The sequence below is a fragment of the Silurus aristotelis genome (genome assembly GCF_946808225.1).
Source record: "Silurus aristotelis genome assembly, chromosome: 12".
In the NCBI taxonomy this organism is placed as follows: Eukaryota; Metazoa; Chordata; class Actinopteri; order Siluriformes; family Siluridae; genus Silurus; species Silurus aristotelis.
In genome coordinates, this window is record NC_139585.1 from 21,131,409 (window position 1) to 21,250,709 (window position 119,301).

At 37.8% G+C, this 119,301-nt stretch overlaps 3 protein-coding genes across 4 annotated transcripts; 1 reads left to right on the forward strand and 2 right to left on the reverse strand.

Annotated features, from left to right (window-relative positions):
* Window positions 1–1,585: 1,585 nt before the first annotated feature.
* Window positions 1,586–10,434, reverse strand: abi3b (ABI family, member 3b). The gene is made up of 5 exons (XM_083557692.1): window positions 10,191–10,434; window positions 8,306–8,473; window positions 4,053–4,247; window positions 3,816–3,889; window positions 1,586–3,661 (listed from the first exon to the last, which is right to left on the reverse strand). Exons 1-5 carry the CDS (start codon window positions 10,317–10,319, stop codon window positions 2,713–2,715), a joined length of 1,515 nt encoding a protein of 504 aa, XP_083413818.1. The 5' UTR covers window positions 10,320–10,434; the 3' UTR covers window positions 1,586–2,712.
* Window positions 10,435–27,862: 17,428 nt separating this feature from the next.
* Window positions 27,863–48,252, forward strand: ace (angiotensin I converting enzyme (peptidyl-dipeptidase A) 1). Its single transcript, XM_083556765.1, has 25 exons — window positions 27,863–28,679; window positions 32,271–32,441; window positions 32,653–32,740; window positions 33,236–33,379; window positions 33,477–33,668; window positions 33,912–34,009; window positions 34,177–34,349; window positions 34,432–34,655; window positions 34,742–34,886; window positions 35,050–35,148; window positions 35,874–35,996; window positions 36,182–36,393; window positions 38,824–38,963; window positions 39,062–39,220; window positions 40,561–40,648; window positions 41,220–41,363; window positions 41,506–41,697; window positions 42,298–42,395; window positions 42,666–42,835; window positions 42,936–43,159; window positions 43,915–44,059; window positions 44,200–44,298; window positions 45,304–45,426; window positions 46,749–46,936; window positions 47,801–48,252. The coding sequence occupies exons 1-25, from the start codon at window positions 28,470–28,472 to the stop codon at window positions 47,989–47,991; spliced, it is 3,840 nt and encodes a 1,279-aa protein (XP_083412891.1). The 5' UTR covers window positions 27,863–28,469; the 3' UTR covers window positions 47,992–48,252.
* Window positions 48,253–49,449: 1,197 nt separating this feature from the next.
* On the reverse strand, window positions 49,450–92,956 carry itga3b (integrin, alpha 3b). 2 transcript variants are annotated; one of them, XM_083556769.1, is made up of 26 exons: window positions 92,563–92,956; window positions 71,231–71,358; window positions 69,373–69,455; window positions 67,940–68,189; window positions 67,754–67,852; window positions 67,442–67,646; window positions 66,229–66,422; window positions 65,536–65,624; window positions 65,009–65,145; window positions 64,841–64,921; window positions 64,646–64,713; window positions 64,429–64,562; window positions 63,056–63,202; window positions 61,956–62,053; window positions 61,221–61,389; window positions 60,809–60,877; window positions 60,493–60,569; window positions 60,260–60,337; window positions 59,081–59,183; window positions 57,006–57,182; window positions 56,796–56,903; window positions 53,600–53,713; window positions 53,388–53,486; window positions 52,947–53,072; window positions 50,912–51,058; window positions 49,450–50,364 (listed from the first exon to the last, which is right to left on the reverse strand). In XM_083556769.1, exons 1-25 carry the CDS (start codon window positions 92,736–92,738, stop codon window positions 50,948–50,950), a joined length of 3,120 nt encoding a protein of 1,039 aa, XP_083412895.1. In that variant the 5' UTR covers window positions 92,739–92,956; the 3' UTR covers window positions 49,450–50,364; window positions 50,912–50,947. The 2 variants fall into 2 exon arrangements, with proteins under 2 accessions (XP_083412895.1, XP_083412894.1); XM_083556768.1 differs by lacking the exon at window positions 50,912–51,058 and having other exon boundaries at window positions 92,563–92,901.
* Between the last annotated feature and the right edge of the window lie 26,345 nt (window positions 92,957–119,301).

Genomic DNA, 119,301 nt, shown 5'->3' on the forward strand with positions numbered 1-119,301 from the left:
GACCTAGACTTGAACAGGGAAACTGTACCTGAGTCCAGAAAACTAATTATGTGGCTGTTCATTAACTGTGGGCTTTGTAAGAGAGGTTCTACCCTCTGCTGTAGTGTTAATTATTTTAGGTACCAACAAATAGCCTGCACCTTTTAATCGGAGTAGGCGTGGTGTATTATAATGTAACAAGAGTTCGCTCAGATACTGTGGCGAGAGACCATTTAGTGATTTACACGTCAGTAACAAGTATTCCTTGCAATTCTTCTCCAGACTAGTTTTGTGTTGAGTTGTTATAGGAAAATAATCCACATTAGTGTGCTGTGGTACTGACCAATGTACCACACCACACCAATATCATTATAATCTGTATAATGTAATAGTTTACAAAAGTTTATATGGGCCAAGGGGGTGGTTGGTGGGTTTACTTTTTGTTATGACTTAATTTGTATAAAAAATCTAACAAAAGCTTTTTATGTGAGAATGGATGGGTTTAACAGGTTCCCATAGATCTCCATAGATTTTAACATATCTTAGATTTAGTTAATTTTCAACCACTGAGCTATGAGGCAGTACAAATTGCAGGTTTGAGGCAGCAAGTTTGTACTTAAAATGGTTTATAAACTTTTTATTCTGTAAATCCTATCTATCTATCTATCTATCTATCTATCTATCTATCTATCTATCTATCTATCTATCTATCTATCTATCTATCTATCTATCTATCTATCTATCTATCTATCTATCTATCTATCTATCCATCCATCCATCCATCCATCCATCCATCCATCCATCCATCCATCCATCCACCCACCCACCCACCCACCCAACCCACCCATCCATCCATCCATCCATCCATCCATCCATCCATCTATCTATCTATCTATCTATCTATCTATCTATCTATCTATCTATCTATCTATCTATCTATCTATCTATCTATTACATCTATCTATCTATACATCCCAGTGTGTGTGTGTGTGTGTGTGTGTGTGTGTGTGTGTGTGTGTGTGTGTGTGTGTGTGTGTGTGTGTGATGATTGTAGCGACATTTGGGAAGAGCAGTGTTGTAGTTGTGGTTTACTGGCTACTTAATCACATACTTGTTACCTCATCCTGTAGCTGTATAGTTACAGACTACAGGTCACCTTTTGTGGTGGCCATCATGTCATCAGTGGTCAGGTTCTGACCACAGGAATGCTGGGGGCTGAATGTTTTTAGTTGGTGGTCTATTTTTGGTGGAAGACACGCCTCTACATCAGCCTGACTGCTATGTTGAGAATGGTCCAACACCCAAATAATACACAGTTAAAAGTAAGGAACACTATTCCAATACTCACATATTAAATTATTTCATAAATATATAATAATTTTAGTCTCATATGTATGATATAAAAAGTGCATATCATGTCCTTAGACATTAAATATCTCTCATCATTCAACATCTTTACCTCGGATGATGACATTTTTATTAATAACATGCACATATTTAAAACATTTTATTCAGCTGATTAATAGTATAATTTTAAACATCTTTCTCTGTAAAAGATATGCCAATGACTATTTGCTATGACTAGTAAAAATAAATAATATGAGACTTGTTATTTGCACACTTCTTTAATACATCAAAGTCATGTCATGGTATAATTTCTCCCATAATGCTTCTTAGTGTAACATACTGGTTGATTAGTTAACCAGGTCATATATAAATCTGTTATACCTTTATTATAATATACAACTTATGTTAAAATGTTAACATTGTCAAGCTAAACAAAGTCACAGATATTTTTTATCTTTAGGAATAAAATACATATCAGTCATTATAACATTATAATGTAAGAATTTGCTGCTGACTGCTGATTTACTTTTTGTTATGACTTAATTTGTGTTAAAATATAACAAAATTAGTGTTAGAGCTGATGGGTTTAATGGATTCAGTATTCTAGTTTGAATCAATCCTCATAGCTTTTTTGAATAGTTTCATCACATTCATATGTTGCTTCAAAGTGTTGCAACAAAACAGGAAGCATAATATATGCTGTGCTGTTAGGATTTAGTTAGTGGGGGCTCAAAACCTGTTCCAACATGGTGATCAATACCTTAGAACAAAGTGTCTTCCATTAAGACGTAGCTATACCAAGGCTGGATTGGAAAACTCATTTGCACAGTGCCCTGGCCTCAAAAATCTGGATACCTTTGACAAGGACTGAAATGCCAATGACACAATAGGCATTCTTGCTCAACACCAGTGTCCAACATTGCTAATAATCTTGTGAATGAATGGTCATAAAATCCCTATATTAATGCTCCTAAAACCTTCTCAAAATAATATAAACTGTTAGATCACTTAAGGGAGACTAGAATTACTAGAATGGCCGGTTCAACAAGCACATATGTGTGACATGATAAGGGTCCTCATAATATTGGCTATATAGTGTACACACCATTTTTTTTTTCTATTAATATTGTATGAAATCTAGGGGTATATTTAAAGTTGAGGTGGTCCAAGGCAGATGTACTAGTTTTTTAATACTATTATTATAATAATAATAATTTTTTTTAGAATTTTTTAGAATTGTTTAGAATTTTACCTCAATCCTGTGGCAGTTATGGCAAAATACACTTGGGTTTGACAGTTTATACAGCTATTGACTGGAGAATATGGTAGTGGTTTTGATATTCAGCAGGTTCCTATTATTATATTAAACAAGGTACATTTCATGGTTCAAAATGGAGGTGGAGGAGGGGGAGGAGGAATGAAATATTTTCCAAGAGGTGGTAGAGGTGGTGGCGGAGGAGGTGGAACATTACTCTGTCCAGGAAGTGGAGGAGCATTGCTATATTCAGGAGGAGAAGGTGGAGCATTACTATATGCAGGAGGAGGAGGTGGAGGAGGTGGAGCATTACCATGTCCAGGAGGAGGAGGAGCATTGCTATATCCAGGAGGAGGAGGTGGAGGAGGTGGAATATTACTATATGCAGGAGGAGGAGGTGGAGGAGGTGGAGCATTACCATGTCCAGGAGGAGGAGGAGAATTGCTATATCCAGGAGGAGGAGGTGGAGGAGGTGGAACATTACTATATGCAGGAGGAGAAGGAGGAGGAAGTTGAGCATGACTATATCCAAGAGGAAGATGTAAAGCATTACTATGTCCAGGAGTAGAAGGAGGAGGTGGTGGAGGTAAAGAGGGTGAAGGAGAACTTCCCGCAAAAGGAGTAGAGCGAAGTGGAGGAGGTGGTGCAACATGACACTTTCCGATACTAGGAGAAGGAAATGGAGAGGGTGGTGGAGTCATGGAGCTATACTCTGGAGGAGGAGGTGGTGGAGGTGGCACAGAATTGGTAGAAGGAGGAGATGGAGGTGGAGGTGGAGGAGCCATAAACTCAGTATCAAGAGTTGGGGGTGGTGGTAAAAATGATTCTGTAAAAGCAGAGCTAAATGGAGAAAGAGATGGTGTCATTACAGCTATTGGACTACTTTGTGGAAAAAGTGGTGGTGGAGGAGGATGGCCATCAGTATCACTAGAGGGTGGAAGAGGAGGTGGTTGTGGCTTATCATAATCAAAACTCTGTAGCTGTGGCATGAGGGAGACTGGTGTGGCTAAAGAAGCTGTGGTTTTCAAACTAACCCAGTTGGGAACTGATGGTGGAGGAACAGCGATACCAATGCTAGAGCTACAAAAACAAAAGAATGAGAGAAGAGAGACTTGTAGAAATTTATATAAACAGAATGTCTAATGTCTTGTTCTTGGTAAAACACTAAACTTTTTAAATGACATACTCAAAGATTTGTACAATTAATAAAAAACTTAAATCTTCCTAAACTTACCCAAAATGTGGCCCTCCTTCATTTGAGTTTGGCAGTTGATTAGTTGTTTGTTTTTCACTCTGTTTATTTGTGGCCTAGAGATATAATTCACATAGAACTTAATGTTTAATATTTGTTTTTCAAGAAGCACTTACAGTATGTAAAACCTGCTTTCCAGCATGCACACAATTTAAAGGAGTACATTTTAAACATATGTCCTATGTACATTAATGCAATTATTTATTAAACTACACATACGGTTTTGGAACTTTCCCAGACTCCATGTCCGACTGAATCTAGACTCGTGTAGGATATTTGGACACGCTCATATCCAAGGTTGGGTTCCTCAGGTTTTGCTGGAGAAGCCATTTTCTGAACAAATGGGATTTTGCATGGAGCAGTGAAGACACCAATCTCCTGTCGTGCTACTTTCTCCTTGTACATGTCCACTGTCTGAAGCAGAATAATGACATTGTTTTGCATTTAGAAAATAGATACGTTAGCTAACAGATACAGTGTATGGCACTTTACACAAGATTTTGCAGTGTAGCTGTGGTGATTTGTAATTATTCAGCTACAAGTGTATTCGTCAGTGGTGGGTGGTCAAAGACAGCAAAACCTTCAGAGCAGAAGCACTGACCTACATTTACAACATACATTCTATTATTTGTTCTCTTTAAGCATAAAGGAGATGTGCAGTCTTGCAGTAACTACAGGGGAATTAAGTTGATCAGTCACACCATGAAGTTATGGGAAAGAGTAGTGGAAGCCAGGCTGAGAGAAGAGGTGACCATCTGTGAGCAACAGTATGGCTTCATGCCAAAGAAGAGCACCACAGATGCCATATTTGCTTTAAGAATGTTGATGGAGAAGTATAGAGAAGGACAGAAGGAATTGCATTGTGTATTTGTGGATTTAGAGAAGGCGTACGACAGGGTGCCAAGAGAGGAGTTGTGGTATTGTATGAGGAAGTCAGGTGTGTCAGAGAAGTATGTGAGGGTGGTGCAGGACATGTATGAGGACAGTGTGACGGCAGTGAGGTGTGCAGTAGGAACGACAGACTGGTTCAGGGTGAAGGTTGGACTGCATCAAGGATCGGCCCTGAGCCCCTTCCTGTTTGCAGTGGTGACGGACGAGGTCAGACTGGAGTCTCCCTGGACTATGATGTTTGCGGATGATATTGTGATTTGTTGTGAGAGTAGGGAGCAGGTTGAGAAGAGCCTGGAGAGGTGGAGATATGCGCTGGAGAGAAGGGGACTGAAACTCAGTAGGAGTAAGACAAAATACATGTGTGTGAATGAGAGGGAGGGCAGTGGAGTTGTGCGGTTGCAGGGAGAAGAGCTGGAGAAGGTGGAGGAATTCAGGTACCTGGGGTCAACAGTGCAAAGTAATGGAGAGTGTGTTAGAGAAGTGAAGAAAAGAGTGCAGGCAGGGTGGAGTGGGTGGAGAAGAGTGACAGGAGTGATTTGTGATAGTAGGGTATCTGCAAAAATGAAAGGAAAAGTTTATAGGTCTGTGGTGAGACCTGCGATGTTGTATGGATTAGAGACAGTGGCATTGAGTAAAAGACAGGAGGTGGAGCTGGAGGTAGCAGAGCTGAAGATGTGGAGGTTTTTGTTGGGAGTGACGAGTATGGATAAGATCAGAAATGAGTTTATTAGAGGGACAGCGCATGTAGGATGTTTTGGTGACAAGGTGAGGGAGGCGAGATTGAGATGGTTTGGACATGTGCAGAGGAGGGACATGAATTATATTGGTAGAAGAATGCTGAGGATGGAGCCACCAGGTAGGAGGAAAAGAGGAAGGCCAAGGAGGAGGTTCATGGATGTGGTGATGGAAGACATGCAGGTAGTTGGTGTAAAAGATGCAGATGTAGAGGACAGGGTGGTATGGAGACAGATGATCCGCTGTGTGATGGAAGCAGCCGAAAGAAGAAGAAGAAAAAGATTCTATTATTTATTCCATGAAATTGTATTAATTTATTCCCAACAGTTTATTCTCTTCATTTCGTAGCATTTCTCTTGGCTGCACTGCTTCCAGTACGTGCATGTGGATGTAAGATTTTTTTGTCCAATCAGCCTCTATGTGCTGCCATGTCAATCTAATCTGCAAAGGACCTTCAATGTCAGTACTGCTGGCCTTTTTAACCTTAGTCTCTATTAGCAATGGGTCTGTTTCTTTAACCAATCAGATTGCATATTTGCCCTACAGGGCCAGGTAGCTGGCCCAGAATATCATCAGCATTTTTCCATCCTCTGATTGGTTGGTCAGAGGGAAACTGTTACAGCCAAGCTCGACTGGCAAATCACATCTGTAGTGTGCTGCACACATTAATACATCAAAGTTATACTTTTTATGCATACAGAGGAAGAGAAATTGATTTGGTCTCGGACATATTTAAAAATCCATTTACAAGAAAAGCGAGACATCATGAGGAGGTCAGCCAACCCCGGAGCTAGCTAGCTTGTCTCAGCCTGGTATGGGCCAACCCGAAGCTAGCTAGCTTGTCTAAGCCTGGTATGGGCCAACCCCGAAGCTACCTAGCTTGTCTCACCCTGGGAAAGAGTTTGTTCGCCGCTTCCAGACCAGTGAATACGAGCGGTACCACTGGATTACAGCCTCTGAGGAGCGGTGCAAATTATGTGTCTGCATCTCTGGTGAGTAGGTTGTATTTTATTTACATTTTTATATTTTCGTCATGTTATTAGACAAATATTGATTCTGAACTGCTCCAGATGATGTAGGTGCACAGTTGCGGTTGTAGTGTAGAGGTTTGGAGCTTGCTTTAGTAAAATGGTATTCACCCTCCATATGTGAAATGACTCTCTCTCTGTAATGCCACGTGTTGTTATATTGTGTTTTTGTATAGTATTGATGGTTTCTATAATTGCGACATGATAGTGGTGGTATTAAGAGGTAGATTAAGTCGGGTAAGTCCACACTGAAAGCCCAGGTACCAAATGCACGGCCCGCCACTGGTATTAGTGAGGTGAGGTAATGATGTCAGGTCTGGGCAGAGGTGGGAAGTAACAAAGTTCAAATTGTTCTGGTATCAGTATTTCACTTTACTATTTATTTTTCAGACAACTTTTTACTTTCACAGAAATATCTGTACTTTCTACTTTTTACATTTTCAAACCAGACTCATTACTTTGGTTTTAATCTATTTGGTAAAATGTTAATATTTTTCTTCTCATTGCGCACCGTTTTCAGCCCATCGGTCTATTTGCTGTCATTGTGCGACTTTTTAACTTACCACTGGTGTATCATTTCCTGGTTATCACACACCACAGACTTAGTCTAGTTTACGAAGCTAACAATGAGCATGGCAGAGAGCAACAATAAGTCTGGGGTTAACGTGGATGAGACAGAGGGAGTCAGGAATGTAAACATGACTAAGAACAGAGACATTCCTGATCATCATCATCATCATCATCATCATCATCATCATCATCATCATCATCATATTTGCTCTGCTTGTGTTTTATATGGTGGTTGTTCAGCCTGGATGCATTCATCAGGTAACAAAATGTGAAATTCTTTTATATTAATAAATTAATATGACATGAGGTCCAGTTACCAGCGTGACACTAAAACAGGTAGAAGTAATGGCTACTTTTTACTTAAGCACATGTCAGAGCCCAAACCTCTTTACTATAACTTAATTGAAAAAGAATAGTTAGTACTTTATCTTTTACCAGAGTATTGTAAAACATGCGTATCTGTTCTTCTATTTAAGTGAAGGATGTGTGTACTTTTGCCATCTTTGGGTCTGGAGTACAGAGTGTTTTCCAAAGTGGGGATTAGATAAAGCTTTTGTGTAGGACACTGTTCTTCCTCTATTCCAACCTCATCAGAATGTCTTTATAGGGCATGTCTTTATGTCTTATGGGTGTGATGGGTCACTTTTGGCCATATAGTGTACTTCCAGCCACTTTGTTCAATTCAATTGCACATCTGACCAGCGTATCAAATAAAGGCTATGATAATTACAATAAATAACTACTCATTACAACCATGATTAGCAAAATAGTATCAAGAAGAGGAATCTTACACTACAATTGACACATTTACAGAATTTGGACAGTTAAAGATTGGAAATTCTGTCATATTACTTTTTTATCAATATAGTGTATGGTACACTGCTACAATCCATCTGTAACTGTGCTGATATACTTCATAGGTCATAGTGAGTAGTGCAAATTCCTTACATTTTCTTTGTATTTTTTATGGTCGGTTTTTCTGAATAATTTGTAATACCTACTAAATAAATGTTTTAACATGAATAACATTAATAGGACATGAGTTTAATAAATTAGGACTGAGGAATTGATCTCCACAAGGGAAAATGACAATGTAGAGGTTGTCATCAAACAAACAAACAAACAAAGAAATAATTGAAACGGAAGACACACTAGTGAGGATAATGTTTCCCTTTCACACCAAGATCAGTTGTCAGATATTTAAAGACAATAGTTTAGTTTCAGAAGATGTTCTGCATTAAAGCCTACCATGCTTAGAATATTGACCGATGATTCCATCTGCTTGAGTTGAACAGTCTGGGCATCTAGTAGTCTTAATACACTTGCTGCTAGTGTGTTGATTTGGTAGGCGACACTGGCCAGGGCTTGATTGGTGAGAGCTTTGGATTCCTCCACTGCCTTTGTTGTGTCCTCGGCCTACATTATAGAAAAAGGACAAACCCAGATTTGAAATACTCTTAGCCTCATATCTAAGTGTATATCTACTTCTTGTTTTGTAGGTGACATCAACAACTTTTAACCTGTGTTTTCTACTGTGCAGATTAAAGCAGCATTTACAGAACTTTTACAGATCTACAGACCTTTGCATCTCACTTATTTAGCAGACAAAAGGCAACAAATTATACAATAAAGACTTGCTAACGATAAAAAATTCCCTTTATTTATACATATATCAATATCAGAACAGAAATTACAGACATTTTTGATGTGTTATGCACAGATTATAAGGATGCTTTTTCGTGTTCTTGTTACTGTTTTCACTACTGTATTTGGTGCTGTCTGGAGAGTTTGGTGTAATTCTATGCCGTGTTTTTAAACAGATTTGAGCAGTAATTTGCTCTTAGATACCTGCTGATATTTGCAGGATTGCAAGTGTGATATTGCTTTTACACAGTACACATAACTGTTTTATAAGTCAGAATTTTAAATTGATAGTTGGTACGCAATATAGTAAAATTATTTTTTGAGAGATCCTGAATTAGCTACCCTCATTAATGGCTAGCTAGCTCACAACGATTGGTACATTTCTTCTGGCTTTCCTTTTCATCCACATTTGACAAACTGTCATATTTTTAAGTCAGAAGTTATATTTTATGATATCACTCGCCACCATGTCAGCTAATGTTGTTGCTAACTTTACCATTGTAACAGATTGTTTCTAGAACTCATCCGATCAAACAAGTAAGTTCCAACTTACAGAAAGTCTTACAGAAATGCAAGGTTGTTTTAGGTAAAAGTAAACAATAGAGTATTAGGATTTAACATAAATTAATATCCTGATTTCTGTCACTCTTTGCTGTATTTGTCATTCTCATCGCAGTGTGAATCTGCTATATCTTTCTGAACAAATTCCTATTAAAATAATATTTTTGTGCCAAAATTCAATAAAGGCATTTGAAAACTAACTAGTAACTAGTATTGATTGGAAATACTTGGTTTAGGGTTAGGGTTAGGGTTCCATACTTGGACATAATGGAAATGGAAATAATAGTTGATATAGTTCAATAACAGCAAAAGTGGTGCTGAAAAAAAATGTGTGCTAGCGATCTCTGACTTATTTGCCTTGATTTTACATTAAGTAGCGAAATGGACAGCAGGCAAGCATGGACCTAAATGGCTAGGAGATGTATCATAAGCTTGTCAATCAACTAGGAACGATCCCATCTTGACTACTATGTTCATTTGAATCATAAACCTAAAGAGATAGAAATTGCACGACTAAAGAATGTAAAGCTTTAAGAGATTACAGATATGAAGGTGAGACAACGAGGCTTGTGCAAACATGCAACGCAGAGCACAATGTGCATGGAAGATCAGCATGTTGAGCAGAAACAGCTCTGAGCTGCAGTGTTTGGTGCAGGCCTCCTACACCTCTTAGCTCTGTTTGGGCTTGTACACAAGACCAGAAAACATGTCTGCGGGCAAAACTCTTAAAGAACCCAGCTCGTCTATCTTCCGGGTCCTGAGACATTTAAAAAAAACAGATGTGTCTGGTATCACGTTCTTATTGAGCAAAATGTGAAATTCTTGCAAAATGACTTTGGATTTTTCCTGATATCCCTCTTTTCTCCAGATGCTTATAAGTTCAGGGTTCTAACAGAAACAGACAGACACAGTAATAAAAAAGTCTTACTTTTGAGTATTTGTCCTCACAATAGTCGGCCACTTTGTTGAGATTGCTGTGGTTGTCCAGCAGAGCTTTCCTGGCTGCAGGGGCCTCATCCAAAATGTTTATAATGTCCTCGGTGTTTGTGTACTTCATTGCCGATTCTGGGATTTTTACGTGTTAAAATAAATGATGAGGTAGTGCTTGTTTTCCAGAGATACAGGTAGGTTCGAAGAGACGCAGGTAAGTGGGAGTAGGCTTATATTCAGGGCTGGAAAAAGGATGACATGTGTGGACATGCTGACAAGGAATTGCATCCTCACACATGGAAGAATGCTGGCTGTAGGATGACGAAGAAAAGAATCACACACACACACACACACACACACACACACACACACACACACACACACACACACACACACACACACACACACACACACATAACTGTGATCTTAGATGATATGTAGTTGAATGAGAAAACGACTAAAGGTTTTGTTTTTAATAAAATCTTATATTAAAAGTCAGTTTTCTCACTTTAAATACGGCAGCGTTCGGTACAAGACGGTGGTGTACTTCTGGCATGTGGCCACAAGAGGGCACGGTGGTGTCACATTGTACAACAAATGCGCATGTTTCTGTGTGTAGATGAAAGGCAATTACATTTATCCATTCATTATTTATTCCTTCATTTATTTATTCATTCATCTTAGAGAGATCCGGATTCCATTTGGCAATACAGCCTGGATTTTGAATGTCTGTCCTTCACAGGGCACTATGCACAAATTCATCCACACTACTCTTGCACACCATATACAACATTAATCCACACTACACACACACACACACACCACACCACTGTCGTCTTTTTAGAAGGCGTAAGGAAACTGGAGAACCTCCAGAAAAACCACATAGACTCTAGGAGAACATGCAAAGACACAGGCAGGACTCAAGACTGAACAGGCAAACCTCAAAGCTTTGAGGGGCGTTTGCCATATGATTGATGTGGTGAATTTGTATGGCCCATGGGCTGGGTGTCACTTCAGGGCCCTCAAATATTCAGAAGCGGCCTAAAAGGCAATAGAACAAGAATACATGATTTTGGCCACCAAGAGAAGTTACATTTACATTTACATTTGCGGCATTTATCAGACTCCCTTATCCAGAGCGACGTACAAAAGTGCTTTAAATCTCTAGTATTGAATTAATCTACACTGGTACGCAAGATTACAAACTTAATATAAATATAACTCGAATTCTACAAACTTGGAAAGTGCTAATATAGGTATTAAGGAAGAGGTAGGTCTTCAGTCGTCGCTTGAAGATAATCAGGGACTCTGCTGTACGGACATCTAGGGGAAGTTCATTCCACCACCTCGTTGCCAGATCAGAGAAGAGCCTTGAAGTGTACTTACCTCTCAATCTGAGAGAAGGTGGTACCAGTCAAGCAGTGCTGGAGGATCTCAGACAGCATTGTGCAGTGTGAGATGTAATGAGGTCACTGGGGTAAGATGGTGCTGGTCCATTTTTGGCCTTGTAGGCAAGCATCAGTGTTTTGAATCTGATACGTGCAGCTACTGGAAGACAGTGAAGGGAGCGCAGCAGTGGGGTGGTGTGGGAAAACCTGGGCTGATTGAACACAAGTCGTGCAGCTGCGTTTTGGATCATTTGCGGTGGACGAATAGCGTTCAGGGAAAGACCTGCCAGCAGAGAGTTGCAGTAGTCAAGTCTTGAAATGACAAGAGAACTGAACAAGCACCTGGGCAGCCTGTGTGGACAGAAATGGTCGAATCCTTCGGATGTTATAGAGAAGAAATCGACAAGAACGAGCAACATTAGCGACATGTGGGAAGAAAGACAGTTCATTGTCCATAGTTACCCCAAGGTTACGAGCAGTGGCTGAAGGGGAGAGCAGAGAGTCATGAAGTGTTATTTGGAGATCTTGACCTGGAGATAAATCGCCTAGAATGACCAGCAGTTCTGTTTTGCTGGGGTTGAGTTTTAATGTTAGTTGCGATGCTGTGGGGAGGTGGTAGCTTAGTGGTTAAGGCATTAGACTTTGGATCTGAAGGTCATGAGTTAACTCCTAGACCCCTGATCAAATGTCTAGATAAGAGCGTTTACCATATATTTAAATGTAAATAAGATGTTTCTGCATTTTGACCTTTGTTAATTAAATGGTATGCTTTTAAAAGGGACACATCTGACTTTTTAATGTCTAACAGCTGTAGATGCATATTAGAGCAAAAACTAAGAAATGAGGCCAGAAGAACAAGACTCTTTCTAGAACGGCTGCTGTACCAAATCAGGAAAGAAGGGCATTGGTAAGAGAAATCACCAAGAACTGGACGATCACTCTGGTTGAGCTGCAGAGATCATTTTGTGGAGACGGGTGAAACTTGCAGATGTTAATCATCACTGTAACACAAAACCCAACTGAACTTTCCTCAGTAAAAATACACAATTTTTTAAAATTAAATTAGAATTTGCGACAGGTGGAGTCCGATCAAAGTGTTGAAGTGTCTCAATGATGAGCCAGAGAAATGGAATGCACCGGAGCTCAATTTCAAGTGTTATAGCAAGCCTATAAATAATGTCAGTGGCTTTTTCCCTATTAGTAAATTATTGTTTAAATGTGTACATGATTTGTTGCTATTTGTCATTATATTCATGGAAAACATTGTAACCTTCTCCTTTTCAAATGATTGATGTTTAATACTTATGAGTTAATGAGTAATCTGGGTTTTTTGGCTCTAAATAAGGCTGTTAATGCTCTATCATTATTAGCTTTATCTCCTGATATTTGATATGATAAATAGTTTGTGTAATTAATGTATAAACTGGGGCACTGCTGCAGAGGGCTGAGGGGGAAAAGCCTTATCATCAAGGATTTGTTATAATTGGATAAGCACAGTTGATTTTTTTTTAAAAGTCTCCATTAATGAAAAGGGACTAGTGGATATGTTTTTGTGAGACACACTTCAGTATAGCATTTAAATGTTTATTAAACTTAGTCATTAAAACTTAAATTATGTTATCCATGTAATGAACATTAATTTTTCCCTTTTTGTGTAGGTTTACATTGTGTTGTGTATGTACTGTATACTATATGATATCTCTATTCTTTTATATATTTGCACATTTCTTTTTCTTTACTGCTGTAACAGAAATTTCCCCACTGTGGGATAAATAAAGGTATATCTTATCTTAGACATACGCTTTCAGAAATGCTGTTTTGCTTGTGTTAGTTAACAGGGTATGAAATGATGTAAAATTGTATGCATCAGTGTCAATGAGTTCTTGTTTCTACAGGAAGACTTAAAGAAGAAAAAGATGTAGGACGTAGGAAGGAGCTGACGGTGCACACCCGCAGATTTTTATTGCCATAAATCTTTATTGCTTTTTTCTTCTCAGATATAATTATATTTAGAGCGGCTGTATTAATTCTCCCACTGTTGGCTGCTGGCAAAGACTGATGTGTCTCATCTTGGACCGGGCAGATGTCTGATGTGCTATTTTGACCCACGGGTGACCCGCGGTCTAGACTCTGTATGATCCGCAGAAATGATTTCAGCTTGAAATAGCAGAAATAAATGAGAAAACAGATAAACCCACCCAGAGCAATAAAATCTTTTTTTATGAACCGACACATCAAACATTTTGATGTAGGAGCATTTAATAGCTGCAGGAGAAAAGCAAACCAAAGAAAATATTGTCATGTACGATGTTCGTGTGCTCACTGCTGCAATCCAATTTTTATTGGCTTTATTATAAGCAAATTACCTGCTAAATTATGATTATGCATTCATTTAGCCTGATTTTGGCTAAGAACCTGGGTTAAGTCTTTCATCACTGATTCAAATGAATTAACCCTTATCTGTCTTTACACAAAACTTTACACGATCATTTACACAATCCTGTGGCATGCTATTATATCTGAAAGGTCACAAGACCCACAGAGCTGCTGAGTCATTCTATCCATGCTAATTAATGTATATTAATGTAATAAATCTTGTTCCAGTGTCCAAAGTGGCTTTGTCGGATAAAGGGAAATAAATCTAAATCTAAGTTACTGGAAAATTATAGCAAAAGAATTAAGCAGTCAATGAAAAATTACCACTTTTAAATAATGTCGAAGATCCTGAGATTGATTTTAGATCTCTTATTTAGTTCTTTAGTCCATTATCCTAACATTAATGTATTTTTTTTTTTAACTATAGTTAAAGTTACAGTAAGTTCTAATTATCAGTAAACGTAAATCATGAGCCGAAATCTCAAGGGTAATCAAGCTAAAATGATCATAATAGCAAAGTGGAAGAAAGTCAAAAAGAGTCACATAAAATCACACACACACACACACACACACACACACACACACACACACACACACACACACACACACACACACACACACACACACACACACACACAGAGAGATAACAAGAACAAGCAAGAACAACAGCTTAGCTTACAGAAACAATGGGTGGGTGTTTATTTTTTTGCACAGGTGGCAGAAATAACACTACTAAATGACAAGAGCAAAACAACATGAGGGAAAATGGTATTCACCCTCCATATGTGAAATGCCGCAAAAAATAATTGCGATGTGATAGTGGTAGTATTAAGAGGTGGATTAAGTCAGGTATGTCCCCCTTGAAGGCCCAGGTACCAAATTCACGGCCTGCCACTGCTAATTTCACACTATGCAATTCCTTTCCTATCTTTCTCAAACTACATACTGACAGTGTATTAAGGTGTTTTCCACCATTATAACGAGAGTTTCTTTTGACCGACTGCCAAGTTAACTAGGCTACACTATGCAAGGTTTTAGCCTAGTGTGTAGTGTCTCAGGACATAACTTCTGCTCCACAGAATCCTCTTATACCCCAGGACTTGATTAATTATGTCTGTGGCTGCATCTGGGAGATATTTGCAGGCTGTGAACCAACAATTAAATCGCAATGTGCTTTAGCTTCAGCACCATCTGGAAACAAATTTGAATTGCAGGCATGCCAAATGGTACCGGAAAGCTTATATAAAGCCCATGGCACTGTACTCTTCTGTTCACTGTGCCAAAGTGTAACAGCAGATGCATAATGCCTGGGCCACATGCCTAGCTTTGACACTTGCATCGCAAAGCACTTTCTCCAGATAAATGTTGATCAGACACACAATATAGACAGATTCTATATGTGGACAAAATCTAACAAGATAGTGGTATGGCATTTACAGGCAATGCCTCATGGGTCAGCATCTCCTGATCCAATCTCACCTAAAACTCCACAACTAGACTGCTTTACACATATAGGACAGTTTCTAGTCAGGTTTTAGGCCCCATCATAGCATAGAAACTTGTCTTTTGAATATCATAATAACATAATACAAAAACAGCCTTCTTCCACCCTAAATATTGCTAAGCTAAGAAACATGTTGTCTATATCTGATGCAGAGAAGCTTGTACATGCATTCATGACCTCCAGACTGGCTATTGTAATGCATTACTAGGTGGATGTCCTGCATCGTTAATAAACAAGCTACAGTTAGTCCAGAATGCAGCAGCCAGAATTCTCACAAGGTTGAGAAAATATGATCATATAACCCCAATCTTATCATCCCTACACTGGCTACCTGTTAAGTTTCGAATCGACTACAAACTACAGCTACTTACTTACAAAGCTCTAAATGGTTTGGCTCCCATGCATCTTTCCAGTCTTCTAACATGCTACAATCCGTCACGCTCCATTAGATCTTAAAACTCTGGAATTCTAGTAGCTCCTAGAATAGCAAAGTATACTAAAGGCAGTAGAGTTTCTTACATTTAGCTCCTAAACTTTGGAATAGTCTTCCTGACAGTGTTGGGGGATATGCTATTTCTCTTCACTGCTTCTCTCTCTTTACCCATCCCGAGGCATCCTGAGGTTGCACCAGCTCCAGTCACTTCCCACCTCATGAAGATTGTGGACTTTGAAAGAAGTAGATGCTGACCCCGCACGGCCGTAGAGGCGCCAATTGGATCCCAGTTCATGTGAAGTTTGGACACTGGACATTAGACCTCTTTAAGTGTTTAAAGGCTCTGGCATGGAGAAGCTGGTGTTGGATCTATGATGATCGCAAATGTTGAGCTATTTTATGAGTTGCTTAGTAGCTCCTAGTTCCACATCATCAAATAAGACTGTAGAAAGGACATTACTCATAATCTTCCATGTCAGTGCTCATGTTAGTTCTCACTCTCCAGAGTTCTGCATTGTTTTAAAGACTATAATCACACTCTTGATATCACCTAAATAAGGATGGGTTCCCCTTTTGAGTCTGGTTCCTCTCAAGGTTTCTTCATAACATCTAAGAGAGTTTTTCCTTGTCACAGTCGTCATGGCTGCTCATCAGGGATAAATACACATCGTTTACCTTAACTGTTAAATTCTGTAAAGCTGCTTTGAGACAATGTCTGTTTCTGAAAAGTGCTATATAATTAAACTTGACTTGACTTAATAGATATCATCACCATGGCCTACAGACAGGGAGGATGCCCAGCCCTTTCCATAACATGCCACTCTGCAAGGAAATGCCGCTCTACACCTAGATTCTTCTCATGAGCCATTGTTGCTGATACCTGGGTATCACTATAGGCCTGCTGAAAGAAGACTGCTTTTCCTGTGACAGTCATCTCAAAATACCTTTCCAGTCAGTTTTGTTGTTGGTATGACTGGTTCTTAATGACATTGTGGAATACGTTATCCAAGTCAACTGCACAACTTGTGTTCAACCTGCCCAAGTTCTCCCACCCCACCCCACTGCTGCACTCCCTCTACTGGCTTCTGGTAGCTACACGCAGCAGATTCAAAACCCTGATTCTTGCCTACAAAGCCAAAAATGGACCAGCACTTTCTTACCTCAAATACCTCAGCACTCCTTGTGCTGCACCATGATGCCTGAGATCTCTCAGGGTAAGAGGTAAGTATACTTCATGGCTCTTTTCTATTCTGGCAAAGAGATGGTGGAATGAACTTTCCCTAGATGTCCAAACAGCTGAGTCACTGGCTATCTTCAAGAGACAGATGAAGGCCTACCTCTTCATGAAACACTCAAACTAGTACTTTTCCCAGATTGTTTTGTCCTTGTTAATATTTATTTAAACAAAAAAATAATCTTAACATAGTTATAGGCTGATGATATGAAGTTTGTAATCTAGTGAACCAATGTTGATTTATTCATTAATAGAGACCTAAAGCACTTTTGTACGTCTCTCTGGATTAGGGAATCTGATAAATGCCATAAATGTAAGTGAAATTATCTTCCAATTTAAATCAAAATTAGCCTTTTCATTATTTTTTAAAAACATAGTTGTTGACAGCAAGTATATTTCTCACTCACTGAAAAAACATGAATCTTTGCAATTAATAAATCCATGTTTAACGATTAGGCCGGAATGCTTGCAAATTGAAAAGCTGAAATATAACAAGAAATGCTGTTTAAGATATCCTAATTATTACATATCTTTTATGTTTGTGTGGAAAAAAAAATAGCAATAACCAAAAACATTTTACTACTTCATGCCAGATCACAAAGGAACCTCCCAGTGATAGGCCATATGTTTTCTCCTTTTCAGATTACTTCATATTTTTGGAAGTTCCCACGTGTATAGAATCGATTTGGGGCTATTCCAATAACTGGTTTGGTGCAACTAAATACTGAATCTGCAATTCATGATGCTGGGAGGCAAGCTGTACTGCAATCCCATGCCTCATTTTACTAAACCTGATGTGTAAAAAAGTTATAATAATAATACATAAATGTGGCCTGTCATGATCTGAAACAGACTGTTTTGCTCTTAATGGGTTCTATCCGCTCACGAAAAAGAAAACACAATTAGTAATTTCCAATACAAAACAGTTTCTCATGCAAAAGGTTGTGACATTTATAGTAAACTTTAAATTTAATGAAATAGCTAACCTCATATTAGTCCATATGCTGACTGACTGATTATACTAGGAGGGAAATGGATAGAAAATTTTTATGTTCCAAAGTGGTTGCAAAATAATATTTTCTCTGTCTTGCTAGCATAATGACTGTTCCACCTCGTCTTGACTGTTCTGTACTGTTCTCAGTGGCCATGCTCAGTTTTCCTGCTGGAAGTATATTTTGCCACCCTTACCTAATGGTGCCTAATAGCCCTGGAAACTTAAGCATATGTGTATACACAACAAAATAAATAAATACACTTGATTTGTGCAGAATACAACTATATGATTTTAAGCCAGTCATTTGTATATGCTTCAGGAATCAGACAGGATGGTTTTTTTATTTAATTTCAATTTTTGCATTTGTCATAGTTAGTATTGCAATGTTTTTTTGTGGGGAAAAATAAAGTCATTGCGGTTTAGAATTCTATACTGCCCAGACATACAATGGTGTTGTTGAACAGGAATGGGTGGAGCACAGTCTTTTTCTGAACTTTGTAGCCTGTTCTATCTGCACTAACATAAATGTGTTTTGAGAGCATCTGTCAAATAGTATTCTGCATGACAAGAATGATGTCAGGGGCAGGAAAATGTAGGAAATTGTATGCATTGCTGCTAAGGGCATCAACCAGGTCAGGGCCATGTTAGTGTTCCTAATGGGTTGCTAACAGCAGGAAATATTTTCTTTATCCAGACAAGAAAACAAAGGAAATATGTTCAGGAAACCTACAGCCTTGCACATGCAAACAAGGTCTATAATTATTTAAACAGACCGATTAAATCAATTAGCCTCTGTCAGAGGTGGGAGGTAACGAAGAACAAATACTTTGTTACTGTAATCAAGTAGATTTTTTCTGCTATCAGTACTTTACTTCACTATTTATTTTTCTGAAAAGTTTTTACTTTTACTCGTTACATTTTTACACAAATATCTGTACTTTCTACTTCTTCAATTTTCAAAACAGACTCGTTACTTTAGTTTTAATCTATTTGGTGAAATGTCAATTTTTTTTCATTCTCATTGAGCACCAAGTCTCAAATCAGCAGCGAAATCCGCAATGATGAACACAATTAACCCTGTGTTAACTGCCACAATTAACCACCGCATTTTGTGGCATTTTTTCCTCACAACGCCAAAACTAACGTAAATTACTGGCTTACAGATAAGAGCAATACATCAGTCGAATCTGTAACGGGCCTACTTTTATTTGTACACACTCATAATATGTTATTATGATAATAACAAAATGTAGTGCTTTTGTAAATTGAAAAACAGACAGGGTGAGATTTCTGCCGTCTCTGTCTTCTCTCTTCACAGACACACAAATAAAACAACCTGAATTTCAGTGAATACTTATATAATATAAATATAATGTATAGAAAGCTCGAAAACTACTTTAAAATAAACAAATTCACATTGAATTCAAATATTCTCTGAATATGTAATCCGTATGAAAGTTATAAGAGGTGCAGTTTCTCCGGTATCACCTCATTAACCGTCCGTGTGGAAACATAACAAAAGTTCCACTTGGTGTCCTGATAATTTACGTAATTTAAAAAACCATAATTACTTTAAAATTTTTACAAGAATATTTTGTCTTCATGCTCTATGTTGAGTTTATTTTCACGAATAATAAACAAGCATTTGCATAAAGCATCAATATATGCCCATGCCCATGTTGATTAAAGTATTAAAAAATTGGAAAGTATTAATTGAAGGTACATTTAGAACAGCGTAATTAAGTATTTTAATCAATTGACAGCCTTAAGATTAATATGTCGTGGCGTCCAATTATCAGCGTGACACAGTATAAACAAGTTTTAGTAATGGCTACTTATTACTTAAGTACATGTCAGAACCCAAACTTCTTCTCTTTAACTTGAGTAAAAAAGTGTAGTCACTGCTTTAACTTTTACCCGAGTATTTAAAACATGAGTATCTGTACCTCTACTTAAGTAAATGATGTGTGTACTTTTGCCACCTCTGGCTGAACTGTGTGTTCAGTCCCTGTATGTTTAGCTCCAGAGTCACATGGCATACAGGTGCTTTGCATGAGGATACAGATCAATAAAACAAATGTTATCTCTGCTTTTGGCAATCGGCTGCTAATGCTTACATTATGAAACAGATAAGAGTGGATCTTTATTGCAATTAAATACCTTACAGGAATGAAACCAGACACTGCTTTTTTCTGTTTGATAATCACTCAGGCTGCAAAACAAAACAACATTTGTCTTTGCTTACTTGCTATGATTCCTAACAACCTCCTCAACTTTTTTTTATACCATCAGTAAATTCCAATATATATATATACACTACTGTATATGGACAAATGATTGTAAAGACCTGAGCACAATATTAGTATGTGCTTGGTGAACATCCATTTCCCATTTAGTCCCCATTTGCTGTTATAATAACCTCCACACTTCTGAGAAGGTGTTCCACTAGATATTGGAGTGTGCTTGTGGAGATTTTTGCTCATTTATTCACAAGGGGCATTAGTAAAATCAGGTACTGATGTAGGGTAAGGAGGCCTGGGGTGCAGTCATTGTTCCAAATAATTCCAAAGGTGCTTAGTAGGGTTGAGGGCAGAGCATTATAGCAGGCCACTGAAGATCTTTTACTCCAACTCATGTAAACCATATTTCCATGGAGCTTGCTTCACGCACAGGGGCATTGCCATGCTAGAACAGAATTGTATACAGATATTGTGGAGGCACAAATTTTGGAGAAGAACCGCAAAATGGCTGGAAAATCAGTTGTCACAAAACATTTTCTCTATATTGTGTACAATAAATAAAATGACTTGGTTATTGTAAGTTCAGGTGTGTTTACTGACTCTAACCAATCAGAACTCCAAAGCCCTTCATTGATGCCACAAAAGATATTTATATATAAAAAAATATCTGTTGTAGGGCGAAAGCATATCACAAATCTGTCACTCTATCAATTAAGAGTGACTGTAGAAAGACTATAAAAGGACCATATCACCTAGAGTGTATCTTTAACTTCTACAAACTTTACTCAGTTTCCACGTTTTTATTTCATAAGAGGTGATAACACTCAGCTTAAAGTACAACCTGTTCATGAAAAAAACGTGAGGTGACTTTTCAATAACCCTTCAGCAATGCTGATGCAGGCATACGTTAATTAATTCATTTACACAAATCACTTAATTAATTAATCATCAACCTTTATTTTGGCATGGCGTATCAGTAAAGTGCAACACAGAGTCCATTAAAAGCAGATGTACAGGGTGATACATGCGACGTTATCAGCATGCTATCAACCACTAATCACAGCAACAGAAAAGGAACAGCCAAAACCGTGATACATGATAACGCACATGCTCAATAACAGACTCATAAAAATGGTCAGCATTATTCTGAGAACTGCAGTGCATCATTTTATGATCTCTTTTTTGTGAAGCAATGTCAGCAGTCCTTGAATTTTTAATGCCCCTGTTCCTCAGCTCTCTTCTTAAACATTTTAGCCAAATGAACAATACACATATTTGCCAAATCAGTGCTTAATTAAGTAAACAATTTTGATTCATATGAGGTTTTTTTTTTTTTAGATCTCTGTTCCATTTGCTTACTGTCCAATCATCTGGTTATTTTGTGAAGCTTCTGTGTTGTCAGTGAACAACTACAAATTGTGTGAAATCTAAACTGCTAAAATGTCCAAGGTCATAGATCTGGCTATGCACATCAGACAATTACATAGTTTAATTTCGCTTTAAAAGAAGGCACTGCTGTTTGTGTGAAGGTCAGGAGCATTGGTGACGAAGCTTGGTAGTCAATTGGAAGCAACCGATAACAGTCCTTGTATATCATGGCCAGACTGGTTTAAGATGAAAGTTCAAGTTTAAGTTCATGTTTGTTTGTTTTTTCAACCATATACAGTTTAGTACACAGTGAAATGAAACAACGTTCCCCTAGGACCGAGGTGCTACAGCAAACAACATAAATTAACAAAAGGATCACAGGGAACACAGAAGTGCACATAACTCTAAACTCACAAAACAAATTGCACATGCGCAATATTTAGTGCAAAAAGGGGAAGGGTGGAAAAAGACAAGAGACAACATGAGACAAGGAAAAACAGTAACACAGTAGCGCCGGCCAGTACAGTAGGTTGTGCAAAATGGATTGTCTGTATACAAAATTCAAAAATAAAAAATAAATAAATAAATAAATACTGTACATGTAAACATTTGGCTGAATGTAAACTTTTGGTTTTAGTTTTTAGTGTGTGTGTATCAGTCTAGTTCCTTCATGTTGAGGAGTCTTATGGCTTGTGGGCAAAAAACTGTTACAGAGTCTAAATGTGATGGCCCGAATGCTTCTGTACCTCTTTCCAGTCAGCATGAGAGTGAAAAGTCTGAAGAGCCAAATGATAAATAAAGACACGAAGGCTATGATAAGTCCAATAATCATTGAATGAACCACAACAACTAAAAAACATACTGAATGGGACTCCTGTCAGCTAAGAACAGGAATCTCATGCCACAGTGGGTATAGGCTCACTAAAACTTGACAGAAGATTGGAAACACTTTAGCCTGTTTCCTGCAACATGTTGATGGTAGGGTCAGAATTTGGCTGATTTCACAGACCCACCCTGCCACATGTCAACAGAGTAGATAAGGCAGTAGGTGGTGGTACAATGGTGTGAAGAATATTTCCATGCTACATGTTTGTTTGCCTCGTAATACAGCAACGCCACACACAATCAAGCGTTGTTTAAATGCCAAATCTCAGCCGACCTGTAGCATTATTCTGTCACAAAATAAATACCATCTTAAACTAATTTTATAAACATAACAGTGACTTTGGTGTTTTTCGATATCCTCCAGTCACCAGCTGGCAAATATGTAGCAATTATTTTCAGGGTTCTTAAACATTGTTGTGAACATGAAGCCATTAAGAAGTTTTGTTGACCCTAAGCCTCGACCACTTTTTTTTTTTATTTCAGATTTACAGTAATGTAATGTTTAAATAATTCATTTATGTGCCTAAAAGCAGTAGAAATTGCACAAAGAAATAGTTATTGCACTGGATATAATCTCAAATTACTGACTCAGACACTTTATGAACTCGATATACAGTAAATACAAAGCCTTGATAAAACATTCAGATGCCTGACCAATTTTTTTTTATTTTATTCTGTTTGATATTTAATAATAAAATACTGAAATTCGAAATGTTACTGCAGTGTGACATTAGATTTATGTTGAAAAATATTTCAGAGAAAAAAAAAACAACAACTTGGGGTTATATAAGTATATGCATAAGTACATATCCTGTATGATATCCAAACATCTGGATAGTAATCTTCCCTCATCCATGCATATGCATTAATTTTATCTCTTAACTTCTATAGTTGTTTTGTGAGCTTCACTTTGCCTTAGACTAACAGCTTGACCAATGATCTGTGACAGAAGATTAACAGGTAAATTCCAAAGCTAAGGTAATTGTAATCCTTGCTACTACAACTTCTTTCATCTGTGTAAAATTGGAGCTTCTTCTTCTTCTTCTTTCGACTTCTTCCATTAGGGGTCGCCAAAGTGGATCATCCGTCTCCATACCCCCCTGTCCTCTACATCTGCCTCTTTCAACTCAACTACCGGCATGTTTTCCCTCACAACATCCATAAATCTCCTCCTTGGTCTTCCTCTTTACCTCCTTCCTGGTGGCTCCATCCTCAGCATTCTCCTACCAATGTCCCTCCTCCGCACATGTCCAAACCATCTCAATCTTGCCTCCCTCACTTTGTCTCCAAAACGTCCTACATGCGCTGTCCCTCTAATAAACTAATTTCTCATCCTTTCCATCCTCATTACTCCCAACAAAAACCTCAACATCTTCAGCTCTGCTACCTCCAGCTCCGCCTCCTGTCTTTTACTCAATTTCATACAACATCGCAGGTCTCACCACAGTCCTATAAACTTTCTCTTTCACTCTTGCAGATACTTTCAATCACAAATCACTCCTGCCACTCTTCTCCACCCACTCCACCCTGCCTTCACTCTTTTTTTCACTTCTCTAACACACTCTTCATTACTTTGCACTGTTGACCCCAGGTACCTGAACTCCTCCACCTTCTCCACCTGTTCTCCCTGCAACCGCATCACTCCACTGCCCTCCCTCTCATTCACACACATGTACTCTGTCTTACTCCTACTGACTTTCATTCCCCTTCTCTCCAGCACATACCTCCAGCTCTCCAGGCTCTTCTCCACCTGCTCTCTACTCTCATCACAAAACACAAAATCGTCCGGAAACATCATAGTCCAGGGAGACTCGTGTCTGACCTTGTCCTTCAACCTGTCCATCACCACTGCAAACAGGAAAGGGTTTAGAGGCGATCCTTCATGCAGTACAACCTACACCTTGAACCAGTCTGTTGTTCCCACTGCACACTTCACTGCTGTCACACTGTCCTCATAAATGTCCTGCACCACCCTCACATACTTCTCTGACACACCTGACTTCCTAATACAATACCACAACTCCAAATAATGTGTCTGTGGTGCTCTTCCTGGGCATGAAGCCATACTGTTGCTCACAAATGGTCACCTTTTCTCTCAGCCTGGCTTCCAATACTCTTTCCCATAACGTCATGGTGTGACTGATCAACTTTATTCCCCTGTAGTTACTGCAGGTCTGCACGATTCCCTTATTGTTAAAGATTGGTTCCAGCAAAACTCCTTCTCCATTCCTAAGGTATCCTCTCACCTTTCAAAAACAACCTGGTTAAAAACTCCACTGCCATCTCCCCTAAATATGTTCACGCTTCTACTGGTATGTCATCTGGTCCAACCGACTTTCCACTCTTCATCCTCTTAATCACTGCTCTCACTTCCTCCATACTAATCCTATCCACTTCCTGCTTCACCATCTCGACACTATCCAACCTTTTCTCTCTCCTATTTTCTTCATTTATCAGCTTCTCAAAATAGTCCCTCCATCTTCTCAACACACTCTCCTCTTTAGTCAACACTAGTAATAGTACCGTAATTTCCGGACTATTAAGCGCACCTAAATATAAGCCGCACCCACTGAATTTGACAAAGATTTTTATTTTGAACATAAATACACAGGCTTTAATAAAAGACAGTGTCTGTTACACGGCTTGTATCTAAACAGTAGCCTACCAAGAAAGTCATTGTTCACTGTCTTCCTCCTTCCTTTCACAACAATTTCTCTCAAGAGTTTATCTTTTGGCATCGTCGTGTGTTAAAAAATCACCATCGGTGAATCTTTTTTCCCAAAGCCGTGCAGCTCAAAACACAGGTGATGTGTGTTTTTTCATGGTTGGGAGCGCATCTGATTTAATATAAAGAGTTTCATTGGTTCACCTGAACCTGTTTGGCAGTTTCATTTGTCTAATGTTATGGAGCTCAGTGTTTTGGCTTGAAACTTGTGAAACCGGAAAAAAACCAAGAAAAATCCATAAATTAACCGCTTCATTCAGAGAAGCTGCGGGGTTCAAAGTAGCCGCTTATAGTCCGGAAAATACGATACTTTGTTCTTCTAGATTTTGAAGTTTGCTTTTGTGGATTTGTGCTCATTTACCACAAGAACTTTAATAAACCCAAATACAATTGTAGGGTGAAGAAGCTTCGGGTGCATTCAACATTCCAATTTATCCCAAACGTGTTTATAAGGGTTGAGGTCAGGGCTCTTTATTGAGCTGTCTTTGTGCACAGGGTCATTTTCATGCTGGCACAGGTTTGGGGTTCTAGTTCCAGAGTAGGTAAATTTTAATGCCATATTATATAATTATAAATATAATTCCATGATAGTTTGTGTATTTAAATTTTTTTTGGGTGATTTATACTGTGTCAGTACTCTTTTGATTTTTCTAAATTAGCAAGTTATTATACAGTATTACAGACACTATACAGTATGCTTAGACAAAACTGTTGCGTATACAATTTCCTTCCTTATAAATTAAAGGTTATTACATGCAAACTTATAAATGTTACAAATACACTATATTGCACAATATTACAAAATACTTTTGCAATATAGTGTATTTCTATAGGCTTCCCTAGAATCCTGACCATTTCTGTGTTGCACTAAATCATGGCTCTTAGCTACAGTATGAAGGGAGCTCTAATACTTCAGTCTGGCAGGCCTTATTATCTTCAAATATGTCGGTTATCTTCAAATATGTAAGTGGCTTTTTCTCTAAACAGGTAAAGATGACCAAAGGGATTTTTGTGATTTTTGTGGGATTTTTGTGATTAGAATCTAAGTTAACTTTGTCTATATTTATTTTCTTTGGCATAGTACAATGTAATGCAACAGGCATTCTCAAAGCCAAAATACTCAGAGGAATCATTACGTTTACATTAATGTCATTTGTCAGACTCCCTTATCCAGAGCGACTTACAACTGAGCAGGGGAGAGTTAAGGGCCTTGCTCAAGGGCCCAGCAGTGGCAGGTTAGTGGTGGTGGGATTTGAACTTCACTTGCAACTTTTCTAGCTCAGTAAATGAACTCGGACTTGGCTTTGACACTGGATAAGCCCCTGGTTTGCCAAAGAAAACCTGCAGTTCTTACATTGTTTTCTTGAGAATCAGAAGGGATTTCTCACGGATACACTCAACTGGCCATGATTATGACAATTCCCTATACACAGCATATGGACAGAGTTCCCAAAACTCTGTCTTTAAGATGGCTCCGGTTGTGAGTCATACACAGGAATCAGGGGTTTGGTTTTGGCACCAAGTGCCATGATTGTGTAACGACCATTTTTCTTTTCCAGTGCTGGGAAAAAATTGCCTTCACTCACTATCACAATCTTCATTGGTGTTGCAGCGATTGAGATTTCGACGCTATAAAAAAAGCTATTAGGATGAAGCTTGTTTCCATTGTCGCCTTTCATTTGGCGATGTAATTTATTTCGGTCTATTGCCCACAAGCTCACACCGTTCTGTTGCTGAGAGACAGACAGTTTCTAAAATTGACAGCCAGATGATTTTATGCTTCCTATGAGTGTGCACATACTGAGGACTCTAAAGATTAAAAGCCTAAATTGGACTATAAACCTTTTACAATTATTGTTTTTGTCTTCAAATAGAAATAATTGTCAAAATAGATTTAATACTTTAGATGAAAGAATAGAGATTTATTCACAATGGCAGCATTTTAAGCAAAACAGAAATAAAAAAAAATCCTATTTTTATACAGGACAGACCAAAGGAACTGAGGAAAGACAATTATGGCTCTTTTTCATCCGACTAGTTTGCAGCACTAAATGGTTATTTTGTGAGGGCAAGGATTAAAAAGTGTTGTCACGAGGAAGACCTTTGGATTGTAACAGCCTGTTTTTGTTCACTGGAACCGTGAACATGCATAATGGTAATGTTGCTCTTTCTGAGATGTTTCTTGCCAACAAATGTGCAATAAAAAATAGATAAAAAAGAAGAGTCTCTGTGTTTGTTAGGGATGTATCACATGGAGTCGTAATGCGTCTAGAAAGCTTATAATGCTGTCTGGCCAAATAGCATTGAGGGAGTAAATTGCCCCAGGAAATCACCTAGCTCTCATCCTTTATATTCTCTATCACGTTATGTTCTGTGTTTTCCGTCAAAAATCTCCCCTCTATCGACTTCTCCCCACTCCTTTTCCCCCTTCCACTTTAAGCTGCAAGAGAATCTTTTGACAGCTCTTGAGTGCTGTTATTGAGGCGCGAGAGCATAGATTGCACAGCTCATCTTCTGCCTGACACCATTATCGTGAACAGCAGCTGCAGTAGTGAGGGCTTTTAGGGCTCAAACGCTTTGCAAGCTCCCATTATGGTTTTTTTAACCAGAACAAACAGAAGAGACAGACAGGTAGGCAGAGACAGAGAGAGAGAAAGAGAGAGAGAGAGAGAGAGAGAGAGAGAGAGAGAGAGAGAGAGAGAGAGAGAGAGAGAGAGAGAGAGAGAAAGAGGGCTTTGATAGTAGGTGGGCAGTTGGGAGAAATGGAGAAAAAGACACAAGGGAGACGAAGGAGGGGGTGTGAAAGGAGGGATTGAACCCTTTTCCTATCAGCTTGTGAGGGGAAGGCTGCTCGAGAGTGTGGGCTGGGTTAAATGGCACTTAAAAGGCGCCGACTGCAAGCGTTCCAAGCCTGAATAAAGGACAGACAGGCGGGGAAAAGGGGAAAGGAAAGAGACAGAGAAAGAAGGGGGGGAGAGAGATAAAAAAGGAGCCCCACAGGAAAGGACCATCCAGAGGTGTGTGCACCTATACACACTTCTGCAGAGGGCTATACACAGCAACCAGGTTTATTTCTAGCTGGCACTTGGAGTTTTCTTGCCACTTTTTTCTCCAGTCCGTGGAACCCACAATGCACCGGGCAGTGTTGCTGCTGTCCCTAGTCGGAGTCGGGGTGGCTCTGAAACCTGAGTGGCAGCCTCAGACATACCAATCCACAGAGGCTGGGGCCATTGACTTTTTGAATGATTACAACTCAACTGCTGAGCAAGTGTTCTCCTATAGCACAGAGGCGAGCTGGGAGTACAGCACCAACCTGACCGATCATAATTCCAAACAACAGGTATGAGTCATAGTGCATGTCAGATGCTCTGTCATTGTGGTTGTTGTTTGAAACTCTAAGTTATATGTCACATGTGTCTGGCTTAAAAGGGATGCAGGAGTCAAATGAGTCGTTATGAGATGCAGACAAGACAGGCTTTATGACAGACCTTTGGATAGTCTGTCTTCTGAAACTGTCCTGATGTAATTGCTGGCTTTAAAATGACACACATTTATGGTTCCATGTGGTATTTTTAATCACATGACACATTCACACTACGAGTAACTTAAACAGAACCTGGAAAATGAGAGCAGGCTAAATGTCATTTATTTTAGAAACCTAAAAATTACGTGGATCAGTGCATGATGAAATGGAAAGTCATGTGTATATGTAGCGAAAGCAAATGCCTGCTGTAATTATTGCCATGTTCTAGAATCACAATGCTGATATTCAGTTCTACACACCAGGGAAAATTAATAGAGATTAGGGATGCTGTAATACTGTATAGAGCAAATATTAGAAATATAGAGAAATATTAATGATGTGCTGGACATCAGGAGATTGATGCTGACATAGAGACAGCATTCCTATTCTCCTAGAGGAGCACATGTGCACACACACACACACACACACACACACACACACACACACACACACACACACACACACACACACACACACACACACAAATTTCCAACCATGAATTTTTTCTCATTTCTACACAGCTGTCCCAACACTGTTTTACACTGTCAGCTGGGCATGCGGGTAGCGGCCCAACCTTGTTACACCCAACAGGTGTGACCTCTGCTCCATCATACTAGCGTTCTTGACCGGACACTCCCTAGAGCTGAAATTTCAAAAACCAGACCGAAGAGAGACATGTGGTGCACTGAGCCTAACCTGAGTCTTGCCTGGTGTGATGTCTATTGTTCTACACAGATCAGATGAGATGATCAAAGCACCTCAGTTTTAAGGTGTAAGACTCAAGAAACACAGCCTTGTAAAAGCAACAAACCCACCCAGCACAATAGCAGTGTCTACATAAAACATTAATGAGCACAAACAGTAATTTCTAACTACCTATATATACTATATATATATAATATAATAAATATTTAAAATAGTGATGTCAAAATTTCATGTTTTAACGGCATACAATTTATAAACCTGCAATTAATGCTGTGTACATTTCTGTTTGACCATTTTTTTTATTAAAGATACAAATAAATAAATATAAAAGAGGCAAAATGTAAACCTTCAACACAACACACATTTATTCACAAAGTCCTTTCTTTACTTGGATGTTAAAAAAAAAAAAAAAGAACCTACATGGAAAAATTATTTTGAATCAATAAACTTGTCTCAGATCAACCAACAAAATCCGCAATGAACTTTACTGTGAACTATAAAGTACTGTCTGGTTATCTAATAATTAATTATAAGAAGATTGCATTTCTACAAGAGTAAAATCACAAATGTACTTCACGAATGCATTTAGGTAATAGTACTGATTTATAAGAAATGTGTGAGAAATTTAGAGAGAGTTATTTATTGTGATAAGGACACAGTGAGAAGTATCTCTTACTCCACACAGTATCTTGTTTTTAACACAGTTTATGTATTCACTTCAAATTAACAAGGAACACCATGTTTCTCTTTTGTACTGGATAAAATATAAGATATTATGTACTAAAATGTAGTGAAGTCAAAGTTTCCTGAACTAAAATGTCTCTGATAAGATCCATACACCTAAAAAAAAAAAAAGTATAATAATGAAGGAAAAATACTGTAACTGTCCACGACTGGCCATATTTGTGGCAATACCTCTATGCATAAAGCAAGCTATATGAACATATAAAGTTATGAAGATATCTGACTTTACTTACACCCTTGTGGGTGAATGAGCATAGATCTCCACAACCTCACTCCAAAATCTAGTGAAACAGCTTTCCAGAATAGTGGAGGTTATTAGAACATTTTTGGAATGGGATGTGCAAAAAGCACATAGTAATCTCAGGTATCCACAAACTTTAATCTATATAATGTAGCTGATAAAAAAAAACAATTTGTGATTTTTTCATATTGTTCAACCTACTTGTGTTTCATATAAAGAATCTGTAGAGACTGAAGAAAAATAATAAGGCATATAAAATAAACCTGCAATTTACACTTCCGACAATATAATCCTGTATGCACAACATGTACACAAACATTGTAAGAAGGATCCTATTATCATTTCATCCGTGTGAGTGGGAAGTGGACTAGATCAAAGAACAGTGCCTCCTGGACTCAGTCAAGTTGATTTTTAATTAGATGCTAAAAAAAAAAAAATCAAGAAAGAGAGAGTCACCACTCTTTGCAGTGCTGATGCAGTAGAACAATAAAATGAAAACAGGCACAAGCTGAAATATCACATCCTGGTATCAGGCAAAGGAAGAACTCTTTGTTATGAACTGAGATCATCTTAGGCAAACATGAACAGAATGAGAGGGGAAAAAAGACATGGGAAGGAAGCATATCTTTTTCCCATAATAACAGATATCAACAAGGCATTTTAGTGTACACTGAACTTTGTTATTATTTCTGAATCTATTTCTCCTCTTCTCATCTATTTCTGTTGTTGTTTTGAGACTCTGGCCAGGGTCATGGATGTTAGGAAAGAAGAAGATGTGCCCAAGCTTATCACTCTCCATAGAGTAGATCACAGGAAATACATAGCGTAAACCTCTGACAGTGATGTTGGGCGTAAGTGTAGAAACATGATCGCCAGAACAGGAGAAAACAAGGTCAAAGTTAATGTTTATGCACTGTCACTTTCTTCCCTCTTGTTAATCAGTGGTGGAGGCACATAACCCAAGCACAGGGTTGAAAGTGTCAACTTCAAAGATCCACAGTCTTGTCTGGTCAAAGATGGCGACACTGACACCTCAGTAGTACAATAAAGCTTCCTCAGTAAGCATAACAGAAGAGGCAGTAATATATAATATAATAAATCTGTGTTTGCGAGCCCACTAATAACTTCCTAAAGGTCTGATTCTACTATATCCTTTCTTTATTTTTGTTCCTGATGATTTGTAAACCCTTTTATGTATTTTGTGGAGGAAAATTATAAGTGATTGACTAGAAATAAGACTATTCCTGACATGGCAGTGCCTCCATTAAAAAACGAAACTTTCATTATCTTGGTTCTCCATCAAGGCACATTCTTTCTCCATGTCATTGAGAAAGGTCAGATCGTTTGTCTGAAAGAATGTAAATATTGTGGGTGCTTAGAAATTTTTAGCTGAATTACACTGAGTCAGTAAATGAATTGTGTAAGTGTAAGTTAATTAGATGCATAGTATCACAAGTACAGGATTAAAATCAGACTCAACACTCAAAACGACGTCTAAAATACCAGCTATTATAGTAGTCATAGTCATTTGAATGTAATTGTAATTTTATAGAGTGCAGAGGAGGATGGGTTCCCAGGAGACTACAACAGGAAGTTATACACATTTAATCTTTTCCTTAGTACTGGATCTTTAACAGCTTAAGCAGGAAATGTGGTAAAGCTCTTTCATTAGACACTCCGATATTAACAAAAACATTTTCTCTAATGTTTTTGTACAGGTGCTGGCAAATCTGGAAAAGCAAAGTTTCATAGAAGCATGGGGACAAGTGGCTAAGCAGACGTTCCCTGATGCACTACTGGACACCTTTACTGATACGAAAATAAAAGCCCTCATGAAAAAGATCAATGTCCTGGGACCTGCCAACCTCCCTGCCACAGAGCGAGAGCTGGTTAGTCTCCATACTGTTCTCTTAAACACTGGGTGGAATACATGCACACAAATATACAAACTGCATTTTGCCTAAACATGATGCTGTATATAACAGTCATTTAATTCAGCACTTACTGGTGTGCTGTTCAGTTCAGAAGAAAGCAACTAAAGTGTTCTTTGTCTGTTTGTTTGTTTGTTTGTTTGTTTGTTTGTTTGTTTATTTCTTTAAGTACAATTCAATTCTGAGTCAGATGGGCAACATCTACTCCACTGCAAAGGTGTGTCCCAACCCAGATGAGTGCTGGGCTTTAGAGCCTGGTAAGTAAATATTTACTGCCTTTTTACCCACCACGTTATATATTCATGTAATGGACACTATCCCATTTTGGGTATTTGCTATTATCTCTATTATCTGCAAATAAGCAGGATGCTTTAATCAATCACATTTAAGAGGAATAGCAGAAGAAACTAGACATTTGCTTGGTACAGTTTTATTTTTACCATAGATCTTTAATTTAAGCATGATTATCGGTATATATTTAGAACAGGCCATCTGTTTCATTTAGGCATCAGAATATGCAGATGGCATCGTTATACTTTTCTGCTATTTTGATTTGCAATTCCCCCTCATTTGCATTTAGTATACAATTAACCAAAGCATTTTTTTTTCTTCTGTGGCAACTTTAATGCTCATGTAACACTATTAGGATTTAAGAGATACAAGCAGAGACAAAAACTTTTCTGAGATCTCTGCTTAAGATTCCTTGGTTTCTTTGACATTTTATTGTGATGCCACTTTATGTGTATTTATAGAGTTGACAAAGATTTTAGCATCTTCCCGGAGCTACAAGCAGCTACTCTATGCCTGGGAAGGCTGGCACAACAAGTCTGGAGAACCACTCAAACCCCTTTATCCTAAATTTGTTGAGCTCAGCAACAAGGCCTCCAGGATGGATGGTAAGCTTGCCATTTTTATATAGAGCAAGCATGCTGGAAATTGTAGGTGGGACAAAAAAAATAAAGAACAATTTCAGAAGAACTGGTCTCTTTACAGGTTTTGCAGACACTGGTGATGAATGGCGCTCCTGGTATGAATCTCCTAGCTTTGAGAAAGACCTGGAAAATCTGTTCAAGCAGCTGCAGCCTCTTTACCTGAACCTGCATGCTTTTGTCCGCCGGAAGCTGTATAACTACTATGGCCCCAAGTATATCAATCTAAAGGGCCCCATCCCTGCCCATCTACTAGGTCAGTTGTGACAATGCACTAGATCAAGTATGTCCAAACCAAACACAAAGGGCCAGTGAAGGTGCAGGCTTTCATTCAATTAAAGCAGGAGCCACACTTTATTTACTCAGTTGTGACTTCTGCTTAATTGAAATAAAGACTTGCACCCATCCTGGTGTTTTCTGGTTAAGACTGGACACCGCTGTACGACAGGTCTTTAAGAAAGAAAAAAAACTGATACAGCTTGCATGTGTTATTTTGTAGGAAACATGTGGGCACAAAGCTGGAACAACATCTATGACATGATGATCCCTTTTCCAGACAAGCCCAATGTAGATGTGACTAAGACCATGGTTGCCCAAGTAAGTCGCCCAATCCCTTATTCAGGACGTCAAATGATAAGCTAGATCAGTAAAGATGCATTAGAATTTAGATTGAGCCTGGTAGGAAAGCTAAAATCTTGTCGAAGTGTAGCTATATACACAGAGAATAAAAACAGGACAATGATGAATAAATTTCCTTTTTACAGGGATACAATGCCACCTATATGTTTGAAGTGGCTCAAGAGTTTTTTACCTCTCTTGGTCTGAAAGAGATGCCTTATAAGTTCTGGGAGATGTCCATGTTGCAAAAGCCTGCTGATGGCCGTGATGTGGTCTGCCACGCTTCTGCATGGGACTTTTATAACAGGGAGGACTTTAGGTAAGCATTCAAAAAAACCAATATATTTGCACAGGAGATAAAAATGTGTTTTAACTCTAGGATAAATCTTAATCCATGACAGGATTAAGCAGTGTACCACAGTGACAATGGAGCAGCTTTTTACTGTGCACCATGAGATGGGTCATGTAGAGTATTACCTACAATACAAAGACCAGCCAGTCAGCTTTAGAAGAGGTGCTAATCCTGGCTTTCACGAGGCAATTGGAGACGTACTTTCTCTTTCTGTATCTACACCCAAACACCTGCACACTATTGGCCTGCTCGACACACTAACTGATGACTATGGTAATTATAAGTTCTTAATAAAATAAACAGCAGAACTCAATAAATAATGCACTGATTTGACCGATGTCTGCTTTGGTCTATTTTAGAAACAGACATTAATTATCTTCTAAAGATGGCATTGGAGAAGATTGCTTTCCTTCCATTTGGATACCTCATTGATCAGTGGCGCTGGAGTGTGTTTGGTGGGCGCACACCGCCTGATCGGTACAACTCAGAGTGGTGGTATCTCAGGTACATTCTGGTGGTCTGGAGATCTTGCATTTATATATAGATTTTATGCTTCTGAAAAGAGCCCATAGACTTTATATATAGTGTATGGTATAGTGTCTGATCTATGAATAGGCATATATATATATATATATATATATATATATATAATTTCTGCACTTTCCAGAACAAAATATCAAGGTATCTGTCCACCAGTAAGACGGAATGAGGAGCAATTTGATGCTGGGGCAAAATACCATATTCCAGGAAATACCCCATACATCAGGTGAGAAAAGGTTTTTAAAACCAGATTTAAGAATTTTGTTTTCCACACTGGTTTCCAGCCAACAAAAATAGCTAAAGTTAGTCTACTATGGCCCTATATAAATGCTAGATTAACAAGATAGAAATCTATTAATCATTTAATCTATTATATAGAATAAAAATTTACATCAAATTCACTAAACATTACAGCTGTTTATTCAGTTGGCTTACTACTAACAACATACCCCTCTAACCACGTTGTCACACATCCAAACGTGCAAAAAACTGTTTACATTGATACAATACACTTCCATTATGAGGGTTTTTGTAGCCTTGGAGCTTTAATTTATTTGATGGCTTCTCTCCTCCCATGCTCATCCATAATGAATATTTTCTTCTTTCTATTTCTTTTCTAAGTTTAAAACCGTGAAATTATTATAAAAAATGAAGGCCAATTTCTACCATGGTTTGACATACAGTACATCTTGAAATATGTAATGATTTACTTTCGAATTAATTTGTGCAGTTTACAAGAGTATCTCTCAAATCCATTTATTTCTGCCAGAGAGGCTTTCCAAATCTGAAATTCATCAAATGTAATATATTAGTGCCCCATGACTCAAAACTGTTAATGATGACTCCCTTTTCTACATGTCTACAATTTTTAATTATCACAAACAAGCTATCTGACCATCACAGGGTACTTAGAAAATCAAATAAAAGGTGTCAATTGCTGTTTTTTTCCAGGTACTTTGTGAGTTTCATTCTGCAGTTTCAATTTCATCAGAAGCTTTGCCAGGAAGCAGGACACACTGGACCTCTGCACAAGTGTGATATCTACAGATCAGCCAAAGCCGGGGCTGTTTTAGAGTACGTATTAACTCAAAATATTGAAAAAGAATAATGACATTTTTTTACCTTGTTATACAAATGTTTTTAAAAACTGAAATTAAAAGCGTTTTTTTTAATTTTACAACAGAAGTCAAGTGTCTTGGCTTGAAACGTACTATAAGAATAGCTTCTTTCTAAGTCTTTTCTTTGATTCTGCTTCTAAGGAAAGTCATGCAATCAGGTTCCTCAAAGATCTGGACTGAGGTGTTGCAAGAGAATTTGGGTACAAACCAAATGAATGCCAGTGCACTAATGGAATACTTTCAGCCTATCATCACCTGGTTAGAAGAACAGAACAGGCAGTCAGGTGAAATGCTCGGCTGGCCCGACTTTGATTGGATGCCTCCTGTTCCACAAGGTTACCCTGAAGACATTGGTAAGATCTAAGTTGAACTATATAAAATGGTGCTGTTTTGCACATTGCACGATTGGTATTTAACACAGCAAAAATAATAATAGCATTAATAAATTTAAACCTACATTAATTACAACATAATAAAAGTGTTATAATTATGTTATAAATAAAACATTTGACGTAACTGTAATGTAACTAAAATGTAACTGACAATTAATAATGAGAAAGTGTTTGTGTGATGCATTCAGACTTATATTATATTATATTATATTATATTATATTATATTATATTATATTATATTATATTATATTATATTATATTATATTAGACGAAAATTAAACATTTGCTTAGGTTTGCAAATGCTCACAAAGCAAAAGAGATATTTTAGCAAGTGAAGATACACTACATGGACAAAAGTATGGGGTCACATGAGTTTTCCAGTCATGTGTGATTTGTATAGTATGTCTTTGGATTCTGTAGCATTCAATTTTACCATCACTTGAACTAGGGGACCCAAACTTGTTCTATCATGACTCTGTGTACAAAGCTATGCAAACATGGGTTAAAATGGGTTGAACTGCCTGCTATAGAGCTCTGACCTCAACCTTATTGAGCATTTGTGGGATGAATTGGAATGCTGACTGCACTCCAGGCCTCCTCACTCAACGTTAGTACCTGATTTTACTAATGCCCTTGTGTCTGAATGAGCACAAATTCACACAAACACACTCCAAAATCTAATGGAACATCTTCCCTAGAACAGGTTATTATTACAGCAAATAGGTAATAAATGTCATAGGGACATCGTTTTTGAACATCCCATTTCACATTTAATGTGAATTAAAAATAGATGATGAAAATAAATGTATATTAAAAATAGTCAGAATTGGGTGGTATTTCTAGTATTGCAAAACAACAATAAACCAAATATTTGACTATTAAAATCTAATTCTAGACTTTTTAAAGCACTTATCATATAACATTTTATTATAGTAAATTATAATAATATTTTTAATATATTTAATATATATAAATAATATATTTATAATAAACTTACAATAAGAAATATTATGTAAACTTGCCCATTGTCAAAAGATTTCCACATGCTATTTTAACTAAATCTCAAATACTAGGCAATATATTAATTGGGTAATATTATAACAACCATCTTGATTCAAATCTCTCCAAATTTGACATAAAAATCATGTACCTGGCAACCCTGTTGTGACACAGAGGTGTGTCTGTAGTCATGCAGGTACACATTGTAGCTCAAATTTGTTTTTGATTCCTGTTTCCGGAGCCAAGTGTCTCCTATCTGTAGCTATGAACTTTCCAGTTGTCGCACTGATCTCTCTAACCTGGATTGAATCAGCCAGGAAAAGCTATCTTGAAGCAGTAGAGTGTGTGTTATTTTTGTTTGTTTTATTTCTGTTTGTGTGTGCGTGTGTGTGTGTGTGTGTGTGTGTGTGTGTGTGTGTGTGTGTGTGTGTGTGTGTGTGTGTGTGTGTGTGTGTGTGTGTTTATGTCATGGTAGCATATGGTAGCAGGTTAGCGTATAATTTCATAAGAACAGTCTGTTTGGGAGAAGCTTGTGTTAACCAAAATGATTGATATGGATGCAGTGTTTATTACACCTCACATAATATAAGAGGTATTTTATGACACAGAGACTACTTTATTATGCAATAGGAATACAGTTATATTGAATGAATTGAGGACCCCATATCAAACAGTAAAATACACCATATGGCTCCAAACTTAGTATGTGTTGTATGTAGATCTTCTGTAAAACACTGTGAAAAGGTTTCTTTCAATTTTCCTGTATTCATTACTGCATTTCAGATGTAGATAAATGGTTTGTAAAATTAAACTAAGCCCTGATCTCTTTTTCTTAAGTCACAAGAGAAGAAAAATAATCCTTGTTGGGTACAGAAAATTATTATTATACTATGATGGAATAGAATAATTTACAGAGGCAAATTACTTTTATAAGGCACAGCAGTAAAATGTTATATAGCTAAGATGACAAGTGTGTGCAGTGCGAACAATCTTAGAATACATGTCAAGCATGATAAATAACAAATTAACCAAAGAACTTAGCAATAGTGTATATAGCCACTGATAAAATTCTGTTTGGAAAAGTGATTTGCTAGTTCATATTTGGATCAATCTCCTGTCAATCATTTTATAGACACCCATGGATAAAGACTTATAGATAACAACATATAGATTTACAGATCTTACACTTTGGAGATTTACCGTTTATTGGCCACAATAGATCAAGGAGGCAGCGGAGCTTCATAAATGTGGGTGTGAATTATTTGAATGTCACACAGAACTGTAGAAAACTTTGCTATTTTATTTAACATCCACCACAAGACCCACCAAAGGTGTAATTAGAATGTATTGTAGAAAGCAAGCTCACGTTATGCCATGTTCATTACTCCTAGCTGAAAAAATAACCGACGAGGCCCAGGCCAAACAGTTCTTGGCTGAATACAACTCCACAGCAGAAAAAGTTTGGAACGCTTACACAGAGGCTTCATGGTCTTACAACACTGACATCAATGAAGAAAACAAGAAGATTATGGTGAGTTGGATTTGGGATTCAGTGCTTTTACCATCTAGTTTATGGCTTTTGAATATGGTTGTGAAGTTCACATTTGCATTCTTTTTGTTACCAACCAGCTCCAGAAAAATTTGGATATGGCTAATCACACAAAGACCTACGGATTGGAGGCCCGCAAGTATGACACTGCTGATTTCCAGGATGCCTCAGTGAAGCGGATACTAAAAAAACTCAGCGATCTGGAGAGGGCCGTGCTCCCTGATGAGCAGCTAAGAGAGGTACAAGCATGGAAGAAAAAATACATGTTTTTTACCAGACAATATACACTATGGGAAGTCATAGCCTAGTGATTAAGGCATTGGACTTTGGCATTGGACATTGGACCTGGGGATTGTGGGCTTAAGTCCCAGCCATGCCAAACTGCCACTCTTTGGCCCATGAGCTCAACATGGTTGCTCAGTTATAAGTAATGAAGTACTTTGCCATGGATAGTCCCAAGCATAATGAAAAAAAATGCTATATTTAAGTATGGACAAATAGTTTTAAATACTTGCCCATTCCAAATTTAGTTTCCATTTCCTTTTATAATAACCTCCATTCTTCTGGTAAGATCTTCCACTAGATTTTGGAGTGTGCTTGTGGATATTTTATGTTCATTCAGCCACAAGGGTTTTAGTCAAGTCAGGTACTGATGTAGGATGAGAAGGACTGGGTGCAGTGGGTTCCAATTCATCCCAAAAGTGTTCAGTAGGGTTGAGGTAAGGTGTTTTATAGCAGGATACTCATGATTTTTTAACTTTAAACCATGTGAACCATATCTTTATGGAACTGACTTTGTGTACAGTGGTATTGTCATGCTGGAACAGGTTTGGGTTTAAATGGGAAAATGTAACGATACCACATCCAAAGACAGTATGTTAGAGTATGTTTATAATGTCATATTTTACAAAGACATTACTTAGGAACAATAATATAATTGTACAAATTTATTTAGTGCGTAATACCGCAAAACAATTATTTGTAAAATATTTTTAATGAAATAAAAAAACTAAAACAAAAAACATTCGGGAGTGTATAATAAATAAATTAAATATTGATAAATAAATATATTTAAAAAATCTATATATTTATATAATCTAAAAAGATCATTATTTAAATAATAAAAAAAATTATTTATATATATATATATATATATATATATATATATATATATATATATATATATATATATATATATATATATATATATATATATATATATATAGGATATCATGTATTTGAAAAAAAATGCAAAAGAGAGATGTTAAAGTTTATTAAAAATAAAATTTTCTGAGCTTCATTAAAGCACCAATTAATATTAAAAAAGCGACAGTGCATGTGTACAGGCCACATACGAGAGAACTGTGAGAGCCGGAGTTCTGGTCAGAGTCTGAGTCATAGTCTGGGGTTGGAGCTGAAGGATAGGAAAAAGAAGGCAGGAAGGTGGTGGGACTAAGAACATCATCATGAAGAGTGAAAGGGGACAGAAGGCCAAAAGATTGACTTCTAGACTTTTTTCTAAACTTTCAATCAATGAGTGAGACCTATGTCAATATTCTACTTTTTCTCTTTTGTATAGTACAATGACTTGTTGGCCTCCATGGAGACCACATACAGTGTAGCTAAAGTCTGTGAAGATCATGGTGCCTGTCTATCTCTTGATCCAGGTGAGAACATATATACATACCTTGCATTTAAGCTTGATGTCCTTTTTAAGAGAAAAATGAAAAAGGCTTTATATATCAAGTTGTATACAAATAGATTATGGTCATCTACAGACCGTACAGTTTGCATGAGTTACATGCTGTTATATGGATGATGCCCTGTGAGCATGCCCTTAAAAGGAGTTCTGTGGGTGCCACTAAATGCAAATGGACTGTCTCAGGAATGCACTTTATGTACTGAGTAAATAAGTGTTTCCGGATCTTGTGTAAACCCTGAGGAAAATGCTTAGTTTACTTTGCCAAACATTTACTAAAAGCCCACTGTAAAAGACTTTTCAGAAAAGTTTCCACACATATCTGAAAGAATGTAAAAGCATAGTATTCCTTGTTTGAAATGCGACAACATTAACATAATCTCTTAATATTTTCTGTCAAACTGGCAGAACATGATACTGTAAAACCTTTAAACTGGTGCAAATCTGCCCAATTCATTTCAATTAAATTCAGTCTTATGGCACTACTCAAACTGGGCTGTAGTATGTCACTCTGACAGGCTGAAGTTTTTTTTCTTCAGATTTAAATAAGATTATGGCTGAGTCCAGGGACTACGACAGGCTGCTGTTTGCCTGGCAGGGCTGGCGAAATGCTTCAGGAAGAGAACTGCGCCAAAGCTACAAGAGATACGTCGAGCTTGCCAACTTAGCTGCCCGGAATAACGGTAAATGCCTCAAAATGAAGGCTGCCTTTGTGAGAATGAGGCCCACAGTAAAGCACACTGCTACAGACAATAAAAAAACAAGGTCCGGTCTCAAAATGAACGGCTCATTAATCACTATTATGAAATTATTTTTATTCAACAGGTCATGCTGACAACGGCGCTTTCTGGCGCTCTTTGTATGAAATGCCCACCTTCGAGCAGGACCTGGAGGCATTATGGAGTGAGTTACAGCCGCTCTATTTAAATCTCCATGCGTATGTACGGAGAGGGCTCTACAAAAAGTACGGGAAGGAGCGCATCAACCTTAAAGGGCCCATCCCTGCTCATTTACTAGGTAAGAGTAAAATAAATGTGTCAGATCTCAGTTAGCAGCATTAGAGATCTGCTGAAAAATCAATGTGATTTCATTTGCAACAATTCTTTGGATTCAAAAATATATTTTTATTAAAATGACTATGGCAATTATTATGTAATTGTCTAAATAAAGCAGAATAAAAGGCCCACCTTTGGCTAAGCTTTGTGCCCTCATGTTGAAGTGGTACACCAGATATAATTTTGAGCCTGAATATGCTTTCGATATTTTCTATGAACACACATTAATATTCAGTTGCTGTTTGCGGCAACTCCAAACGAATCGGCAGGATTTAATACGCTTTCAAAACCGTCAAGCGTGACAGTGTGTGTGTGTGTGTGTGTGTGTGTGTGTGTGTGTGTGTGTGTGTGTGTGTGTGTGCGCAAGTACACAGCTATGTGGATATGTGATGCACACAGCTGCAGCATGCAGTCACACACACTGTGTTTTCACATGGCTGATTGTTGATGAAATTCAAAATCCATCACTGCACCTCGGCACCAGAGCTCCATAGGCAGATGCTGACCAAATATACCTGATCCAGCAACATCTTTTTTTTTTGCTTCGCCTTTTTCTTCTCAGGAAACATGTGGGCACAGACCTGGTCAGGAATCATGGACTTAGTGAACCCATACCCTGATGCCACTCAGGTGGATGTCACGCAATCTATGATAAACCTGGTACTCACACTTTTTTTCATCTTCTATTCGAGCCACATTTAAATTAGACATTTGCTAAGCTTATTGTAATTATGAGAGAAATGTTCCTTTTTAATAGTTACATTTAAACAAATGGCGAGTTAAGCACCCAGGAAAGGCTCTGAAAAAGATAAAGCAGCTACTGGAGATAAATAAATAAATACAGGACCATTATCTGAAAATAAATTGAGGGTCTCTACTTGATCAGCTTCACCTGCACTCATAGGCACTTCTTCTTGGATTTTTTTTCAGGGCTGGAATGCAAAGCGAATGTTTCAGGAGTCTGACAACTTCTTCAAGTCAGTGGGCCTGATGCCTATGCCTGAAGAGTTCTGGAACAAGTCGATGTTGACAAAACCTGCAAACCGTGAAGTGGTGTGTCATGCCTCAGCCTGGGACTTTTACAATCGCAAAGACTTTAGGTATAGAGGAACATTCATGTGGGTTATGTACCCAAATTGCTAGCAAGATTGCTTTATGGAAATGTTTGGAATGCCTTGATTTACTAATCTAATTTCTCAGGATTAAGCAATGCACAGTGGTGAACATGGATGACCTGATTACAGTGCATCATGAAATGGGCCATGTGCAGTATTTTCTCCAGTATAAGGATCAGCCCATCTCGTTCCGTGACGGTGCCAACCCGGGATTCCATGAGGCCATCGGAGATGTGCTGGCACTGTCAGTGTCCACACCCAAACACCTTCAAGCCATTGGCCTGCTTGATAAGGTTGATGACAGCAAAGGTATGCTTCCGAAAGCATTAATTTCTTACATTATATAAAGGGTAGAGTTTGATATGGGTTTTTCTCTGGCTGATGCAGATGGCGATATTTAGAAATCAGGGCAGCAAATAGCCATTATATGATTCCAATTTTTTGGGTGGATTTTCTTTTTCCTCCCCTTCATTGTATCTCACAGTTAAGTAGTAAGAAGTGATAAAAAAAAAAAAAAATTGCTAAAATTCAACATTTATTGAATTCTTCTCCAAACAGTGCACTTGTTATCAGGTCTTTGTACCCATGCCTACCTGTAGCTTAAACTACAGCTGGTTAAAGGCTCACTAACAATACTGTTCCAAAAGGTTACTTGCATTCTCTCTCCACATGTTACTCATTTTCTCATTTCTGTGTCTATTGTGCATTTTGTGCCTTTTTTTTCTGCTCGACAAGGTCTGAATTCTCTCATCAACAAAATGTTCACTTTGTCCTTCATTAAAAGATTTGATGTGAACATTAGGTAAAGCTCTTACCCTGATTTCATTGCTTATATTGCTGTCACAATGATTGGTTGATGATTGCATAGATGAGCAGCTGCACAGATGTTTGTAATCAGTGCAAGTATATACCACTCTGCACAGCAGGGCTTTACACCTAACCCAAGATCCAGCCCTTTGTTCTAACATTATAATATTTCATCACAACAGACTATTTTCACAACTTTGTTTTATCTTAAAATGCAATGACATGAAGAAAAATTTAATCTTTTCATCTGTACACAGAGAGCACCATCAACTTCCTAATGAGCATCGCCCTGGATAAAATCGCCTTCCTGCCATTCGGCTACCTGATGGACCAGTGGAGGTGGAAGGTGTTCGATGGCAGGATTTCGAGTGAGGAGTACAACAAAGAGTGGTGGAATCTCAGGTAAGACTCGCATGTCAGTTCAGTTGCCATTAAACTATTTAGGACATGATGTACTCCATGTAAAAAAATGGAGAATGGAGAAATAAAGATAATAAGTATTTAAATACGTGCTATTATCTTTTTACAATCTGTTGTTTTAGGCTGAAGTACCAGGGCTTGTGTCCACCTGTAACCCGTACAGAGAACGACTTCGACCCAGGCGCCAAGTTCCACATTCCAGCCAACGTGCCCTATGTCAGGTACATACTGATAACTTAATCAAGATTTATCACAATCAGTAGTTTATTACACTGCAGTAATAGTTCCACATGTCCTTTGATTCTACAGTAATCCGACAGGACAATTTATGGCGCGTAATATACCTTATCTTTATTTCTTCAATTTAAAATCCATCCAAGGCAAATACTTTTGCAGTTACATAAATCCTCTTAGTTTTCAGCGCAACGCCTGCGCGACCGAAATTCCAATGTACTCAGGTGTTAATGTTTAGCAATAGATTAAATTAAAAGGGATAAGAGTAACCATGACTAACTATACATCATTCTAAAGCTCTAAGCCTCAAGCAGCGATTTAAAAAAAAAAAAAAAAAAAGAAAACAAAGAAAAAAATAGATAGTCAAAAAATATGTTTAATCGGACATTTGCAGAAGCAGCGATTTGGAAAATCTTTTGGTTCGGAGTAACAACAGATACTTGGAGATCTGCATGGGGCTGGGGATAAATCTTTGTAGGAATCTTATTTGTCATGAAAATCTACATAAAATCTAAAATCTAAACTCATGAAACATGTGGGTTTTAACCCAGTACTTTTCTGGATTGCTCCAGGACAGATTTCATGTATTTTTAAATAAAGAAAAAAAATCAAATCAGGAAATTTATATTCATTGTACCTTATCTTTTTGAGCAATATCAACTTTAAATAATGGACAGTAAAGCTAAAAGTATCTTGTTTAAAAACGATTAAAATTGTGTATGTAGCACATTATTGTCAGGAACTGTTAACATTTAAAGGTAGGTAGGGCATTTTCAGCTGTGAGTCCCAAAATCTGTGCCAAAGGCTAACAGAATAAGCAAGGAATAAAGCACTGGTCATCATAATTATTAGAGACGTTAAACCTTTTAGAATTTTCTAAACTCCATGCTAAAACTTACGAGTTCAATTGTTGTCACAGATACAGTATTCTTTTGTTTGTTTGTGTTCTGTCATTCCTAATAAATTACCTTTTCGTTTTCTTTTTTCGTCAGGTACTTTGTCAGCTTTGTGATCCAGTTCCAGTTCCATAAAGCTTTGTGCAATGCTTCGGGTCACACTGGACCGCTTCACACCTGTGACATCTATAATTCGGAAAAAGCAGGAAAACTCCTCAGGTCAGTTAATCACTAGATATTACTTAGCAATGATGCAAAAGGATCATGTAATCATGTAAAAAAAAAATTAGATGAGATGTAGACAATTTGTTAATTTTGAAATTGTTTCTTTTTTGATCTGGAGGCGAATAAACACCTGACATGAAATGGAGCGCATTAAAATAGTGCAATGCACAACTAGCTGTGGATTATGCCGCACTTTTCGTAGGCATTTCCCAGCATTGACAAATAAAGGCTATAAGGAGATAAAATAGTGTGATTACATTACATCTCTTTAAAGAAATAGTTATTAAAGAAATTGTATGTAAATTTATGTTTCTATTACAATGAAGCTGTTGGTGTTAACTCCTTGTAACATTTTATATATTTCTGTGCATAAGTTACTAAATAACGCACAAAAATAATGCATTCTTCTCAATAAGGTCATTAGGAAATGTTTAAAAGAGCTGTATTACTCTGTATGTAACTGTGACTGCATGTCACTATGATTACAATTGCTTATAATGCCGGGTAGTCGAATGTAGAATGGTAATTAAACTGACTGGAATTATGGCATGCAGGGGAGTTTTTTATCATTTTTGGAAACCCTAGACAAGATTTGAACCCGTTCTCATTCCATTTGTCATATATGGACACGTTCATCAGGATCCCTTGGCATCATTATTTAACCTGCAGGGATTCCCACAGACTTTGACCTCTTTGGTGTCATTTTTTAACGTGCAGGGATTCCCATAGACTTTGATAGGACTCTGAACCGGAGCCTGCAACGTTAAAATTTGATATGTTAGGTAAGCAGACTGCCCTGAGGTCATATTTATGTAGCTGATTTTTAATTTTTTTATTCACTTGCTGTCTGATATGAAAGTGCCATCTGTGAAACAGCATTCAGCAACACATTCTTATTCCTGAATAACCCTAACCCTAACCCAGTCTCACTAACCCGAACCCTAACCCTGCACGTTGACAAATGACGCCAAAGGGGTACCCAGGCTGTCAACAAGTGACGACGAAGTATCCTGACGAACGTGTAGAAAATTCTTATTGTCACCCCCATGGCTCCGCCCTCCCATTACTATGCTCCACCCCCACACCATAAAAAATTATTCACAATAAAAAAGGTTAAAAAACACATTTATTAATCATTGCAAAATTGACTGAAGTCATGTATGTAAACATATACTCTACATTTAACTTCAGCAGAAATCCTAGGCGACCGCTTAGTTACAAGTAACAGTGCTGATGGTATGATAATAATGATAATGCATGTGCACTGAGGAGATTTGTAGATTTATAATCCCTCTCTTTATACTAATTTGTTTTAGTGATATGATGCAGCTGGGCTTCAGTAAGCCATGGCCCGAGGCGATGGCGATGATCACCAATGAGCCTGTAATGTCTGTTAAGCCTCTAATGGAGTACTTCGAGCCTCTCATCAACTGGCTAAAGGAGGAGAACAAGAAGAACGAGGACATCCTTGGCTGGCCCGATTACAGCTGGATGCCAACCACGAGTACGTGTGAAAGCTGAATTTGCTTAATCCTTCTGCATGTCTGGGTCGAAATCAAGCTTTTGGGAGAAAATCAAATTACTAAAAACAGAATGATTCCAAAACTGAAAAAAATAAAAATAAAATGCAAAATGTAATTATGTGATTGCTTCAATGCTTCAATGCTGATTTTTAAATCATTTTACAGAGATTATGTTCACACTGGTGTAAAATAAAGGAGTTTGAAATAAATGTTGTTTGTAAATCCTAATCAAACCTTCACTATTACATACACCGACAATGAGAAAATTCCATAATATTGAAATGTAATTTATATAAGTATATACACTATGTGGACAAAAGTAGTTGGACACCTGACTTTTCCAGCCAAGTGTGGTTCTTCTTCAAACTGTTGCTCCAATGTTGGAGGCATACATTTACATCACTTAAAGTAGAAGAGCCAAACCTGTTCCAGTTTGACAATGCTAATCTATGCAAGCTTTTTAAAGATATGGTGTCTGCATGCTGTCTGCACAAAGGCCTTCTCACCCTACATCAGTGCCTGATTTTACAAAAACACCTGTCGCTGAATAACACAAATCTCCACAAGCACACTTCAAAATCTAGTGGAACAAGATTTTTTTCCAAAAGGATTAAAGATTATTATAAATGCAAACTGTGACTAAATGTAAAATGGTATATGAAAAAAAAAAACACATCGAATGGTCAGGTGTCCACAAACGTTTTTCCATACAGTGTATGTGGCATTTAATTTGAATAAATCTGTGAAATCTTAGAAAATCAGAAGATACCATTTGGATCAGTGGAAGATTCTTGAGCATTTAAACTATTCCACTTCATGCCTTACCTGTGTCCTATGTCCTGCAGTCGTGGAGGAGCATACAACTTCTGTGGATTTCTTAGGCTTGAGTGTGGATGAAGCTGGAGCTGTAGCTGGACAGTGGATTCTCCTTGTGCTGGGAATTGTTCTCCTGGTCTCCACAACCTTCTTGGCCTACAAATACCGGAAATCCAAACGCCTGCACAAGAAGTCCATCTCTCAAATGGAGCTCAAATAGGAAAGTAGGCTTAACATCTCGTTGTGGCTGTATTTTTTATTTCCTGGCAAATGAAACCCAAAAAATTCCTTGTATATTTATTCTTAATTTTTTTGGGGTCAAATTAATTTGACTATGCAAAAAGTATGTGTTGTAATTTATTTGTACAAAAAAGGAATACATGTTGGGTGGGTTTTCAATTCTTTGTAAAAGCCTAAATGTGTCTGCATTTTTAGAATAATTTCACTAGTAAATACATTTATAATAAATATATATATATATATATATATTCAATTTCTTTTGTGTTTTTTGTGGTGAGACGGCTTTCTCAAAAGATATTCAGGCAGTTTAAAATGATGTTCATTCATTCATACATTTATTCCATCATTCATAAAACTGGATTTGAGGATGGAATACATCCTGGATGGATTCACCATGCACACATGCAAACACACCCCCTAGGGGTAATTTAAGATTAGTCAGCATATCTACTCGGATGTTTTTTGGAAGTGGGGGGAAAAGCAGAGACAGAGAGATCATGCACAGGAACAGGACTGAACTTGGAATAGTAAAAGTACCAGCTGCACTATTATGTTACCTTATAATGGTATGAGAAGCTTGTAATTAAAAAAATACAAAAAATAAATAAGGGTTACAACTCATCAGAATTGAATTACATATACATACCACTCATGGACAAAAAAAAAAAAAGGAAACTTTACTGATTTTAACAACAAATCTCCGGGCAGAAAATGAGCATAAATCAAACAAATCTACTCCTGAGACCTCATTGGCCAACATTTACTTGTTTATTTTTGGCACAGTGAACTGTTTGGGGAAAAGCTCACTTCCTGACTAGTGATTTAATCAAATATTAATTTTAAAACATTTACTTTGCCCAGGACTGTACTCTTTCTGTTAGTAATGTTATGGTACTGCAGGGATAATACCATGATCTGGAAGATAGTTTGCCATAAGCAAGGCTTAGCCATTGCACTAGGGCTGTGATGACCTTTGCATAATTTCGCCCATTATAAATTTCCCTCTGGGATAAATAAAGTGATTTATTTAGATACGTTGGGTTACTCATTTTTAAATAATGTCCAATTTGTCAAAAATATTACCTTTTTGCACATTAATTTTGTGCATTTTCCATAAAGTCAAAAATATAGTCCATATCATCATCAGGAAAATTCAGTGAAGCAATTAAAAAAACAATAATAATGACCAATACCTTTACTTACAAAATATTTTAATATCTGGAGCGTACAAAAAAAGAACCGCAAGTACCTTCTGACTCTTATATGAATAAATCATCAGTTATGAATGTAGTAATAAATTTGGTCTTCATTTTCCAACTGAACCTTTTCTAGTGTTACAGCAGGACCTATGTGTCATAAAATCAAATGATACCCATCCTTTCACTGAATGACACAGTTGAAGAAAACTGTGACACGTTATGCCTGGTTATTTCTTTCCTTTTCTTTTTTTGACTACTTTGGAACTGGAATGAGAATCGTACCGTGCATTCCAATCTAGCACATAAAAACACTTCCAAATCATATAACAATATTCTCCAGTGTACTGACTCTTATTAGTCATATAAAATAAATATTAAATCACTAATGTTTGGTGCCCTTCCCTGTGCTATAATCCACCCGGGATCGTCGTTGTTTCCTCTGTATCTGTCAGAAGAAAATATATTTCATAGTGGCTGCAAATCTGGGATGCTTGCAGTCAGTGCAATTCCATCATTCCTTGTTAAAGGTCATAAGAAAATTGCTCACAGTGTAAGTTGGAGTGTGAGCATCGTCCTGTAGCCTTGTGCATTTAAAGACACTTTTTTTTATGAATAAAAAAAGCTCCTAAACTAAATAGCATTCTATAATATCAAACATATAATACAAAAAAAAACCTGTTCTGCAATACTTTCAGATTTGGAAAATCAAGTAATAAAAAAAAGGGTCCCAGATTGTGTCTGAGATAACGCTGAATGGTTTCAGTCATGAAAACTTGTTGGCCTGTAACAGTATTGCACCACACAACAATTCCAACAACAACAACAACAACAAGCAACACACTTTCACCCAGTACTCAATTCTTTATCATGTGTTAATCCTGACCCAAAAAAGTCAAAGCCACAGAAGTCTGTTCCATTTAAAAAAAAAAAAAAACGTCCGTTGCATTCCTCTAAACAAGCAGCTGAGTGGACACTTTCCAAGATCAGTAGTAATATTCTTGCACTTCAGTCCAGTTGGTGACCCAGAGTTTTTTGTTGAGCTCGTGCTCAGGCTGGAAAGTCCTGCTCAACTTGTACCTCTCCTCCTTGCGTATTTTCACTCCGTGGTACTTAGGCATCACCTTGTAGTAGGCAGCTCTTTTAAAGAACCCACACTGTGTAACAGAGTGAGAGAGAGAGAGAGAGAGAGAGAGAGAGAGAGAGAGAGAGAGAGAGAAGATGAGAGAGGAAACACAACATTACTCATGAGAGATTAAATATGCAACTAATTGCCAGGACCTGCAGCGAACAAGAACAGCTTTTAAAAAGAAAAACCGGCAGAAAGGATCATTTGGACAGATACAGTGTGTTATTTCCCATGCTGCAACAGTAATTGGAATGGTTTGTCCAAAAAGTCGAAAATGATTACATTAGCTGAAAAAAGAATCCATTCCAAAGCAGTTCATCATTAAACAATGTAAACAATCCCAGAGAACAAAACCGCTTTAATGAGAATGCAAGGGTGATTTATGATTTTTCTTCAGCAAGCAAACTATTAAAAAAAGAAAGAAAGGGAAGTAAAAATCCTTCGATCCAAGAAAAGCAAGCACCGGTCAGGTTAGAGTGCTGAAAAACAGGCAGTGAGTGAAAATATCAGGAGGAAAAGGGAAAAATAGGAAGAGAAAGAAAATAAACGGGCTGATTCCACAGTGGCTGCATTACCAAGGAGCACCAACAGGGGACACCCGGGGTACGCTCTCAATAGGCCTCGGTCAGTCTCTCTGTCTCAGATGGCTGTATCTTCATCTCTGCTTTTTGGGCCTTGGCTTCGTACATCTCCCTTCGACTGGCACGTTTAAAGAAACCACACTGCAGGAAAGGTGGGATGATGGATCGAAGACTGATTATACTCTGTTCTCTAATAGATCCAGTAATGGTGCGTACATGCTTACGGTTTAAATAGCAGCAATGTTTTACAGTTGCAGGTTAAGGCTAAACCTCTATGCTTTATTACTAAACTAAATAGATTCATCCGTTCATTGATATATAAACACTATATGTATTTCAAATCATGTGAAAGTGCTTGAGTAGACATAGGCTTTATTATCCCTGCTCAAGCCATGATTTTACTCAATCTTAGAACACTTTTTGCAACAATGCAAAAAGTACATTGTATCAAGGCAAAAAAAACAACAATTCGTTACTGTCATGTATGGAATGCATTGATATTTAAGTTCTTTTTCACTTCACTATTCATATTAAGTGCGATGTATAGACATTTGAACTTACACTATATAAACAAAAGCACTGGGACACCATATGCGGTTCTTTCCCAAATTCTTACCACTGAATTAGAGGCTCACAATTGTACAGAATGTGTTTGGATGTGATCCATTCAAAATTTCCCTTCATTCGAACTAGAAGACCCAAACCTGTTCCAACGTAGCAATGCCTCTGTGTACAAAGCTTCATAAAGTTATGGATCATGGGGTGCAGCATGTCAATTCATTCCAAAGGTGTTTAATAGGGTAGAGGTCAGAGCTCTTCAGCAGGACACTCAAGATATTCCACAGCAACCCATAACCATAGACCATAGCTTCATGGAGCTGCCTTTGTGCACAGGGGCATTGTCATGGGTCTCTGATAATTCAAGTACCGTAATTTCCAGACTATAAAGCGCACCATTATATAATTTTACAAATATTTTTATTTTTAACATAAATAAGCCGAACCTTTCTATAAGCCGCAGTGTCTTCACTAACGTACTTTACACAGGCTTTAACGAAAGACACGTTACACACGGTGTAACGGGTGAAATATGTTGCACTTCCTTTAGGAGCATAGCGGTATTTTGGGAATAGCATGCCAGAAGCTCTCCCTTCACCCTGACTTAACGCGTTACAATGGCTTGTATCTAAACAGTAGCCGACCAAGAAAGTCATTGTTCACTGTCTTCCTCCTTCCTTTCACAACTATTTCTCTCGGGAGTTTATCTTTTGGCATCGTCGTGCATTTAAATAATCACCCGATGGAAGTTTTTTCTCCCGAAGCCGTGCAGCTCGGAACACAGGTGAGGTGCGTTTTTTCGTTTCCGTTCGGAAATTAAATTTCATTGGTCTAATGTTATGGGGTTCAGTTTTTTGGCTTGAAGTTTGTAAAACCGGGAAAAACCCATAAAGAAAAAATTCATAAATTAGCCGCTTCGTTGTTTAAGCCGCGGGGTTCAAATTGTGGGAAAAAAGTAGCGGCTCGTAGTCCGAAAAATACGGTAATGCGAATATACATGCACATACATCCTAAACAATTGTGCACCTCCAACTTTTTGATAACCATTTGGAGAAGAATCACACATGGCTGGAAATGTCAGATGTCCGAATACTTTGTCCATATAGTGCATTTTAGCTACGTCATGTTTTTTTTGCTTGTGAATATAATCTTGTCCATATTGTGATTTTCTTTCCCCTTGAGTAAATTGAAGCTTTACCAATGTGAAAAATCTTTTTGTGCTTGCTCTAATCATTGCTGTATCCAAAAACGGGTTACAATGGATCTAAATTTGCAAATTCTTTGATGTCAACGTACTGTAAATGTTGCCACTTCTTTTTTCCTAGACGAATTGCTAGATGCTTGGAAGCATGGTCACACTTCCGTGAGCATGTATGAAGTTATGAAGTAAATTCATTTAAAACAGCCATAGTAGAGAAATCAAATAACTAAAATAGCAATGTGAGGTGTTATTTCTGTGAGGTGTTATTACCTTCCACAGGATGAGGCTAATGATGCCTAATAATAGGATTCCTGCTATTCCTGCAATAATATAAATCCATAATGGAACGTTATACGGGGTTTCTTCTCCTGGAACAGGATCAATGTTCACTGCAAACTGTGTAGAAGAGGAAGAGAACAGAATTCTGATGTCAGAAGATTAAAATTCTCCTGGATAAAAATAACAGTCATAAGTCGCATTCAGTTTTGCCCTTCAAATATTTCTTTCTATATATTTATTATATTTATAAAAAAACAGCACACACATATAAATGCCCAATTGCCATACTTTCATGTCCAACTTCATATTTTATTATTAAATGCATTTTATGTTTGTTAACAATTGTTGCGTATGGTCAGCTAACAACTTATTTCTAAGCTCTCAGGTTGGTAACTGGACCGAATGGAATGATCTAGCGAATCATTTGCTGACCTCTCGATTTTCAGATTTCATCTTGATGGTGGGTTTGTCAGTCTCCAGCCTCAGTGTGGCGCTGCCTTTCACAATCACGCGAAAAGCATTGGCAAAATCCTGAGGAGAAAAGAGCCATTTAGCAGATTACAGCAAGCAACAGTTTCCATGTTAAGTATAGAAGAGAAAAACAGTGTGTTCGGCTAAAAACCTTCCCCACTCTGAACATTCACCTCCAGCATGGTGCTGTTCCACACACGGGCTCTGACGGTTAGTGAGGCTGCAGTGGACATGTTCCTTAGCGGGCACGAGAAAGTCACGCAGCGAGCCGTCTGCAGCTCACAATCCTTTATTTATAATAAATACAGATAGACATGTTAGTGGTCCACAGGTAGTAATCAGTGTAGCTGGGCCAGTGGCGTAATGACCTACAATTTACTGGACAAATTATACGATTATAATAGCCTCTATTTGTCACATATATAAGAAATTCTTATAATTTCCTCTAATAAACTCGTTTCTAATCCTGTCCATCCTCATCACCCCCAACTAAAATCTCAGCATCTTCAGCTCTGCTACCTCCAGCTCCACCTCCTGTCTTTTACTCAATGCCACTGTCTCTAATCCATACAACATCGCAGGTCTCACCACAGTCCTATAAACTTTCCTTTCATTCTTGCAGATACTCTTCTATCACAAATCACTCCTGTCACTCTTCTCCACCCACTCCACCCTGCCTGCACTCTTTTCTTCACTTCTCTAACACACTCTCCATTACTTTGCACTGTTGACACCAGGTACCTGAACTCCTCCACCTTCTCCACCTCCCTGCAACCGCACAACTCCACTGCCCTCCCTCTCATTCACACACATGTACTCTGTCTTATTCCTACTGACTTTCATTCCCCTTCTCTCCAGCGCATACCTCCACCTCTCCAGGCTCTTCTCAACCTGCTCACTACTATCACCACAAAAATAACAATATCATCTGCAAACATCTATGATGTCCATGGAGACATCTATGATGTCCATGGAGACTCCTGTCTGACCTCGTCCTTCAACCTGTCCATCACCAATGCAAAGAGGAAAGGGCTCAGAGCCGATTCTCATACATGTACTGCACACCCCCACATACTTCTTTGCCACACCTGACTTCCTCATATAGTACCACAACTCCTCTCTGGACACCTTGTCTTATGCTTTCTCTAGATCCACAAACACACAATGCAACTCCTTCTGACCTTCTCTATACTTTTCCATCAACATTCTCAAAGCAAATAATGCGTCTGTGGTGCTCTTTCTCGGCATGGCATATTTTAAATTCACTACTCTTTCCCATAACTTCATGGTGTGACTAATCAGCTTAATTCCCCTGTAGTTACTGCAGGTCTGCACATCTCCCTTATTCTTAAGGATCCGTACTAGCACACTCCTTCTCTTCCGAAATCCTGTTAAACAATCTGGTTAAAAACTCTGCCATCTCTCCTAAACATCTCCACGCTTCTACGGGTATGTCATCTGGTCCAACTGACTTTCCACTTTTCATCCTCTTAATCGCTGCTCTCACTTCCTTACTAATCCTATTCACTTCCTGCTTCACCAACTCCACATCATATTCACTAAAATAAAATAATTATAATAAATATATATATAATAACTCCCTAATGGGAGCAGCCGAAAAAAGAAGAAGAAGAATGCATGCATGCAGTAGTTCAATTTAAACTAAAATAACCCTCAATAACCCTCAATTTAATATAAGTATTAAAATGAATGTGTTTTTTATATAAACCATTCATTCACACTTGCCTGCAAGTGATAGACTCCAAACTACCCTTTTTTTTTAATTATATCTAGGGCTGCAACTAACGATTATTTTGATACTCGGATTATATTTTTATTTTTTATTTTTTTTTATTTATTGATAAAAAAAAAAAGATTTATATATATATTTATATATATATGTATTTACAAATTTTTGCTCTTTATAACAATATTATAACAGGGTATTTATGTATAAAAGTGTACATAAAAAATGCAAAAGCCACATATTAAGTTTAACTCTTTAATTTACACATTTGTATTTTAAAGCTTATAGTGGCAGCTTGATCAGCAGTGGATGGGGAATCTCCTTTGAACAAAATCACTCATGCTGGGTTATTTCTATCTGTGAAAAAATAAAAAACAGCATTTGAGTAGGAAATGTGAAGCAATTTCTGTAAATCAACATTTGCATTGTACTTTGCAGATAGCAAGTTGACAACCATGCTTAAAAACATCAATATAAAATATTATACACCATTGTTTTGGCTACTTTTGTTTAAAAAAAATACACATATATTTAGTTAGTTTGTGAACATATAAGCATCTAGAATATATAGTTAATTTAATTTAGTATAATATATACATAGATTAAAAATGCAAACATTAAAAACAAGCATTTGAAGTTGCAGTGAAACATGTTTGAAAACAGAAGTTTCCTGTTGTAGTAGACAAATGCTTTAAAAAGAGAATGGAATGGTGAAATGCAGCAAGCTAACAGGCTTAATATAAAAAAAAAAAAAAAAATATATATATATATATATATATATATATATATATATATATATATATATATATATATATATATACATATATATATATATATATATATATATATGTGTGTGTGTGTTGAAGTTCAAATGCATAAGGATTCGCTGAAAACCACAACAGTGACAAAAAATGTAATCGTTTACTGCTGCTGTTATTTGCTGCTTTTAGATTTTGTGTTTGTTCGCGCTGTTTTAATTGAATCTATCACAATGTCTAGAGCGAGGTGATTGTGCAACCTGATGCTCATGAGTCCTGACAGATCCAGTGTGACTACAGTTTACACAATAGCACTTCATTAAATTATACCATTTTCACATGATGAGTATTATACAGTTTCTGCTTACCGTGCTGATGTTCTGCCTTTATCCGTGACACCAGTGAGTTTTCTTTTAGTGTGCCTGTGCATCACTGTGGCCCTTCCATGCCACACAAGCTCCGCTTTGCATAACGTCCAGGTAGTTTTCTTTGTTGCGTTTAATATAAAATGCTCCCATGCCTTGGGTGACTTGGGACGCATATTTTGTCCTGACGCTGGTTGACCCTGTACTGTCCTCCATTTTCCCAAGCGTCTGTGTTATCTTACCATTATGCTAAACTATAACTTGAGCAGCCCAACTAATCAATAATGGCATTAGTTGACAACAATTTTTTTGTATTATTAAACATTTGATAGATTAGTTGTTGCAGGTCTAATTAAGACTATATTATTACTATACAGCCCCATTTCTGATGTACTTTGATCTTATCCAGACACCCAAAACTCTTTTTTGAGTGATTATCATGATCTAATGCTAAGAATCAAGTGGCTTTTTTAGTAAGTGTGGGTGTTTAAGGTCATACCAGCAGGTAGGTCTCTTTACGTGGAGTGAGGAGTGTTTTAGTAGCTTCAGTGAGTGGCAGGTTGGTGTCCAAGTCTCGCTTATGCCGTTTCATGCTCTTCTTTGACAGCTGATCATGAAAGTAAGAAAGTTGTAGAAATTGTATCTTTTTTAAAAACTTAAAACAACCTGAAAACATTTGATGTTTTCTCAGTCATTTGTGTGTACTTACTGTTAATTTCAGGTGATTAACAATTTGTCCAGGAGGAACGCATTGCGTATCAGAAGCCCCCTTGATTAAAATCTCTGTCAGATATAGCAGCCATTTACCGTTTGGCACGTCGACCGGCCATTTCAAATCCACCACCAGAGTTCCCAACATTCCCAGTGGTTCTCCCACCACGCCCACCTGGAAGTCAATACAAAACTACTTAAAGTTCCTGCTCAGATTATGCTCAGGTTAACTTAAATACGTTAAATACTTTTTCAAATAAATGACAGCAATCCTCTCTACACTCAAAAAAGGAAGGCAAAATTACAAGCTCAATTCCAAAAAAGTTTAGACAGTGTATAAAATGTTGATAAAAACAGTCTGGAGGACATGGTGTCCATTGTTTACAAACAAAATTTAAATTTCGATTTGTCTGACCACAGAACAGACCACTTTGCCTTAATACATTTTAAATGAGCTTTGGCCCACAGAGGATGGTGGCATTTCTGGATCATGTTCAGGCATGCCTTCTTCTTTGCATGATAAAGATTTAACTTGCATTTGTGGATGACATTGCAGACTGTGTTCACAGACAATGATTTCTCTAGGTGTGCCCAATGTGCCCAATGCAATGATTTCCACTGCAGTTTCATAATTGCTTTAAAGGCAGTGCTGCCTGAAGGCCTGAAGAATACAGAAATCTAATACTGATTTTCTTGTTTTTTGAGATTTTTACAGATTCTTTAAAATTTTTTATAATATAATTTACTGTAAATGATTTTGATGCAATTTCACGTTGAGGAACAATATTCTAAAATTGTTCTACAATTTGTAGACACAGATTGGTGAAGCTCAGCCCATCTTTACTCTGTCTCTCTCTACACTATTTATGCACAATAATCTTTCTGACCTGTTGTTAATTAACCTAATTAATTGCAAAATGTTTCTCCAACTGATTAATTTTAATAACATTTACTTTTTGCTTTTTGTTGCTCGTCCCAAGTCTTTATAAATTTGAATTGAATTGCAATGGTAAATTTCTTCAGTTTAAATTTTTGATATGTTTTCTATGTTCTATTGTGAATAAAATATTGGTTTATGAGATTTGCACATCATTGCAATTAATTGTTTTTTAGATATTTCACAGTTTCTCAACTTTGGGTCATTGCGCTGCTTTTTCAATCTACCACTGGTGCATCATTTCCTGGCTATCACACACCACAGACGTATGCTAGCCTACAAAATGTTTAATAATTTTACATTAATATATTAATGTGACATGAGGTCCATTTACCAGCGTGACACTAAAACAGGTAGTAGTATTGACTACTTTTTACTTAAGTACATGTCCAGGGTGGCCATGTTTGCACAAAGTGAAGAGCACCCAAGGTCTCACCCCACATCAGTACCTGACTTCATTAACACCCTTGAGGCTAAATGAGCACAAACTCTTTAAAATCCAGAACATCTTCCCAGAAGTGTGGAGGTCATTGTAACAGCAAATGGGAACAATATGTTCAGGAAGCACATATGAATCTTTGTGGTTAGTTGTCCACAAGTCAAAACATTTTTCTTATAATTTAGCTTTTTTTCTTTTTTTCACAATTTTATTGACCGAAAATAAACTAAATAAAGGAATAAAACACTAATTAATAATAATTAATAAGTGAGTGATGTGATTACCACCCAAAGGTTAATTATTTTTCAATAAAACCTCCTGATGTGTTTATTCCCTTTTATCCCAGCTATTTGCCAACAAGTGCAATTTTGTACTGAATTTATAAACATTTTTGAATTTTTTACTGTTTTAAACTGTAGTACTGTATAAGCATAATTATACAATTCTGTAAAACATGTCCACAAAACTTTTGGATTAAAATTTGGAAATAAAACAGGGTAGTCCTCTGTCCTGAAGACTTTATTGTGGCGGTTATTAAATAACAGCACATTTTCCAAACCATTCGCACATTAGATTATGTGGTGTAGCTTCCAAAACAGGCATCACATTAAATCTGATTTAAATTAAAGCCTACATTATTTTCCAAACTGCTGACCTGTACAATATTATTCCAGAAGAGATTGGAAAAAATACTCACGTTGAAGACATACTCCACTAGACTGCCGATGTCACTCGTGCTGTTCATGGCTGACTCGCCCAACACTTTACCACTGAAGTAAGTGTTCACCACTGAGTTTTCTCTGGAGGAAACAGGACAGCCAATTAATGCCTAAGTACACAATAGTTTTACTAAATTGAAGCCTAATTTAACCGTAAACAGAAATGTAAAACTAAATGTAAGCTATCTAACGTGCTATAAAGTGTGTGTAGTTCTTTAGAATCGATTTTTGCTAGCCAACAGAAAAATACACAGAACATTTGGATACATTGCGTCCGAAATGTTACTCTTTATTCTTTTTTGGTTTTAGAACTGTTGAATGAAACCAATATCAATATTGCAATCGCAAATACAAGGTTATACTCAATACCTAGCGCCAAAGCACAGCTATGCTGAAGTTCAGTTTAACCACACACTTGCTCATCTGATATTGTTCACGCATTCAATATCACTGAATTACACTTGAAATGTTGCAACCTTATGGTCATACTATTTCCTGTTATCGGTCATAAATTGTTTACATATCTTTTCTATATCTATTTAAGGTTCTTGTCTGCTAAAAATCACATTTTTATAAACATTTCTGGTTGGTATTGTTGTAATTTTCTGACAGTAGGTTGTGTTTTATGTCCTCAATAGCCTTCTTTATACGCCAACATAAAGCAGTATGATGTACATAAAAAAAAAGTAATTCATGTTAATAACTGAGCTAATATTTATACTGTGTGCATGTGTATATGTAATCATTAATGCTAGTAATACATATATGAAGGTGCAAATAAAATCTCAGTGCACTTCATTAAAAACATCATTTACGCAATTATCCAATCAGCCAATCGGGTGGCAGCATAACAATATATAAAATGGTAAAATATATTTGTAAATAGTTGTTCCAAGCTTATTTCACCCATCATTCTCTAAGTAATCATTCTCATAATTCCCATCTGTCCCATACATGATGGTTTTAATCTTTCACACCATTCTGTGCGAACAACCCAACTTACATAGAACCAACAACCATCCAACACCTTTGCTTCATTCTGTATCTGCAACATTTTATACATTGTACTGCTACCTGAATGCACAACTGCATTAACAAACATCTCTATAGGTGTGCCTATTTTAGACGAAATCTTGTAGTTGTGTATAAATACTTACATAGAGAAAGAGGTAAGGATAGTGTTCCCCACATTGAGGACAACCTCCACTGGGTACAGATCACTCTGTTCACTCAGACTAGTACAAACACACACAAATACACACACACCCACACACATACAAAGACACACACTTAAAAATGTTTCAGGATTATCGAATGACAACAAAGTACTTAAGCCAATACCTCTAATTTACAGTGTTCACTTAAGAACGAGATCACTCGAGGCACTTACGTAGACAACTGGAGCTGCAGCACGATCTTCTCTGTGTAAAGTGTAATAAAAGTCTCAAAGATGATCTGAAAGGAAATCTGCCAGAAAAACATGAACAAATAGTGGTTTCTTTTTTCCTCTACACTGTCACATATGTGCCACAAAGCAAAGTTGCATGCAGTCATGTCTTTGCAACTATATACAGTATATATATATATATATATATATATATATATATATATATATATATATATATATATATACACACACACACACACACACACACACACACACACACACACACACACACACACACACACACACACACTCTATTTACCTTCCTGTTGCTCTTGAATGGGTTACCAATATCGCACATCACAGTTTTGTTAGCGTTACACTCAATTTCCTGTTTAAAAAAAAAAAAAAAAAGAGTTACATCATTAGATAAAACTTGTAAATGTCATGAAATACTGGAGTCCTAAGAGGCCATGCTTTATAATATTTTTTTTTCTTGTTTTCTTGGGATCATGACAAAATTTTTATCATTATTAAAGTTGTTTTTTCATAGTCTTAAGATAACAAAAGTTATTTTCTCGTGATCTTGACATAACAAACATTGTTTCCTTGTGATCAGTACTTGTGATCACGAAAAAAATATTATAATGCATTGTCTCTTAGGACTTCCGTAGTGAAATGCTGTTTACTGTGATAACGTGCTGTGGTGCTGTGAAACCCCTGAGTGGCCTAACCTTGGAACGGAAGCCTGAATAGGTGAGTGCCAGTGGAATGCTGATGTTAAGCATGGCCTGATGCGCGTCCTCAGCCTGCTTGCCGCTCTCAGGCATGTTGCTCACTTCCACTAACAGCATCAGCTTCTTGATGCTGCTGTTATATTCCATCGTCTGTCCATCATCCACACTGAAATCCAATCAAGATGTTTTGAGATGTGAGTTACACACAGACTTTAGGATTGAGTTAAAGATAAACAGTGAATGAATGCGATACAATTTTAGTTTGTTCTTGTTACATGGAAACAACAGATTGTGTCAAATAACAAAACACAAAGGAAACATGAGCATATATTAAAATTTTATCATGCAATGTTGATTATTTTCTAATATTAGCAAAATATTTCATAAAATAATAGAAACATGTATGGATACACGTTTTTACATTTCCCCCTCCCTTTACCTTGCATTTTATAGTTCATGCTTTTGTGTTTTCATTATGTCGTCTCTATATCATGTCAGACCATTAATTTATTGTGTAACAATCTTTCTGTATATATGACAATACACTTTTAAAACTCAAATCTGCAATGTTTCTACAAATAAATATTGATAAACATAAATCTTAACATAATTATTTTTTTTTATTCAGGAGTAAAATGCAATGTTGACTGAAAATTGACATTATTTGCATCTTTTTTTTTAACATAATGTTAAACATTATGTCGAAAAAGTGTTGGAAGATTTGTAACACACCTGGGGAAGACGTTTTGCTGCTCACTGGCAAACTGCGCCTTCACCTGCAGATTACTGCTGCACTTGTTATCAGAACCACACTCCTTCTGGAAGTTAATCTAAAATAGCACAGGAATCAGTGACCAAGATTAAATGTTTGTGCATCAATATACACGGTTTCCCAAAAATCTCTTTGGGATACATTAAGAAAATTTGTACATCGTTTAAATTGTATTTTTCAGCCCTTATGAATGCCTTTCACTATAGAAGAACATACTAAAATCAAGGTTGCAATGGGCTTTAACAGGAAACATAACCAAAATATCACATCATACATGACACACTTATGCCAAACTTCCCAAAAAAATCCAACAAGAGTGGAAATGTTGTGGAGCAACCGAGAAGTAGACGTCCATAAACGACCACTGAAGGAACAACCAATGTTGTGCTAGCGCATTAATCGCCCCAATGCACTGTATGGAGACTCTTGGGACACCATGTATTTGTTTATTTTATTATTTCAAGACTTCCCAGACTTCTCCTCTGAAATCATTATCCGATCTAAGTAATGACCTTTGTGAACGAATGATCACAAATCCACATAGCCACGCTCCAAAATCGCATTCCCTAAAGCAGGGGTCACCAACATGGTGCCCGTGGGCACCAGTTCGCCCTCAAGGACCACATGAGTAGCCCGCAGGCCTTTTCTAAAAGTAGCTGTTTCCTACTTTGTTAAATCATTATTGATAATTGTTATGAGAAATCATTAACATGATCAGTGTCTTCACATAGATGAATATCATTAATTATTAATAATGACATATAATAAAAGGTCAATTGAGCAAATGTGTTATTTCAGATCAAACTGAAAACTGTGTGTATCAAACTGGTAGCCCTTCACATTAATCGGTACCCAAGAAGTAGCTCTCAGTTTCAAAAAGGTTGGTGACCCCTGCCCTAAAGTGTGACACTTATCTGGAGTGCTCTGTAAATCTCAAAAAGCACTTACACTTTTGATGGTCAGGTGTATATTGCCACACACTGTATATAGCACATTATTTAAATGTAATCAGTTATTGCATGTGTACCATCTTTGTATCTGTATATTTTTCAATCTGTACCTCAGATTTCTCAGTCAGTTGCTGCTGGCCACTGAGCATAGGGAATGCATCGAGGTCCTGTAGTGTCTGCTGGGGCTCTGCTGTAGCCTCGTTCAGAGAAACATTTAGCAGAAACACAACCGGATCCAGTTTATTTGTTATCTGCTCCTGTTGTAGAGGAAACACAATTTATTAAGGCAAGTGAACTCAGCAATTGCACTAAAACTGCTGATCTGATACCACCAACAGATGTGGACTCGTTCTGGATCTAGTTTACTTCAAAGTGATTTGTCTCTGATTCAAACACCTGTACAGTAGAAACCCATGAATAAATCCTCTCTATAGTAATGAAGAGCTTGAACTGTAACAAAAATAATTACAGCCCATGTTATTAAAGGTATGAATGTGTTGTGGGATAGTCATTACTCAGAATTTACTTTCCCATTTTAATCTTTATATATTTTAATATATACATATATACAATACATAATATAATATATAATAATATATAACTATGACTTTAGTGTGCATGAGGAAATTTGACTTAACCCTCACCTTATTTAAATGTAAATAATTCAGAGCTGATTTCAGAAATATCCATCAGGCCAAGTCTAACATTCCTATTATAGATTCATTTAATCGCTTGTGTAATTTCATCATATCGAATTATTTATTTAATTTATCAATTTTACCTCTGTTTATTAATTTTGACTGTTTAACAATTTCTTAATAATGCAGTAATTAAATTATTAGACATTAATGAATAAACAAGTGACAGTGTAATCAATCCCATTCTGAGTTACAATTTTTGCAAAACAACGTTGTAGTGGAAGAATGACAGTGGAAGCGATAATCTATCCAAAAGTTTTTGCTTCATGCTATCACGCATTTCGTGTGCAGCTGTTTACGAGTCTGCACTGAGATTACATTGTGAATGTAGGATTTGAACAGAAGGCCCATCAGATCTTGTCATTTGGTTGTGTCTTGTTTTTTTGGTTAAAGTTTTCGAATTAATAATGTCTTTATTTGACATTTATTTTTTACAAAATAGTGAAATTCTTTATTTTCTTTGTGTAGTCCAGCTGATTTGAATGTAGGGTCAGAAGCATGATAGCCAAGGAGGTAAGATCAGCCATGACACGTCGTCCTTGGAGAATAGAGCGTTGAGGGTCTTGTTCAAGGGCCCAACAGTGGTAAGGCTTGAACCTTGAACATCTGATCAGTAATCCAAAACCGAAACTTTAGAGCCATTATTTTTTGACCGGTTAATGTTAAAGTCACTTTACCTTTCTATCAATAAATGAGTACATTTTAAACAGAAAGGCCAGTAAATTATGTATGATGAGAGATAATAATAAAACATGGATCGAAAAACATCTTAAATTGCCTCTTACGTTTACTCGAAGCTTGAGCTCCTGGCAGGACGGAGATGAGAAGGACAGTAGGTCTGTGTATGTGCTTTTACCATTGAGGAACATCACTCTTGGGCTTCGACGATTGCGGTCCGCTTCTACAGTGTATTTTACAGCTGAGAAGAGAAGAAATGATAATTGGCTTACCATTCCAAATACTAGTCACATCTAAAAGTCTGCTGATTTCTAATTTACTTACTAATATCCTTCTTGAAGTTGCGGTTTCCATTGCTTAGCGTATAAGCAAAACACAGCTTTGCTGTTATACTGCAAAAGCATAAAATTCATGCAAAAGCATGAATTCACGACTCATTTGTTATACACTCATTTCAACCAAAAAGTGTGACTTGATGATTATTAACAAAAAAAAAAAAGTTCAAGCCAGTGTTCTTACCAAGCATCTGTGCACTGGGCAGGATCCACAATCTTAGGCTCAACTGTAAAGTTTCTGGATAAATGGATAACTGGACGTGCTCTAATACAAAAACAATTCATTATTTAGGAACATTCATTCCTACGCACCTGACTGAGAACACTATCATGTAGTTAGTTCATAACTAACCTCAGAAGTGCTATACGGTCATCGAGAGAACCAACTAAGATGTCAGGATATCTGTTGTCATCCATATCCATACCTCCGCTGAGGGAATAACCGAACGTCTGGAATCCACCAGAGCCCAGCGTTTTCCCTTCAATAATCTACCAATGAAAAGAGTAAGACAACCTGTACCTGCAATGCAATACCTTGCAAACTAGTTGAATAAAACATTGTTTTATAAAATTATATAATAAGATATAAAAATTGATGCCATTCATTTCCTATTTTGAGGGAAAAAAGCTGCTTGAATGCCCACTGTATATACAATGACTACATGAACTGGTCAATCCTAATTTCCAAAATTCCCATCAGAGCCAGTGTAACATTTATCCTTTAGATACAGGTAAGAGGTTTTAAACTTCCACCATATAGATTTTTAATTTTAGATTTTTTTCCCTAACCTTAAATCTTTTCCTTATATTGTATTTACTAAATCATGAAACTTTAAGAAATCAACAAGAGAAAAGCAAATGTGGAAAGTTCAGGTTTACCTGACTGGGAACATTTGTTATACCCTCCTTGCTCCCCATCCATATATAGATTTTTCCAGAATCATGGAATGGCGCTCCAACTGCAAAATCTGTAATGGCAAGAGAGTGGACATATGAAAGACAGGAAACCTTAATGTGCTTGTTATTCGTCCTCTAGGTGGCAGCAAACACCCATTTTACCAATAAACTCCGTCAAAACAAAGGTTATATTCTACATTCAGAATTTTAGTTTATTAAAGGAAATTAAAGTCCATTGGCAACATTGTTATGTTTAGCCAAAGTGTGTGGACACCTGACCATTACATTCATTCTGGCATGAATTTCCACTAAATTGTGAAGGGTTGCTGTGAAGATTTGTGTTCAATCAGCCACAAGAGCATTGGAAAAATTAAGCTCTGATGTTCAGATAAAAATCCTAGTGTGCAATCAGTATTCAGTTCATCCTGAAGGTGTTCTATGCAGTTGAAGCCAAGTTTATGTTTAGGACTTTTGAGTTCTTACAGTTCAACCTTGTATGCACAACAGTATTGTGATGCTGAAATATGGTCAAAATATCAGCTCTAATCAAGAGAAACTGTAATGCTCCTGCACACAGTGACATTTGTGGTGAGATGGTCAGGTGTCCACACACTTTAAGCCATTTAGTGTAATTGCATCTATTTGTTAACTGTATCATCCTGAAGTCCACTGCACCTTGGAATCCATCCTGATTGACATCCCCTATTGCTGCCACAGCGACTCCAAATGCAGAACCCTTGGCACCGTTCAGGACGATGCTAGACTTCATCTGGAAAGATCCGTTTTCATTCATGAAAATGTACACTGCTCCACCTTGCTCTTTGTAGCGGTCGAAATAGAAGGGTGCTCCCACTATCAGGTCATTCCAGCTGAGGTGAGCGTGCAGCACAAAACACGACAAAGCCAAGAGAGACATTGGTTAGCTTTTCTTTGTTCACATAAGCAATTTCATGTTTGTGGTGAAACGTGAACAGTCAGAGCATGGATGAATAAAGAGAGAACAAACGTGTGAGAACATTCTAACATACAATACATAACTGAATTCTTATATCATCAAATCAAATTATTGTATAATTATCACAAGACTGGATGTAGCTCAGATAAGATTTTGATAGGATTTACATTTTATAGTTTCATTTAAAAAGTCTTTCCATAAATGTGTTAAAATTTATGTATTCGACTTCAAATTTACTCAAAAACCAACCAAATGTTTTTTTTTTTTTTTTACACAACCTAGAAAAAGTAGGCAGACAATTCAAGAAATATCTAGTAAAACTGACAAATTATCATTTTTACAAACATTTTTATTATTTTCAAATACAATATGCAGGTTAGCTTTAAACACTATATGGACAAAAGTTTGTGGACACCTGACTATGAGATCTGTATGTGATTTTTGAACATCCCATTTCACATTTAGTCCCATTTGCTGTTAAAATTACCTACACTCTACTGGGACGATGTTCCACAAGATTTTGGAGTGTGCTTGTGGAGATTTTTGCTCATTCAGCTACAAGTGTGGTAGTAAAGTCAGGTGCTGATGTAGGGTGAGGAGGCCTGGGGTGCGGTCAGCGTTCCAATTTACATCAATGGTTTTTAAAAGGGCTTAGGTTAGAGCTCTATAGCAAGCCATTAAAGATCTTCTTCTCTAACACTTGTATATTAATAGAGCTTCCTTTGTGCACAGGGGCATTGACATACTTAAACAGGTTTGTGTCTCCTGGTTCAAGTAAATCTTCTGCATCCAGACATCGTATACAATTCAGTAGCTAAAACATTTTGGTAAAAGTTTGGGGAAGAACCACATATGGCTGGAAAAGTCAGGTGTCCCAATAGTTTTTTCCATAAAGCATAAAATTAGTTAGCATAAATGAGGAAAGTGACCTACTCATCATTGTTGAGATCTGTCACTGCTATACTGCTCCCAAAATAGGAGCCCACTTGCTCTCCTGGGATCACAATAACAGAATTAAGGGTTAATGCCCCTTTCACTGCCAGCGTCACTGAACCCTTGGAGTCGTCTCTGGGAGCCCCTGTAACCACTGTGTACTCTTTCCTGCTCAACAACTTGATGTCTTCTGTCACAGAATAACCTAAAACAAATCAGAAGGACCTTCACATTATTACAAGACCAGCCAAATAGTGGCAAACATTTGTTTGGGGCAGATATGTGGAAAAAGCCAGAAAAAGCTGGACATACCCATGTAGCTATTGCGCTTGTTTACATAACCTAAGTCTTTTTCACTGTAATCCCAGGAGTTGTCTGGGGACGTGTCTCTCCATGTTACATGCACGTTGCCTGGATACAAAAATGAAAGAGAAGCTTCACCAGATGGCATGCATGCGTGTTAATCAGTCTTGCAGGTATAGTAAGTGTGACCCTCACCCTGCCATTCAAAACTCCCTGCGCAGCCGATGTAGACATCGCTGTCCGTCATGCCTGCGGAAATGCCCATGTTGCACATGCCTTCCATCTCCATGTCTTTATTTGGGTTGCACACTTCATACGAATGGTCCTGCCACGAGTCATCTTGGTCAAAGCTCAGGTCGTTACTCCGAACGAAGCATTTACCCACCATCCTTTGCTGTTCTTCTCCTCCACCCTGCACTATTTTAACATAGCGGTGCCCACATGCCTGTAAAAAGAAAACATTTTTCAGGTGCTAGACCAACCACAGGATATGAGTATTAAAATATTTTAATATTTGTAAGTTTCTGTTGGACTCTTATTACACTTAAAAACTCATTATTGAAAACGGAAATTTCATTTTAATGTCATTTTCTAGGTCACTATTCAAATTAAAATAGACGTTTCCGCAAAGATAAGATTTTCTTTGCCTTCATTTGATTTGCTTAAGTTCAAAACAAAGACACTCCAGTAGATACAGAAACTTCTAAAGTCTTTTCCAGCATAAGTACACATTGTCATTAAAGTAAGAAATGTACCAAAAATGTAAAACAATTCTGAATAAATCTCTATCACTTAGTTTCTATTTTTCAACACATCAGTTATGCTTAATAATACAATTTATCCCTAAAACTATATGTAATTACATACAGCAAGACAATATGCACTATATGAAGAATATGAGCATAAGATTAGTGATTTTTGGACATCCAATTCTACAATTAATCCCCATTTGCTGTTATAAAAACCTTCACTCTTCTGAAAAAGATGTTCCACTAGATTGAGGAGTGTGCTTTTGGAGATTTGTACTGACTCATTCACACGGGCGTTAGCAAGGTCAGGTACTGACGTAGGGTGAGGAGGCCTGGGTGCGTTCAGCAGGTTTCTGTCTCCTAGCTCATGAGAAAAGCATATTAAATGCTACAATATTCAAAGACATTCTGTATGATTGTGGCTGGAAAAGTCAGGTGTCCCAATATTCTTGTCCCTATTGTGGGTCTATTTCTGCTGATTAAAGTAACAAAAAAGCTTGCTAGCTTCTAAACATTTTTTTTTTTTTTTGCAGCTATCAGATACAAAACTATTACGTCATTCGCTAATGGTTCGAAACTTGACCTGTGTCATTAAAATTCTTGTGGTGGAGCTATATTGTCAGAACATACCTTCTTTCACCTAGAAATACACTCCTTATATGAAAGGTGTAAAGTGGGCAGTGCACAACTGGTTTCTCCACACTAACACTAATGTATCATTCACTTATATTTAGATAGAACAGACAGAACTGAAGCATATTGTTTCGCTGGTTACATTTTATGCAATCCTTCACGAAGCAAAACAGGTCCAAAGGACCTGTAATAATTTCATCCACTCCATTACACAGGGACATGGTAGGTTCTAATGATTTGCCTTACCAATACTCTTCCTCCAGGATGCTCTCTTTGACTGGCTACAGTCACTCCAAGCCACATGCCTTCTATCAGCTCCGATGAATCCGCTGCACAAGAGAACATCAGAACACATCAGAAAGCATGTATGGAAGAAATATACAGAGAACAAAAACAAGTATCTTGTCTTCAAATATAGTCTTGTCTTGGATCACATGGAATGATAGTAAAAAAAAAAAGGGGGGGACACCCTGGATTGTCTGATTATAACTAATTCCCTTCTATAACTGTTTACTATATGATCAAAAAGGGCAAGTGAGTAGCCAGGAAATTCATTAGAGTTTCATCCTGAAGTCTATTTTGCTATGAAACATTCACTGTTGAGGGCAAAACCGCCTGAATTAACTGCAATCCAGAGTCATTTCTAAGGATTCTAATCACTAGTGTTCACATTTGTCTCAAAATTTTAGTCCATTAGGCCACATAAAACAATTTAAAATGTCCCTAGGACCTTTATGTTCCTAAAACAACACGATATGATATCAGTCTTGCCGCAGACGCATAAATCACTCCGAGTCTGAGTCCGATACTAAAATCAACAAAAAGAACAAAGAATGTTAGAGGCCGAGTTCAAAAGAAGCCGAAAGGTTTATTCAAAGAAACAAAAGGACGTTTTGGAAAGAACGCATGGGTGTTTGCGCAGGTAATCACCCTGCATAACTGGGCTGATACAATTTTTCTTTTAACATAAACACCTGACACAGGCATGGGTATGGCATGTGCTGTGGTATGTGATAATTAAAGGATTTATGTATTTGGCATTGACTACAGAGGGAAAAAAAAAAACGATTTGTGCAGTTTAACGTTTGAACTGGCAACACCTAGCCTAACAAACAGTGTGCAATCATCTCTGCATGGCTGGGTGTGAACAATTCAGCAGGCAATTGCTCTGAGAAGAATGTTCTGAACAGGTGTTATTATTACAGAGTAGTGCAGTGATATAGAAACACACCCTTGATGACCTAACTGAAAGAATCCTCAATTCGAGGACGTACAATGAAGCAGTGCCCCTAGCACAACTTGTTCCTGTTCCACGACACTGCAGTTTCATGAACGTTCATTAACAGTAACCACTCACCTGTATGAGGGAGAGGGGAACTGGGCTTTTGAACATGATAAGCTGTGGCGAGACACTCAGACAGGTGCTGCTGCTTGTGTGTCAAAAGCTTGCTAAAGCACTTTATACTTTTTCTTCTTAAAAAAAAAAAAAAGCCTGGGGGGGAGTGGGATGGGGAATTCTTTCTGCATTTATTAATCATATGGAAAACTATTTTACTAACTACACAGTCAGTGATTGTTTGGTTTCTTTATTTTCAGAGCTGGTAAAAGGACAAAAAGCGCATCTATAAAAACTTTATAAAAACGAGTCCAAGAAGAAATCACACCAGACACATGCACACTAAGGGTAAATTAGCGACCTTTTCAACAAGGAACCAAGGAATGTAGGAACACATCAGCTAATGCACAGCTCTCATATATATCATATAATAATAATATAAAATAATATATATATAACGTTTTTGTTATTAATATATAATATACACACAATACAAACACACATATATATATATATATATATATATATATATATATATATATATATATATATATATATATTTTTTTTTTTTTTTTTTTTTTTTTTTTTTATTACCACTTATCACAAAAACCTAAAGATAATTTCTAGCAACAATTTTATGCTCATTTGTAAATCTACACCAATGGCCTGAGAATTATTTGATCATTAATAAAAATGAGTAAACTGGTTGTTTATATCTAAAATGAGCATATGGTTTAAACACAACTTTGAGGGAGATATATTGCTTACTTGAGGTGATGAGGTCGACTCTGGTGCAGTCATTCAGCGCTGTGGTGATGGGACATGAGTAAATGGCTCCAGTTTCGTTTACTTTCAGCTTTGATAAGGCTTTGTCTTTGGGTGCTCCTGTCAGGAGTCTGCATTTGAATAAATGTGTACATGCTTTCAGTAAAATAATGAAAGGTTTTTAGACCAGGTGGTATAAAGTAACACAGGCATAGTGACGTTTACATTTTCTGTCAGAATAAAATTTTATGGGGGACACAGAAGGTTTTTTTAAAGCAAAAATTAAAAAATAAATAAATAGGTTCAAGTAAGAATGATTCATTATTATTTTAATTAATATTTTCCTAAAATGTTAGTTACTTAACTTAATAAAACGTGTGTGGTGTGAAAATTTTGCCCTGAAAGTCAGTCAGTCATTTTTATGGACTTAATCTAAAAACCTATAAAACATTTTTTGAACACTCCTGGCATTCTCTTAAGTCTTTTTTTGATTACTACATAATTCCATACATGTTCTTTCATAGTTTGGATGTATTCAGCATTAATGTACAATGTTGAAAATAATAAAAATATAGAAAAGTGTTCAAACTTTTGACTGGTACTGCAATATAAATTATACATATCATGTATATACAGGCATTTATATACAGTGAGGAAAATAAGGATTTGAACACCCTGCTATTTTGCAAGTTCTCCCACTTAGAAATCATGGAGGGGTCTGAAATTGTCATCGTAGGTGCATGTCCACTGTGAGAGACATAATCTAAAAATAAAATCCAGAAATCACAATATATGCTTTTTAAACTATTTATTTGTATGATACAGCTGCAAATAAGTATTTGAACACCTGTCTATCAGCTAGAATTCTGACCCTTAAAGACCTGTTAGTCTGCCTGTAAAATGTCCACCTCCACTACAATTATTATCCTAAATTAGATGCACCTGTTTGAGGTCGTTAGCTGCATAAAGACACCTGTCCACCCCATACAATCAGTAAGAATCCAACTACTAACATGGCCAAGACCAAAGAGCTGTCCAAAGACACTAGAGACAAAATTGTACACCTCCACAAGGCTGGAAAGGGCTACGGGGAAATTGCCAAGCAGCTTGGTGAAAAAAGGTCCACTGTTGGAGCAATCATTAGAAAATAGAAGAAGCTAAACATGACTGTCAATCTCCCTCGGACTGGGGCTCCATGCAAGATCTCACCTCGTGGGATCTCAATGATCCTAAGGAAGGTGAGAAATCAGCCCAGAACTACATGGGAGGAGCTGGTCAATGACCTGAAAAGAGCTGGGACCACCATTTTCCAAGGTTACTGTTGGTAATACACTAAGATGTCATGGTTTAAAATCATGCATGGCACGGAAGGTTCCCCTGCTTAAACCAGCACATGTCCAGGCATGTCTTAAGTTTGCCAATGACCATTTGGATGATCCAGAGGAGTCATGGGAGAAAGTCATGTGGTCAGATGAGACCAAAATAGAACTTTTGGGTCATAATTCCACTAAACGTGTTTGGAGGAAGAAGAATGATGAGTACCATCCCAAGAACACCATCCCTGCTGTGAAGGATGGGGGTGGTAGCATCATGCTTTGGGGGTGTTTTTCTGCACATGGGACAGGGCGACTGCACTGTTTTAAGGAGAGGATGACCAGGGCCATGTATTGCGAGATTTTGGGGAACAACCTCCTTCCCTCAGTTAGAGCATTGAAGATGGGTCGAGGCTGGGTCTTCCAACATGACAATGAACCGAAGCACACAGCCAGGATAACCAAGGAGTGGCTCTGTAAGAAGCATATCAAGGTTCTGGCGTGGCCTAGCCAGTCTCAAGACCTAAACCCAATAGAGAATCTTGGGAGGGAGCTCAAACTCCATGTTTCTCAGCGACAGACCAGAAACCTGACTGATCTAGAGAAGATCTGTGTGGAGGAGTGGGCCAAAATCCCTCCTGCAGTGTGTGCAAACCTGGTGAAAAACTACAGGAAATAGTTTGCCCTCTGTAATTGCAAACAAAGGCTCCTGTACCAAATATTAACATTGACTTTCTCAGGTGTTCAAATACTTATTTGCAGCTGTATCATACAAATAAATAGTTTAAAAATCATACATTGTGATTTCTGGATTTTTTTTTTTTAGATTATGTCTCTCACAGTGGACATGCACCTACGATGACAATTTCAGACCCCTCCATGATTTCTAAGTGGGAGAACTTGCAAAATAGCAGGGTGTTCAAATACTTATTTTCCTCACTGTACATACATTTATATACGTCACATTTACTTGGAGCACTGCTGCCTCCTACTGTTCTGAGTGTGTCTGACTACTTTTGCTTTATGCAAACCAGAATAATTTGTACTCATTGTAGATGCAATTTTTCCACAAATTCAAAATCCTAACAATCAAATTTAAATGGAATTTTTAACTCTATATACACACACACACACACACACACACACACACACACACACACACACACACACACACACACACACTCAAAATTCTCCAAGCTGTGAGTGGAGATAAAAGACTTTAAAGCACGTTTGTCTTCAGAGGAGTGGGAGTGGGAAAATAGGGAGACAAAAAACGAGTTCAGACAAGAATGACGCCTGACGGAGTGTTTCTGGGTTTTATCAAACACACACAGACAAAATAAGGACACTCACACTGAATTGTCATTGTGCACAGGTGGAGGTGCTAAAATATTGATAGTTTGCATGTATTGGCATGTGACAGAAGAGTAAAATGTAAAAAAAAAAAAAAAAAAAAACTATACAATAGATTTAATGAAATTCATTCTCAATTATTTTTTCTCAACATTTTGAAGTCAAGACTACAACAGAACAATGTCCCATTCAGGTGGTGCATTGACATTTCTCTTTTGTTATTCCTGTACATTGACTGATTTTGCCCATCTGGTGCATTGGCCACAAAGAATTTGCCCTCAATCTGTGAAATTTCTTTGCCTGAGTGATGTCACGAGAGAGTAGCAGTACTTTGTGTGTAGCTCGAGGCCACGTAATCTTTTACCAGGTGTCAGAGCTGTGTCGAAAAACAGTGAAGCTTGGAAGAGTCGGGACTTGTAAAGTTGTAAAAGGGAACTCAGGGACTGAATAATAAAACCATTTTTGTGAATGAGGCAGTGTCTGATTTATCCAGAGAAACATTTGCATGTTTACAACAAAAAAGCAGTCTCATGTTTTAACTGTACTATACTCCTTAGTGAAAAAAAAAGAAAAAAGAAAACTCATCCTGATCACATGGTTGAAGTAAATCAATTGACTTTGCTGAAGTGTACAATTAACAGTTTCTATTTTGCTAATAAGTTTGCTATTAGGATGAGATGGGGTTGAGGTTAATTAGCTTAATCTCATGCAGAAAAAAAGACAGTCAGGGGAAAAGCATCTTACTAGTTCAGTAATCAGGGCAATGAGGAGTAAGTCAACCATTTTAAAGGCAGTTTCAATCGTAAGAATATCCTCATATTTACATCCTAAAATATCCCATGATACATCACAAAAACCAGAGAGCATCAATGCTTGATATGTTCCCTTACTGGTAATGACATCATATTTTCTGCAGCCTCCAGAGTTGGTGGACGAACTCTGATACCTTCTACAAATGGAAGTAGTTCGTTGAGGATTGTTGTAGCTCTCAGATGATTAACTAAATTAATAATTTTTACGTTTTTCAACATTCTGTGTATGACTTGTTTGACTCAAGGTAATCACAAGAGTTTAAATGGGGAGGTCTAATGCTACTTCATGCATTCTGGGTTATTTGCACTATTAAGGTGTTGGATTCTCATGCTAAACATGCCAAAAGTTTAATTTTGCACAAGTGTTTCTGTGCCAAATACACTCCTTCCGGGTTTAAGATTCTGAAAGTTTTTTCGAGTTTGGCCCTTCATTACATCATGAAGTGTGAATTCCTTGTATGGGGACTTCTCCCGGAAGAGCACACAAACACACCCATCAAAGTGCTTTTTTTGGTTACAGAATTTGGCAGCAGCAATTCACAGGACTTCATAGAGACGAATGTCTCCAAGGAAGTGTGTTTTAGGATGTGAGGGAAGTACTTACCATATAGACACGTCCCGCTGTAGTTGTTTTTGCTGCTGCTGTTCTTGATGTTACATTTTAGACACAAGATCCGATTCTGGATCAAATATGTATGGCTTGATCAGATTTTTTGCCATAGTTCATTTAAGACTATAAAGTTTTTGTTCCTATTAAATTTATAGCTGCACATGCTCGAGGCACGCATCCAGGAGAAGCGTAAAAGCTGTATCTTACTTTTATAAATCTGATAAAACTAAAGACTTTTTGGAGATATGCAGGATGCAATAGTGCTCTATACTGTAGGTACTCAATATTAACATGAGATTGTCCAAAACTCTATGTGATATGTCTCCTTTTAAAAATTAAAAAGGAGACATTTAAAAACAAATCACTAACATGACTACAATTCTGCTTGTTTAAACATTCGGAAAAGTACATTCAGTTTACAATGATTTATAATGTCGAATTACAGAAATTGTTGATAACAGTACCTTCTCTGCCTGATTTGTTTGGAGAGGTATGTTTTTGCTGAGCTGTCATTAATCTGAATTCATCTTTCCTATTAGTACATTTTATACGTACTTTTCGATAATTTTATGTTTATTTGTTGGTATTTGTTCAGATTTAATTATTAATTCCATACGGTTTTATTTGTATTTTGTTTTTTACTTAATAAATATGGATTCGGATGAAACGGTCAGTTTATCTCACCTTTTTATTCTGCGGACATCATAGCAGACTTACAGTTTTAAAGCCAGTAATTGTTTTTATCTGATCAGAAATAAAGTCATTCCAACTTCAAATATTAAGAGTCTCATTGATCCCATTAATTAAAAAACTCAACATCGAGACGAGACCAGGCTAAACGTAGCAACATGACAGGAAGTCTTGTGATTAAACTGAAACGTTTATAAATGTAGCTTCATGATGTTGAATCATCAGTATCCCAATGTGTGGACAAATTGAATCAGGGTCTTCTCCAGGGCCTGAAATCATGTACACCATATGCTGAATCACCACCTAGGTAGCTAAGGAGCTGATTATAATACACCAAACATTTTTTTATCAACGTATCTACTGAGAAATCCCTAATCACAATGTCTCATATATTGTGTCTATCATGTGTCATAGTGATGGTTATTTTGGCAGAGAAACAGTAAAAGAATAGAAAAAAATACAACTGACAAATGGTTTTAAAAGCCATGTTAAATAAACTATTCACAGGTGCTTAGAGAACATTTCAGTGTGCTTTTAGTGAAAAGATTATGTCCAGTACAGCTCCACTGATAAGCTGATTAGTTGTGCTGGTCTTTGCTTCATTTATACACCGTTCTGGAAACCTGAAGTCGATATTTAAAACAAAATAAGACTGACCTCTTTAACTTGCCCATGTGAATATCTTTAGGATGACAAAAGTTTTGTCTATTCTATCGTATTTATTTTTTGTACAAGTTTCCACAGGTGAGAGCCATGCTTAGCATTAGTCACTAACGCTCAGCCTTGAATTAAAAATAAACTGCTCTCCCACTCACATACTGTACACCACAGGATGAGCTCAGCTCGCCTGGCTCGGTCTGGCACCAGTCCTCTGACGCAAATGTTTACATTCACCTGGCTGCTGTGAAATAAATGGGATTGGAAAAAAGGAAGTGCTCCAGAAATCTAGACACGGGCTAATTAGTAGGAAGAACTAAAGACTGCAGTAGTACTTTAGAAATAAAAAGGAATGAAATAGATTTATATATCTAAAAGTTGGTGACAAAGCAACTATTACGCACCATGGATCTATAAAGCACCATAAAAAAAAAAAAACATTTCTGAGTTGGTGGTCTCGTCTCAAAAAATTAAAAATAAAAGCTTCACAGCATATAGAATGAAATAATTAACCATTTCCATAGTGCTGTTCAGTTCTCAAATCTGGTTAGTCAGAAGGCTTTGACTAATTTTCCATGATAGCATGACAAAAACAACAACAATTGTAACTCAAATCCCAAGCATTGTCTAATAATCAACAGAAAAGATCAGCGCATTTTATCCCGTTCAAAAAGTATCCGATGAGAGGCTGATTTTCGCTTTTTAGCTTCAAGAACAAAAAATAAACTCATCTAAAAATGAGCCTGCTTTAGATAAAAGAGTAGCTACTTTTTTTTTATCACAATTCAATAACAATTTTGGAAACACTTTACAAAAACAAAGACCTGAAGACATTCCTAAAGAAAACATAGTGACTGGTATAAAGCACTAAAACCGGAGACTCCTTCTGTAAATTACAGAATAATAATAATAATTAAATAATTAAATAATTAAAACTTCTTACAGAAAAACATCTCCATATCAATAATTATAATACAGTATAATAAGATTAGGCACACAGTGTCTCATTTACACAGTGTCTCATTTACACAGTGTCAAGTACACAGCCAGATTTGATATCAGGTCTGCTGTTACTGAACATGAATCACCTTCTAGCTAATCAGATTTGAAAATACCCCGAGCACTCATGAATGAAAAGATTTTCTAGATGTATCAGCAAGACACATATTGGATTTGGGCCATTATTGGACGCAGCACACTTTGTAGGAACAAGAAAACAAACCCCGAGCTGAAGCCAAATTTCAGTGTAATGTTGTAATGCTGTGATGAACCAAGCCATGGCTCTGATCTACTAATTCAGAGGCAGTGGATTTATTAAACTGGATATCAGGAAACAATAGAGAACAAGGCAGACGTTTTGGCAATGCTGCATCTGTTCCTGAAAAGAACACCAGCTGCAAATCAAACAGCTGAATATGGACATGTGGGTAAATGTAGGATTATATAGGCGGGTTCCTTTGTTTAATTATGTTTTATTGAATACCTGCAGCTATAGGCAGATAGCTACAATATAAGCACAGTTATATGGAGGTAAGGTGTTGTTTTTGCCATACTTATTAACATTATATGAATCATTTGCATTAGAAAATGGCATCACGGTATTTTACCGTAACATGATTAACATGTAAAACTCAACTTAGTTCAAGAAAAGGACACAGGTGTCGATCATTGCAGTGAAGTCATTCAGCTAGAAACTGGAGTGTACGTACTGTACAAAAGTTTATGGTTATGGTAATAAAGAAAGTGAATGCAAAAGAACAAACAAAATGCACAAAGAAACTAGAAACTGATCAAAAGACAGGGACCGTGAAAAACAGCATCAACCAATGGAGACAAATGTAAGACAAAGAGTTTGGTTTAAGGTGAGAATATATACCAGTGCTAATTGATACTAAACATGAATCAGGTGGAGTCATGTGACAGTCACTGCTTGGATCAGGTGATATGCAGTGGTTGATGGGGGATGTAGTTCCTGTCCATAATGATCTTTGATTTCAAAGATCATTAAGGTCACTGACACAAGGCTACACAACAACACAACAATGAATTCATCCACAGCAATATCGTTAGATAACTCAACACTATTTCTCAGTTGCATGTCTAATTCATTGGGGGGAAAATGTCTCCATCTGAGCGGCTGGTGTTCTTGGCAGAGTGATTGAGTTTGTAACTTCCCACGCTCAGGCCCTGTTCCTATGCTACAAAATAAATACTCACAGGGCCTTTTAGACCACACTATAAATGAAGTTTGAGAGAAATCCAGATCTGCCCAGTCCTTGGGGACCTTCATGGCCTTTATTAAGTTACATTTCTTTTTATTTTCTAGCTTCCAAAACAGCAGTCAAGTACACAAATATTTAGGTCTCACATTACTTGCGTGTTAAGTTATAATGCTGGTTCCTTAATGTATAGTCATATTTAAGGTACTCATGATTTGAACACAATTATAAATTAAATAAAACAGATGGACTTTGTCGAAAATATTTTCTATACTGGTCCATGAAAAACTCTGTGTATTTGTTTGAACTCATTTTTTTACTCCTAAACATGCACTTACTTTTCTATGACTTACAACCTCCTAACATCACAAGCTATTAATCAACAACAAATCAATGTCTGGTGTTCTGGAGGAGTCTTTCATAAAGCTAAATGTACAGAGAACAAACAGAGATGTAAACACATTGCATGGTCTTTTTGATCCTCTTGCTTTGACATGGTTGATTTCTCACACCTGGTATTAACCTCTATCTCAAGTCATCCGAACACAAGCAGACAACCGAAAGTATTTACAACTTTTTTGCAGTACAAATTTTTGCACAGATGGCAGGTGTTATTTATTTATTCATTTATTTATTTATTTATTTATTTACTTACCAAGCAATGTATCACTAATAGAGAGGCATTACTACTCTGCTTTCTTTTTGAAAAAATCTATGAACAATTGGCTCCGGCTAACACAAGATCCACAAGATTAAAAGTCTGTAGTTTATGTGAATTCCCCTTTAGCCCATCCCCTTAAACTTCTTACTCAAATAAGTTCTGAGATGATGTGACACCACACAAATACCTCACTTTTTTTAAAACGGCCCTTCTTCTGCCTTCTATCCATACCACAATCATAAGACACAAGTCTAAACACTAAGAAAATTATAAAAAGCGATTAGACAGACGGAGTACTGAAAAGAAAAAAGAGTGTCACTCAGAGAGAACCCAAATCATGTGACCTTGAACATGCTGGAACCAGTCAGGAGTAGAACATCAGGCTAAGAGGAGGCAGATTAGATCTAAAAGGTTATCCAGTCAAAAAAAAAAACAGCTAGCATATTGGATTTTCTATTAGAATCAGGCAGCAAAATGCTCAATCTAATCAGCAGTTAGTCAATGGGACAATTACATACAATTACTACTCTGTAAAGAGGAATAGGAATCTGATTATAGCGCATGCGTCTGTATCATGTCCCTGTGACGATATTTCAGAGTTATCAAAGAGAACATCACGTTTGTGCAACCTGATTATTACACCAGATAGTCCACTGTTGCAGACAGCATGAAATACTTTAGTGCAGAGCAACACAGAACACATTATTTAAATAAATAGACATTTATGAAATAAATTAATTTAAAATAGGAATCTGAGTCTAATAAATATGACTTGCATTTGCATTTTTTTGTTGTCGCCACTATATATCTTTGTCCAAGGAAAATGTAGCTGAATTTGAATTGTGTAATATGTTTGAAAAATATGAATGTTTGAAAGTTTGTGTTTTAGCAAATAAAATTGACATTAAATAAGATCCCTCTACTAAGTAAGTAAGCATTTCAACATTAAAGTTTTTGCATTTATTTATTGAATAAAATTATCTTTTTATTTACCTAAATTATCTTTGTCAGAAAAATTATCTGTGGACCTCTGGAAATTTCAGTTCCTTAAAAGTATGAATTCATTTAAAGAGTTAAATGAAGTCAAGCATATGTGTCAGAGAACCACCAGCCACGCCTCCCTCCTGCACTCAACACTCATTGTCACCCAAATAAGGATGGGTTCCCCTTATGGTTCCTCTCAAGGTTTCTTCCTCATAACATCTAAGAGAATTTTTCCTTGCCACAGTTGTCACGGCTGCTCATCAGGGATAAATGCACACTATTCACCTTAACTGTTGATTTCTGTAAAGCTGCTTTGAGACAATGTCTGTTGTGAAAAGCGCTATAAACTTGACTTGACTTGACTTGACTCTCACTCAGCCTCTCCCTCCTACTGATCGCCAACACCCGTTCCCCATTTACATTCCCCTTTATAAAGCCCCCATTTCCCCTTACTCACCATCTGATCTACAGGTTACTCCATAGATCTTCATGGACTACCTATGCTCTGTGTGCTTTCTGGTTCCTGGCTCCACTTCGCTGGAAGCACTCTGTTTCGTGTATCAAGGCAAATAAAGCCCTTTCTACTTTACTCCCGGTTTCTGACGCGTGGTCTATGCGTGATTTTGTGAAGAAAAAGTACATATATTCAAGTATGTATAGCAAAGTAACTGGGACATACTAACATGTCATATAAAGAAACAGAACATCGCTGCCCCGTTACACACTGTTACCTTATACAAACTTTTCACTGCATTTCAGCTTTACTTCATTCATTATTCCTTAAATAACTTATTGGTTTTAAAGTGATAAAATAAAGTGGTAATAATTTATTTTGATCAATTAACAACATTTCTATAAACAAAAGAGAAATCCAAATCAAATAAATATTTGATGTGACTTTCAAATTTATTGTGTACTGTCTGGATACTGTAAGTCTGGTGAAAAAAATGCTGCTCAAAACCCATACCTCCGACATACAAACAAGACTAAGCGACTCAAATATGCACAAAAACATAGAAACTGGTGTGTAGAAAAATGGCAGCAGGTGCTCTGGACTGATAAGTAAAAAATCTGAAATATTTGGCTGCTGGGTAAAACTAATTATTTGCCAAAGGGCTGGAGAGAGGAACGATAATCAGTGTCTGCAGGCAACAGTGAAGCACAGTAAAGGTTACTTGCTAGTTGGGGGCTGCATTTCTGCAAATGAAGTTGGAGATTTGGTCAGGATTAATAATGTCTATAAAGAGAAATACAGGTAGATATTTATCCATCATATGATACCTTCAGGGAGGCATCTGATTGGCATTAAATTTATTCTGCAGCAGGACAATGACCCCAAACCTACAACCAATGTCACTAAGAATGATGTGCAACATAGAGAAGAACAAGGAGTCCTGGAAGTGATACTTTTGGTCCCCACAGTGTCCTGATTTCAACATCAAGTATGTCTGGGATTACATGAAGAGACAGAAGGATTTGAGGCAGCCTACATCCACAAAGGATTTGTGGTTAGTTCACTAAGATGTTTGGAATAACCTACCTGCTGAGTTCAACTAAAAACTGTTCCTAAATCATATAAAGCATACCTTTACCTTCATACCAGTGGTCACTCTAATTATTGATGACATTTTCATTTGTATTCTGTCTATTTACTTTCTATTTTGTTATTTGATAACATTTCTTATTATTAACACTTCTTTTTTTTAAGAATTCTTATTTTACATTATATTAGCTGAAACTTTTGCACAATACTCTCTCTCTCTCTCTCTCTCTCTTTTTCTCTTTTTCTCTCTCTCTCTCTCTCTCTCTCTCTCTCTCTCTCTCTCTCTCTCTCTCTCTCTCTCTCTCTCGTCTAGTTATATTTGATAAATATCCATACCTATGTACAGTACATGACATACAAGCACTTTACACAAGAAGATCCATTTTTCACATGACTAAATAAAATCAGGCTATTTTCAACATTCATGTGTGTGTGTGTGTGTGTGTGTGTGTGTGTGTGTGTGTGTGTGTGTGTGTGTGTGTGTGTGTGTGTGTGTGTGTGCACACAGGCAAATCTATCACTGGCTTTTCCTCCAGACAATCTAGCTTTTTGTGTGGCACCAACCGCCATTAGTGAAACAGCAGCAGAGAAAAACATGCATCAATCAATTAACCGGCATAAACAAAACACGACAGCAAGCACACCTTGCATTACAGGCGACAGCTAAAAGTATTCCTGACAGCATGACTGATGGATATTCTGGTATAAATGGTTTATCCATTTCCAACTGCAAATAAATGTCTCATCAAATGTATTTACAGTATTTATGAAAATACTCATAAATACAATATTTACAAAAGTGCTAGCATAAAAATTTGACTTAGTCACTCTTTTGAGTGTTGGTCTTTGTACCTGAGTGGATAATTTAAGAAGGCTATATTTTCAGAACTGTAAAAAGAATTTTTGCATAAATTTGATTTAATTTGTATTTCTTTTATTAAATGATGACATTTCATTACTTAAAAGACAGACCTTTGGACAGCCAATATTCCACCGCTAAGTGTTCCGAGATGCCTTCTTGAATTTGGTACTCCTCCTCTATGTACCTAAGGAAAGTCTGTCAGTTGAAAGTCTTTGGTCCTAATCCCCTAATCTTTACAAGAGTGTGAAATCAGGGATTCATGTTGAGAAAGGCCAGACGTAGTCACTCTGGCTTCTTGCTTTTCCCCTCTGTGAGCTATAAATAGCAGAATTTACAGCCAACTCCATGTTTATCTAACTAGTCCACCAGTATCCTCTTGTTAACAGATCTCCTACAGGTGGGACATCCTTGACCCCATTTACACTTTGATCATATTATATTGGTATTATTTTCACAGAAAGGGATTATCTGCATAAAAATGCACATTTGCAGCAGAGTGAAAATGTAGGCATTGTTAAATGCTGGCTGTGAATTAAATGGAGGAATTGCAGAGAATGAGCAGGTAATGCGCTAGTGTTCGCATTGGTTAATAAGAAACCTATTTAGAGAAATAGAGATTGTGCTTCTCTCTGCTTCTCTAAAACAACAAATCAGAAACTCTGAAACACCTAATGCTTTGTGTGTGTGTGTGTGTGTGTGTGTGTGTGTGTGTGTGTGTGTGTGTGTGTGTGTGTGTGTGTGTGTGTGTGTGTATGTTTGTGTGTGGGTTTATTAGTCTCTTGAGAGCTAATTTCCTACCTACTTACCACTGACAAACAGACTGAAATCTACTTGTTTTTTAATCATGTTATATGTGTCATATAAAGGCATCTGTATGTAAAAGTGACCTTTGACACTCAGAACCTTTTCTAAAATTTAATGGGCCATAATAGGGAAAAAAAAAAGTTTATTTTATTTTATTTTTTTATAAGGAAAATGTATTTTGTAACAAAAAAAAAAAAACACACAAAGAAGGTTGCTGAACAAAGAAGGTCAGCCAGTTTGCATATTATGACATGTTAGATCTCAGTCTGACCAGAGACGTATTCAAATACAAACGTATGTAGATAAAATCTTATCAGGACACAAGACCGGGTGTAAACAAGGCACTTAAATGAACTCCTGAATAACTGAAGCCAAGACCTCACACAATGTGTCAGAAACAAAAGATTTACAAATTCCTAAAAGTAAGCAGAAAAGAAGGGCATTGATTACAAATACTATCGTAGATTACTAAAATAATGTGACAAATACATTTACATTTACTTCCTTCTGATCGTTTTTTTTTTTTGCCATATAATCCTGGTGTTTCACAATTTTATGCTAATCCATGTTGACAAAACATTATTGTTTATGCAGAAATGACACTCCTGGGTCATTTCACTCATATCCTTTAGTACACGCTGAAAGACAGCTCTGCTTTGCCAATGAAAAATGAGAGAGTAAAAGAAAACCAGACGTATCCTACATGGCCAGAGCCCTACTAGAAGTCATATCTCATCACGCCTGGGGCTCCTTTATCTGTTGCTCCTTAAAATCCCAGACATGAGCAGGACAGCTTTGGATAAAGAAATGTTCCTGGCAGGAATCTCTTCATGTACAAAATATCTCAGCTCTCACCCCGGGTCGCCCAACAACCCCTTCAAACCCCAACTGTAAATTTAATTATTTGTACATTGATAGAAACATTGTTTGTAATCATTGCTACTGGTCCTTTATACCTCATCAAATTATGTACTTCCTTTCTTGTACATCTAAATATATTTGCTGCACACAAATATATTTGCACTTTATTTAAATACCTCCCTATCCTTATATAATATACAGTATCTCACAAAAGTAAGTACAGCCCTCACATTTCAGCAACCATTTTAGTATAATGTCTCAATACTATAGAAGTAGTCAATGTGCAGCTTGTATATCAGTATAGATTTACGGTCCTCTGAAAATAACTCAACATACAGCCATTATTGTCTAAATAATTTGAAACAAAGGTGAGTACACCCAACGTGATAAGAGCTACGTCGTGTAATCATTCAAAGATACATGTACTATTCATCAAGTCCATGTTTTTGGTTGATTGACAGGACCATACAACTTTTTGTATCTTGTATTAAAGCAGTTAAGTTGGTACTTTAAGTACAATTCTCTCAGACTGACCACTGGATGTTCAAGATGGCACCTCATGGCAAAGAACTCTCTGAGGATTGGCGAATTAGAACTGTTGCTCTCCACAAAGATGGCCAAGGCTATAAGAAGACTCTGGAACTGAGTTATAGTACAGTGGCCAGGGTCATACAGAGGTTTTCCAAGAAGCAAAGTGGAGCAGGTTTAACAGAGATTCGTCAAGGCTCAAGCAGACCTGTTCGCGACTTAAGAGACATCGCACTGCCCCCTTTGGTTTTCCCTTACACCTAATGGCTCAGGCATGGCTGAGGCTACACCTGTACCCTTTTCCTTCTGTCACGCTGCTTCTGGGAGTTCTGGAGAGCGTTTGCCGGGATGGAGTCTGTCTCCTCTTGGTGGCCTCATGGTGGCCAGGCAGACCATGGTTCATGGACCTGGTAGCCCTTCTCAAGCACCCTCCCTGGGAGATTCCTCTCAGGAGGGATCTCCTCTCTCAAGCAGGGGGCGCAATCCTTTGCCCCCACCCAGAGTTGTGGAGGCTGTGGCTGTGGCCCCTCTATGAGGAGGTCATATGCCACAAGATGGTGTCTGTTCAGTGTATGGTGCAATCTGCCCGGTTGAACAGTTTGCCAAAGGGTTGGCTCCATCCACTCTCAAAGTCCACGTGTCCGCTTTTTCGGGACCCCATATGCCCCCATAGCGGGGCAATCACTTGGCAGAGACCTGTTAGTGACGCGTTTTTTCCACAGCACCTGGAGGCTGAGGCCCCGGGATTGACTGTGTGGGATTGTGTGGAACCGTCTTATTAGAGGATCTATCCGAGCCCCTTTTCAAGCCGTTGGCCGAGGCATCTTGGAGGCACCTCACAGTCAAGACTGAAAATGCCTTTCATTTAGAAACTGGATCGAGTGCCAGTTTTCTAGCATGATAACCCCAAACACATCGCCAAGATGACAACTGTGATGGAGTGGCCAAGTATGTCCCCAGACCTAAACCCTATTGAGCACCTCTGGGGCATCCTCAAACAGAAGGTGAAGAAACACCATATGTCTAACATCCAGCTGCTCCGTGATATTATTATGGAGGAATAGAAGAGGATCCCAGCAACAATCTATACAGCTCTAGTGAATTCCATGCCAAGAGAATAAAGGCATAACAATGGGGCTCACACAAAATATTGACACTTTGGATCCAGTTTTGACGTGTTCGCTTTGTGTGTACTCACTTGTGTTCCCAGCTATTTTGACAGTTATAGCTGTATGTTAAGTTATTTTTAGAGGACAGTAAATATGTACTGCTATACAAGCTGCACATTGACTACTGTAAAATATATCCAAGTTTGATTTGTATAGTATTATCCCTTAAGAACATAAAATAAAATAAATGCTGAAATGTGAGGGGTGTATTCACCTTTGGAGAATACTGTATTTTCTCATCTCTACTCAATTTTTTTCTCTCATATTCTCTTATATTTTATATATATTACAGTTCTGGTACTTGCTATTTGTTAACTGTAATGTGTGCTACAATCGGGTTCCCTGAAGAGTTCCCTATGCATACCCTTAAATCAAAAGCAGTGGTTAATGCTCTCTTTAAGTTTTTACTCCCCAGGTATATACAAATGATTGTGGGACAATCTTCACATCACAGATGTTTTCACAAATAATGCACGCGTTGCACATTTCCCACCAACTTTCTAGTGCTTATCATCCAGAGTCACAAGGTGCCTTGGAGCACTTTCACCAATCTTTTAAATCTATGCTGTGGGTAAACGGGTAAGGTTTGGAATGAGGGGTTGTCTCTTTTCCTGTTTGCTGTACGTGATGTGGTACAAGAATCTCTTGGTTTTAGCCCTTCAGACCTTGTGTTTGGTCACACTGTGAGAGGTCCCTAGAAAACCCTGCAAGAACAGTGTTTTTCTCCACCACTGGGAAAAATTACTTAATTACTGATTCCTTTGTTGTATTCTGCATATAACTATGTTTGTGACAAATAAAAATAAATCTTGAATCATCCAACAATACAATATACAAAAAAATTACTTTTTGGCATTGAAAAAGACAGAACCAGAAGAAATGGAATTGAAACTCAAAAAAGACTTTCCATCTCCCCTATGTACCAATAGCACTACAAAATCTATAATGGTAGCTCATGACATGCCTCAGGTAAGCATGCTGTTATCCACTTGGCCTGGTAATTGATCTTTGTCCACATTTAGTACATGATTGTTAAAATCTAGCAATGTATATCTACATGTTTTCTGTCAGAAGCCAAAAGTTCTGGTCAATGTAACCTAGCACTCAAACCATTTAATCTGGAAATGACAGATTACATTATTTTAAGAGACATGTTGAATTTGTAGATTAACCTATTATAGGGGAAGTGTTCCTTTGACAGGAAAAAATAATAGATAATAATGTATAAGATATCTCATTAATGTCAGTTTACACTGTAGATTTTAATCTCTGAATGATTTTGCAGTCACATTCAGAATTCACATATAATGGAAAAAACGAGAGTGTCTTAGAACACGTCACTGGTTGATTTAGTCAAAAGTCAAAAGTTCAAGCAATGTCACATTAACAAAATAGATGACATGAAAGAATTACAAATCTGGTACAAAAAGTTTTTTACTTTCTCAATTTCACTTTCAAGAACATTTCTCTCTATATGACCCAGTTTTGGATTTGATCATGTACCATAATCTGATATGGAGTAGACATCATGTAGTTCAACTTCAATTCAGTTGTATTTGTATCATGCTTTTAACAATGGAAGTTGTCACAAAGCAGGTCAACACAAATACAGTATACACTGGAAACTCTGGTACTGAATCTGTAACAGACATACCCTGTTGTAGAATTTAACAAAGATTGTATCCATTTATACAGTGTGACAAGGAAGACTTGTAAAATTTAAAGCCTAGAACGCCTTTCTTCAATCAGAATGTTGTACAAATCACCCCTATCTGCATGATTTCTGTATCAACCACACATGATCTATATTTGTGTCTTTGCTTACACACTAAAAGTAACCTTATAGTAATATTACTAATTAGTTGGAAGTTGTGTTTAGACTGTTAAAATAGGCTGGGATTTGCATTTATTTATATCATGTTATACCTAATTTGACACAGTGCTAAAACTGGAAAGCAAAAGAGCAGCTAGTGATTCATGACAAGCAGATAAAAGCATCACTCTGAATTACTTATTCATTAGGCTAGAGTGAATGAATAGCCCAATTTGTTCTGAAAAAAACATTGAGTGCTGATAGCTGAAAGTGAGATAATCCTCTAATGGCACTGTGTTACAAGTGAGCCTGAGCGACTTAATGATCATTTTCAGGATAACAAATGAATTGCACCTGTATGGTATTTACATTAAGATGTCCAGATGAGGTCATTAAAAACCAATTAACACAAAACCTGTAATTAGTGTTTGGGCGCTAATGATTTTGATGGTGATGATGATGGTGATGCTGATAATGATAATGGAACTGTACAAGTCCAACACCCATCACCCAACACATCTTTTGTGGACCCATTACCAGCACATTTACTTATAAACACAATAGATCCTAACTTGCCCAGTAACCCTAGTTACCTTGCCTACACAGTCTAGAGGACAAAACAGCAATACCTGGTCGATTCTGATTTAATCTGTAAATTCAGGTTTATAGATTTCAAAATGCTATACATGGGCTCTATAATGCTGTTCTTGCCTGATAGAAATTGTTGTTACAACTCTAAATCAACACATCAATTAAACACACACAAACACCTAATGGCAGTGGCTATTATGTGCATTCTAGTTTTAACTACACAACTCAACATTATTTGGCAAAACTGACTATAACACTATAAATAAAAAATAAAAAAGCTCATTCCAGTTTTTTTATATTCTTGTGCACTTTTTCTGTCTTCTAATTGGTTTTCTACTCCTGCCAAAGTAAACAGCTTTGACTATAGTTGATATCTTCTTAGTAAAAAAGGTCTATGCACTATATCTTTTATAATTATCATATTTGTTATAATAGGATGTTTCATCACACCTCACATATGCTGCTTAAAGATTTATGCCTGCTGGTTAAACAAGCAACATCATGAAAGAAGTACCAAGAAGAGTAAAAAAGTACCATCATATAACACAGCAGCTGCATCACATGAATCACACACAACTCCAGCATGAAACATGAGCCTGTTCCAGGTCAACAATCACGGCATTAGTCCATCTTCCTCTAAAAAACACTCAAATTATTTTTTAATTTATAAAAGCATTTACATAATCAAAGAGGCTCTTGCAAGGAGGCCTAAAAAGCCATTCATTTTACAGAGTTTGTTTTAAACTATCACACAGAAGAGTGGGAGGTCGACCTAAAAAAAAAAAACTGGGAGCTGTTAAAAACAGAACGGGGAGATAATTATTTATAGAGCAGGGTAAGGCTTTCGTTGAGGAAGTTCTGAGAAGAGGAATGCAAACTGTCGAATGGGGTGTAAGATGTTTTAGCCTGCACTTGTGCAGTGTTTGAGATGCTCAGTGCTTAAAAGTGAATTTACTCTAATATAGTACATTATTGGACTTGATACAGTTATGCCAATACAGATGTTAAATGGATTTGAGCTGAGTATTAGACTACAGAGCAGAGAGAGATAGAGAGAGAGAGAGAGAGAGAGAAGAACAAGAGAGAGTACAGAGGGAAGTGTATCAAATAAAAATGCTGAGTAACTCAGCTCATGGCCTTGAGCCACGACAGCACAGCATGCAAACAGCTTAGCAACGCCATTCACCCGTTTAATTAAATGTTCATTGTGGAGAAATCAGATCTATAGATCTTCTCCAATTCACCAGCAAATTGCTACAGATAATAAACTCGCTTTTCAAAGCAAGGATGATGGTGCAGGACTGAGTTTTGTGCGTGTGTGTGGTGTGTGCGTGTGTGTATGTGTGTGTGGACCTAATAGGCTACTAATCCTTAAGGAGCTCAGGATGTTGGTGGGGTAGCAGGTTCCCAAGCTGAGTCTCTTCAGGCCCGTTGTAACCTGCAGCATGAAAAATTCCTCACATTCCTTAGGGTTGGGGGATGCAAACAGCCAATGAGGGGCTGGAGAACAGCTTTCCTCAATTGGAGATTATACAAAGAACCTGCAGACACTCCACCCTGAGATACACGTGATGGAGAAAATCTGGAAAGGTGGAAATGCAGGGTGGGGGGATTTGTTAGCGTGGATCACTAGGTGTCTAATAGTCTAATATGTATGAAAAAATTATGATATGATACACCATCATATACACACAGCTGCATATTTGGTACATTTGACTCACTTTTTTTAATCCGAATGGTTTCACATTAAGCAAAGACAACTGTTTGGACCACTATATCAACATTTTTTAAAGATGAATTCAGCCTCATCTGTAAATTATACCATGTTTCCTGACAAACCAATGCTGCACACATGCCAGGACTAGATTCCAGCCAGCCCCCTTGCATTTCTTAAATTGCCATGTTGCTACAGCACAGACTGCTGAATAAACCTTGAATCTTCAGCTCAGAGGAATTGCACTGAAGACACTGGGTTATTCGCTGTTAACGCTTAAACATGCCGACTTTAGTCAGAACATTCCAGCATTGCAGGATAAGCAGGAAGATCAGTGTCTGGGAAGTGTCCTAGACTGACGAAGAGGGCCTGCGATGTAGCAAGATAACTGATGTTGTACTTCCTCTATGCTAAACACCTGATGCACCACTACATCTACAATCGGAACTAACTTGTACTCTTGCCTATAAAATCCATGATGGATTAGATGTCATTTATATGATAAAGTCTGCAGACGCAAAGTCTTGTGATTATAAACCTCCTCCAGTGTACAGGAAATGCTTTATAACCTAGTCTACACACAGGAGGCTGACTACATTATCCATTTATCAGCTGACAAACATCCAGGTCATATCATGAATTTATTGTTGTGTAAAGCTCCATGAAGCCCTGGCTCATAGGCAGACCCTAAAAATAATGTCACCGACTTGCCATTTCACCAAGGCATCGCTTAAACTAAGTGCTGGATCTTTTTGGTCACTGGTCTTGCTGCTCTCAATGGACCCAAATGCCCAGAAGAGTTTGACCATAATTGTCATCATGTGACCCTTCCTCTCATGTTACTCAGCTTAGCTAACATCACTTAAGCGGCAGAGCATGGATGAAGCATCGATCCAGAAGTTAGCTTTGTGGTTCGTTTGAATTTAGCCGATTTAGTCTTACGTCGCATACAAAATATTTCCACTTTAAATGCTATAGTTCTTTGATGTATCCTGAAATGCTCTGTTATGATGGCTTCATGTCAGTTGAACAGGAAATCCCAAATAAGGATAGAGTTCAGAAAGATGAGGAGGGTTGGGGAACTCCTAACTTTACCACAACACAAGGAGGATTACCATACTGCATAAGCTTCAACAGATTCTGCCTAGGTTTCAGCATTTGTTTGTGAGCTTTGTGTACGGTGTGGAGATATACAATATCATGTTTCTCAAAATCAGGTAATGGATTACATGCCTGAACAATTATTCATTTCAAAGAAATGAATGAAAAAGAATGTGAAGAAATGTGACGCCATCCATCAGAACATACATATATATATATATATATATATATATATATATATATATATATATATATATATATATATATATATATATATATATATATATATATATATGTTTGTTTTGACATTAACAATCATTTTCATGATTGTTAATGTCGCATTTGTACCAAATACAATCATTTTAAACTTCAGATCCAGGGTCACCAATTCACTCGTTACCTGTGTGTATTGTTTGTATAAACGAGTGGGTGGATGTTTGTTGATCAGTATCCCATCAGGATACTAGTCAGGGTGTATTCCCACCTCACAGCCATTGCATCCAGGATTGGCTCTGGATTTATCAGGATGTTAACCAGTTTACATCATTTACTAGAGATTAATAAATGAATAAATGCATCTTCATTATGCATTTAATAAATAAAGGGATGAATTGGGGATTAAGAGTTGTTTACAAGATTTTTCAATATTTCCCAAAGCTTAGAAATTTCAAATTGGACAATTTCCAAACCAAGTCACACATTTATCTCAACTCATCCTTCTCCAAGATAAGTCTTCAGTGCAGTTTTTGGTGTTTACAACCAAATCAGCCTTAACACACAGAAAACACACCAGAATCTAAAACTGAGCTGAATCATATAATACTTTTATAAAAGGAAGGTGTTATGCAAACATTGTTCTGCTGTACCCTGCAGGTGCTTCAACATGTTTCATGTTTACACTATAAATGTGATGCTTATTATTAGAGTTCATGCTAAACATTCTTACTGACTCCTAAATCTGTCCTACACACCTCTAGACTCTAGAGCACCACCAGCCTTCTCCGTCTAGAACCTGTTAGGACTCCAGAAAGCTACAGAAAAAACACTCACAGGTACTTCCTGGGCTTTTCCGTCAGTCTGTGTTGCGCCACGGAGAATCCGAACAGGCTGCCTTTGGTTTTTCCTTCTTTTATAACCGGGAAGCGGACATCCACATTAAATCCACCACATAGCTGAGCGGTGTAGATTATGCAGAAGCAGAAAAAGAGCACAATACCGGGAGCCATTTTTTTCCCTTAAAGTCTCCTTCTGTCTCTCGGTCGCGCTTTGAACAAGACCAGAGTTTTACTCACTCCATAGGAACAGTGCGCTCTCAGTCACAGGCGCGCGCGCGCGCTCTCAGTCACTCACACACACACACACACACACACTACGCGCTCTAGGTGTTTGCTCTCAATCTCTCCACCCCTTTGTCCCCTTCAAACACACACACACACACACACACACACACACACACGCACAGTGAGAAACTACTGCCCTTCGGCACATTGTGTGTGTTTGTGTGTGTGAGACTGTGACTGTAACTGTAACTACACCTTCACACATAGTACGTTATTCGCTGATCTATCTATCTATCTATCTATCTATCTATCTATCTATCTATCTATCTATCTATCTATCTATCTATCTATCTATCTATCTATCTATCTATCTATCTATCTATCTATCTATCTATTCTAGATGTAGTCACCATTTTATTGCTGTTATACTAAACTCCACTCTTCTGGAAAAGCTTCTCACTAGATTTTGGAGCATGGCTGTGGGGATTTGTGGTCATTCAGGTACAACAGTATTAGAAAGGTCTGAATGTCTAAGGTGCAGTCAGCGTTCCCCAAGGTGTTCAGGTGTACAGAGGTCAGGGCTCTGTGCAGGACCGCCGAGTTCTTCTATTCTATGTTTTCACGGATCTCGCTTCATGCATGGGAGCTCGAGCCTCTTAGTTCTAGTTCACATTCTATACAACTTGTGAGTATACAACTTTCAACTTCATGACAACAGTTTGGGAAAGAACAGCATATGGGTGTGTTGCTCAGGTGTATTGTGTGTAGATCCTCTAGTACTGCACTGAGCTGGATGATTCACCTCTTTATTTATAAAGTGCTTCATTTTAAATGTAATTAAATATTGCATTCTTTTTTAGAAGATTTTCACTGGTTTCATTTTAACTTTGTCAGAAATTTGGCCTGGCTTTGTTTTAAGGTATCTATAGCTAGATCATGCCAACAGAACCTTTATAGTTAATCTCTTTATCCCTCTCTCTTCATCTCTTTTGTCTCTTAGTTATTATGTCTTGCTCTCTTTGTTACTCTCTGTATCACTGTCTCTATCTCTTTGTCTCTCTCACTCCATCCCACCTATATGCCTGCTGCTGCATGTTTTCACATCTTGACCAAGTCTTTTGTCCCCCTCCCCCCACCTCTGTTCTGTTACTTTTTAAAGAGGAATGTAAATAAAACAGCTGTCTGTCACATCACATGGATCACACATGCATGATGATGATGACTATTTTTTTAAAACTCTGGGGAGTGATTTAAATTGAACTGGACCTCTGAATGCTTGTAGAATTAGCTCCAGCTTGACTACGCAGCAGGCATGCTTACCCGTAATAAACATTTGTTCATGTCATTTGGGAGAGTGTAGGCTTCTGACTCTCCGGGGCAGCCGGAATGGAAGATTGCTGCCCTCGCACGGGAGTCCTGATAAGAGTTCCTCCTTAAAGTAACCTAACCCATGAAGGACTGACCTCAGATCTGTCTGTTATGTTTTTAGAGCAGTAATCTGTTTACTGAGAGAAGGAGGATGAGGACAGCACTGCCATAAATTAATTTCCTCACTCTCATAATGCTGTTCCTGGACTAGAGCTATTCGCATGGGTGTTGCTGAGGAATGTGTGTGTGTGTGTGTGTGTGTGTGTGTGTGTGTGTGTGTGTGTGTGTGTGTAAAATATTTATTTCTGTCATCTAAACACATTTAGGATCTCTTGAATGAGAACAGAATCAACTACCATTTTATAAAAAAAAAAAAATTAAAGCAAAACAATTAAAGAGCAAATAAAACCTGACCAAAAACTTTGAATATTAGCTATCATGGTGTAACCCAGAAACAGTATCCGACATCTCTTAATCTTTGAATGCTCTCAATGGAACATATGTGCACATGCTAGCTTAAAAGAACAAACCTTGCATCCCACTACTTTTCACTGATCCAGAACAACCCCCACTCCCAGACGTGACATGTCTTGCATCAAGAAAGCTTTTTTATTTTTTTTTTAAAGAGAACTTTACTCTGAGTTCTCTAAGTACTGGTGTAGATTGTAAAATTTTTGTGAAATTACCCAAAATTTGGGTAAAATTTCACCAATCCATATCAAAAGTCTCCCAGCAGCAAGAACTTGATGATGCATCTCGGTTTTAGTTATAGATGGTTATGGCTGTTTTTCATTAAAGTCCTTATCAGTGCTAAATCACACAAAATATTTTACTAATATATTGAACTCATCGAAACAGAAACACATTTATTGCTTCAGATATTTCCACATGTCTCTTATCTGTGACCCCACATGGGTAGCCTTTAAAAGGTCTCTGCTCTGTCATGCTTAAACGCGAGTCTTTTCTGCTAATCTGAGTGACCTATTAGGGTGGTCTTTCACGTACCATATTACTTTTTTTAAAAAGGGGGTCCCAGAATGTTGAGGCCTTTGGTTACTGGCCCTTGTGCAAGGCACTTAACCCTATCTGCTCCAGGGGTGCAGTACCATCTCCAAACCCCAGCTTGTCGGGGAAATAAAATTTCCCTATCGGAGCAGTAAAGTATTCTGATTCACAGCTCAATACCAAGCTATTCCTCTCCAGTGCAAAACCGCTCCCCATCATTATACAAGAACGGCAGGTTAATATAGACTCATCATTCCGTGCTGTTCTGCAACAGCATCATTCATGCTGTTGATGTGAATGCATTTCTGTATTTATCGTAATTAGTGGTGCAATTGCATGGGCTTATGGTTGTGCATTGCATGCTAACAGTATCATCAAGGCTTGAAATTAACATTGTAGCTCACCAGCCTCTTTGGATTTCCCAATTCCACTGAAAATCATGCCATTTCCAATTTACCACCCCCCATCCCCCCCTTGCACCCCCAGCTATTCACCCTCAAATGAAGTGTAAATTATACTTCACTGCATTATCAGCAAACTATATACAGTCTTTACTAGTCTAGTGCTGTTGGTTTACCATTTCAAACATTTTCAAGTCAGGATGGTCTTTAAATCTTTTATTATTTGTTGTGTAGCTTTAATAATCAACTTTATCGTTTATTTCTGTAAATAAGAAGCTGTGCGTGTCCTCTCATATACAGGGTATGTCTTATATATAGACTATGTAATTATCATTTTTTTTAAATGAGCAGTAATGCTGTTCTGCCGGTGGCAAATTTAACCCACATTTTGCAGGTGGTTGTGTATTAATTTCAAGCCCTGAGTCCAACAGCACTGTAACAAAAGCAAATGCTTGATAAATGGGGACTCCAGACCTTCTGTAAACTAACACTAGTATCACTGTGCTAGGGGATAAAAGCTTCCAGTGCTGTCATTTACACTCTGGAGACCCTCGGCACAAACTTTGTTTTTTACACGTGAACAGATTTTTTCTTTATTTGTGCAACAGTGGGTCACTTTTCCTTTCTGAATCTTACGCAATACTCTATGGATAAGGTTAAAAGAAAATAATAACATTTAAATAACACAAAAATAACCTTAAAAATGTGGTTTGTAATGCAGTTAAAGAGAGGTGACTCCCTTCTCCTATGATGTAATCCCATGAATGGATCGATTGTCAGTAAGGGTTTGATCTATGGGTTGTAGTGTTGAATTAAGTGTGGTAACCTTAGCTTAAGGTTGCGTCTCGTCAGAGCTAGTTCAGTTGTTTTTAGATGACAAGAGTTAAAAGTAAAGATGGATGACGTTTCACTTGCCCAAACTTTAAGCCTTTTGCATTGCATAACAGGAATAAACTTGTGTACTCTTTGACCTCTGTTTATTCTACAGGCCACTGAGGGTATCAGTTTAAAATGTACTTGATCCATGTAAACAAACCGAGCAGTATTACTGGTCAAAGAAAAGAATAAATTATGTCCTCAGACACCAAATTACAATTTCTGACTAAATATAAAACATAGCCCCTGGGAAAAAAAAACACATTCATTCTGTTAAACAATTTCACAAGATTTTGAAATTAAGTGTCCACAAATGAGAAATCTAGGCCATTTATTGTCCTGTCCCATCTATTGAGCAGGAGTGTATGGTTTAGAAGCACGTCCGCTGTTTCAATCACCTAGGGCACTCGTTCGAGGGCCTGCCGTTGTCATGGTGATCACAGTTGCTATGTGATTTCCAGGAGAGGGAGGACATTAAATCTTTTAAAGCCTTGCCAATTTTCCCAGCTTTGATTTTGACCTTTGGTTTTTCAGTACATCCTGCAGCCGAGTCAATTATTTTATTAAATTATATTGCAGAGTGAAGTGTGATGTACGTGAAAGGTGTTTCAAACATAATACAATTTTTTTTTTTATAAAAGTGCAAGATAATGTACAAGATAACACTTGCAGGAGTGGGCCATCAATTGCAAACATAAAAATGTTAGAGAAGGATTCTAAAATTGAAAAAACACCAAATAATTTAACAGTAACTGAAAAGTAAACCATTCATTTAACATCAGATTCACATTCACAAAGCAACATCCAATATAACTTTAGTGCAAAAAAAATAGAACCTCCTGCAGTACTGAAATATATTTTATTTGTGTGCTCAGCACAAATTAATATATATTAGAGATTAATAGAATGCCACTATACTATACTTTAAATTTTTCTGCAAAGTGTGATGCACGTGACAGGTGTTTCAAACATAATCAATATTTCTCGAAATTATATTTGAGAAACATTATGTAACACATAATTAGATTAGACACTAGTAGGAGTGGACCAACGGTCAGCCCCAAGTGATTAGACACTTACTGAAAGATAAACTGTATGGTCATCAACATCAGATTCAATCCAAGTGCAAACAAAATCCAAACTGCAGTGCAAAAATATATTTCATATGTGTCCTGAGCATGAATTAAAATACATTAGACTTTATTAGTGCCATTATACTGTATGGATCTGTGTATGGATCTGTGTTCCTGACCGAATCGATTTAAATATTTTGCTATTTCCACATAACGGCAATTAAAATAAATGAATAAACGTTATTAAATAAGTAATATACGTTAATTAAATATACTATTACCATTATACTATTAATTTAATAGTATACATATTACTAATATTTAGATACACATTATTCATCACATTTCTAGACAAGTCAGGTTTTCACTATGGTAGCAAATAAATAGTTAGTTTAAAATATACTGATTAATGTACACAATTCTACACACCATCAGGGTTATACATGAAATATAAGCGTCCCCAGACACGTCAATGCAGGGGAGTTAATAGCAGCAAGATCACAATTGTTGCCTGTTCACAAATCTCTAAACACAGAATATGTGCTGCATACGTCTAACATATCAGCTATCTGACAATAGTGTACTGTTATTTGATAAGCTTTCTGCGTCCCATGTAAGGAAATCACATTGCTAAGATTCACTGTGGTTCCCATGCTTTTATACCTGCAGACAAACCACTTTCTTCAGTATATCCCTGTAAAATGAGACCTGTATAATATGTATGGAATGTGGGGTCTGAAAAATGATCTCCCAGACATGCTACAACAGAGCACAATATTGTCAATATTCACCACTTATACTAGTATGACCATACAAGATTGTTTTGGGTTTTTGCCCAAATTGATAACTTCTTTTAGCTGCTCCAATTAGGGGTTAACACAGCGGATCATCTGTCTCCATACCACCCTGTCCTCTACATCTGCCTCTTTTAAACCAACTACATGCATATCTTCCCTCAACACATCCATAAACCTCCTCCTTGGTCTTACCTTTTTTCCTCCTTCCTGATGGCTCTATCCTCAACATTCTTCTACCGATATACCCCATGTCCCTCCTCTGCACATGTCCAAACCATTTCAATTGGGCTTCTCTCACTTTGTCTTCAAAACGTTGTACATGCGCTGTCCCTCTAATAAAGGTATTTCTAATCCTATCCAACTTCGTCACTCCCAGTGAAAATCTCAGCATCTTCAACTCAGACCATACAACATCGTAGGTCTCACCACAGTCCTATAAACTTTCCTTTTCACTTTTGCAGAAACCCTTCTAATACAAATCACTCCTGCCACTCTTCTCCACCCACTCCACCCTGCCTGCACTCTTTTCTTTACTTCTCTAACACAATCTACATTACTTTTCACAGTTGACCCCAGGTACTTAAACTCATCCACCTTCACCACCTCTTCTCCGTGCAACCACACCACTCCACTCCACTGCCCTCCCTCTTATTCACATACATGTACTCTGTCTTACTCCTACTGACTTACATTCCCCTACTCTCCAGCATGTATCTCCACCTCTCCAGGCTCTTTTCAACCTACTCTCTACTCTTGACACAAATCACAATACCATCCACAAACATCATAGTCCATGGAGACCCCTGTCTGACCTCATCTGTCAACCTGTCCATCACCACTGTAAAGAGGAAAGGACTCAGAGCCGATCCTCAATGCAAGCCCAACTCCACCTTGTCGTTCCTACTGCACACTTCACTGCTGTCACACTGTCCTTATACATGTCCTGCACTACTCTCACATAATTCTTTGCCCTACCAGACGTCCTCTTATGATACCACGACTTCGCTCTGGACACCCTGTTGTACGCTTTCTCACATAATGCAACTCCAATTCTTTTCCTTGCCATGAAACCATACTGTTCCCTTTCAGGAACTTGAGCTGCTTCAACAACGCTTTGGGAAAGCTTCCACGTGAACACGCTCTGAATCGCGTGTGCAATCTGTCCAACAGAACGGCACTACGTCACCAGCGTTTGTGTGTCGTTTGCTCAGGAGCGGCGCATGCTCAGATGGCTCTCGAGGGACACTCTGCTCCTGTTTTGGCCCCGTTTCCACCGAGGTGAAGTGGCAACTGAGGTAATGGGCCTCATACATTCTCTGAGGAGGTGGAGGGTATGGATGCCAGTGATCCCGTGGAGGACATGCCCCCACAGCCAGTTCAGTTTGAGAAGCCATTGAAGGTAGTGACTCGTGCTGTAGTCAAGCTAGACATCCCCCAGCCAGCCGATACGCAGAAACAACGTCCCCTAAGTAAGCTAGATGTTGCGGAAGCTCGACAAGGGAGTGTCTATGGGGAGTGATGGGGCTAAACAGCCGCATCGTGCAACAGACCTGGTTTTCAGGGCCACAAAAAGAAACTGCTAGGGCCATTAATCGGTCTATGTCTGCCTTGGTCTCTACACAGTGACACCTTTGGCTCAGATTTGTCTGACAGGGATAAAGCTTTTCTGCTGGATGCCCCTGCGGTGCCGACTGGCCTGTTCAGAGATTCCAGGAGGCCATGAAACAGTCGGTGGCGTTTCAGATCTCATGGGGCTGCTTGGTGGGCACAGCCCCAGCTTTAGCCCAGGACGAGTGCTAGGCATCATGAAATTTAAAGACGGAGTGTTGCCACTTGCGCTCTCCAAGAAAATGGGGACCCTGGGCACTCCAGGCAGAGGCAAGGAACTCATGGATCTGAGAGTATTTATTTTTTTTTTTAATAAGAGGGCTTCGGCCAAGAGATCCTGATGAGTCAGGAGTTTTTGTGGTCTCCATCAGGGTAAAGCAACATGCCCCTTAGTACACGGTGCCTGCCCCTCCTCTGTGCCCTCAGAGGATTGTCTTATTAACCCTGCCACAAGCAGTGCTTCAGGGCATAGCCATCTTCAGCTAATACCCCCCTCAGCCTCCTCCCAAGAATATAGCGATGGGGGGGTTCGCTGCCTCTCAGGAGGCCCCTAAAGCTGCACCAGGGCATAGCCCCGGCTCTAGGCACATCAGAGGTCAGTCTTGAGAGCCTGATTCCCTTAAGAGACTAGCTGGCAGCCTGAAAACGCCTGCCGGATGTGTCCCAGTGGGTCCTGCGGACTGTAGACCTATACAATTCAGTTCAACATGTGTCCCATGGTGCCCGAGCAGGCTCTGGATATAAAACAAAAAGTAGAAACTCTGTTGAGCAGGCAGGCCATCGATGTGGTCCCTTTATTTGACAGAGAACCCGGGTTCTACAGACGGTACTTCATAGTTCCCAAAAAGACTGGGCGGCTGCCATTTTAGAGCCACGTCAGCTGAAGCTCTCTGTTAAGACCCAAGTTTAAGATGCTCACACTGAAACAGGTTGTGTCCCAAATCAGGTCCAAGACTGGTTTGAGACAATAGATCTGAAGGACGCAGTAGTGTGGGATTCAGCCATTATGTGAGCGCAGCTGTCTCCTGCACAAGTCAAGTCTATCCTCACGGCCGTCAAGAGAGTAAGAGAAGGCCAGCTACTCACTGTGAAGAAGGTTCAAAGACTGGGTCTGTTGGCAGCTGTATCCAATGTGTCCAATCCAATGTCCAATGGCCTCCTATACATGTGCCCCCTACAGTGGTCGCTCAGGGACAGAGGGTTCTCCTGAAATAGGCAACCCACTCCACACAATCAAGGTCCCACGGCGAACCTTATGTGCGTTAGCCATGTGGAGAGACCCCGGGTTCCAGAATCTTGTTGAACAATCTGGTTTAAAACTTCAATGCCATCTCTCCTAAACATCTCCATGCTTATAACGGTATGTCATCTTGTCCAAACGACTTTTCAGTCTTCATCCCCTTAATCGCTGCTCTCTCTCTCTCTCTCTCTCTCTCTCTCTCTCTCTCTCTCTCTCTTTCTCTCTCTCTCTCTCATTTTTTTCACTCATCAGCTCCTCAAAATACTCATTGCATTTTCTCAACACATTTCCATCTACATCGTTTATTGCTTTAACTTACAGCACATCCTTTCCAGCTCGTTCCCTCTACCTGGTCAGTCAGTACAAATCTTTTTCTCCCTCCTTAGTGTCCAACTTCTGATACATCTCCTCATATGACGTTTCCTTTGCTTTAGGTACATCTCTCTTTACCTGCTGCCCCAACTCCTATTCCTTTTTACTTTTCTCATCTCTCTGCCGATCCCAATTCTGTTTTGCCAACCTCTTTCTCCTTATGTTTTCCTGCACTTCCTCATTCCACCACCACATCTTATTATCTTCCTTTTTCTTTACAGATGTCACACCATGTACCTTCCTAGTTGTCTTCCTTATCACTTCTGCAGTAGTTACCCAATCATCCAGCACCTGTTCACCAATAACCGAACCCCTGTCTGACTTCCTCCATTAATCTCACACTACAGTCTTCCTCTTTTAGTTTCCACTATCTTATTCTTTTTTCAGTCTTCACTCTCCTTCACTTCTTTTCACCTAAAGACCACTATCTGATGCTGTCTAGCTACACTATCCCCTGCCAACACCTTACAGTCTCCAATCTCTTTCAGGGATGGTAACCCTGCCCTCGACCAATCCAGTATGAAATTCAGGATTGTGATCAGCATGTTTGATTTGGCACATGTTTTACGCTGGATGACCTTTCTAAGGCAACCCTCTCCATTTATCTGGGCTTGGGACCTGCACTAAGAGTGCACTGGCTTGTGCAACCCTAATGGCTGGGTTAAATTGCTAAAATATATGCTAATTGTCAATAGGAACTACAGGGGTAAACATCATTTAGATTACATTTACATTTGCGGCATTTATCAGACGCCCTTATCCAGAGCAACGTACAAAAGTTTAAACATCAGGAGGTTTCGATTTTAGGTTTGGATGCTCACACAGGTTTTGTTGCAAGTCAGGATCTCATTTAAATGCAATTTATGTATGGGGGTAAAATGTAGGGTAGCACACATAAAAATTTAGCTAAGTCATGGTTTTTGAAAAATAAAATAAAATACTCTATATGGAAAAAAAGTATTGGGACATTTAAATTTTTTCCGCCATATGTGGTTCTTTCCCAAACTGTTACCACAAAGTTGGAGGCACACAATTGTATAGGATGTCTTCAGATGATAAAAGGTTTTCCTTCAATTGAACTAGAAGACCCAAACCTGTTCCAGCATGACAATGCCCCTGTACACAACGTGAGCTCTATGAATGGTTTACATGGTTGGAGTGGAAAATCTCCTGCTATAGAGCACTGCATTGAACCCTGTTAACCCTTCATATTTAATTAACTGTTTCCCAGACTTGCTAAGATATATTTTTGCTGTGTTTTTACATTGTATTGAGCTAATAGAGCAATTGCCCTATAAAAAATATTTTTTTTGTTTTTGTAAATGGTGGGCTAGTTTCATAGAAATATAAAAGAAATATGGTTTTATTTAGGAGTATAGTAAACAAACTAGAGCAGTTATATATCAGTAAACTGTCATGCAATCCAAAGTCAAACAGCTTGATATCATTATGTTATCAGTATAGGAGGACATATTTTTCTGTATTTTTAGCAGGAATGATGGGCCGCTCTGACAGAAAGAGTGGCGCTTTGTCATGGTGATAAGAAAGTAAATGCAATTTAGCCGTAATTTTGGTGAATAATGATGCTATTATAAATCAGAGGAGCTGACTGTATCGCAGGGTACACTGAGTACAGTGTCAGCAGCTCTTGGGGATTTATTATTTCAGGTCTTTTTGTTTAGAATGCAGTCCCTTTTTTATCTATACTTTTTGCATTTATGCTTCACAACAGTCAGGAAAACCACAGTTTCCTTGTTTTATGTCTTTGGTCTGTATAAATTGTTAAAAATGTTAGCTATGTGTTAAGTCACATTTAGCAAAATACATTTAAACAGGGAGCTGCAGTATATTATTATTGTTATTTAGATTTGAATATGTTATTTGGATTTGTTATGACAGCATTGTACGGAGCAGATGTTTATGATATGAATGTAGTACTAGATTTAGTATTCATTTTAATTAATTGATCAAGAACATATTTTGAAAAGCACTAAGAATTAGATCTGGTATAATCACATTAACTTGAGAACTGAAAGTGTACTAATCATTGATTTCAGTAAAGGTAAAAATAGTGATCATGAAGAAGAACTCAAGTATGAGTAAATTAATAATGCTAGTTAAACAGAATATAAAGAAATGTAAAATAAGTTGGCCAAAATGCAGCTGAAGTTTTAATAGATTGCTAGGCTGGTTTGCTAGCTTGCTAGGTCATCATGTTTTTCTATTCACACAATTAGATGTCCAACAGAGATTCCAATTACATATTATCTTGTGAAATACCCATATGCGGCAGAATATAAAGAAATGTAACACAAGCTGGACAAAAGGCCGCTGGAGATTTAATAGATTGCTAGGCTGGTTTGCTAGCTTGCTAGGTCATCATGTTTTTCTATTCACACAATTAGATGTCCAACAGAGATTCCAATTACATATTATCTTGTGAATTACCCATATGCGGCAGAATATAAAGAAATGTAACACAAGCTGGACAAAAGGCCGCTGGAGATTTAATAGATTGCTAGGTTTGTTTGCTAGCTTGCAAGGTCATCACCTATTTCCTGCTACATATTAGATGTCTAGCAAAGATTCCATATTATCCTGTGAATTATCTATATGCCAAAGCAAAACAGGCACTTACTAACGAACATCAGAGAGACAGTTCAAAACAGAGCTTCAAACTAGTTTAGCTCACTCAGCTAGCTAATGTTTCTGCAGGTTGGAGAAATAGCTGTGACTTGCAGGTATCGCCATTGGCTTTTAGTTCGCATATTTTCATATCTTTATCCCACTCTGAAGATTTTATAGCTGATGATAAATTAGGCCAGGGATTGACTTCTGTAAATTCTCAGTGATTGCTGCTGCTGACTCAAGAAAGACTGTGGTGCATGAAACATAAATGTTGTCAGAAACCGATTTTATTTAGATTGGGCCTTGAAAGTTAGGTATTTCAAATTTATATACAGTGTGTTTTACATAGTTTACAGGCAAGTTAAATTCATTCCTCCACATCTATTCAATGTAATGGTCAAATGTGTAGAATGTTGTTTTCATCACCATTATACCTGAATATGTTCACTTATATTAGACAAAAAGTAACAGATATATTAATAAAATATAATTTAATAAGAGACAGAGCTATATAACTGAATTTCAATGGCAGAAAAGACATTTGCACACAAGAGGAACAACACTCCACACACTTGCACATTTTCCGCTCAACTGAACACTTCTTTTAGATGATTAAATAACCACTCATTAGTGCAGTGGGACACACATTTAGCACAAATGCAGAAACAAAAAAAGGCCAGCCTGGATGTCCTTACTATTTTACTACTCCACGTACAATATCCAGGACTCACAAGTCTATGTAAAAAGCATCAATACACAAATTAGCAATAGAATGAAGACCTCATGCTTTGGAGGATTTTTTAAAACATTTAAAGCATCAGTAGAGTAGTGTCAGGGCTTAGATAATGAACAGCTCCATTTTAATATATAATGGTTATATTTATTCTTTTAAAGGGCATTTTTACAACATGTAAATCATCTATTTATGTGTAACACAGTATACTGCAATGCTATTATATAAATAAGTTATATAAATAAGTTTAATTTTAATTATAAGACTATACAACCACCACAGCCAGATGTACTCCCACCCCAAATGGTATCACAAAATGTCTCTGGGTTAAGTATGTAACCCTAGTTCCCTGAGGGAACAAGATGCCGTGTCCCAACGATTTGGGAACACTTCAGTGTTGTTCACTCTCTGAATCACATTTAATCCAGCCAACTGAGAGACTCGACGTCACCGGCGGGGTGAGAGTCCAATCGTGCCGCACTGACCAGTCCCTGCCTAGAGTGTTAGAGCACAGCCAGAGTTCAGGACAGAGGAGCCAGGAGTGGCTCTAAGGTCAAGATTATAGAACCTGACAAAGGTCAGTGTGGTGGACCAGCCCACAGCATTGCAAATGTCCTGGAGTGGGACTCCAGCGGACTAGGCCGCAGAGAGCGACACACTCTGAGAGGAGTGAGCCTTAGAGACCAGAGAACTCACAAGATGAGGATATACTGTACCATCCACAATCCACCTACTGAGAGTCTGCTTTTGGCAGGTAGCCCTTTTTTATAGGGGCCATAGCATACTAACAGCTGCTTCAAATTTCTCCACGGACTGGAAACAGCTGATTTTGCTTTTCCTGGTCCGGGTTTTTGAAAGAGAGGAGGATAGAATGCCTGCAGCATGACAGGTTTTGGGGTACCGAGGGCACATTAGGTACATACCCTAATCCAGCAATCTCTCTCCAGAAATCCCGGGAGTGGGACTGGGTGAGTGAGGAGAACCAGAGGGGACAGTGCGATGTCTTCTGAGTTGCAATCAGATTCACCTGTGCTCTGTAAAATCTCTGCCATATCTGCTCCAACACCTTGGGGTGGAGCCTCCATTTCCTGGGCCTCGGCCCTTGCCTGGAGAGGGCATCTGCTCCCTGATTCAGGTACCCAGGGATGTAAAGAACACTCAATGAAAGCAGTCTTCTCTGGGCCCACAGGAGGATCTGCCATGCCATCACTTAACCTTCTCAGCAAGCTTTTTGACAAACAATAAAGAACTTCCAATTCATATTGTTGTTTGTATTAATTTAGCATAATTGATATGTTTGTTCTAAACAATGGCTTTATATTTGGTCACATCCTTTTTATTACATCTTATTTATAACTGATTAGTTCATGCAAAATGTTTAATATTTAAAATGTCTTTTAGTTGATACCAACATCCTAAATAAAACATGTATATTGTTGTACCATGTGCTTTTTATTTTACATACATAAATATAAACAAATGAACTTAATAACAATTTTGCTTCCAAGAGTGTTTTCTTCTTCAGTCCATAATTATACCTTTATTTTAAGTTTTTGTGTGACTGCATGATTCACCCAGAGCTCATCTTGCTTTCATTTTGCTTTAACTGTAGCCAAAGCAAACAGAGAATGCCTGTGGTGTGGCTTCCTTGGCAATCTGACCACATGCAGTTACCACAGTAATGGAGGGAGAAGGTTTTTAAAATAGTGCTCAGCAAGCCAGCGGAAATACTGATTTGCTCAGGGTAGGAACACAGCCAAATGAGGCAGGATCTTCTCATCGCAGGTCATGTTTTAAAACCTTCTGTGCATCATGCTATGTTGACATGTCAAATGAGATATGGTATGTATATTTTAACAATTTTTTTTATTGTTATTTAGGGACCATTGACATTTTAATGTAATATTGCTAGTTCTGTTCAGGTGCATTTTTCACCTACCAAGTGTTTGAAATTGCAGACTGTTGAAAAAAAAAACCCAGATTTTACTGATTTTACCTGAGCAGCATGACATTCATGAACCTTTGGCAACTGGGAACCAGTTAATAAGCACAGCCTGGTCACAACGACAGGAGTGAATACAAAGAAGGGATCCCACATCTTGTCTTTGAGGAACTCCCATCCCAGCTGTGTCTGTCTAACCTTTTATATTTTTTCTTTTCTTTCTTTCTTTCTTTCTTTTTTTTTTTTTTTTTTTTTGCTATCCACACTTCAGAATAAGTGGCTCTCTTTCACTAAATTAATGCATTCCTAAGAATCACAGCTTTGTTGCCTAGAGGGCCCATCTGATTTGACTTGCGTTCTCTGTCTGGTGGCACTTAGACACTCTCTTAGTCCTGCATGCCCAGCCAGACTATCAGGGAAATAGACAGAGAGAACTTGCTCTGTCTATGTGCATACAGTGATTTATGCAGAGGGTGATATAACAGACACTATTCATAAAAGACAGTGATTTAAAAATAAGATAGGAATCTATGATCATGCATATTAAGTGATTTCCAATAAAAGTGAAGCATTTCTTTTTTCCTGGTTAATTTTGCAAAAGTTACTATAAATTGCTGTAAATATATTTTACAGCAAAATACACCCTTATTGTATGAGAAGACTATGTTTTAACACTTGTGTAATTGGAGTAATGTATTGTTTAACAGTTAAATAACAAAAAAATGCATTGTATTGGGAAATACCTAAAGTATTAGGCTAATTGAAAGATATATCATTATTTGAGTTTTAATTTACATACTATCAGGTTCAGTAAAGCATTACAAGTTGTCCTAATGTGAATGAATTTAGTGGAAGATTGAATTAAATGTAGTTTTGGATAAATTGTGAAGGGTTACTATCTATGTGTATCTATTCTTTCTGTGTTTGCATTCCTTGGGTTTTAAATGTGTTGGATTTCTCCAGGTTTTCCGGTTTCCTTTGTCCTCCTTTAAACACATCAGTAGGTGAAATGGATAAACTGTCGCTGGGTGTGAATGTGTTTGCATGGTGTTCTGTCATGCAATATTTTGCCAGTTCACTACCAGAATAGCCTCTGGATCTACCAAGATGGAATTATAATATTTCATGATTTGCTGTTATAATAACCTCCACTCCTCTGAGAAGAGAATGAGATTTCTGCTCATTCAACCACAAGGATATTAGAAGTGTCAGGCGTTGATGTAGGGTGAGGAGGCCTGGGCTGCAGTCAGTGAGCCAATTCATACCTATTGAAGTGTTCACTAGGTTTGAGGTCAGAGCTCAATAGCAGGCCCATCAAGATCTTCCTGCTGAAATGCACCATATCATTATAGAGCTCGCTTTGTGCACTGTAATTCTGGACAGGTTTGGGTCTCCTAGTTCAAATGAAGAAAACATTTTATCTTTTTGAGGTAATAGTTTATAGTCTACAAAAAATTAAGTGTAGCAAACAAAGTTTTCAGAAAGGTCCTTAAACAGCTGTGAGGGGATTCTGAAGATGTGGAACATCTATCTGGGAATGTACTCTGCTAAGACTAACTGAAATATTCAAAAATAATATAACTATATTCTACTATTGGAGATTATTATAGTAACATAAAATGAAAATCTGTAAAAGTAAGCTTACTATGACAGTACATTGTAGGTATATACTAGAAATGTAGAGATTGCTGCGAGTAAATTAGTACAATTGATCTTCTTCTACTTCCTCTTCTTCTTCTTCTTCTTCTTTTTCTTCTTCTTCTTCTTCTTCTTCTTTTTCTTCTTCTTCTTCTTTTTCTTCTTCTTCTTTCTGCTGCTTTCATTACGGGTCATCACAGTGGATCATCTGTCTCCAACAATTGTTCACCTTCTATTTAATAACAAAAATAAGAGTTAACAGTCTAAAAATAAAAGAAAAATATACAGTACAGACCAAAAGTTTGGACACACCTTCTCATTCAAAGAGTTTTCTTTATTTTCATGACTATGAAAATTGTAGATTCACACTGAAGGCATCAAAACTATGAATTAACACATGTGGAATTATATATGGAATTATATACATCATGTTTTTCTAGTTACACAATTAGATGTCCAACAGAGATTCCAAATACATATTATCCTGTGAATTACCCATATGCGGCAGAACATAAAGAAATGTAACACAAGCTGGACAAAAGGCCGCTGGAGATTTAATAGATTGCTAGGTTTGTTTGCTAGCTTGCAAGGTCATTACCTATTTACCCTAACCCTAGCCACCTTTTGCTTTGATTACTGCTTTGCACACTCTTGGCATTCTCTTGATGAGCTTCAAGAGGTAGTCACCTGAAATGGTCTTCCAACAGTCTTGAAGGAGTTCCCCGAGAGATGCTTGGCACTTGTTGGCCCTTTTGCCTTCACTCTGCGGTCCAGCTCACCCCTAAACCATCTCGATTGGGTTCAGGTCCGGTGACTGTGGAGGCCAGGTCATCTGGCGCAGTACCCCATCACTCTCCTTCTTGGTCAAATAGCCCTTGATGCCTTCAGTTTGACTCTACAATTTTCATAGTCATGAAAATAAAGAAAACTCTTTGAATGACAAGGTGTGTCCAAACTTTTGGTCTGTACTGTACATATTTTGCATGTTTTTGTGGTAAGTTGCAGCCCTTAGTATTACTTAATATAAAAGCTATGTAATGTAATTCAATCACTAAATATAAACGGTCAGTGCTAGTGCATGTGTTTTTGTGTGTGTGTGTGTGTGTGTGTGTGTGTGTGTGTGTGTGAGAGAGAGAGAGAGAGAGAGAGAGAGAGAGAGAGAGAGAGAGAGAGAGCATCCAGACTATTTTCTCATAATATCTGACAACAGCTGGCTGTCATTTGCTAACTGAATCCTTTAGCAACTGAGGCCTGTCAGTAGTGCATTAAAGAGGATTGACCCAAGGCTTTTCCTCTCTCACCCATTCAAGTACACTGAGCTTAAAACCTTACTTCACAGCCTTTCCAGAGACAGAAACCAGGCTTCTAACATTTGCTTCTAACAATTTTATCATTAGACACAGCCAAAAAAAAAGAATTGCAAATGTAGAACCCCAGACATTTTGGGGGTTGCGTTAGGAAGGACATCCAGCGTAAAAACATGTGCCAAATCAAACATGCGGATGATCCGCTGTGGCGACCCCTAATGGGAGAAGCCGAAAGAAAGTTACTCTGTGCAGATACTCAAATACTTCTGCTCCAAACTTGTCAAACCATGTCTTCTTAGAGTTTGCTTTGTGCATAAAGGCATCATGATACTGGAACAGGTCTGGGTCTCCAGACCAAGGGAAATTGTATTACTACAGCAATTTGTGGCAACAGTTTAAGAATGGATTACTTAGGGGTTTGTTTGTCAGGTGTCCACAAACATTCACTCTTTGACTCCTATTTGCTTACTTTCTGTCTATTCTCTTTCACTCGCTTTTCTTTTTTTCTGCCACTCTTTTTCAGCCGCTGATTCTGCCCTGTTGCTGTCTGCTGCACTGAATCAAATGCAGGAGGATCCAATGCCCCATGCCCCTGGAGTCCCCAAATCCATGAGCATCACACTGAGCACTAGTTATTACTGGGGTGGTGAATATGGTCAGTGGATTTAGAATGTGTCCACACCTCGATCCACCAAAACATTTTTCAAGATGGGGTATTGGAAAGGTTTTAGAAGGTGAATTTGAAGAGGATTGAAGAGTGCACACATTTCTTTGTAATTATGCTTAAAATTGAATAAATGGGTTGAAACTGAGATAAAAGTTTGGACATCCTATTATTTGCAGTCCTTGAAGTGTCCAATGGCTTCCAAAAGATAGAATCCTCAAGGTGTGTTAGATATGATAACTGGAAATCTTGGAAGATGATCCAATACACAGTAAAATTCCTGCAGAACATCCTTGGCCTAATTCTGTTTTTTTAATCCAGCTCTAAAGGAAAAATAAGTATTGAATCACAATTTTATGCAGTTGTGAGTAATTTTTTTCAGATGGTGTTGTTTAGTATTAGCTGTTTATTGTCAGCCAAATGCAGTCATGGAAATTATTTAGACTCGGTGTATCAGTGTAGAATTATAAGTGTACAGTTAAATGTGTATAAAACCGTTCCTCAGAAATCTTTAACATCATGTGATACCTTTTTAAGCTTATTTAAAAGTGGAGTGGTGAAAGTGGAGCACATGGCCTAATAAACACATCAGATCACATTATAGATTAGATGAGGCAGATTTTAGTGTAGGTGACGTGTGATAGTTTTTCAATCCAGTTTCAGCAGTAAGGAATTTTTGAAAATCTTTGAAAATTAAAGCACCAGGTTAAAGCACCCTTCTAAAGCAACCCCACCTTCTCTCTTTTATCACACTTTTGTATTTATCCTGTATTGGTATTAAGCAAAAACTTGTGAAGATCTTCTTATTCACTCATTTTCCCTAGTTGATTTATCATGTCAGTGTTGCAGTTGATCAGGACTCTATCTTGAAAACACAAAGCATGTGACACACACACACACACACACACACACACACACACACACACACACACACACACACACACACACACACACACACACACACACACACACACAAAATTACTCATGCAATGTGGAAGGAAACTTTAGAAACACAGAAGAAACCAAGTGAAAATGAGGAGAACCAGCAAATGATTTTTGGAGGTGGCAAAAAAGCCCACCAGGTACCAAAAAGTTCTTGCAAATGAGATGGCTATGTTTTGCATGAAGCTTTACTCTTCAAGATTTTCTAATTTCGTTATCAGTGTTTTAAACTAATCATTACTTCACCAATCTGACCAATCAGCAAGTGGATAAAATAAATACATAATTGTGCAAATCTTCTACTGTATATAAAAAGATGAGTTGATAGCATATTACAGTAGTATTGTGGCTTACTAAAGGTCTACGGTTTAACCCTTATATTGTGTTAGAGTCAAATTTGACCCGTTTTCAAGTTGTGATATGTAAAAAATTCTTCATGATATCCTCAAACACAGCTATTTTAACACAACAAAAAAAAAACTGTTGCCAAGTTAGTAAATTGCTAAGCGTCAAATTTGACCCGCCAAGAATATTGTCTGTCATATGCATCCATGTATCATAAGATGTTGAGGTTTTCGTTGGGAGTGACAAGGATGGACAGGATTAGAAATGAGTTTATTAGAGGGACAGCACATGTAGGATGTTTTGGAGACAAGGTGAGGGAGGCGAGATTGAGATGGTTGGACGTGTGCAGGGGAGGGACGTGGGGTATATCAGTAGGAATGCTGAGGATGAAGCCACCAGGAAGGAGGAAAAGACGAAGGCCAGTGAGGCAGTTTATGGATTTGGTGAGCATTTTAAAAGCTGAATTATGTCATGGGTCAAATTCGACCCGCTAACACTAAATAAGTGGGCAGCTTCCTAACACAACAAGTCTTTTTTTTTTTTTTTTTTTTACAACTGACTAGTTTGGGGGTTAAGGGCCCTACTCAGGGTCCCAGCAGGAGCAGCTTGTTGATCCTGAACTCATGACCTTATGATTTGCACGCCAACTGAGTAAATCTCAACCACTGAGCTACCACATCCCCTACACACTTTCCTCCCACAGTCCAATAACTTGAAAGCTGTAATGCACTGGCCTCTGTGGGCCACAAACAGCAGTAAAGAATATCTTGACCAGTGTTCCAGTGTTCAACACTTTCGTGTATAGTTGTGTTAAAGGAAATTGGCTGCTGTAGGGAGTGCTGCTGTGTGGGAAGGCACTTCTACTTTATTAACTTTTTAGAAGAATTTCCAAGGGGAGGACATTGCACAGGAAAGGTTACATGAAAGGGTTTTCACAGTATATTTGCTTACTCTTTAGTTTACATGCATTACATGGCTACTGAATTCAAATTCACTGAATTTGTGGCTTTGGATGACTAAACCCATTTTTGTTTGCTCCATTGAGAAAAACAAGGTTTTCTAGTCTAAAGACTAGCATGTAAAAAAAAAAAAAAAAGTAGAAAATTATAAAAATAATAATAGAAAGTTTATATATTTATTTAAAAACTAAAAACATGTAAAATACAAAATGTAATAATGATAAAAAAAAATGTTTATTTAGCATGTTTTTAAAAAAAAAATTTTGACACATTTGCTGTCATGTAATAACAAGTGAAGATAATATTTATTTGCAAAAGTACTAAAGAATTTCTGAGAAAACACAAACCAAAGAGACAAAGAAAGAACATAATCTGCACTGTGGTACAAGACTCACATAAACCACACGGGACAAACGTGAGACAATGAATGCTGTGAAGGTGTGAGGCTCTATAGAAGAGCTAAGCAGCAATGGACTGAAATCAAGTGTGTGTAATCAGAGACATGTGACCAAGTAAGCTGAGGGTGCAGTGGCTGCTGGGGAAAATCGTCTTTATCTATAATCCTGACATTTGTTATTTATTTTACTTGTGCAAAATATCATTAGAATAAGACATAATGCATGAAATAAGCAAACATTCCAAGCATTCATTTTAATAGTCACATATTTTGTGTAATGAAATCTTATTATGGGAAATAATAGATCAATGTTTTTTTTTTTTTCACTTGCATTTTTGGAAGTAAATTCAGCTCATAAATAATGTTTGATAGCTTTTTCATCCTACATAACACTACACCCAGTTTAGTGTCAGTGCCATCTTTTATCAAAAATTAATATTATTCAGCTTAATTTTAATGACATTTATTATTGATTATTGATTTAAATATTAATATTGTGTAACTCAAAACTTTATCCAATAGTATAACTCTACAGAGAAGAGTGTAGCTACACTACATATTCATTTGAGATCTTCTTCTTCTTCTTCTCTTCTTCTTCTTCTTTCGGCTGCTCCCATTAGGGGTCGCCAACCGCATCACTTCACTGCCCTCCCTCTCATTCACACACATGTACTCTGTCTTACTCCTACTGACTTTCATTCCCCTTCTCTCCAGCGCATATCTCCACCTCTCCAGGCTCTTCTCAACCTGCTCTCTACTCTCACCACAAATCACAATATCATCTGCAAACATCATAGTCCAGGGAGACTCCTGTCTGACCTCGTCCGTCAACCTGTCCATCACCACTGCAAACAGGAAAGGGCTCAGGGCCGATCCTTGATGCAGTCCAACCTTCACCCTGAACCAGTCTGTCGTACCTACTGCACACTTCACTGCCGTCACACTGTCCTCATACATGTCCTGCACCACCCTCACATACTTCTCTGACACACCTGACTTCCTCATACAATACCACAACTCCTCTCTTGGCACTCTGTCGTACGCTTTCTCCAAATCCACAAATACACAATGCAATTCCTTCTGTCCTTCTCTATACTTCTCCATCAACATCCTCAAAGCAAATAAGGCATCTGTGGTGCTCTTCCTCGGCATGAAACCATATTGTTGCTCACAGATGGTCACCTCTTCTCTCAGCCTGCCTTCCACTACTCTTTCCCGTAACTTCATGGTGTGACTGATCAACTTAATTCCCCTGTAGTTACTGCAGGTCTGCACATCTTCCTTATTCTTAAAGATCGGTACCAGCACACTCCTTCTCCATTCCTCAGGCATCCTCTCCCCTTCCAGAATCCTGTTAAACAATCTGGTTAAAAACTCCACTGCCATCTCTCCTAAACATCTCCACGCTTCTACCGGTATGTCATCTGGTCCAACCGACTTTCCATTCTTCATCCTCTTAATCGCTGCTCTCACTTCCTCCTTACTAATCCTATCTACATCCTGCTTCACTAACTCCACATCCTTCAACCTTCTCTCTTTCTGATTTTCCTCATTCATCAGCTGCTCAAAATACCCTCTCCACCTTCTCAACACACTCTCCTCACTAGTCAACACATTTCCCTCTCCATCCTTTATTGCTCTAACTTGCAGTACATCCTTCCCACCCTCTGCCTGGCCAATCGGTATAAATCCTTTTCTCCTTCCTTAGTGTCCAACCTTTTATACAGCTCCTCATATGCCTTTTCCTTGGCTTTCGCCACATCCCTTTTTACCTGCTGCCGCATCTCCTTGTACTCCTGCCTACTTTTCTCATCACTCTGTCGATCCCACTTCTGTTTTGCCAACCTCTTTCCCCTAATGCTCTCCTGCACTTCCTCATTCCACCACCATGTCTCCTTGTCTTGCTTTCTATTTCCAGATGTCACACCAAGTACTTTTCTAGCTGCCTCCCTCATCACTCCTGCAGTAGTTGCCCAATCATCCGGCACATCTTCACCACCACCAAGCCCCTGTCTGACCTCTTCCCTGAACCTCACATTACACTCTTCCTCTTTCAGTTTCCACCATCTTATTCTTCTTTCAATCCTTACTTTCCTCCTCTTCTTCTTCGCCTCCAAAACCATCCTACAGACCACCATCCGATGCTGTCTAGCTACACTGTCCCCCGCCAACACCTTACAGTCTCCAATCTCCTTCAGGTTGCATCTCCTGCATAGCACATAGTCCACCTGTGTGCACCTTCTTCCACTCTTATACGTCACCCTATGATCCTCCTTCTTCTTAAAATACGTGTTCACCACTGCCATTTCCATCCTTTTAGCAAAATCTACCACCATCTGCCCTTCCACATTCCTCTCCTTAAAACCATACCTACCCATCACCTCCTCATTATCTCTGTTCCCTTCACCCACATGCCCATTAAAGTCTGCCCCAATCACCAATCGTTCTTCTCCTCCATCTCACAGCCAACTTGTGGAGCATAGGCACTGATGACATTTATCATCATCCCTTCAACTTCCACCTTCACGATCATCACCCTATCAGAAACTCTCTTCACCTCCACTACACTCTTACTGTACTCTTCCTTCAGTATCACTCCTACACCATTTCTCTTTCCATCCACACCATGATAAAACAGTTTAAACCCAGCTCCAATGTTCCTGGCCTTACTCCCTTTCCACTTGGTCTCCTGAACACACAGCATATCTACCTTTCTTCTCTCCATCATATCAGCTACCTCTCTCCCTTTACCCGTCATAGTACCAACATTTAAAGTACCAACCCGAACCTCTACTCTCCTACACTGCTCCTTTTCCTGCCGTCTCTGTAGACGTCTTCCTCCTCTCCTTCTCCTCCTTCGGCCAACAGTAGCCCAATTTCCACCGGTACCCTGTCGGCTAACGATACCTGTGGCGGTCGTTGTTAACCCGGGCCTCGACCGATCCGGTATGAAATTCTCATTTGTGATCCGCATATTTGATTTGGCACATGTTTTACGCTGGATGCCCTTCCTAACGCAACCCTCCCCATTTACCCGGGCTTGGGACCGGCACTAAGAGTGCACTGGCTTGTGCCCCCCTAATGGCTGGGTTACATATTCATTTGAGATCAAAATAAACATTTCAAATAAATAGGGAAGCATTGGGATTCATGCATTGGAAACAAACAGTATCTAGCAAGCAAAGATACACTACATCTGAAAAAGTATTGGGACACCTGGATTTTCCAGGCATGTGTGATTTTTCCAAAAACTTTCACCACAAATTTGGAGGCACACAATTGTCTTTGGATGCGGTAACATTACATTTTCCCTTTACTTGAACTAGGAGATGCAAACCTGTGAAGGCATGTGCACATTAAGACCTCCATGAAGATATGGTTTACACTTGTTGGTGTGGAAGATCTTGAGTGGGATGCTATAGAGCTCTGATCTCAATTCTACTAAACACCTTTGGGATGAACTGGATTGCTGACAGCACCTCAGGCCTCCTCACCTCACATGCATCAGTACCTGACTTTACAACCACACTCCAAAATCAAGTGAAACATCTTTCCAGAGGAGTAGAAGTTATATGGGTATTTTTTTTGGTGTTTAGAAAGCAGATACTAATCTTATGGTTAGGTGTTCCCAAAATGCTGTCCATATAGTATACATACAGAATATATGATCCATTTACAATCCAGAGGCCAAAGTGTCTCATCGTATAACCTTTTATGTTTTGCCTTCTTAGTAAAATCTGTCTGAAGTCGCTTAGATGTTCTGGCACTGATTATCATCTAACACTGGAACCAAGCTGCTCCTGTCCGTATTTCCAGGAGGATTTCCGAGGTAAAGGGAAACAATTCACAAAGAGGAAATGGGTTTTAATTTATAATCTTCACAACAAAAGAGCTGGCAGAAAGCTGGAACTGTATATTTATCCTATAATTGCGGGCTTGCAGCAGGACTGGGCTCTTAGTATTACTTCCAAAGCGTTAAGAAGTATTTGCTTTTTTGTATGTGCTGTAAATTTGAGGCTCGAGCTGCAAAACAAAGCAAGTGAATCGTGAAGCTTTTTAACTGAGAGGCTTGCTGTCCCTCACTCGTCTTTTTTAGGCCTAACACACACACACACACACACACACACACACACACACACACACACACACACACACACACACACACACACACACACACACACAGATCAAAAACAAACACGCACAAACACAGACACAGACAGAAACAACACACACACACACACACACACACACACACACACACACACACACACACACACACACACACACACAGAGCAACAAATAGAGTATGATTTAGATACTCTCTGTGTTTGTGTGTGTTTGTATTGATCTGTGTGTGTGTGTGTGTGCGTGTGTGTGTGTGTGTGTGTGTGTGTGTGTGTGTGTGCCACGCTGTTTGTAATTACTTAAATACAGCAAGGGCGCCACCTGCTGTCTACAGTTCACATTATAATATAATATGATTATAATATAATAGAAGTAGTATATATATATATATATATATATATATATATATTAAATATTTAAATAATATATAATAGCTGATTGTTTAGGCTGGGATGCAAAAAAATCTGTCTGCCTGTCTGTCTGTCTGTCTGTCTATCTATCTATCTATCTATCTATCTATCTATCTATCTATCTATCTATCTATCTATCTATCTATCTATCTATCTATCTATCTATCTATCTATCTATCTATCTATCTATCTATCTATTATGTTGCCAGTTCTCTCACATAAACAAATAAACAGATAAGCAAGTTAATTGTCCTCCTCTTCTTCTTCCTCTTTTTCTTTTTCTTCTTCCTCCTCTTCTTCTTCTTTTTCTTCTTCTTCTGCCTCCTCTTCTTTTTCTTCTTTTTCTTCTTTTTCTTCTTCTACTTCCGGCTACTCCCATTAGGGGTCGCCACAGTGGATCATCCGTCTCCATACCCCTCTGCCCTATACATCTGCCTCTTTCACCCCAACTACCTGCATGTCTTCCTTCACCACATCCATAAATCTTTTCCTTGGTCTTCCTCTTTTCCTCCTTACAAGCAAGTCAATGATTGATCATTATTCATAAATAAGTAATTAGGTGAATTGATACAGTATTTACAGTGCCTTCAGAAAGTATTTACATCTTTAATGTTGCAGCCTTATGCTATAATTAATGATAAAATTATGCTAAAATGTTTAAGTAATTTTTCTCTACAGCTGCACTTCCCATAATAACAAAGTAAAAAATAAATAAATAAAATCAGATTAGTGATAAATATGCAATTTTGTTTAAACAAACAAACAAACAAACAAACAAACAAACAAACAAACAAACAAACAAACAGATAGATAAACAAACAAACAAACAAACAAATAAATAAATGGATGAATAAATAAATAAATAAATGCTTGTATTATTTTGTGTTTTGCACTTAGGAAAGGCTTCCGTCCGGGGTTAAATAAACAATGTGACAGTAATTTTTTAAAGAAGGCTAAAACAAAATGTGAAACAAGCAATGCATTGAATTCCTGAATGCACTGCTCTTTGCACCAGAATCTTGCTGAATCATTCACAAGAAGCTTTTTTCTTCCTTATAACGGAACATGTTTATAGTTTTATTGGCTTGAGAAAAAATTTGTTAAGACTCTTTACCAAATAATGTAGGAAAGCTCACAGTTCTGAGAGCACCCCAGTAAGATTCAGTGGAGCAGTGATGTTTGTGACGAATTGTTTCGTTTTTGACCACGGGGAGGCAGTATAGCGTTAGAAACGAATCTAAAAAAGTGATGACCGAACAACTTTCCCACAACAGTACAACAAAATAGTTTTTATACCTTTTTTTATGCTTTATATTAAGCATGAAGCTGACGGTGTTTATTACTGAGGAAAGTTGAAAATAAAAATGCAGTTTTTCTCCTTCCTCTTTTTCTTCTTCCTTCCCCCCCCCCCCCCCCCTATATACTGTATGTATGTATATATATATATATATATATATATATATATATATATATATATATATATATATATATATATATATATATAGTACTCAGGCTAATTTACAAAGTAAGAAGCGATTAGTAAGTTACCTCCTATACTCTTGCCCTTGTGTTTTGTGTTTTGTGTTTTGTTTTCTAAAGGGGAAAAACAAAAAAGCAAACAAATATATAACTATTTTATTTGTTTTGTTTATTTAGTTTGTTCCTTTTTTGTTTTGTTG

Coding starts and splice junctions, on each gene's coding strand:
- abi3b (XM_083557692.1), bottom strand. CDS start 10,319: ATGAAGTACACAAACACCGAGGACATTATAAACATTTTGGATGAGGCC. Junction 8,474..10,190: donor GTGAGGACAAATACTCAAAA/GTAAGACTTTTT, acceptor TCTATAATGTAG/GCCGAGGACACAACAAAGGC. Junction 4,248..8,305: donor CGGTCAATATTCTAAGCATG/GTAGGCTTTAAT, acceptor ATTCTGCTTCAG/ACAGTGGACATGTACAAGGA.
- ace (XM_083556765.1), top strand. CDS start 28,470: ATGCACCGGGCAGTGTTGCTGCTGTCCCTAGTCGGAGTCGGGGTGGCT. Junction 35,149..35,873: donor GGAAATACCCCATACATCAG/GTGAGAAAAGGT, acceptor GTTTTTTTCCAG/GTACTTTGTGAGTTTCATTC. Junction 39,221..40,560: donor CTGATGAGCAGCTAAGAGAG/GTACAAGCATGG, acceptor TCTTTTGTATAG/TACAATGACTTGTTGGCCTC.
- itga3b (XM_083556768.1), bottom strand. CDS start 92,738: ATGGCTCCCGGTATTGTGCTCTTTTTCTGCTTCTGCATAATCTACACC. Junction 62,054..63,055: donor AACTGACTGAGAAATCTGAG/GTACAGATTGAA, acceptor GTGCTATTTTAG/ATTAACTTCCAGAAGGAGTG. Junction 53,714..56,795: donor GTAAAGAGACCTACCTGCTG/GTATGACCTTAA, acceptor TTATAAATAAAG/GATTGTGAGCTGCAGACGGC.